The following is a 125,241-nucleotide window of genomic DNA, read 5'->3' as shown; positions in this document are numbered from 1 at the left end:
CTGGCACTGTCCCCTCCCCGGCCCCAGCACCCCTAGGGAGCCCCCCCAGGCACAGCCGTGTCCTCAAGGGCTCCATGGAAAGCCACCTCTGACTGTGGGGTCTGCTCCCATGGGTGTCTGCGCTGCAGGCACGGTGCTCAGCACCCAGGCCAGGACATCGTGCTGCCCAGGCTGTGTGTGTGGGGACAGTGGGGACAGCTGGGCCACCCGCTGCCTGCCCTGGCTGTGTCAGGCCCACCTCTGCGGCCCTGGGGCCACGACCCCAGGACCCAGAGCCAGGGCAGTGGGTCGGTCATCCCAGCTGCCACCCAGCTGCCCTGTCCGCTCATGCTGGCCTGGACGGGCGTGAGGCCGCAGGCCGGGACTCGGGTGGCCTAGCCGTGCACCCTGCTTTGGCTTCCAGGTAAAATGCAGGATGCCGGTGAAGAGAGAATTCCAGATAAAGTTTGGGGAGCACTTGAGCTCACAGGTGAGAGTCAGCCTGAAACTCCCGTCACTGGGTGGCCACGAACACCCATGGTGGCCGGTGCTGTGGCCGCATCCCGTGCAGCATCGGGTCCTCAGAGGCGGCCCAGCACCACGGGCCCCGGGAGTCCGCAGCACAGAGATGCGGCGACTCGGAGAACGTTCTCACCAGGGCCCGGCGGCCCTGCGCCACAGACCCACGGCAGACACAGCAGGTTACTTAATAGGGCCTGCTGGCTTCGCTGGAGGCGTAAATAATTGAAGCTGCGTCTTCAATTTCCAGAAAGATTAAATGTTTTACAATCCCATACGGCCTGGCCTTGGCTGCCTGCTCATGAACACTGGAGGCTGCCGGCAGCCGAGACGTAACACCTCTGGGGGTGGGGCCCAGGGTGCCGAGGCCGGAGATCCAGTGTCTCCCCGGGGACCATCACCCACCACTGCTCACTCGGCGCCCAGCCTTCCAGCCCAGGGCAGGCACTGGGCGGCCTCACAGCACCCCTGGCTTCCACCCACCACTTGCCAGGAGCTACGGCCTCTCCCCAGTGTGAGGACCAGGAATGTCTCCTGAGGGCCACCCCCAAGTCCAGCAGATCGTGACATCGTGGCTCAGAGCCCAGGCCCTGCTGGGACTGGGGTCGGGGCCTGGGGAGCGTGAGGCGGGCGCGTCTGGGAACCGGACTCAGAGCCAGCTGAGCTGGGTAGCACCGTCCCAGCGGGCTGTCCCCAGCCCCACCTTAGAGTAGCCATCTGGGTTCCCAGTCCCTGAACACTGGAAGTGGCTCAGCGGGTGCCTGCCTGGCACGGGTGTTTCTGGGGGACCCGGCAGCCGCCCACGGCCAGAGGAAGCGGTGCTGACGCCAGTGGCTCTGCTGAGCGTGGTCACCAAGTAGCTCCCAGTGCTGGGGTGACCTCGGCCCGTTACTCAGCGCTGACCTGGACGCCGCTGCGGGGTCCTCCCCTCCTGCCCCTCCTCCCTGCTCCCCTGCTGCAGGAGCTGGCGCGTGCTGCAAACGCAAATCTGACCAGACTCCGCGCCTGTGAACCCCTCCGTGGGTCCCCGGGGCCCTCAGCCTCCCGAGCCCACCACCAAGCGCTGCCTGGGACAGCTGTGCCCTCGCCCTTCACAGCTCAGGCCTCCCACCCCCTGGGCAGGCTGGCTGCTCTCCGGCTCTCAGATTCCAGCTCAATCTTCCCTGGAAGCTTCGGACCCTGGAGGTCACCGAGCTGCCCCTGCTGTCCCTGTCGTGGGCTTGAACCCCGAGTCTATTCAGCGCGTCGCGGAAGCTCAGTGCCTGGAGCAGGGCCGACCAGATGCCGCCCTGGTACCGGGTGGACGCGCGAGTGGAGAAGCGTGGGGTGCAGGTGCACACTTCAGCAGGGCGCACTGTGTGGGGCACCCGGGAGGACCGCAAAGCTGGTGTCCCACGGGACAAAATGACCCACGAGGTCCCCGTGGCGCCCGCAGTCCCGCACTTCATGTCATGTAGTAGGCCTTCCGCCCTCTCAGGGCCCCAGAGGCCCCGTCGGCAGAAGACGGGACAGGAAGGCAGGCACGTCCGGCACATGCGACCCCGGTCAGGCAGCGAGCCCCCACACAGCAGTTCCCACATGCGGTGCGGCAAAGCGCCATGGCCCCCGCTCACCGGGAACCAGACTCCCCCGGCGTCCTGCTCTCCCTGTGCCGCACGTGGCGCCTGCCGCGGGGGGACGGGGTGGAGGGCCTGGCTGGGGGCCCTGCCCCTCCCGGAGCGCTGGCTTGGGAAGCACCTTCGACCCACGTGTGGGAGCAAAGACTCATAACCGGGAAAACTGAGGCCCCTGGGGTGTGAGGGGCTGAAAAAAATGATTAAAAAATCAAAGCCACCAAGGGGGGGGTCATGATAGCAAATAACTCCAGGCCGCGGTGAGCTGACGGGCGGCCCCAGCCTGTGGCCAGCACCCGCTGGTGAACGCTCTGCCCACAAGATGAAGCTGAGGGCTTGGAACCAGGAGACGCAGAGGCGGAGGCGGGGGGGGGGGGCACCACTGGCTGGCGGGGCCGGAGGACTTGACTGCCCCCCCATGTGGAACGCTGGTCTCCAGAAGTGGGGGAGGCTACCTTCATCCTCAGGTGCCCTGTCTGCGTCCCTGGTGCAGGGCCATGGAAACGTGATGCGGGCGCTCAGTGAAGACGGTGAGGCTCCAGGAGACAGGGCAGCTGGGGCCTCGGGGGGCTTGGTGACCCCTGCTCCCTGGTCAGTCCCTCAGTGCCAGACACGTGACCCTGCTGGCCCCCCCTGTGGGCCCCACCAGACTCGGCTGCCCCTGGTGGGGCCCTCGGCTTGCAGTTGGGGGCAGGATTCTCCTGGGGTCCTCGAGATCCCTTCCCAAGGCCAGGCCACCCCGTCCCCAGGCTGATTAGGTGTCTGGGCGTGGCCCCCCCAAACTGCCTCCGCCCACTCTGGGCCCCTGGTGGGCTTTCCCTGGGACCCGAGTCTCTCGCAGCCAGTCTGCAGTCATATCCCCCCTCCTCGCCCCCAGGCTCATTGACGACAGAGGACGAAGCCCCTCCCCAGCCTCTACCCATGACGTTGCCAGTCGGGGCCTGCAGGTCTGGGTGCCGGCATAGAACGCACATGCCTTCCCCACTCCCGAACCACTGCCCCTCCCCCGTTCTGACATCAGGTCCTGCCCCGTCCGACACTTCGTGGAGTTAGTGCAGACCCCACGGAAAGGCCCGTCCACCTCGTCCATCCACATGGGGAGCAGGTCTGTGCGCACAAGTGTGAGCATGTGCCTGCACACACATGTACATGTGTGCACACATGCACATGTACGCATGTGCCTACAGGAGTGGCTGCTGTGCAGTCCCTGCGCCCTCTGCTGGCCACATCGGGGCCTGCGGCTGCTCTGAGGTCACGGCTGGTCTGCAGGGACAGGGACAGTTCCGGAGGCCCCGGGACGGCGCGTACAGTCACGGCTCCCCCTCTCCGCAGGGGCGCTCGTGCAGACGACGCCACCCCGTGCTCCAGGACAGTCCTGCCTGGACCCCGTAGGCCCCGCCTCTAAGGGCAGCTCCTCCGCGGCTCACAGATGAGCCCAGTGGGACCGAGGGTGGAGCCCAGGTCCTCGCACCCCCAAGCTTTGTTGCAGGGTCCCCGCTGCCCTGGTGACCCCCTGGGGATGCCCAGCAGGGACACAGGGCGCAGGCCATCCCCCACCCCTGTGAGCCCTGAGCTCCTGGGCACAAAGCCCCCCCAGCAGACTCCACGCCCCTGTGAGGCCGCAGCCCGTCCCTCCTGGCCAGGCCCGAGGGCCCCAAGTGCCCGAGGCCTGACCCAGAGCTGGTTCCAGCAGCCTCCTGGGATGGGCCCCAACCCTGCGGCTGCGCACAGGCGGGCACTTCCCGTCACACAAGCGCTCCCTGGCCTCCTGCAGAGCTGGGCCCCCGCCCCGCCCCTCCCAGCTTAGTTGAACCTGCTGCCCGGCCAGCCAGGGGCCCTCCTTCCTCCTTCCTCCAGGAGCCTGACCTGGTTTTCTCAGCCACGGTCCAAAGCCTGGGGACAGGCACCCGGCAGCTCCAGGATGTCCTGCTGCTGCTGATGCTTTGCCCCGAGGCCTGGGGCCCTGCCGCTAGCCCTGGGCCGGTCCCCCCGTCATGCCAGGGGCTGGGGCTGCCGACTGGGCAGGCCGGGTGGGCTCTGGGGGCGCCATGCACCTCGGTAAGCGATCCCGGCCAAGCCCCGGACACAGTGCTCCTGGGTGGGGCCCCCTGGGATCTGACCGGCACCCTCCCTCTGCAGCAGCCGCACCCACAGGCAGAGCCCTTTCCACAAAGTCCTGAGTCCTTCTGGGGAGTCTCAGCTCCAGGGTGGCCTGAGGAGCCCGGACATCAGGGACAGGAAAGCAAGTCCCAGCAGGGGTGACGCGTCGGGGGCAGCAGGGAGGCGCTCAGCACGAGCACCGCAGTCCCGACGGATGAGGGGCCAGAAGTCACCAACCCAGACAGCCGGCGCCTCTCCTCCTCCGCGACCTTTCAGAAGAACGCGGTACTCGTCATTTGTTTGACGCACAGGAGCGTGAACTATAAACACAGAGTAAAGAGGGAGAGCACGCGTTTCTCACGCGTTTCCTGTGTCTCCCCTGCACCAACCCCGCCCGCCTCTCTCCTTCCAGGTCCGCGCCGGGGCGGCTGTGCCCTGGGCCACACGCGTCCTGACGGCACCCGCCCACTGCCCGTCTCCCGTGGAAGAGCTATGGAGGTCCTGTGCACTGTTTTGCGACCCTCCCTCCCGGACGGAGCAGATCCGGTCTGTGAACGAGCAGCCATGAGCTGGGTGACGCGTCAGGTGCTCGGTGCCCAGCAGTTTGCTGAACCAAGTCCTACAGGAATGACCCTCTTATTCCGGGGGGGGGGGGGGGGGGGGCTGGGGACAACCACGAGACACACAAACTGTCAGACAAACCACAAACCAGCGCCACAGGGAAAGACCTGCCAGGGTGAGGGAGGACAGCACGTGCTGGGGGGGACGGGGGTGCCCAGGGCCCGAGGGCCACAGGCGCCGATGCCCGCAGCAACGAGGAACCGAGGACGGGGATGTCCTTTGGGTGCTGGATTGATGCTGCCACTCTGCCCGCTGGGGATGCTGTGCAGGGTGGCGTCACGTGACTGCAAAGAGGCCACTTCCTGACTCACAGGAGCTGCCGTCCTTCCGAGACGAGCCAGCAACACCAGCACTGTCTCCTGGGAGCAGCTGCCCTGCACCCCGCCAATGCCAGGGGTCGGGCAGCACAGAGGCGCGTGCTGAAGGGGACGGTCCCCTGCCCAGCTCGGCCAAGGGAAGGGCAGCACCTTTCCCACAGGGTGCTGGTCGCCCTGCGGCCGTCAGGACAGGCGTTCATTGCCGCAGAAGTGACACTTGCCACCCGGGATAGCAAACCTCCTAAGGAGCCAAGTGCGCGGTGCCATTGCACTCGTAACGTGGGAAGGACACTCACGGTTCCCGTCCTGCCTTCGCAGTGGCCGGCGGGACAGGGCAACTCAGGGTCCCCACTGCACACACAAGCCCAGGCAGAGTGCTTGGGCGTCACCGCTTGCTCTGGGCGCAGAGACACACGGGGCGTCACCAGCAGCCCACTCGGTCCCCTCGGCTGGCTCCCAACTTCCCTCCCTGGTCCCCAGCCTCTGGAAGCTGTCAGTGTGGCCACCAGTGCAGCGCCACGGAAGAGCCTTCAGGAGCCAAGAGCCCACCTTCACGCCCTGTGTGGGGGGGAGAGGCACCTCTGCACTGACAGATCCCGGGGAGCCTGCCGTCCATGGTCCGCGAGGGGCGGCCGTTTCAAACAGACCTCCACGCTGTCTTTCTGACCTGGAGCAGATGGCTTTGAAGAGCTGACTGTTTCAGATTTGTTTATTGTTTATTGGGGGAGGGGTGGCTGTAAGAAACCAGCTACTGGCTGTGGTTAGCTTACTTGCGGCTCCCATCCTAGGCCCCCAATATCTGCATTACTACGTCTGTCTGAGACGCTGGGATTCTACCCGAAGAACCTGTGCACCCCTCTGTTCACAGCAGCGCTGTTTACAGTCGCCAAGTGCTGGAAAGAGCCTGAGCGCCCATCAGTGAGTGAGTGGATCACTTGATGGATTCACATGATGGAATCCTGTGCAGCAGAAAGAAGGAGCTCCTGCCCTTTGTGACGGCGAGGATGGAACCGCAGTCTGATGCTTAGTGATATAAGCCAGGCGTCTGAAGACAAACACCCTGTGACCTCACCTGTGAGAGGAACCTAATGAACAAAACAAACTGACGAGCAAGGTGGGTGCTGTCGCCCTCAAATGCCTTCATCGGCCTCAGCACCGGCCTGGGCTGCGGGCCGGGTCCCCGGCTGGGGGTGCATGAGAGGCAACCACACATGATGTTTCTCTCCCTCTCTTTCTCCCTCCCTTCCCCTCTCACTAAACATAAATGAATAAAATCTTCCAACAAAAACAGAAAAAACAAGGAGACTCTCCTCGCAGGCACACTCTTCCTCAACGACGAGACAATGCCAACCCCCGCCGAGTCCCCAGGGCCCTGGCTGCCCCCAGGCCCCACACGCGCACACACGGGCAGGGGACCCAGGGCGGCCTGCGTGGGCTCGCTCCGTCTGCCCCGACGACGGGCGTCGCCGCCGCGCACACCTGGCTCTGACCGGCGGCAGGGAACCTGGGGCGGACCTGCTCCCGTCTGGAAGCTGTGCTCCTGCTCAGGCAGAATAAACCCACCACCACGCTCTGGGGTTTGACTCCCACACAACCTTGGGGGAGAGCGTTTAATGCAGACCTCTACCCACTAACACGCACGGATAAATAAACAGGCTCAGAACAGCCAGGGGAAAGCCAAGTGAAGTGTAACTGTCCCCCTCTCCTCAGTCCCGGGCATTTCCGAGACACTGCTGATAAAATACACAGGTTAACCGGTGAGTAAGGAAGATGCAGAACGTTCAGCACAAAACCACCTCAGATGATAATAAAACCAAGGACAAACCCCATTTGTTTTATTTTGGTGTATCAAGACTACAAATAACATTTAACACTTAATTTATTATTCAAATTAAGAAATTATACATTTGTTTGATAACGGTCATTGTCTTAAAAGTCCTTCAGTTCCCCGCGCTGAAACGTATATTGCTCATCTGGTCAATTCCGGGGGCAGCCGGCACCCCCGAGCCCCCGCAGCAGGGACACAGCCCCGTAGAGAGGAGAGGAGCCCCGTCAAGGCCTCGGCCCCATGCCTGCAAGGGGGCCCCCCTCACAGCCCATGCGTCGGAACACACTCCACCTCTGGAGACTCAAGTTCCCCAGCCCCAAGTCAGGTCCTGATAAAGTGCCTGCCATGTGGGAGTTCCCAGCACTCCCCCCGGGACGTGCGTTGGGGGACCGTCCCATCTTCCTTCAAAGCAGCACCGTTGAGGAAGTGGAGGGCGCAGAAGTGTGGCGAGTCACCCGCCATCCAGGGAGCGACGGCCGGGCCCGGGGTCTGGGGGACAGGCTGCAGGGCGAGGCTGCAGCCGCCACTTTGGCTCAAGTGACTGGATCGACCTCACTGTCAATTGTCCCAAGTGGACCTTTATTGTGGGTGACACACAGGCCGGGGAACCGGACAGAGACCCCTCTCCTGAAAGCGCTCCAGGCACAGAGCGGAGACACGTGGACGGGACGAAGGACCCGCCTCACACCCCCTGCTCGGGCAACCGGAACCACCGCGGGGCAGGTCAGTGCAACACCCAGAAGCAGCACGCTCGTCCCGCTCGGGAGGGTGGCTTTAAAGCGCAAATAAAATGCTACCACATCTCTCTCCCCAAACCTCCCCATCTGGGAAAAGGCAGCAGGAAAAAACGCCTTTAGCTTGAACAGTCAGGCTTGTAAACAGTTCAACCGCACGGGAAGCAGTGGCCCCTGAGTCAGCACCCGCCTCCCAGACCAGAGCAGCCCGGCCAGCAGCAGCGCCCGGGGGCGCCCCCACCCAGGAGCCCCCCGCTCAGGGAGGCCCGGAACCCGTCAGCCAAGCCAAAGCTGTGTCTTTGGTTAATTTCTGAGTTGCTGCTGGGTCAAAACTGTGCTCTTCCCGGCAAAATGACTAGAGCAGCTGCATGGCACGGAACGCTTGTTATTTAAGTTATCTGAAAAGCAGTGTCCCCTAAATAAGTAACCGAGACCCAAACCAGTTATAAAATGAAGGGGTGACAGACAGGGGGGCGCGGGGGTGCAGCCTGGGAGGAGCGACTCACGACTCACGACTCACGACGGAGGCGGCGCGCCCGCTCAGCTCAGCTCGAAGCCGGCCGCGCACTCGATGGCGTAGAGCAGCTTGCTGCGCAGGAGCGCCTCGTCGTGGAACTCGGGCAGCTTCAGCAGGTTCATGCAGGTGCTGGCCGTGGGCAGCCGCTCCAGGTCGGGGCCGCCGTTGTGGATGCAGAAGGCGGGGTACAGCTCCTGAAAGACAGCGCGGCCAGCGCGGCCCTCAGCCGACCGGAAGCACGCCAAGGGGATGCGCACCTGCGACCCCCCACCCACCCACAGGGACACACGGCGGTAGGGGAGCAACCCAGGAGCCGCGTCCCCGCTCGGACAGGCGTCGCCCCGCGGGCCGGCTGTGGCCCCTGCCTGCCAGCAGCGGCGGCCCCGGCCCCGTGCGGGACCCAGCGCGGGTGCTGTGCTGCGGGCCAGGCTGGCTGAGCGCACGGCCCTCGCAACGCTGGGTCCGGGCCTCGGGTTTCTTCCTGTTGACCTCCGTACGTTTCCCTGCGATCGACACCATTGAAACAACATGCGTGGCGTGTCCTGCGGGCTAAAAGCACCGCCTTCGCCCAGTTACGGTCTGTAGGCGACTTCAGGCGGCTCATGAAGCCGTCAGGACAGGGGCCAGGAGAGGAAGAGGAAGAACACCTGCTGCCTTCATGATCAGCATCACTTGGCACTCGGGGTACACCCAGTGCAGTCCTTTTCTCGTGCTTAAATCAAGTAAAATCACAGCCCCATTCTTTTGAGACAGAGCTGGCTGTGAGGCGGGGTCAGCGGGGGGTGGGGGGGTGGTCACGTGACTGGGGGAGTGAAAGCTTGAAATACATTTTGCAGTTAAACGCCACGTTTCAGCGTTCCATTCACAATGTTAATTGCATTTCCCACTTGGAGTCTCAAAAGTGCAGAACGTGAAGTTCTTCACTGAAACCCGAGCAAGGGCGCCGTTTCATGCATAACGAGGTTGAGTACAACGAGGATTTGCATTAATTCAGAGAAAAATCTGCAGTTCATTATGTGGCCCGACGGCAACTTCACGATTTTCTACGGCACGTTAATGATTTTTTTGTCTGTAGCAATCACATTCGTTAAACACATGAAGCTTTAATTGGCTTTGGCAGATGCGGTTCTTGCCCATAAGCTGGCACCGAGGAACTGCCCGGCTAAGGCCAGGCTGCCGCCTGCTGCCCCGCACCAGCTCCCGGGCCAGCACACGGAGCGCAGCGGTTTTCCCACATTTGAAGTCTAACTCATGGCAACTGCAAAAACCTTTGAAAACTCGCCCTGGCTGGTGTGGCTCGGTGGACTGAGTGCCGGCCTGCAAACCCCAGGGTCTCCGGTTCGACTCCCAGTCAGGGCACAGGCCTGGGTTGCACGTCAGGTCCCCATTTGGGGGCCGTGTGAGGCAACCCACACATGATGTTTCTCTCCCTCTTTTTCCCCGCCTTTCCCCTCTCTCTGAAAGTAATAGAATCTGTAAAAAGAATTTGAAAACTTACACTGTCACATGTATCAGCTTTTGTTTTCTTTACTTTAATTTTCATTCACTGGCTTTACGGAGAGAAGGGGTTGCTGCCCTACTTACTGAGGCACCGCGGGCTGATTCCTGTACGTGCCCTGCCCAGGATCGAACCCGCAGCCCCGTGATGGGGAGGGAGCTCTAACCCACTGAGCGGCCTGGCTAGGGCCACACGTGGCACATCTGCGGTCACGGGAGAAAACCTGAGATAGGGAGACCGTCTCACGGTTTCCAGAACAGGCACCCACCGAGGGCGGGACTGAAGTGCCCACGGAGGCCACCCCACCCGCGGCCCCTGCCCCTGCACACGGCCAAGGCAGCGAGCGGAGTGTGGTTCCAGAGCTGCACCCGTGCCCACGGCCCGGCTTCCCCTCAGCCCGAGGCAACCCCTGCCCTGTGGCCTCCGTGGGAACAGAACGGCAATCATGCTGCTTGGGCCCCTCCCCTTCCCAGGAGGATGGCCTCGCTGTGCACGTGCTGTGGACCCACTGGGTGCTGGGCTGCACAGGGATCCCTAGTACCCGGGGGCGGATGTGTGGGGTCCCCAGTGTGCGGCCTCGGGAGGAGAGCTCTCTGGCAGCCCCAGAGCAGCCATGCTGCCGTCTGTCTTTGGTGCCTTTCTGGGAATGGACTTGCTCCCTCACACTGCGGACAGTCAAGCTAACCGGCCTGCACCCCAGGGAGCTGTCACACGCAGACTAACACGCCAGCACAGGCGGCGTGCAGCCAGGGGCAGGGTCCCTGGCGGGACAGCAGGCATCTCTCCAGCACGCCGCCCACAGCCCCCGCCCCGCAGAGTGAGCCTCCTCACCAGCTCTGGGGTTACGGGGCCAGGACCACAGTGAGAACCCCCTGGTAACGCCCAGAGGCTGTGGGACGCGTGTGTGTTAGGAGACAAGCAGGGAAGCTGAGGCCTCGACTGACCCTCGAAGGCGCAGAGAAGAAACACACATGACTGAGCAGGTGTGCAGATACTAACTGTGGGCTGTGGCGCTCCGCCCAGTGCCGGCCGCTGCTCTGCAGGTTTGCAAGGGCACAGCAAGGCCAGGGGACAAAACAGACAGCGAAGGCCAGGAAGAAACGCCCTTCTGCGCCCGCACCACCCTCCCCACACACAGCCACCATCTGTAGCTCGTGTTTCCCTCGGCTCGAGGAGCAGCAGCCGGAGACACGCGCCGGCCTGGGCGACAGCACCGATGCACAGCCAGTGCAGCGGACGCGGTGTACTCATGGCGTCACAGTCACGGCACACGCCGCCCGTCCACAGGCGACCGCCGTACATGCGGGAGGACAGCAGGCACTGCCCGGGGCGCCAGCCACAATGCCGAGCCCGGGCACCACGGGCAGCGCAGGGCTGCACCTGCCGTCACGGGCCCTGGCCTTTCTGCAAGGGTGTGTGCTTTTCCTTAAACGTTTTTTTTATTATTACCTATTTTTAGAGTGAGGGGAAGGGAGGGAGAGAGAGGGAGAGAAACATCCATGTGTGGTTGCCTCTCACACGCCCCCAACTGGGGACCTGGCCCGAAACCCGGGCCTGTGCCCTGACGGGGAACCGAACCCGTGGCCCTTGGGTTCGCAGGCTGGCGCTCAGTGCATGCACAAGGGTTTTAAAGCAAATGCGGAGAAGTGGTACCTTAAACCCCAAGAGCGGCGGCCGGGAGCAGCTGGTGACGAACTTGAGCAGCTTGCGCTTCTCCTCATCCGTGAAGCCCTCGACGACACGCCAGAAGACTCGGATGACAGGGTGGTCGGCAGAATAGCCTCCTGGCAAAGCGAACGCACTTCATTAAACACAAGCCACGTGCAGAAGAGGCTTCTCCGACAGCCCCCAGCGCGCTGCGTCTCAGCACAGTGATGGGCGGAGCCCCCGGCGGACAGCCACCTCGGACGCCTCTCACTGTCCCTGGGGGCGGCGCGCAAGTTCAGAGGGGACAGGACCTTCAGAGGGGCCAGAATGGGGAGCGCCCTGCAGTCACAAGACGACCCGCAGCCAACGTCGCTGCCAAGGGGTCAGGGCGGCAGGAGCTGAGCTGGGGGCTGAGGGCGGCTGCCGAGTCCCAGAGGGTCACACGCCTGCAACGGGCCGACCGGGGACGTCTGTCTGTAACCAGGCCACTGGCTCTGCCCACGCACCTCTGCCCCTGACGCGTTTCTCCCCATCCTGACAGCCGGGCCGCGCCGTGGCTGCCGATTAGACGGCTATTCTGGTGTAATGTCTGCTACTTACAGCTTTAATCTGCTTAAGTGCTCCCTAAAACTGAAATAATTGCCGTATATCGTTCCCTCACTGTTAGTACACCCCAGAAACAACATCAATAAAACATCTTAAGTGCATTAATTGGCACCAAAATGAATATGATAATATTTTAGAACTATTTACTGGAATAGCTAAGGTCATTAAAAGTATACGCTCTCTGTGCAGATAGGGAAATGCAAACAATCCAAGACAAGTTCTTGGCAAAGGAAAGGCTGGACTGATTTCATTTCTCCCAACTTATGACTTGACAGTGGGGACAAGGTGACCTCAGATTATTTGCCTTTGCATAAACACTCGAGTTCAAGTTTAGAGCAACATGAGTTAATTACAGAAAGGTCAGACACGCACACATTTATACACACACACAAACACGTGTGTATGTATTTATATAAATAATGACTTTGCAACCATCGCCACAATCCAGTCCCAGGACATTTCCCTTTCCTCCAGCCCCCAGTCCACCCGCGGACACCCGTGACCCGCGGACACCCGTGACCCGCAGGCACCGTGGCCCGCCGCCCGTCCTCGCAGGCGCCTCCTCCGCATGGCGCGCGTTCCCAAGCTGAGACGTGCACCGTGATGTCCTGAAGCCTTGCTGCCGTGGAGGCCGGAAAACAGTCCCCAGAACAGAGGTCTGAGGCTGTCTTCACTTTTTAAAACTTGCGGCAAAGCAACACACACCTCACCACCGAGGCCGTTTCCACGCGCACAGCTCAGTGGTGCCGAGGCGCGCGGCGCTGCAGACACCACTGCTGCTCCCACCGTGACGCCCCGGCCCCACGTCCCCTCTGACCCGCTGCCAGCTCGAGGACTCCGCGTCTGGTTGGTGTTCCGCGAGCTGAATGCCGCGGGGCGCCGGCTCGTCTCACTCAGCAGGCCGCCGCTGAGGTGCACGCGTGCGGGAACGTGCGTCTGAGCTTCATTACCTTTAAGCCTTACTGCCCTTCCCCCGTTAGGTGCGCACCCCGCTGTGCGCCGCCTGGGTCGCTCCTCCCTCTGCCTTCTGTGCACGGGGGAGGCTGAGCCTGCGCGTGCGCCCACCGGTCAGGTCCCGCTTCCGCTCCCCGTGCTGGGGCTCCTGGGGCAGCTCTGGGTCCCGATTTCTGAGGCCCACTGACCCTCCGTCCTCAGCGGCTACCCGACACCCCAGCAGCCCAGACTGGGGGCGTGCTCCCGACGTCCTCGCCAGCCCTCGCTACTTCCCGTGGTGGGTGTGTGTTGCTCTAAAGTATTTCCTCCCACTCTGCAGCTTGCCTGCATTTTCTGAATGGTATCTTTTCAAGCCCAAAGGCTCCAAGTTTGAGGAAGCCCGACTTTCCACCAATATCTTTTTCTGGATCCTGCTTTTGGTGCACAACTCTGCCTAATCCCACAGTCACGACCGTTTCCTCTGCTCTGTTGTTACAGGTTTTACCCGCAGGTCTGTGATCCCGCCGTGTTCACGTCCGCATGACGAGGGCCAGGCCCACACGCACGCCTCTCTGTGCGAATCCATCCCAGCGTCACCGGCCGCTTGCAAGTCCAGCAAGCGTAACAGGAGGACGTGTCTTTGAACTCCCAGCACCGGCCCCCCAGCCACCAACGGCCCTCGCGCCAGCGTCGCCCGGCCCCGACTCCTGCGCCTCAGCGTGAGCTCTCAGCCAGAGCCGAACGCCGTCAGCTCCGTCCTGCAGGCCCTCCGCATCTCCACGGAGATGTGAAACCAGCCTGTTGCTTTCCAGTCAGCCTGCTGAGATTCTGATACGGATGCCATTAAATCTGTACATTAACTTGGGGAGACTCACTTCAACAAGACGGAGTCTTCCAATCCATGAAAACGGACCACCCTTCCATTGAAAGTTTTCTTTAAACTTGGTACAAGTCTTCTTTTTCTGACCAACACAGAGGGTTACTGAACAGAAGGCCCGTGTGAGAGCGTGTGGGCCCCGACTCAGGTGCAGCAGAGCAGGGGGCGTGGGGGCGGGGGGCCTCTGTACACTCGCCCCTGGCCTCCACCGTGGGGACGCCACTGCCTGGCGCCACCGTCACTGCAGACAGTGCTGTGTCCACAGACTGCCACGGCCACACCCTCGCCTACCCCGGGACCCCTGAAGGGACAAGCCCCCGCAGCGTCCCGTGGACATGTCTGCCACCCCTGAAATGCAGCGACAGCCTCTGCCCACACGTCGTTTCAGCCCCGGAGCCCGAGCCCCACCCACGGCGCGTCCTCAGTAGAGACCGTGCACAAGGCGTGCCCGCGCTGTGCCAACCCCGTGTTGTGCCCCTTTCGACGCCCGGACTGCAGCTGCGTGACGAGCCCAGTCTTCAGTCACACGCAGAGAGACCGGGCCTCCGCGGACGGAGCTAGGCTGCAGGCTGCTGGGGCCGCTGGGCCGTCCTGGGGTCTTCCCACCCGGGTGACGTCGTCTCTGAAGTTCCACCTCCTCCACTTGCCCCGCCCAGGCCGGACGCCTCCCCTCCCTCCCACCTCCTGCCTTCCCCCTGTGCCCCCTTATCGTGCAAGCAGGAAACCCCAGTGTGGCGCTGGGCAGCGAGGACAGAGCCCGCCTCTCTGGCTCGGCGCTCGGGTGACACTCGCTGTGGGCCCTTCCCGGCGTCCTGGGTCAGGCTGGGAAGCCCCGCAGACCTCGCCGGCTGAGAAGTGTCCCCTGAACAGGCAGTAGAGGCTCTGGTGCTCAGAGCCGCAGGGACAGCCTCCTGCTCGTTGCACCCGTCGCGATGGCCAGAGGGCTCTGCCCGTCACTCTCCCAGGGCCCCGCGCTGCAGCACCGGTGCCTTCAGAGGCTCCCCCTGCCTGACAGCCTCGGAGAAGCCCCTGACGCACCCGTCCTCTGTGCTGCTGGCTGCACTTCAATACTTTGAGTTCTGCTTGTATGTTCATGAGGGACAGTAATCTATAATCTCCTTTTCTGTGTTCCCTTTGTCTGCCTTTGACATCAAGCTAATACTGATCTTTGAGGCGAGACCCTCTTCTCACTCAGGCACAGATGGAAGTCATGCACTGGATATGCTTTTGTGGCTTAAATAGTATAAGAAACATGCATTTGCCCTGGCTCGTGCGGCTCGGTGGACGGAGCGCTGACGTGAGAACTAAGAAGTCGCTGGTTCGATTCCCAGCCAGGGCACCGGCCTGGGTTGCGTGTTCTGCCCCCAGTCAGGGCACGTACAACCAGTGTTTCTCTCACGCTGATGTTGCTCTTCACCCCGACGCCCCACCTCCAAAACCAACACACACGTCCGCAGGTGGGGAGTCAACCAAAAACAAACAAACAAGTACAATGAAGAAAAAAATCGCCTGCAATTGTGAACAATCACTACCATTTTCTAAAACTGAAAGGGATTTAAAGTAGCCTTGGTTTTGAAAAGTAAATTATGTACAGTACACAACACTCACAATAGGAGAAGAAAAACAAAATTTAAAAAAAGCAAAAATGACTTAAATCTCAGGACCACTTACTGCATTTGCTTCTGACTCCACGTTCCTTTCATACGTGGATGCGAGGTCAGCTGAGGCCCCTGGCTCAGTTAGGAAAGACTGCACTTTAAATTCTCTGACACATAAAATACCTTAAGGTGTCCCTGCACACATGGAGATGGACCCAATGGCTCACAATTGCGAGTCATTCCTAAAACACATTTGAAGTTCTGCAGAGTTTTCTACAGACGCGAAGAGAGACTGCAGGGTAAAGGCGTCCCCAACCACAGTCAGAGATTTACATTGGGTCCCCTGAGCCACATTCACCCTCACTTCACCCCCAAATGTTCGTCTTCTTTAGTAAGTACGCTCACTCCTGGGCTTCTCTCATTAAAAAAATAAAATAAAATAGACTTTAGCCCTGGCTGGTGTGGTTCAGTGGACTGAGTGCTGGTCTGAAAACCAAAGGGTTGCCGGTTCGATTCCCCATCAGGGCACAGGCCCCCAGTTGGAGGTGTGTGAGAGGCAACCACACATGGATGCTTCTTTCCCTCTCTTTCCTGCTCTCTAGAAATAAATAAAATCTTAAAAAAAAATTCCTGCGGGAATACGATCATTGTAATGTTTTCAGGAATAAGGAGTGCGTAGCGGCAACGTACCTGAATAGTTCGTGAAGGATCTTAGGTCCTCTAGACTTATGGGAACTTGTGCCCCAGAAATCAGTACCTGGGGAAAGAAAAACCTGTGAGGCTGGAGGCCGGTGTGTGGAGCTGCACCCCATCCCGCGGGCCCCCGGCGCGGCGGGCGGCGCACCTGGATCTCCTGCTGGTCGAACATGCGCAGCCAGTCAAGGTTGACCACGTTGGCCAGGCCCTGGCGGAAGGCCAGGCAGTGCTGGCGGATCTGCCTGTTCAGTCTGTAGTCGGCCACCAGGTGGATGTACGCGATCCGGTTTGCACTGGTGACGGGGACGTCCTTCCCACCAAACTTCAGCTCAACGACCTGCGAACATTAAAACCAGGGCCTCAAAACCCCCGGAGTAGGACCACAGGGCCAGCGGAAGCCACTGAGGGTGGCCCCTGCAAGCCGAGCGGCGCACGGGTGCCTGCCCTCCTCCCGGTCCCTGACCCCCTGTTCTCACGCAGTGCAGAGGGACGCGGCCACAGGCACCATGGCACTTCCACTGAAAAACCAGAGACCGTCAAAGGCCAAGCTCTGAACCAGATGACCCCCTGCGTCAGAGGGGACCACAGAGCTTCAGGAACCGAGGCTGCAGTGACGCGAGGACTCACGCTGGCACGCAGACGTGGCCCGCACGCCTGTTTTTCCCGTATCACTCCCCTGGGGTGGAAACACGGTGGAGGCGGAAGCGGGAACGTCCCCGCGTGCATGACCAGAGTCAGAAAGAACAGCTCTCGTCGCTACGCAAGCGTGCGCTCAGGACCCGCGGCCCGGCACCCAGTCGGGAAGCAGGCGGGAACATCACCCCGGTGCCGGGAGCTGCTGGGCCCGGGCTCCCACACTGGCCTCACCGTGAGGCCTCAGGCAAGTCACCTTCCCCCAGCTCCTTCTGTCATCAATAAAATGGGGACCTGTGACTACGTGAGCACCGTCAAGGAAGCTGACGGACAAAACCCCAGGACTACACACCGAGGCCTAATGCCCAGGAGGTGCTCTTACGCTCCCGTTTACTGGCACCTGCACGAAAGAGAGGCCCTGCTGAGGCGTCTGCATGGCGCCGTCTGTGCCAAGGATGAAGAACGAGGTCCTCAGTCAAACCTGAGCACACACATGGCAGGCGTGGGCACCGCGTGTGCCTGTGGCATGGCTGAGCCTCTGGGGACAAACACACAGGGACGCTTGGACGGTGGGAGCCTCCCGTTCTCTCAGAAACGAAGACGACACCAACCCCTCAGAGCCACGGCTCCCCCAGTTTCCCCAGGTTCCCCCGCCCCAGAGCCTCCCTCAGGTACCCCAAGTCTGCGGCGCCACCGCTGTCCTGTGATGCTGTGACAGGGCGTGATCATGCTCTCAGGGACTGCCTGCCTCTCCCGGCTCTGCTCCCGGTGCTGACCCGCTGTCCCCGCTCTGGGGAGGGGCTGCCCCCCACACCCCGCTGACAGGCCATCTGTTACCAGCTGGCTTGGGCTCCATTTCAATAGATGAAACAGCGCGGGCCCCCTTAAGTGGATTAAGGGCAGGTAACAAATGCTGATGTTCGAGTGACCACAAGACAAAGGACCTGCGAGAGGAGGCGATCAGTCTCCGCTAAAGGACTTCCCCAACCAGACAGCAGTGACATTTCTGCGCACTTGACCGTAGTCACACCCGGCCCTTTAAACTGCTCTCAGGCCACATACACCTAAACCACCACGGGGGTTTAAAAACCCGTCCTGAGACGTCCGTCTGTGGGGCCCCCCTGCATCTGACCCACGTACAGCAGGGCGTCCCCTCTGCACCATGGGAGGAGCATTTTACAGAGGCCCTCCCTGCGCTCACCCATCCCCAGAGCAGCCTCCACCCCCGAACTTGAGGAGGGGCCTCGGACAGCCAAGGTCACACAGAGCAAAGCTGGCAGGACCTGCAAGTCCCTGACTCGGGTCCGTGCCTTCCCGCAGGACGGGTGGTGATTTACTGTCTGTCTGCCTGAAACCCCGAGCACGTCCTCCAGGGAGGGGTGTGAAGTCGCAGCCTCGGCTCCGCGCTCTCTGAACGGCAGGCTCACAAACAGCCTATTGATTGCACTGAAGGAGACAAATCTGAGAGCACAGCCATTATTTTAAAAGGGAAGATTAACTAACAGAACCTGCCAACATAATGAAGTATTTGCATATTACAGACCTTTAAATCATGGCATTTTATAAACTTGACCCGCATAGAGGCCTACGTTTTTATACCTATTTCTATAGAAACCTATACAATCTCCCTCAAAGTAGATGCTTTACCAGCGACTTCCCTAATTTTTCCAATTAGGCCCTTCAGACTCGTTACTCTCATGCACGCTGCCGTCACCTCGTCACTCAGGAAACCTCCGTGAGTCACGGGAGCATCGTGCTCCGAGGGGCCCCGGCACGGCGGGGAGCCCTCACGGAGCGCCTGCCCAGCGCCACCCTCCGCGGCCGAGGGGAAGTGGGAAGCCCCACACCTCACCGTCCGACGCCTGGACCTGTGCTGCTGAGGGCGCCGCGCTGCAGGACGGAAGGCAGCCGAGTGAAACCCGGTTCTGTCTTCCTCGTCCTGACTTTGTCTTACAGTGTTGGGGTCCCTCCCCCGAAGCGCCTGGAAGGCCGTGTGGGGGGCGGGGGCCCAGAGGCGGCACTGGCCCGTCACTACTGCTCAGGGCTAACTCTATGCCTGCGTCTGCCAGGGGCAGTTTTAAGGGCTAAGAAACAGACAGGAAATCCAGGTTTGACCACACCATGCGGCTGCAGGTCCCGAGAACGAGGGTGGAGGCCCAGCCTCGGCCTGGCGCCAATGGGGACAGAAGAGCCCAATCGCACCGACCCCGCCCGCCCGGCATGCGCACTGCAGCGGCCTGTGCACTTTGCTGGGGGTCAGGAGGGCCCGGGAGGCGATGGCTTTTCCTCGGCGACCTCCGAATCCAGAGCCCGACTTAACGACTGGCAAAGCCACTGCCCCGGGAAACGTGGAGCAGACGCCCAAGGCAACACAGCTCAGGGGACAGAGCCAGGTTCGAAGGCAGCCGTGGTCTGCAGTGGTCAGAGGTGACTGAGCAACACGAGAACAGAAAAGGTGCCCCTCCCCGGTGGCAGCGGGCCTCCGACAGCTGGACCCACGCGCGGACACGAGCCCCCGAGCCTGCCCCCGTCCCCGCACCTGAGCCTCCCCGAGGTCGTTGTTCACCACGGTGAAGTTCAGCCCCAGCTCCTCCACGTCGCCCTCATAGCTCTTGAGGAAGAGCAGGTTGCGGTACACTTCCGGGTCCAGGGACGCCAGGTGGTGGATGTCCACGTCAGCGCTGGTGCCCAGCAGCTTGGACAGGAAAAAGCCCGCGAAGGGCAGCTCCACCAGCATGTTCTCGTAGAGAGCCTGGGACGGGGGCAAGAAGCAGCAGTCAGCATCTCTTGGGCACTCCTCCCAGACCTCTGAAAACAAAGATGCACGTCCCAACGGACACGTGACAGAGCCCCGGGACAGCAGACGCGCGAGTGCGGGCAGCCAGCACCTGGAGAGCTCCTGTCTGGCCCCCTCCCGGGCCACGGCTGAAGCACAGTGCGCGCACCCAGCCTGTGGGACGCGCTACGGCAGACTGCACGGGCTCTAAGGGCTGAAATCACAGGATGTTAGCGCCCAGGGTGAGCTTTACGAGCCAAACCACCGCCCTGGCCGGCGTGGCTCGGAGCATCCTGCAGAGCAGAAGGTAAAGGGTTTGATGCCGTTCAGGGCAGGCGCCTGGGTGTAGGGTTAGGTTTCTGGTCAGGGCATGTTCAAGGCCAGTCGATGTTTCTCTTGCACATGATATTTCTCTCCCTAAAAATAAATAAAATCTTAAGAAAAAACGAGCCAAGTCGTCCACACTGCACCACAGCCTGGCCAGCCTATGCGCACAGGGCTGTGTGGGTGGGCCGGCTCCCCAGTGCTGCCGTAACCAAGCACCACAGCCCACGTGGCAGAAAACAACAGGAGCCCTCTGTCTCCTGGCTCTGTGCTTGGGGACCCACTGTAACCCAGCGTGACTACAGTAAAGACCCTTCTTCCCAAACAAGGGCGCCTTCACAGGTACGGGGCGTGAGGAGGTGTGCTGGCTGTGGGCCGCCATCTGCCCGCCCCATCCTGACCGGCAGGAGCCGGGCAGGGGCTCGGGGGCCTGTCCCTCCTCTGTCCACGGCGGCCGGTGTGGGGAGGGCTGCCGCGCTGTCAACTCTGCACTCACTTACAGGGAAGTGTAACCTGCGCGCCGTGAGGAACACACAGCTTTCCAGTCCAGCGCGAAGAGTCATCACCCTGAGCGCAACTGTCGCACGGCGGGTGCTGGGCAGCGTTCAGGGCGGGGTCACAGGGCCAGTCTCCAGCGCTCCTCCCGCGCACGCGGCCGGGGGCAGTGCCAGTTCTCCAACTCCACGCTGGCACCCAGGTAAACAGCCCCAGGGCCTGCGGCTGCACGGCAAACCTGCCAAGCGCCCAGCCTGCAGAAACTCTCGTATTTCATGCGACAGAGGGGCGGCTGGGAAGCCACGATGAAGCTTTCTGGTAAAAAACGTGCTTCTGCAAACAGCCGCTCCCCTTCTGAGTGCCTGCCCGGGGCTGCACACGGTGCGAAGGACGCACTGGGACCCGCCGCCTAGCTGCCGCCTGGGCTCCCCCTCGGGCCCCTCCTGTGCCAACACCGGCTCCCCACGACCCTCTGAGTCGCTCCCACCTCCCAGATGACAGGAGGAGCAGCGGGCCCTGCCCCACGGGCCAGCAGCAGCTGCAGGCACAGTATCATGCTCGGTGACCATGAACTCTCAGTCTGGGAGACAGCCTGTGATCCTTGCCCATGACGGAGTGACCTCAGAAGGATGGGGTGGGGGCAGGGCCAGACAGGGGCGAGGTCTGCCTGGCAAGGCGTGTGGCGATGCAGTCACGCCTTCTCAGGCCACCACACTGCACAAGGAACCCAAATAAGACTACATTTCATCTGAGGGAGCCCTTCAGGTCCCTCTTCCAGGAGGGCACCTGCCCCCGGGCACGGCGAGACACACACATGAGGCGGTAACCACAGGCAGAGCTCGGCTCCTCTGGCCTCCAGCTGGGCCAGTCCGGCCGAGAGTGCCGTTTCCTCAGGCAGCTGCCACGCGGGGACCACGAGCAACAGCTCCAGGCAGGGCAGTCCGAACGTTCCACACGAGTGTGTTCCCGTCTCCCTAATCTCCTGAGGGTGCTCACACGCACCGGGGTCCCCGTCTCAGGCTCACTGCCAACAGAACCACAGGGCGCTACCGTGGGCCGGCCACGTCTCCCTGGGAGGATGCCCACGGTGCCCTCTGTCAGCTGCGACTCCGCCGCCCCCTCCAGCTGACTTTCGGGGACACAGAAGCCTCCGGTTCTCACTTCTGACCTGCAGACTCACGGTGTCTGATGACTTAGAAACGTCTGCAGAGAACGGCCTCTAACCAAGGGGCTGAGTGACACCATGGCCGCCGAGTTCAAGTTGCTGGCTGCAGTCACGAGTGGCCACGACCACTCCATGCGGTGCCTGTGGATCCCCCACTGCTGGAGGAGTGACGGCAGGGCCGTGCAGGACACACACGAGGCGGCGTGGCCGACACAGGCGCTGAGGACAGTCGTGTGCTGTGGCTGTGCGGTGAGCCGTGTGCACACCACCGGCAGTCGGCACTGCGCTAAGGTCACTGCTGGCCACTTCTGCATTGGTAACAACAGACCAGGTCCCAACTACCTGAATTTTAAACAGAATTCCACTGTGACTCATAAAATGTAAATGCATAGGTGTAATTTTTTACAGAAGGCAGCTTTAAACCTTCAGAGCATTTAATACACAAGCACTAATAAATGATAGCACTAAAAACTATGATTGCATCAGCTAAATGGATTATAAATTAAATTTCCATAATGCATGCAACCAAGATACAAGTGTCAGCATAAATCAAGGTATTTTCTAAACACAGGTTAATTATACAACTTCAGAAACTGCCTATTTTTTATGCAAAATAATCCACTTAGCATTTTTCATCTCGGCCAGCTGACCAGCTGGTTCCCGAGCTGCATCAATAACCGGCTGTCACGAGAGCAGCGAGGTGCATGGAAACAACCTATAGCGGGTTTTCCAACGGTCTGTGTTTTATGAGTGTTTATAGGTAGAAATTGTGCCAAAATGATCTGAAATAAAAAGGATTAATTACCGCAGAAGCCTTTTAACGTGAGCGAGTGCCGCCGAGTGCAGTTAACGCGCCCGCGGCACCGTCGGGAGAGCAGCCGCGGCCCCTTCGTGTGCTTCCCAACAGTGCCAGTAATTTACTACATTAAGAATCGATAAAAAAAATAATGCTTTTCAAATGCATCTTTATCAATCTTCAGGTGGTTCCAAAGTGAACATTTATAACTTAATCTAAAAACTATACCAGACATATCTTTCTAAAGGCTCCCTAGCTGAGCAGGAAGAAAACTTTTATTTCAGGTCACGCCAACCTCGGAGTCTGAAAGAGAAAAAGGGCTGTGAAGTAAGGGTGCACACTGACAGCGCCCCAACCTACCCGCCGTACTCCATGCAGACACCGGGGAGCTGACCCGCTGGGTTCCAACGGGGACCCTGAGGGGCAGGAGACTCGCCCCATCTCCACGCTCACGGCTACAGACTGCACGTGGCACCCAACCCTGGGCCAGGGACCACCTCACATCCTGGAATTCTGCGCCCGTCAAAGTACGTTTATTCCCATTTGGGACCCTGCAGGTTATGAAAACCCCCCGTCTGTCTGACCCACTGCAAACCCATGGCCGTCGCCGCTGGGCTCCTGCAGTCCCCCCGCCATGGCTCACTCTCCAGCCCCGTCTTGACACAGCACACGAACACACCCGACCTCAGGGACTCGCTGGGACGGCTCCCACGCCGCGCACAGTTCCCAGCATGGCTCAGCCAGGCCGCTGCAGGTCTCGGCGCTCGCCGCCATTCACCCGCGTGAGGCCGGACACCCACAAGCGCCTCTTACCTCGTGGCACGGTAAACAATGCGCCTGCAAGCAAGCGTTCCTGTCCAAACTTCTGTGTGGGCGTGTGTCGGCCGAGTCAAAAGCGCCCACCTACTGCTCCGGTGGCCGCCCGTCCACGTCCCCAGAACAGAGCCTGACCTGTCTCCTGACCCCTCCACCACCCATCCATGTGCCATGGTCTCTCGCTGTGGCTCCAGCACCCGTGTCCCTAAAGACCAGCGCCGAGCGTCTCTGCCTGTGCACGGGCCACTTACTGTCTGCCCTGCAGCGGCCCCTGCGCACCTACGCGGCCTGTCTCCAGCCTGCTCGACTGTCGCTGAGTCTGCTGCTCAGGGCGGCCACCCACTCTCTCCCCGGGCGGTGGGGCCCCCACACCTTCCTGACAGAGTCCTTTGAAGCACAACATGGGGGACGGAGTATAGTCACCCCTGTTCCCTCTGCCCTCGGCCCCAAGGTGAGACCGGGGCTGACTGCAGCCTCACCTGAGGGGCTGGGGGTGGGTACACTGTGCTGCTCCGCAGCACCCATGGGAGCAGGAGCGAGGCGGGGCCCCTCCATCCTCACGGTGAACGCCCCCCCCGCTGCGCCAGCCCCACCACCCTCCACGCCACCTCTGCTGCTCGATGTGCCCGCGCCCAGACTGCTGCCCCTGGGACTCAGGGCCCCACACATGACTTCCCTCTGCCGGCTAGCGCGTTCCCAGCTCCAGCCACCCCGAGGTCCCCGCGGCTCCCCGATCCGTTGCCTTCCCCCAAGCCCAAAGCTAAGGCTCACCGTGGGACCTGCCACTCTCCGTTCACTGGAACCTGACCCCTCTCACGCTGGCTCTGAGACGCTGCCGCCTGCCCGAGACAAGGACAGCATGCCGGACTCAGGCTCCTTTCCAGGGCTGATGCCAGGCACGCCTGGCGGACTGGACGTCCCGGTGGGAACCCTAGGCTCTAGTGCACGGACCCCACAGGCGCTGACGCGCCGGCCGAGGCCCCTCCAGCTCTGCACTCAGCACACCTGGCTGCAGTCTCAGCAGGCGTGACGGACGCACAGGAAACGTCACACCTGCCTGTCAGCCCAGCACCCGGCCCGTCTCTGCTCTACTTCTGACAGCCCCGCCCAGCCTTTGTCCCCGGAGGAGGCTCCGCTCGCCGCTTCTCGGGGGAGGGGAAGTGGTCACAACGGCCGTCCGGCCCTCCCTCCGTGCCCGGCACACGCTTGTGCAGCCTGGCTGCGCCATGTCCATGCGTCTCTCAGCGCCCGTCTGGCCTTGCCCGCTGGGGTCGCAGAGCACACGCGCCTTCTCTCTCCTCTTACACCAGCAGAGCTCGACCGGCCCACGTCCCCGCAGCTGCTCAGCTTCTCCCCAAAAACTCTCCTCTGAGAGCTGTCCACCCTGCCTGCCTTGTCCCCTTCACCGGACTTTTCTAACCATATTTTAAAAATATTTTTGCTGGTTTATATACTGACGCTAGAGAGGGAGGGAGGGGGAGAGAGACACGGATCTGTTGTTCACCAGCACCCCGACTGGGGATTGAACCCACAACCTTGGTGCTTCGGGACGACGATCCAACCCACTGAGCTGCCTGGCCAGGGCCTTTTCTGACTGCATTGAAGTCCATGTGCAGAGTTCAGTCCGGTTCCAGAGTGAACCCAGATATGAAAACACTCAGCCCCCGGGTCAGAAAGTTACTAGCGTTGCCCTTACGTAGCTGCACCTGCTGCCTGGCGACACGGCCCTGGGTCAGGCCCTCAGCGTGACGTGAGCGCTGCGGGTGCAGCCCAGCCCTGCCCCTCGCTCGAGGCCCCGCCTCGGTGTCACGCTGACGCGCGCTGACCCAGTGTTCGGAAGGGCGTAAGAACAGGGCGCTGATGCCCTGCCCGGGCGGCTCAGTGGGATGGGCGCTGTCCCGCAGACTGAGAGATCGCAGGTTCAACTCCCGGTCAGGGCATAGGCCCGGGTGCCGATGCGGTCCCCAGTCGGGGTGCATACAGCAGGCAGCCCATCGCTGTTTCTCTCTCCCTCCTTCTCCCCCCACTCCCCCCCAAAAAGACCTTTATCCAGGAGCAGAAGGGGTTTTGGTGATGACCTTTGAGTGGTCAAAACTATAACGCTACTTTCAGGTACTAGCATCGCCTGAACTCTGCAAAATATCCGTCATTTTCCCCATACAATCAAAACTTATTTTGTTTTTAATATAAAGAAAGAAAGAAACCTGTACAGAAAACTATGACCTTCACTGGGAAGAAAACGGAGCCTCCAGATCCGGGACTGCTGTCTGTGGGGGGAGAACGTGCGCCCTGGTTACAGGGGCTACACACGCAGGCACCGCTCTCAGGGGCACCGGCTGCAGGGGCGCCCCGTCTGCTCGTCACGCCCTTGGACTTCCCTGCTGACAAACAGCAGACGGTCAGTGAGAGCCACTCGTACGGAGCTGCCCAGAGCCGGGAGGCCAAGAGAGCGCGCAGAAGAAATCTGCTGAGGTCCAGGTCACCACGCCCTTGCCCGCGCTGGGAGGCTTGTGTCAAGCCCAGGATGAGCGACTGTCTGCTGGGCATTCTGTCCAAAAACACCTGCGGGGAGGACGCCTCAGCCGCAGAGGTCACAGCACCCGGTCTGAAGGCAGCCGGACGGAGACGCCCGTTAACCGCCCGTGAGGGGCTGTATGTCTGGACCAGACCAACCCACCGGGGCTTTGCCGCCCGACGACCAAGGTCACTGAAGTCACTGACGCTCCCCTCACTGCACAGTGGCAGAGTGTCAGCAAGCCCCGGGAGCATTTTATAAAAGGCCTCAGCAGGACACCACAGAATCCATCTTCCCAGCCCTCGAAGATCTCAGGATAAACTGCTAACGATGCTCTGGGACACGTTAAGGGCAGACTGAATTCTACTCAAACACAAAATTATAAACTGCACGGACTTTTCACATCTGCTAATGAAAAATGTGAATTATACGGCAAAGGTTTTATCAAACAATCTGATTTATAGGTATTCTGTTCCAATTAAATCAATATTCTAAAGCCAGAAAAAAAGGAGCCATTTTCAAGTAGAATTCAAATATGATAAAAGATTTCCTTCAATAAATATCCTGCACTTAACAGCTTAAATGGACCAGGGCGCTCCGTCTGGGAGAAGCAGCCGGGGCTGACATGACCGCATCCTTGAGCTGTTTACTTTCCCCGGCGCGGCCTGATTTACAGCGGCGAGTGCGCGGCGCTGCAGGCCCCATCTGCTAATGGAACCCCTAATTGGGGGGCGCCCAGCGCCGCGGCGGGACGGCTCCCGGGCCTGCGGCACTCTGTCACAGTAAACGGTTGCGGCCGTGTGCATTAGGGACATTTAAATACATCACAACCCAATAAGCACTACAATCCATCCACACGCAGAGGCTCGGCATGCAGCCTCACACTGTCCCTGCTGCGTCACTCTCTCCCAGACGCGACACCCTGACGCGCTGGCTCAAAGCGGGACCCTCTGTGGTCAGTGGACACAGAGACCTGTCGGAGCAAGCACTCCCTCAGGAGCGTCCTTACAGGAAAGCGTCTGTGTCTCCAGGGTGCAGAAGCCCCCAGGTTAACCGTCATGCTCAGTGATGACAATTCTGTCACCGGTCCGGGCTCAGCATCATTTCCACAGCTTCACTGACACCGAGGCTTCATGAACCTCACTGCTGGGAGAGAGGCCTAGGCCCCAAATGCTCCTGCCAGGAGCCTGGTGACAGAGACACACACACCAACCAGGAGCGAGAGGTGCCCGCTGTCCCCTGAGTCTGCAGCTGCGGCTGCCCGCCAGTCCCTGGGTCACTGCCCCTCCCCAGCCCACGTGACCGGCAGCTCCCCCAGACTCAGTGAGCCAGGCCATCTCCCTCTCTCGTCTCCATAGCGATCACGATGGACAACGTACCCAACCAGGACGGAGAGTAATACAGTTTTCACAGCACTGACTCCCGGCCAGGGAGACGGCCCTGCCCGTGGCCGGCCACTGCAGAGCCTCCGCACGGGTGGGGGTCGTCCAGCAGAGCCCAAGCTCACCTGCACTGCTACTGGGAACCCCCTCTTGTCATTATCCGCTGAGCTGGTGCCTGGGCTCACCCGACCAGAGAGAACTCCGGCAAGGCCAGTCTCCGAGCTCTCCGCGCAGCCAGTTGGGAAGCGCGCGTCCTCGGAGGCAGGCGAAGCCCTGAGAGCGACGGAGACGGGAGAAGGACCTGCCGGACACTCATGCCGGGGCATCCAGCACCAGGCCAGGGTCTGAAACCCGTCACTGAGATGAGGAGGTGACGAGAGCTGGCCCAAGGGAGCACATGGTGACAGTGCAGAGGCCAGGCTGGGCCGGCCCTGAGGCTGAGGACCATGCGACAGCTCCATCGCAGCCCCACAGCAGGCGCCGCGCCCCCCCAGGGCATCTGGCCCCCCAGCACCCTGCTGTCCTGGCTGCGGCCCACTGCCACCTGCCCTGCTCCCCACAGAGCCGACGGCGGAGCCACAGCGGTCAGAGCAGCGCAGAGGGTTGGAAAGAAAGTCTCGTGTTGGCGATGGCTGGCTCTCAACAGCGTGAGTGCAGGGCGGTCTTCTCGCCGACAGTGCAGGTCAAGCAGGCACCGCAGGCCGGAGAGCCCCCCTCACACCCAAAAAGGAGCTCAGGCCACATCACAGACCTGCACGGAAGGGCTGACGCGCCCAGCCTCCTAGAAGAGCACCCAGCTGTCCTTTGTGACCTCGGATCAGGTGACGGCTTCCTTAGATGAGTCACCGAAAGCCCAGGCAACAACCACAACGAACAGCAAACGCACCCACACTAGAGCTTGTGCTCCATGGACACCACTGAGAAAGTGAAAGACAACCCAGAACTTGGGAGAAACTATTTGCAAATCATGTGTCTGATGAGTAACTCAGAACTAGAATATATAAAGGATGTAAAGGCAAACGACTCGATTTAAAAAGTAGGCAGTGGCCCTGGCTGAGTGGACTGAGCGCCGGCCTGCGAACCAAAGGGTCACCTGTTCGATTCCCAGTCAGGGCACAGGCCTGGGTTGTGGGTCAGGATCCCAGCTGGGGGTGTGCGAGGGGCAACTATTTGATGTTTCTCTCCCTCTCTTTCCCTTCCTATTTCTCTAAGTAAAAATCTTAAAAGATAAAAATAAAATAAAAGAAAAGAAATAGACAGTGGACTTGAACAGACATTTCTCCAAAGACAACAAGATGCTCCACACCATCAGTCATCAGGGAAATGCAAATCCAGACACAGAGACACGGCCGCACAGCCGCGAGGGCAGGGGCAATAGAAAGACCGTGGTAACTTGGCAGGACGTGCGGAGAGCGGAGACTTCCTCTCCTGCTGGAGAGAAGGGAAGGGCTGCGACCCCAACCTGGTCACCAAGCGGCCCAGCACGTCCTCCCCGAGGCCCACGTGCTTCCAGGAAACACACGTCCACACAAACACTTCCCTACGAGTGTTTGAAGTTCACAGCAGCGTTCTCTGCAGCAGCAAACGGGGTGTGTGTGTGTGTTTGTGTGTGTGTGTGCGCGCGCAATGATGAAGCGCTATCTGCGCCCTCCCCCCCCACCCCCGTGAGAAGGGCGGTCTGACCATCACTTGAACAGGACAGAGCTTCACACCAGCACGCAAGCCAGACACCCGTCAGCAAGCACCACGTGTCACAAGTCCCCATTTCTACGGACGCCCAGAGCTGGCAGATGCGCAGACAAGATCAGCGGTGGCTTGGGGCTGGGGAGCCGGCGGCCCAGTGCTGAGCGAGCAGGGCCTACTCAGGGGCTACACGCCCTTTCTGCGGTGACAAAACTGTTCTGCTGAACACGCACCGCAGACCAGATCCGCACAGTGACAGGCGGGGTGCACCGGGCTCGGGCAGGCAGAGAAGGAGCAGCCTAACGGACCTGGGGGTGACAATGTCCCGCGTCTGCATGTGGCTCTTCTGTGCAGGTACACGTGGCACGTGAACCATGTCTCAGTAAAGCTGTCCTAAGAAAAGACACCCAGAAACAAAACTTGGCAGCTCAACCCAGTGGTCACTGGCCAGTCCTCATTCAACTTTGCCACATGACATGGCCGCAGCCCAGGGCCCCTCCACCAAGGACCCGGGCTGCCGTCTGTCCCACGGTAACCAGTCCCCGTGAAGCTCTCGTCTCAGCCACGACCCGGGGCACGAAGACCCCGCTTCTCGTCACGGACACAGGCCCTGAGGACCCGCACGCCCTGTGGGGAGCAGCCCGCCATCGCTGTCCCCCAGGCCTGGCTGGGGTCCCGGAAGGGCTTTTTATGAAGAAACTAGGAGGGTGGAGTGGGCCAGCGGCTGTGGTTTGCGGCCCTCCGGTCCCGAGTGTCACACCTTTAACCTACAAAAGCCACACCGATTACCATCCCGGGATGTCCCCGTCTCTAAAAATGTCTGCGACAGTAACTACTGCACAGCAGGCACGGCTGTCCCACTGCTTCCAATAAGGAAATAACAACACATTCCCAGACCACTCACAAACCCTAGCCAACTTCCCCGGAGCACCGTGGAGAACGTCTACCTGTCTATGACGTACGACGACACCCCGGGGGCTCCCAGGTAACGCAGAACATGGAGTTTATTTAATAAAACCCCAGCGAGCATACGCTGTGCGCGCCGTGCGACGCCACTTTGCGGGCCTGTGCACGAGGCCGTCTTCCCTCAGCGGGGAGAAGCCGAGGGAGGCCTCTGTGCTGGCCGGGCCTGGCGGAAGCCGGTGCTGGGAGCTGCGGGAGGCGGGGGGAGGGGGCACGGGCAGCGGGGGCTGAGGCCCGCAGGGACCACTGAGGCCAGACCTTCACACGCTGCCCTCCTCGCAGAGCATGACCGGGGGGAGTCCAAGCCCCCCTCCCCAGAGGCCACCACGCACTCTCAGACGCTGCAACTGGCAGGATGGTCACTCATCCAAAGGAAAATCAAGCACCCTCGGCGGTTCCCCACGGGAGTGACCCAGGTGACTTTCTGCCTCCTTCGCGACGGCTTGGGCAGCACTTTGAGTGTCTGAGTTTATTGGGGTATCTGCCCACCATGTTGTGCTGGATTAGCAATTATCTACTTTAAATTTATTTAAAATGAAAAGAAGCAAATGAACTAAAACAAAATAACCCAGACATAACAATGCATGTCAATGTTCCCCATTGATAAAATGTCAGCAATCAATTAAAAAGAAAAAGAAAACTAAGGTGCTTCCCACGGGAGGGATCTGGCCTGCGGGGAAGCAGACACCCTCACTCCAGCGGCGTGGCGCCTGCGCCTGATCGCCACCTACGGCACACCCACTGCTGCACTGTGCGCCCCTAAATCCGTATCATGAGCCTCCACCCCAGGGTGAGGGCAGCAGGAGGTGAGGCCTTGGGGTGCTTCGTGCAAGAGGCCCCAGAGCACCCCCAGGCCCCACAGTGAGGGGCACCAGTCCCGAGCCAGGAAGTGGGACCACCAGGGGACACCATGGGACACCCTCACTGCAGACCCCGCCTCTGAAACCATGGGACATGAACGTCTGTCGTTCACAAGCCCCTTCAGGGAGTGTCACTACAGCGGCCTGAACGGGCCAGGACAGCGACGACCCACCTCGTTCAGGGACGACGGGGTAGCGCCCGTGGTGACCTCGCCTGGTTCTGATCACGGGAGGCAGCGTTTTGAAAGTTTCAACGCGCAATGGGAAGTTCCCACTAGCTCCTGTCACCTCGCTTCTGTTTAAAGTCACGAGGGCGCCGTGCAGACGGCAGCAGACACAGGCGCCAGCACCACGGGCCCTTCTGTGGCCACTGCAGAGCACGCACACAACACGGGAACACAAGCCAGCCCCGCCAGGCCCTGCCCTGCAGCGCATGAGCCACGCACACCTACGAGGGCCCCCCTTCAGCCCCCACCAGCCGGAGCGCTGGGGGCCCCGTGTGCAGCGCAGGGCACTGGGGTGTCTATACTCCGGCTGTGCCGAGTGTCCCCATGACCTCCTCACACGCAGCTGCTGGGCATGGGAAGGGCACACACGAGCTGTAGGTGGGAAGCAGAAGGGGCTCTCCAGGGCTCATCAAAATCACGCCAGCAAGGACTGTCCCTGAAACAGGGACCCGCGCGGACACAGACCGCCGCCCCCCTGCGGTCAGAGGCCGCCTCTGCACGGCGCCACTACCTTGCCCAGCATCCGGCCCAGGAAGTAGTAATGTCTGGCGAAGGAGTCTCCCACAAGCATCTGCGCAGCCGGGTTGGGGTACAGGAGCCCCTCGTTCGTGGTCTTGAAGAAGCCCTGGTTGGGGTTGAAGCCTGACTTCAGCAGCTCGTTCAGAAACTCCCGGAAGATGCCGCCGCCGTCGATGCCGGCTTCGTCCAGGCCGTGCGCATTGAGCAGGTGCACGCGGATGCGCTTCTTCAGGTCGGGCTCTGGGGGAGGGGCGTTAAAAGAAGGCAGCAGAGTGAACCAGAGCAGGGAGCACGAGGGGCAGAGGCGCGTCAGCGCGGGCTCGAGGACAGGCCTGCCGGCAGGAGGCCCAGTCCCCTGCACCCACGGGACAGCCGGGGTGGCGGGCGGGAACGGTCACCTGCACGGACCCAAGGGCCATGCAAACCAAATACCAGGACAGGAGGTGAGAGGAACTGAGGACACAGGATGATGGTGAAACACAATTACTACCAAGAAAGGCAAAAAAGGGAAATGAATAAAGACGACAGCGAAACGAGCCCCTCAAAGACCCTTTGGACAAGGCCAACGCGGGCCCACATCACCCCCTGACACCCACCCACATGGACACGCTGCACAGCCACCCCTGCTCTGAGGCGCTCAGGAGTGCGGGCACCTGCAGGAAGTCCAAGCCCGCCAGGTGCAGGCCCAAGCCCCGGCCGTCCGAGCCACACCGCAGCCTCACCTGCACGCCTGCCTCCTGCTTCCCGGTCCTGGGCCAGCCCCTGCCTGGTCACCAAGCCCCACCACACTGTGCTCTGGACACTTATCCTTTCCTTGCACCGACGGTCTCCCCGCAGGCCCGACCACAAACTCAGCACACACCTGTTGAGCACCAGCTGTGCGCTGAACCAAGGACAGGACCCCGTCCCAGCTGCGCGGCCCTTGACCGTCAGCACAACGCAACACGACACCCTACAGCTGACTCAGGATGAAGAGCTTCTTTTTCCAACAGGATGTTTGACGAGGGTCAGAAAACCTGACTTCGCCTCGCCCAAGCACCACCTGGAAACGGGGCTGTCCCAGGCAGGAGGGACCCGGCCCAGTGCAGAGGCCACAGCCAGGGCAGCCCCGGGTGGAGCTCTCAGTTCGTGGCATCTGGCGTCAGAGGGCTCTGTCCTCGGTTGAAGGAAAAAGCTGAATCATGTGCGAACGAAGACCCGGAACAGAGGAAGGGGACCAGCGACGTCAGCCCTGCTCCTCCGTTCCCACGGGACAGGGCCCCTCGGGGAACAACCGAACCCGAGGCTTGCTCTCCTTGGAGAAAACAAAATCGCTCCTCTAGAGAAAAGGCGACCGTGACGTCCCACACCTGCAACCCGGACCCTGCCCAGCTTCCGCTCTTAACCTCCTACGCCGATTCAACATCGATTTAACACACCACCGTGGGCTCCACGTTCTGAAGTCAAAATTATTAACATGTAAATTGGTCCTGGAACTTTTAACCCTGGCTGTCAACACTAACCCAAGACAAAGCGCCCTGCCGACCTCCAAACGCCGCCCCGTTATTGCCACACCTGCCTCCCTTTGTCTGCAGCGCTGCCACCCGCCCCGACGTCCATGGGCCTCCCGCTTGGCCCCCGCCCCTCAGCGACGGCGCAGCAGGTGAGTATGTACGACGCACAGAGCAGAGCTGCCGCCCGTCCACGCCCGCGGACCACAGGCCTCAGAGCAAGTTCAGAACAGACCCCAGGGCACAGGGCGGGGCTCCCCATTCAAGAGGCTTGCGTTGCAATAATCTGTTGACCTCAGGGACCTTATCTGATGACCCCCCCTCCCCAAACTTGACTTACTATATCTCAGTTTTAGGTCATTACAGATGATGGTCACTAATTTTTTAATGATCACCTTTTTCTGAAATAATTCCCCAGCTTCCCCCTGCCACATGCACATACAGAGAGGATGATATCTACCATTTTCTGGGGAGAGTTTGTCATAAGCATCTTCATAAATGTAATTTCTTCTTATTGTGACATTAATTCCATCCAGAAAAGGACCATCTCCTTGAACTTCTTGCTTATCTGCATAAATCAACCTTTGAAAGATCTAAAAAATGGGAAATTATAAGGTTATTTGATAGAACAGACTTTGTTATAAACATAAGCAACCAAAAGGAAAACTGCTCAATAAACCTTAACTTTTATATCTCCGTAAGCTGTAAAATCAATTTTAAAGGCCAAGGCATCATTATACCTTACCTATAAACATGCAATGTTTATAATTTGTAATACTGCTCCCTTACCCCATTGTATAATAAATTAAAACTAAGTCCATCCTACAGTATATTTTCAGCATTTCCTTCTCCCATCCCTTCATGAAAACTCAGGTGGTGGGGCAGGGGACGCGCGGCCAAGCACAGCCGCACAGATGTGTTAACATCAGCAAGAAGCTCTCCACAGCGAGCAAGGTCAGGCCTTGTTGTTTGCGGAGACACCAGCAGGGGGAGCCCAGGAAGCACGCGCCCGCGGCAGGCAGGTGTCTTAATGACGGGGCATCAAGGGCTCCAGAAGGAACTCATTCCCGTGTTCACCCCGGAGGAGAAGTGCGCAGGCCGAGGAAACACCCTCTGGAGGCCATTACCTACGAACAGGGCCTAGTGGTTTACAGAAATCTGCTACAGCGGTGAATACAAACAAAACAGTCTAAGTTACACTGGGAAACATAAATGTAAACAAAGCTCTGTACATTAGTCGAAAATCACTAGCCAATAAATTTAGATACCCATCCATCTTGTTCTTTTAAAAAGTAGCTTTTAAAAATAAAGTACAAATATCTTTGACACGTATACAGAAGCATATTTATTTTAAATGTGTTTTCAAAACTAATGCAAAGCACCTAACAAAAAGCACCTAATGGCTCCCACGCTAAGAATGCAACGGCGTAAGAGGCCTTTGGGGTAACTATGACTGAAGGACGTGTGTTTCAGCCTCACACGCAGACGTCTGGTTGGGTCATGTCTGTAAATCCCTGTCGGCTCTTTCTGTCCCCCTCGGAGAACAGTGATGGGGTGGTTAGCTGGGTGCGGGGCAGCGCCCAGGATGTGCTGGCGGGCAGCAACCGCTCACGCGGGAGTGACGGGCCCGCCCCCGCAGAGAAAGCCGGGGGCCGTACCTTCACCCGCTCCTCGAAGGGGACCACGAAGGGCAGCTCCGTCAGGATGGCGAGCTGCCTCTCCTCAGACACAGACAGCGGCGGCGACTCCACACCCACTGCAACACACGGGCAGGCCCGTCAGGCGTGTGGGCTTCCTTCCCAGGCCCCGAGGACACGCACCGCTGGGTTCACCTCAAAGGCCTTCCGGACTGGGCAAAGCTGGGGGGCTAACACAGACTGCGGGGACCTGGGGCAGGGCCAGCGTGGGGGGCTGGGGCCGGAACCACGGAACATGCACCGAGAAGCCGAGTCCCACGGCCTGCGGGTGACCCCGGGGCACCTGCGGTCAGGGCGAGCTCACCGTCCAGGGTGGACTGCAGGGGGCCGATCCGCCCCATCCGCCGGAACCTCCACACGTGCCTGGTAGCCGGCACGTACAGCTGGGTGACCTGCGGGACCAGTGACCCTGCTCGGTGCTGCCCGGGAGCGGGCCCACGCTCACCCGGGCACCGAGGGCTGAGGGTGGGCACACTTATCCCCTGACCGTGCCCTCGCACACGCACTGTGTGACTGAGCTCTGACATGTCCCGAGGAAGCCTCTGCCGTTCCGTTCGCTGATGTGTAACATTGGGACGCAGTGACCATCGTTAGTATGAGTGGTTCACAGAGCAAACGTATCACGCTCATGTCCTTTGTTAGTGTTATTTAACTTAAAAACATATACTACTGAATCTATACTTTCGCTTTAAATGTTAGTAATAAGTCCAACAATTATGAAGAATTTATTCTTTTCCCCAGGAAGACGGAAGCTGCACACACACATTCCTGGACAAGCAGGAGAGGCCCCTCAGTAGCACCTTATCTGCCCTGATGTCTTCTTGCTCCGACAGCCAGTGGCCTGGGGGACAGAAGCTCCTCCTCGTGTCTCTGGCCTTCAGCATCTTCACCAGGTTGGTGATGACCTGGGGGGAGAGCAGGACCACGTCACACCAGCAGGCCCGGAGCCGCCTCGGCGAGCTGAGTGCGTGTGGCTTTGGCAGCCGCGCCCTGGCTGGGCCCCCAGGTCAGGTGGTTTCCAGGGACGCATCCCCTCCCGTGGCCACAAGAACGAGCACTTGAGACGAAGTAGCCCGTTATCTGCCGCGAGAGAGAAGCAAACACGGACACGCGTGCGCACAGGCGGACTTCCCAGCACCACACAGAGGGCGGCAGCGCAGTCGGGAACAGATCTGGGAAAGCGGTTGCTCTCCGGGCTGCAATGGGAGACCTGCACGTCAGCAGTTTTACGAACCTCCGTCTCAAAGGAACCAGCACTTCCAGTTCCCTGAAAAAGACTAAATTCGGGGCGCGGGGGCGAAACACACACCTCATTCCAAACAGGGGACCCGCACACGGCCTCCCTCTCTGCGCTGCGGTCGGGCTTTGCCACCAGACGGGCAGGGCTGCACGGTCTCGGCTGGGGGCCGCCGCTCCCCGCCACAGCGCCTCGGCGCGGCATCCACACACAACAGAAGCGCAGACGCTCCTCCCCGACACACACGTCCCGGCAGCCAGGAGCGCCAGGAGGTCTGTGTCCAGCGAATGAGCTGAGCGAGCGGCCGACGTCTCTGGCCACCGTAACGGAGACGTCCCCTGGACGACAGGCCGGTGCGGGGAAAGAGCGGCCCAGCCACATGGCATGCAGACCCCAGGGCGTCTGTGACAGCCCCTGGGGACTGGAGTAGAGCATTTAACCAGTGGGTGCTCCTACCCGTCGCGCTGTGGCCTCCGGTGGCGTTTTACAGCCGACCGCAGTGCAGGTGACGTCCCGTCTGAACCAGCAGGACTGCGCTCAGGCGGCGTCAGGTGCCTCCGCACGGCTGGCTGGCTGGGCTGGCTGCTCGGGGCAGACACAGATGCAGGGCAGCCCCCGAGGACAGCAGGTCTGGGTCCTTCCTGGTGACCTACTGGCCAGACGGAGCACCTCATCCGTGAGGTCTCTGTTTTGCTCCCCCCACGAGGATTGACTCCCCGTGAGCCCCACTGTGCACACTGCCTTGGCCTGGGGCCCAGGCCAGGCCACACGCAGCCACCACGCCTCGCCTCCCCGCTCTACCCCCCACTCCAGCGCTCGTGTGCGCATGCAGCGTGACGCTGTCTGACAAAACTCTCTGTGCTGGCTCCGCCAATGGCCCTGGTTCCCACGCACCGTCCCAAAGCCTCAGTGTCCCCATGGCCTACCTCCCCCGTCACAGCCGAGGAGACCGAGCATCCCTGAGGACGGCAGCGCCGGACGCTCGTCCTGCTCCCTGTACAAAGGCCCCGACGCAGCCCGGCCTCAGTGCGACCCAGAACGGTGCAGTCAACGCCCATGGGGCTACGCTGTGGGGCACAGTGGTGGCAGCAGTGACCCCCTAACCTGCAGTCCCGCGGTGTCTACAGCCCTCAGCCCCCACGTGCCAAAGCCGGTGTGTTTTCAAAGACACAGTGCTCCCCAGCACGTCTCCATCCTGCCCAGTGGCCAAAACAAAGCAGACAGTGGCTCCTTGGGCTGGAGCGTCGTCCTGTGCACCCAAAGGGTGCGGGTTCAATTCCCAGGCGGGGCACAAACGGAGGCCACCCCTCAGTGCTTCCCTCTTACATCATGTTCCTCTTCCTCCAAAATTAGTAGCCGTGCTGTCGGGTGAGGATGAAAAACCCCAACACAAACAGAACCCTCACAGGCGGGCGGGACGAGGGCCACTCCTGCAGAACCAAGGCCACCGTGCTGCGCCCCCAGGGAACAGACGGCCGACGGGGGCGCGCTGGGGGCAGTTAGGGTCTGCTGTTGTCGTGAGTCTTAATATTTTAAAGTCTTTTTAAAACGAAAAGACACACACCCACCACCAGGACAGTGACAACCCCTTGTACTGTGCCCTCTCTCCCCAGACAGGTGTGACAGGCAGGGCACAAGCCCCTCTTGCCCGACGCGCTCCTCCCGTGGGGAGCCGCACGCACACACGTGCCCCAGGACCGCCCGTGGGCTGAAGCAATCAGAGCTACAGATCACACGCTGGGAGTTTATAACTTTGATAAACACGTCAACTGTTTCAGCAGCATCAACGGCTGCCTTAGCAGCCGACCCCAGTCCCCACAGTGACTGAGAAGGATGTCTCTCCCCACTTAGACTCTCCTCTGTGACCGGCCAGCAGCCTCTCCCCGAAACTGGCTGGGGGACCAGTGCCGGGCTGGGGATGGGAATGCCGTGGTCCCGGCGTCGGGTCTCAGCACCGCAATCCCGTCAGGGCAGGGACAGGCGGGATGTCACTGGCAGGACGCTGCCACCATCCTGGTGGGTTCCACCTTGAGTTCTTCAACTCAACGGTGGCACCGCTATACGTAAAAAGGGCTAACCGTTTATTCCGGTTCTTTCCACCCACTGCCTACATGACCTCATCTGTAACACGGGAGTCACAGCGTTTTCCTCACAGAGGTCAGGCTCCTCGAATGGTGCGTGGACACAGTGACCGCGGGGGGACAGTCCTGTCATTTCACACCACGGACCGTCTTTTCTACAGAGACACTGACAGCAGCTGAGCCCGTTGCCCCTCTCAGATGGGCTGCGGCTTTTTCTCATGTTTAGGCCTCTGCTCAGCAAACAGAAATCCTGTTCAAAAACTCTTCACCCAAGTCTGTTCTAAACTCAGGTCTTTGAAACAACTCAATTCCAAATCCAGATTAATCCTTCACCAAAAAAGGTGAACCTTCAGTCCCTGGAAAGTGGTAACAGGTCACTCTGAGGAATAAGAAAAAATTCATTACAAAATTTCCATTTACTGCTTCGGGAAAATAACCTAGGGCCAGGGGACTCTGCAGGATTAATAAGCTCAGAGGTTTCTAGGTCCAAGATAAGCCTGTCTTATGAAAATTATTAAATCTTCAATAGGTGCTATAAAATGACGAGATTATCTGAGACTGTACACAGTCCCTGTTATCTACGTAATGGAAAGCTTTATTAACAAGGATCCCAGAATTTAATTAAATACTTAAGAGAGAAACACATGCTACCATAATGTGCATATCCAGGGAAGTTTACATAAGAACTTAGGTTTTAATTGGGTTGATAGCTTATATTTAACTTAGAAAAGTTGCGAAATTGTTGCTGTTTAAGAAAGGAAATATTAAGGGCTCAGCGTGGAACCCTCAGGATTTACTGAGGCACCCAGACAGGTGATTAGGATAAACTGTGCAAACACATATCACAGCCACCTGCACGACCTGCGAAGCCCACGACGCACCTGCACGGCGCTCCGTGCAGTCAGAGCACGGCCAGCTCCTCCCGGCTGCCAGTGCCGGGCGCAGGGTGCTCGGGCGGCGGGCGGGCCGGCCGGGGCTCGCGGATGAGTAAGCAGCCCTTAATTAGCCCATCAGGTTAAGTGCGAGCATTAATGGGCCCTTCCTAAAGTCTAGCTTGACATCTTTCTCCAAACATGGCCAAGAAGAAAGTTCCATTAGCAATATTAATACAAGCTTAGTTGATCATTTTCATTCAATTAACTTCTTTCAATTAAATAGATAGCTTGACAAAAGCCGTGATAAAAGACCTGAAGGGACAGCTGATGATGCGCACTGAACATTAGTGCGCGGAGGTCGCCAGGCCTCAGCGACTGTAAATCTAGCATTCAATTTGGAAAATGCGTCCCTTCTGCTCCCACGCCTTTAATGAGCGATTTTAGCTGACGCCGTGTGTTTGCGCAGAAACCTCAGGGCCCTCAGGCAGCCTCTTTCCTTCCCTTTCTCCACCCCCACCACTAGGCTCTCCCAGGGGGTCGTTTCCTGCCCACACGCCAGCCATGGCAACTCCTGACGGCGCCTGCAGCGTGGTTGAAAACGAACATGTTTTAAAATAATTTGTATGCAATGCCTTATAAGACAGAAGAAATAAAATCTGTAAGAGACCTCTTAATGAAAAATAAAAACAAAAACATTACAAATGGTGTTGGCACCTTGTCACTAAAAGACGTAGGGCAATTTATCACAGATGCATTAACGACGCAGGACTGAGGTTTGGGAGGACGGCGACCGGCAAGGGCACGTGAGGGTGGAGGGGCGAGCGCAGTGCTGGACGGCGGTCTGGCCTGGGTGGTGAACAAGACACAATGCCCAGCGCATGCGTCACAGATCTGTGCACTTGAAACCTGTATCATCTGATTAAACAATGTCACCCCAACAATTTTCATTTTTAAAAGAATCAAAAAAAAAAAAAAAATACCCCAAAAAACCCAAATGAAAAACAGGAGAGAACAGCAAACGTAAAATGGCTTTTCCTGCGTCGCCAGTTTGGGGATGAATGGCCCGCCCGCCCCTGACCTTGAACAGCTGGATCCACCGCTTCTGCTCCATCTGGACGCACTGCTGCACCTCCGCGCTCGTGGTCACCCCAACGCTCTGCAGCGCCGTGACGTAGTCCTCCCGCACCTCCGGCTTCGTCTCCGGGTAGGCCAGCTTGATGATGCCCAGGCAGGCGTCACGCAGGCACCGGGACAGCACCACCAGCTCCTCCAAGGTGAACGGCATCAGGGAGGACGGTCTCTGACCCGCGACTGAAACACAACCGATTCCCCTCACAGCTTCCCAGGGCGTCTCCACGCGCGCCAGGACGCCGCAAGGAGGACAACTTCCCTCCACGGGAAGGGCGAGGCCAAGGCACGGGCGACGACAGGACTCCCCCAAAGCCTTACCTTCTATGGGGTCACCAAAGAACTCGTTGTCGTGGATGGAGACCAAGGAGTGGCTGAACAAGGAGCTGAAGAGGTGGAAGAGGGGGATGATACGCCCCGAGTCTTCGAGGGACATGGGTGCGCCCCTTGAGATCACCTGCAGCAGCGGCACCGTGGACCTGGGCGCGGGCACAGGAGACAGGCTGTCAGGTGCATGCTGGGGGAACAGCATTTACAGGGCGACGGAGCTGTCAGGGGGAAGGGGAGCCCCTCCCACCTGCTCGGGCCCCCAACAGCAAATGAAAACCCGGGAACCCGCCCACCGCTCTCCACGAGAGTCCAGAGCCGTGGAGGGGGAGCCCCAACGCACGCCCCACTTCCACATGAGGCCCCCTGGCCCCTGCTGAACACCTGCCGCAGAGGCAGGCCGCCCCGGCCCCTCGAGGAGCGTATGCTCAGCACTTAGGAACATTCCAGCAGGTGACTGCGGAGCCCGAAAGCAGCTCAAGAAGCAAGGCCCCCTTTCTGCCCCAGGCCCTGTGTCTACGGCCCAAGTCCGTCTCCCAGAGGTTACTACCCCGCCTGTGCGAGGAGTCACGGACCACCCAGAGCAGAGCGGTCTACGGTGAGGGGTCCGAGAGCGGGCACCTGCAGTCCAGCCCCTTCCCTCGCGGCTAACAGGGTCCCCTGTGTTACTGAGCCTTTCACAGACACAGGCCCACCTGGGAGCTCTTTCCAAACTCTAAGGCCCAGGGTCCCCTGCAGGGCACCCGTCAACCCTGTGGGCAACCCAGCACCCGTCTCCACAGCCGTGGGCAGGAGCACCGTAGATGACGTGCGACCAGGGGCCAGGACTGTCGCCCGGCTGCTGGTGCGGCCACATCTTGTGGAGAGCAGGGCAGGAGGCCAGCCTGGTGGCTGGTTATTCCCTGGACCCTCAGCAGGGCTGAGGACAGGGACCCAGACAAACGCGTCCCCGAAACACGCCTCACTCCATGTGCAGCCACGGCACCGAGCCCCGTGCTCCGTGAATTCATGGACTAGGGGACTGAGGGAGCCAAAAGGGACAAAGGACAACTGTCCCGCCTCACGGACAAAGCCAGGGCGGCAGAAAGAGGCTGTGCCGTGTGCGCAGTCAAGTCTCGCTAATGCACAGAGGAAACCCCCCAATGCCAGGTTTTGCTGATGGCAGTGTAAGTTACGGTTTATGTCTTTTAGTTGCTTTGCCACTAAATGCAGAACTACAGAAAGAACGGATAATACCATGAAAAAACACTACTCAGGGAAACACGGCGTAGGCTGAGTTAACCAGCTGCGATGCGAAAAAGCACTCTCTGAGCCCTGGCCGGGCGGCTCGGGGGCTGCAGTGCCGTTCTGTGCGCCGACAGGTCACGGGCTCAGTTTCCGCCAGGACCCAGGCCTGGCTCGCGGGTGCAGTCCCCGCTCGGGGCACATGCAAGAGGCAACCAATCAACGTTTCCCTTTCACTGATGCTTCTTCCTCCTCCCTCTCCCTCTCTCTAAAATCAGTAACATGCCCTTGGGTGAGGATTAAAAAAAATTTTCCTAAATTTAAAAAAGCGACAGGCCTGCTTTCAGCTGTTATCACAGTCAATGACCCTGGTACTCAGAACCACCACCATCGCCCTCGTTACCACTACCACCACCCTCACCAGCACCATCGCCACCATCATCATCCTCGCCACCATGAACATCCCCATCCCCATCCCCATCATCCTCCTCCTCACCACCACCACCATCACGAGCTGTCCATATCTCTGCCAGTTTGCGTAAAATTCTTATACTGGTTCCCTAGAAGATGGCAATGCTGTCATTCTAATTGGCGAGCAGGGTCAGCTCTGGGCCGGCGTCTCCGGCAGCCAGGACGCACGTGCACCCTCTGCCGCCTGTCCTCCCGGCCCTCAGCGCTGACGCAAACAGGCCTCTAGCGACAGGCCGGTCTCACGGGCTCATGCGTGCGTAGCAAGCCCACTGTGCGCTGTGCTGGAAGGCTGCTGCTTGGGGACTGCACTCTGCCAACAGGGAGCGTCAGGAGACCTCGGGCAGCCCTTGGGCCCTGCACACGCCTTGTGAACAAGGGTCTCCAGCTGCACAGGCTGCCGCTCCCCACCCCCAACTGAGAGAGCTTCTCTTCCATCCAAGGGAAGCGTCTACTGGATGCGTTTCTGCCTCAGGAGGTGTAAGAGCACCTCCCACTTGGCCTGCTCCAAGTGCTCCTCGCCACCAGCGCTGATGGGGAAAGAACGCGACCCGTCAGGACAGCCGCTCCTGCCGAGGTAAACCCAGGGAGGAGCCGCGCCGGCCTCGGGGCCGACAGCACTGCTGGCCACACTGGCCGAGTCTCCCCACCGTGGCTTTGCTAAAGGGGGCCGAAGGGGACGCAGGAACCGGCTGGCCCGGTGTCCCTTCTTCCTGCACCTCAGTCACCAGGGAGCCGTGGGGCTGCCGAGCGGCCCAGGCGGGACCAGAGCGCGCGCACGCAGACCCGCACCTCGGACCGTCCTCACGCTCCCTGAAGCTCAGTGGTCCCAGCTGTGCGCGCTGCCAGGTCAAACTCCACGCCATTCCAAGAAACCAGGCACTTCATTCCAGCAGTAAATACAAGATACACATCAGGACTGATAAACCCCCAGGTTTTTTGAGGGACTTTATTTTAATAAATTAAACTAGTAAAAAAAATCTCAAATTCTCACACTGGCTTTTTAAAAAAAACGAGTTTTCACAAAACGTGTGGAATCCCTCGTCTCCCTTTTCCCACACCGCGACGCCCCTCCTCAGCACGAGACAGCCGCCACGGACAAATAGGCAGCCCACCTCAGCGGCTGAGCGGAGACACTCACAGGCTGGTGGCAATTTCCTGTCCCATGATCCCCACTCTCCTCCTGCCTTAAACACACTGTCACCCGGGAAAGCCAAGGCTGGCAGTCACAAGCGGCAGAAACACACCGAAAGCAAAACCAAGCACAGCCCAAACCTCACACTCAGCTTGACAGTGAAGGAAAGCAAACGGCTGTCCCTAGGTTCCTCTCTCACCTCTGCCTGGGCCTCGCTTCTGATACCAGACAATCACTGAGCGGCTGCAAGTTTCATCGGGGCAGCGGCATCATTAAAGCTTCCTTTCCTCACCAAGACGCATTAAAATTAAATGAAAACCAACAGGAAAGTATTGGGCTAGTCAAAAAGTCCGTTTCGTTTTTCCGTAAAATAAGACACATTTTTCACTTTCACCAATAGCTTCACTGATTTGGATACTCTGAGTATGTCCGCTGTCTCCCGCCAGTCGCTTCTCGTGGGCAGAGGACAGGGGCTGCTGAACACCTTCCAACGCACAAGGCAGCCCCACAGCAGAGATTTGGCCAAAATGTCCGTAGCACCAAGAAACCCTGCAAAGCACTCCGACACTTCCCATCAGCCACAGCGCCTTCCCCGCACGCGGCACAAAGCTTTCTTTGCGTTTCAGTTGCGTTTTTACCTTTCCTGAAACGATAAAGCACAATACGCTGAAATGTGGTGTATTTTCTTGCATCTTAAAACGACTGCACAAAAATGCCCCAATTCGGGTAAGAGTTTTAAAAAGTGCACGCTGATATGACAGCTGTCACAATACAACCTAGCAGAGTTGTTTGAATGGAGCTGGAGACAGCTTAGCTGACTAGGGCCACGGTCCGGAGAACACGCCACGGACTCTGTGGCCACCCGATACGGCAGAGTTGTCCTGCGCACCAGCAGACGTCCCCGTCCTCAGGGAGAGCAGGCTGCACAGCGGACGTGGACACAGCGCCCCAGCCACAGGGCCGGCTGCCGCCGACGTGAGGCACAAGCGCGGGACCCTCCTGTCTCTGCGCAAGGTGCCCGGCCCTCCAGCCCACTGAACACGCCACCCCCACTCACACTGCGGTGCCCGCGCGCTGCAAGTCTGGACACCCCACCCTCACCCACCAAAAATGTCCTCTTTCAATGCCTGCCCTACAACTCCAAAAAGAAAAAAGCCAGAAACCAAACAGCTCTTCCTTCCAAGGTCCTGCCGAAAACGGAGCCGCGTGCCTGCCGCCCCCAGCCGGGGTCCTAACTGCGGCGGGCGCCGTGAGTTCCCGCGCGGGAGCATCGCATGCTGAGGGTTCGTCTCCAGTAAACTGAGTCACACGTGTCGCCTCTGTGTGACAGTGTGGAGGGATCAGTGTAGCCTTCTGACCGAGGGGACAGTCAACATCGTAATGGGCTAAGGGCAGTTCACCACAAATACTCAATTTTCTGCTTATGACTCAATCAAAGTCTGTGCAATAAAGATTCTCTCCTTCATGTAACATAATGATTCTGATAAATGCCAAATTATTTCAACATAAAAGTTTTACAAAACCAACTTCTACAGCTTTTGATATCTTTAAGTATTTGTAACGATGTTAAATATGCTTCAAATCTGTACTTTCATTATCAAAAGCACAGGAAAGTCATACGGAGCAAAGAAATTTCAAGTCTGTCATTTCCAAAAACGACGAGAATTTTTAAAACCAATTTACTCTCAGATGGAGCCGCACGCTCGCCAATACATACAGACCGACGCCTGTGACACTGGCCTCGGTGGTTCTCTTCCGCGGCCCAGGGCCACGCAGAACTAACCGCTAACGCGAAGCAGGCCGGGCAGAAGCAGCGCTGCAGGATACCGTCCAGTGTTTGTGACGCGGCCGCCACATCCCACGTCCTTAGCTCAAGGGATCAGTCCACGTGCACCACATACCCTGTGATCATCCGTGTGGTCATTGAAGATATGAGAACCCAAAGGTGCCTCAGAAACCTGGCATTAAAGGCTAAGCTGTAGAGAAGCCTAAAAAGGAAGGGGAAATAAGAGTCAGCACACACTTGTTCAACACGTTTCTCCAACAAAGCGACAAGCCGAAGACACTGCACAGCGTGGACAGCGTCCGTCTCGACGGCAGCAACGCACGCCTCCCGCGACAGGCCACAGCGACCAACTGCCGCTCCCGCGCTGCCGTCAGAGCTCCCAGGAGACACAGCGGGGCCCGCGCCCGCTGAGTATATGTGGCAACACGTTAATACATATACTATGGTGTCACTTATCACTCATGTTATTACTGACATGCAACTTTAAAACTTTAGTGACTGATTTTAAGGCAAGATTCTTGAAACAAGCACATAAAAATGTTTTTAATCTTAACTAAAATCTAAAAAATAATTTAAAAAGTTTTTGAAAGGTAAAAATCGTTTCTGTATAATATCAATTTCATTTAAGAACTAAGGAACTAGCCCTGTCTGGTGTGGCTCAGCGGACTGAGTGGCAGCCTGCAGACCACACGGTCGCCGGTTCGATTCCCAGTCGGGGCACGCGCCTGCGTTGCGGGCCCGGTCCCCAGCTGGGGGTGTGAGAGGCAGCCAATCGATGTTTTTCTTGCAGATCGATGTTTCTCTGGCTCTTATTCTTCCCCCCATCTCTAAAAACAAACAAATAAAACCTTAGAAGGAAAAAAAAAGAACTAAGGAACTCTAAATTAGCTCTTTGTGCCACACTGCATTTCTGAAATTGGATACACCTTGTGGTCACAATGTTGTCATCAGAAAAGGAGCCTGCACGGGATGTTTTTAGACGTGCAGAGTCGGCCACGAACGGCAGCAGCAAAGGGTCAGGACACGAGGGACGCGGGCCTGAGAACAGTCACAAAGCCCGAGGCTGCAGAGAGCCTGCAGGTCAGGCAGCCGCAGGTTCTCCGAGGTCACGGTGCAATGTGCCCCGAGAAAACGAAGAGGCTGAACTACTTTGATCCTAAGGTCTTTCCCAGCTCAAACACAGGGCGGCCGATTCTGCATCGTGTGTGTGTGTCACAAGCACACACGGGACACCACCACACAGCCCACAGGAACGCCCACAGGGCGAGTCTCCAGATTAGGTCACAACTTAAAAGTTCACCGGCATGACTGCAAGTGACAGCAGTGACTGGCACAGGATTTTACAGGTGCATGAAACAAGCCATGTCACCGAGGACTCTGAAGCCGGGGGTCAGCGTCCCAGCAAGTTCCCACCACCGCCTCCAAGACCACACGCCAGACTCCCCGGTGCGCTCCCGCCCGGTTTCCTGCCTCTGCGGCGCTCTGCACGCTGGGGAGGTGACAGGCAGGGACAGGGACAGAACAAGAAAAGTGCCGGGCAAATACGAACTCTCAACACAAGAGAATTCTAGAAGTAACCTTCCCTTGCCTTATTTCCCTTCAAGAAATTGTGTTCTCTTAAAAATGTATGATCTGCTTAACTTCACTGATATCAAGATTTCTTAAAACTGTGTTACATATAAAAACTAAAACTTAGCACCCCGAAAACCGGGAGAGTCACAGCTCCTCAGCAGACGCGCTCCCTGTCCTTCAGCAGCACGGCCAGGCCAAGGGCAGGAGCAGCGCTGCGCCCACCCCCAGGGAGTCAGAGTCCAGGCCCTCTAAACAAACGGCCCCCTCACATCTCCGCTGGGACTCGTTCCCTCAGGAAACCTGATTGTTCACACCGTCCCACGGGCTGCAGGCCCCCCCACCTGCCTGGAGCTTACCAGCATGCCCAGGCCACTGCCTGCAGGCGGGGACCCCCCAGGGGCTGCAGGGGCGCGGAGGAGGCGCCAGCTCCGCCCACCCGCCATCTGGGTGGACCCGCCAAGGCGCACCGGGACGCCCTCTGCTCAGAAAGCTGTCGCAGCCACCAGCCCCCCAAGACCCCGTGGCTGCACCGTGGTACCTGCGCTCCCCACGCAAGGACCGCTTTGCTGTCAAAAGCAGCATCAACGACACAACGCAGGATGAAAAGCAAATTCTAAATTCCCTTCCGGGCGATAAAAGCTTTCAGACAGATTTCAGTTGGAGGCGACTTGCGATTGATACACACGCTTCCTTCACCAGCCGGGAGCCAGACACACAGCTGTAGGAAAGGAACGTTCGGTGCCCGTCCCACCCGGACAGCGGCCGCCTCTCCTGAAGACGCTCCAAGACGGGCATCTGCCCCTCGCTGCCGCACCTGCGGGCGGGCAGCAGCCCTCGTGCTGGGCGCTTTCCCGAGGTCCCCCCCTTATACCCGAGCACGTCCTTCACACACACCAAGGACCTCAGCGTCCAGGCCCCGCACTTCCCCAGGGGACACTCACTCCCCCATGCTGAGGATGTCCTAAGACGTGAGCGCTCACTGCACGTCCGCTGCCCGCATGGCTGCGCGGCCCTGCGTCACCGGGCCACATGCCCCCGTGACAGCTGGGCCAGCTTCCCCGTGACGCAGACAGACTGGATAGCAACAGCCCTGTGTGCGGAAATGCTCAACTAACTCAGGAGTCCATTTGCCCTAACTAGTGAAGGCAACTTTTTTATCCTCACCCGAGGACCTTTCTTCATTGCTTTTCAGAGAGAGGATGGGGGGAGGCAGAGAGGGAGAAACATGGATGTGAGAGAGAAGCACTAACGCCCATACATGCCCCAACTGGGGACCGAACCCGCAACCCAGGCAGGTGCCCCGACCGGGAATTGAACTCACAACCTCCCGGTTTATGGGATGACATACCAACTAACTGAGCCACACCGACCAGGGCGATACAATACAAATTTTAACATAAATCAGTAGTCGATTAAATCTATGGATTACACCAAAAACATTGACAATAAAAGCAAACATAAAATCACAGGCAAAGAAACAAATGTCTCTCTCTATAGGTACTGCCTCAATACTCTCTCTAAAATACTTTGGCGCTTTGTTTACAAAACCACGAACAGTTTAGAATAACTCCGCGCTAAACTGTACTTTTCCCCATTGAAGTCCCCTCCGTCACCGCGCTGCCCCGGACAACGAGATGTGAGCGTGCAGGCGGAGAGCAGAGAGCGCCCGTTATCACACGGACGCCCAGGGCAGAGAGCGCTGCGGGAGGCGCATGCCTGTCTGCGCCCAGCGGCCAGGCCACACGCGAGCAAATGGCCTCGTTCTACTCACTTCTGGTAGAAAAATCAAGTACAGGTTGTAATAAAGCTGAAAACTACAGGCAAAATTCAGTATCAACCCCTCTGATCCCTAAAACACTACCTTCCAATTCTGTTTCAAAGGTTTTAGACCACAAAGCAAAAGAGCCGCGCCCGGAGAACCTGCCCACCTGCCCGGAACCTCAGTGTAAGCCCCCTCCTTGCACCCGGCACTCAGGGGGCGCACCTGCCAAAGAACGGACATTTCACTGGTGTCCAAAGAGGGGAACCTCAGCCCATAAGCTCAGAAAGGCTGCTGAAAGATGGCGGCTTTAGCACGAACCCACAGACCACTCAGCCAAGACAGGGGAGGAAGGAGGAAGACGCACCTAGGATGGGGACTGGCGTCGGCAGAGGGACAGGGGCAGGGACAGCGCCTGGGATCGCGGAGCCGCAGTGGCCATGCGTCCTGGGGCCGCAAGTCAAGGGAGAGAGACGCCCCAATGCCAGCCAGGAAGCTGCTCCCCGAGCTGGGGAGCTGAGGAGCGTGGATTTCCCCTGGGTGCAGAGGCAGGTCGTGACACAGTGTAGTACTCACGGGCCGGGGCACCCAAGTGCACGGGAAGTGTCACAGAGATGGGGGACTCAGCCCGGCGGCCAGGCCAGCGCTGCCACAGGACCTTCTGCGGCGATGACAATGGCCTAAGCCACCGCCACACAGACCACTGGGCATGCGGAGCGTGGCCAGTGTGACCGAGGACCGGGCGTGGGCCCTCGCTTAATTGAAGAGCAGCAGCCCCGCCTCGCTGAGTGGCTCCCCTCACATGGCCCCGGCTCGGGGGAGCCCGCGTCCGCCCTGAGAGGTGCGCAAGGGGTCTGAGGACGGGCTGTGGCAGTGGCTGAGCGTGCTTCCGGAGCTCCAGAAAGGGGCTGCACCCCTTGTGAGGGAGACCACCCGGAGGATCCACTGAGGAGAAAAGAACTAAGTGAAGAGGAAAAGAACTCAGCGGTTCAGGAAACACGGAAACAGAGACCGGGAAGACCTGTGGACGAAGCCGGGCCGGAGCAGCCCGGGAGCCACACGAAGTCACGAGATCAGGCTCTGGGGAGGGAACAGGTGTGAGGTGTCCAGGAGAGGGATGCCCGGGGCCCAGGGAGTGGGGGACCGCGCGGCGTAAGGAACCACAGAGTCTCAGGGACCAGAGACCCTCAGGGAGCAGAGCCTCGGGGACCGCTGGAGCTGCTGAAGGCCTGTGGGGCACCTCCACAGACAGGTGTTGGTGACAAAAAGCAGCTGCAGAGCGGTGTGGATAGCATCTGACGCGTTCTGACGTTCCCCCTTTCTGACACATGAAGTGGTCATTGCATTGTTCTCGTTCTTCCTTTTTTTTTTTTACCTAAACAGGTACCTTGGAAGTGGCTTGTTCCACGGTTCTTCCCACAGCGTTACACAGGGACTGAGGCTGCAGACCCCCACCTGGGACTGAGGGGCTGGAGGGGCCTGGGCGCTCGAGAGCAAGTCACTGGCCTGGAAACCTACCGACCCTGTTTTACACGCCTCTTTAAAGAAGTTGAAAGCAGTTAAAAACCTACAACCATTCAAGGAGGCCTATCTGCTATTTCATGAGCTATGAAAAACATTCTAAATACTTAAAACCTGACACACGTGCCCCGTCAGTAAGCTGCTGGGGCAGTGTCCCGGAGGAAACGGGCACTGCGCCCATGACCCGAGCCACGCGTGCAGCCTGGGGCCGGTGGTTCCCGCCCACAATTGTGGGCTCTGCGCCCCTCAGCCCCCCAGCCCGCTCTAGCGCAGCGGGCCCGAGTGCCTGTCACCTGGGAGGACCTCAGCCTGCGGCAGCTGGCCACCTCCGCGGTTGTCAGCGCCTGATGAGCCACCACCGTCCCAGGGAAAAGGCGGTTTGTGCCGACACCGCCCCCCCCCCCCCCCCACTGCACTTCCAAGGACGCGCCCCTACGCAAGGCAGCAGCCCCGGTCGCATCGTGGGCGGCAGCTTGTGAGAGTGACGTCCATCACTGGGCACAGCAGGCCCCGGGGCCTGCCTCCCAGTTCCCATAAGACCTGCTAAGCATTCTGCAGCACTGCGCTCTGTTAAATGTTCTTCCGTTAAATTCCTAAGAAGCTGCTCAACTATCACCTAAAATAGAGGAAAAAAGTTCAAGATCACGTCACAGTGATCTAAGCACAAATTAGCCATTTTAACTTGCATGTTTTGTTCCTCTTAAAGATTATTTCCAAGTTTTGAAAAGCAGACACTGGGGGGAGCCAGAGTGACCGGTTGAGGTCCCTGAGAACAGAGCAGGACGGAGAAGCTACAGCAACACGCCCGCGTGGGTTCCGGGACTGCAGGCACGTGCCCGACTGCCTCAGCGGGCGGCTGGGACCAGACCCCTCGCGCCCGAGACATGACAGACGCTCAGGGCGCCTCAGAGCCTCCCCAGTCTGGGGAGGACTCAAGCAGGGCTCGCTGGCTTGGGGGAGAAACCTGACTTCTGTGTCCAGGAGCGCTCGGGCAGGAGACCCCGGGCCATGCCCTACTGGCCAACAGCAGTTGCGGCGACGGACTGAGAGCCGCGCCCAGAGGAGGACGGGAAGCCAGCGCGCGGGCACGTGCCTGACTCGGGGCACCATCATGCGCTGCTGCACCAGGAGCGTGTGGCAGACGCAGGCCATCAGCGTGAAGGCCTCCTCGCTGGCCGAGTCCCGCCACACCAGGCTGAGCAGCGCGTTCGTCTGCTGCTTCGTGTCCAGCTTCCGCAGGCACTCCTCCGTGACACATGGCAGCGACAGTCGTCCCTCCGCCTGCAACACACGGTGAAGAGCCGCACGTTAGGGACACGCTGTGGGAACGCACCTCTCGCAACACACACAGGGAAGCCCGTCGCTCTTCAGGTCACCACGCGAGGCAGGCGTGACCGTTACCCGCGTCCCACAGCGAGGAATATGAACTCCAGAGCAGACACCCACTCCTGCCTCCTGATGCGACAGTATTTTCAGCGTCCACGTTTTGAGAGATTCGGTCCCCGTTTTTAGATTGCGGCGCACCAAGCCTACCTCTGTGACTGTATATTATCGTGGACAGAATTTCCATTTTAAATTATCTGAGGGATCAGTTTAAGTGAAACAGATTAAAGTACATTTAAAAACAATTAAATGAAATATATGAATCCATTATCTTACATCTTAATTTCTCTAGAAGACCTGATTCACGGGAAGAAAGCCTGAGCAAATGCTCTACAGTTTACTAATTTGGGGGATTACCCAAAGGTACACACATTCTCCATGTATGTATGTATGTACGTATGTATGTGCACATAAGTAAATATAAACACACACATAAAATATTAAGTCCTGTGGACTGTGCTGTGTGAAAGTTGGGATGGATACAATTTATGCGAGTTATACTAATCTACCAAATAAAACATCGTCTTAGAGTTAAAAGCAGTAACCCTAACTGGCAACCTTGACTCTCTGAACGCGATGGGCCTACAGAAAATGTTAGAGCCAGGCGTCAAAACTGCGTCAGGTGCCCGCTGCCGTAGCGTGCTCTTCCCAAGGAAAACGTCCACAGACGGAAGCAGCACCCGCACCCGCCACCCTGGGAGGCGCTCCTGGTGTGGGCGCAGTGGACAAGCCCGGCCCGTGTCCCGTGTGCCACCGCCCGCGTCCGCCCGTGTCCACGGTGCGGGGCCAGAGGTCCCGGCAGCACAGCCACAGCTTCTACACGTGGATGCCCACTACACTGCACATCCAAAGAAGACCCCTCGTCCCTCGGGTTCTCGAGAAGGTCGCTAAGTATTAAGAACTATCCTGAAAACGAGGTGTCCCTACATCCGCCTGCAGGGCACCCGCTCCTCTGGGGCCACACGACGAGTCCACGTTTGGTGCAGAGTCCTGAGTGCGCGCAGATGCCCTGGCGGCCGCCAGAAGCCCCACAGGGGCCAAGACGCTTCCCCATCCATGCGAGTGAGCTGTCTGTCCCCCGAGGGGGCAGCACCCACACCCTCCCTCTGCACTCCACCCGAGGACCGGCCTCCCAGGAAACCTGACGCTCGGCCCTGCGTCCCTCCTGAGGTCAGGCTGCGTGGTAACTGACAGGAAGACGCTGAGACCCGAGTGGAGCCGCACCTTAAGCTGTCAGTTGTGTAGTCAGAGAAAGAGGCCGGCGGCAGGCGTGTCACTGAGACACAAAACACGTGTGTATATAATGGACAGCTCTTATCCCTTGTGAGAGGGATAAATGGGGATGGGGAAAAACACAATTTAAAAAATATGAAAAAAAAAGTCATTTGAAGATAAAAACAAAAACACACAGTAAACGATGCTGGGTAAGAAACGGGAAATGAATGGACAGTAAGCTTAACTTCATTTTAAAATAAATCAGGATATTTACCATCCGTAAAGGGTCAAAAATTACCAAGGACATTCCCGGGTGCTCGCTGGAGGGCGAGAAGGAACGTGGCCTCTCCCGCCGTGGGGCTGGGGGTCGGGGGGTGGTGGGGAGGCCGACGGGCCGGGTTCTTGCCGGGAATGAGGAAACACTCCGAATTCGGTCGTGGCGCGGGCCGCCCGGTTAGGCTAACCGTGCGAAGCACCACTGGAAGGGTGACTTGTATGGTGACGTGGACGCCCATGAAGCTGTCGTCAATGAAAACCTCTCACAGACACAGACGTGGGCGTGAGCCCTCGGAACAGCCTTCTCGGGCCCCCAGCTCAGCCCTAGGGGGTTCTCCCTGAGCAGAAACCACGCGGCTGTGCAGCAGAACCTACTGTGCGCGAGCCCCGCACACCAAACGGGGCACCTCCGTCAGCGCTTGTGTGTGGACGGTGACCTCTGGGAGAGGCGGGTGCGGCTGCAGAGATGAGGGGCCCCTCTCGCACAGCCTGAGGGCTTCCCGGCAAAAGTGCCCTCCTGCGTCCCTTACGCACAGAGGCAGAGGGCAGAAGGAGAGACGCTGGGAGCCCGACCCGGCGTCTGCGGGAGCTTACCGGCGCACCCCTCTGCTGGTCCGCCTCTGTGCTGTCGTCCTCGGAGTCACTAGCTGAGTCCTGGCAGCTCGCGCTGGCAGGCGACACCGGCAGCTGGGACAGGAAGGTCTGCAGCACGCGCAGGTACACTAGCAGGCCTTCCTCGGAGAGGGTCCCTTTGTGAAGCAACGTAATAGTCACAGGCGGTTCAAAAGAAACTGGAAAACGGGTACCCCTGTCCTTACACTTGGACAGGCGCTGGCGACCAGCCCCCACCGCAACACTGACAGCCGTGTGCGGGCGCGTGGGCTGCGGGGCATTCGAGGCAGATGCACTAACCCGAGAACATTAGAAGTGGAGCATGAACGGGGAGATAGCCTGGCGGGCACCCCTGTTCTCCCACTCAACACTAAAGCCCACTAGCCTGAGTGGCCTTACAGCAAGTGCCCGGCACTCCCCCAGGGACCCTGCCCAGGACCACCCCACGCCCAGGGCACCCCCAGGAAGTCCCTGCTGCAGGGCTGTGATCATCCACCGCCCTGGCCGCCCTCGCTCGGCGGCCCTGTGGCACAGCCCCCAGGGGCTCGGGGAACACCCATCGGTCCTCCTACCCAGGTAATGCTCGCCAACGGTTAAGACGGTGTAGAAGAGCCAGGGCGCACCCCCGCGGGACCCGGAGCCCCCACTCTCCACCGACAGCAGGGCCTCCAGGAAGGGCTCGAAGGGGAAGGCAGCCTGGGTGTCAGCGAGCGCGGGGAGGATGAAGTGGAAAACCTGCTCTGTGAACGGGGCCGCCAGACACTCCTCTGTGAAGGCTGTGAACACCTGCCGCCTGGAAGGAAAGACACACTTTTCATAAAATCAGCGATTAAAGCAACTTTCAAGCCAGCCTTCTGAACTAACTGAAGCGAAGCAGTCAGTCCCAGCCACAGCGCCCAGAAAGAACTGCAGGAGAACCACCAGGTCTGCAGAATCATAAATTTATATCAGGGAGCAGGCCACACACAACAAGTCCATTCTTCTTTGAAAGAAAACCTGACATTCAAGCCTGTTCTACAAGGTAGTGCCCTGCGTCCACGTTACTGTGGGATACAGACACCACGTCACTGCGGGAAGGAACCGTCACCCGCTCCTACCTGGCACCCTCTGGGCAGGAGCTGTAGGGAAAGCGCAAGGGCTTCAGAACGCCCTCTAGCAAAGCCTCCGCGATAGGGACTCGCGCTGCATCCGAGTACTCAACACTTGGCGGGAGCCTGCTGTTGATCAGCAAGTAGAGAGACCTGTAGTACCCTAAAGGGAAGGGAACACGCAGGTAAAATGCGGTCATTTTCTTACGACGAGGGACAAAACGGGTCTGTTTTACAATACTTTTTATAAACCCCTTATCGGTCCGAACTTAAGTGAATTCTTCAACTTTTTATTAAAAAAACTGCATCAACAAACACGAGCGCCTGGAAGCGGGTGACAAGCCCCGCGGGCCCATCGCCCAGCACCGCCCAGCCTGGGGCACGCAGGCCCAAGACATGACCACTTCGGTGCACTGCCGAAGACAAGAACGTCATTCCTCTTAAAAAAAAAATGTATTTCATTGATTACGCTATTAAGAGTTGTCCTAATTTTTCCCCCTTGGCCTCCTCCACCCTCCAGCACTCCCGCCCCCCTAAGTTCATGTCCATGGGTCGTGCATGTTAGTTCTTTGCCGTCACCCTTTTCTATGTTATTCTTAACTTCCCCGTCTGTTTTGTACCAACCAATGATGCTTCTTAGTCCCTGCACCATTTCCCCATTTCTCCCCCCCCCATCCCAGCTGATAACCCTCCCAATGATCCCCACATCTATGACTCTGTTCCTATTCTGGTTTGCTTGGTTGGATTTTATTTTTTAGATTCAGTTGTTGATAGCTGTGAGTTTGTTGTCATTTTAATGTTCATAGTTTTGATCTTCTTTTTATTAAGTAAGTCCCTTTGAGATTTCATGTAATAATGGCTTGGTGCCAGTCCATTCTTGCCTACAAAGTCTCTTTTGAGAAATCAGCTGAGAGTCTTATGGGCACTCCTTTGTAGGTAACTCTCTGCTTTTCTCTTGCTGCTTTTAAGATTCTCTCTTTATTGTTCACCTTTGGCATTTTAATGATGATGTGTCCTGGTGTGGTCCTCTTTGCGTCTACCTTGTTTGGGACTCTCTGTGCCTCCTGGACTTGTATGTCTATTTCTTTCACCAAATTAGGGAAATTTTCCTTCCTTGTTTTTTCACATAAGCTTTCAATTTCTTGCTCTTCCTCTCTGCTCTGGCACCCCTGTGATTCAGATGTTGGTACATTTAAAGTTGTCCCAGAGGTTCCTAAGCCTTCCCTTGTGTTTTTGAATTCTTGTTTCTTCTTTCAGTTGAGGGTGAATGTTTATTTCTTCCTTTTGTTCCAAATCATTGATTTGAATCCTGGCTTCTTCCCTTTCCCGGTTGGTTCTCTGTGAATTTTTCTTTATTTCACTTAATGAAACCTTCATTTCTGACTGGGTCTTTTTTATGGTGTTGAAGTATTGCGTTCCTGGAGCATCCCGATCACCAGTGTTTTGAACTCTGCATCTGGTAGGTTATCTCCATTTCACTTACTTCTTTTTCTGGGGTTCTGTTCTGTTCTTTCCTTTGGGCCATGTTTCTCTCCCTCCTTGTCTGGTGGTCTCCCTGTGTGTGGGTCTGTGTTGGGTGGAGCTGCTCTGACTCCGTCTCAGCCACCTGTTAGGGGGTGTGGGGCAGAGCCTTAGGTAACTGCCAGGGCGGTACAGCCCTTGTCACCACTTTGTGGCTCTGTGTGGGGGGAGGGCTCGCAGAGGGAACAATGCCGCTACCTGGCTTCTGGAGGTTTGCCTGGCTCTTGCCCTTTTTCTAGGCTCTTCAGTTGCTCTCCACATGCAACTTGGTGCCCTTCTAGCTGCTGCCCTGGTGCCGAATCCCAGAGGGCGTGGGTCAGCCCAAGTACCCAGTCCCTGTGGGCCCTATAAGCACAGGCTCTCCCACGGCCTCAACACCCACCCCAGTTTCCACAGCTCGACATTATGGTGACTTATCTTCCTGGCACTGGAACCCTGGGCCGTGAGGCCTGGCCTGGGGCTGGGGCTGCTCGCTCCCGGTTTTTACCCACCACACGTGAACACGGGGCCGTGCGTTCTACTGCCTCTCCACCTGTCCCCGCGTCTCTGCCCCGCCTGCCTGTCTGGATGAATGTGGCTCCTTTAAGTCCTTGATTGCTAGACTTCCATGCAGCTCGATTTTCTGACGGTTCTGGGTGTTACTCGTTCCAAGGCCTGGTTATAATTTTTTCTATGGTTGCGCGAGGACACAAGGTGTGTTTACCTGCGCCTCCATCTTGATCCGAAGTCTCCAGAACTTCATTTTTCTTAAAAACTTCATTATAAAGTTAAAATACACTAATAGCAATTCCTAGTATCACAAACACCTGTTCAGTGTTCAAGTGCCCAATCGCCTCACGTTGTAAATTTTATTTAACTAGTCAGCTTGAATCAGGACGCACCTAAAGCCCGTATGCTTGGACTTTCAAAATTTGCCTCTTAATTCTCTAATCTTTCAGCAAACGAAACAGGGTTTCTTTTATTAAAATCTAAGCCCAACAGTAAGGTGGGGATGCATTTTCACTTGTTCTTCACAGCTTTAATCCCGAGGGTTCCGTCAGCGACACTTGACCGAGAGCGGCCCGGCCCCTCGAGAACGGAAGCGCCCGCGTTTTTGCTTCTCCACAAGCACTGCACGCAGCCCACGCCGACTGAGACGCGTGTTTCTCACGTGACTGATCGTACAAGCCCCAAGGACCTGACCCCATCTGTGAAAACACAGGAGTCAGACTCTAACTGTTGCTTTCTTTCATATTGTTTAATTCATCGTAAGTGTTTTAAAACCACACGTATTTCAGTCCTTCTCCAAAACAGTGGCAGCGACATGTCCTCAGAGGCGCCTCAGACCCGGGCAGTGACATGGCAGCAGCGCGGCCCCCGAGAAGAGGTCAGTGTGCCAAAGCCACAACCCCAGCCGGGGAAGGAAACTCAAGTGAGCCAAGCGCCAGGCTGGCCGAGGGGCCCGTCCGGAGCTTTCCCTGCGAGGGCTCCAGCAGCGCTCAGTGTCTTTAACTCCATTCGAAACAACTGTTAGACTGCATGGTGGCAGCTGTCCTACCAGCATGTGTTAAAAAAACTTATCAAAACTGGGGAATTTTTGTGCAGTCATTTGAATACTGAAGACGGGAGAAAACACATCACATTTTCAGCATATTATGCTTCATTACTTCGAGAAAGGTACAAACACAACTGAAATGCAAAAAAAAAAGACTTGTGCCGTGTGTGCAGGAGGCGCTGTGACTGATCAAACATGTCAACGGTGGTTTGCGGAGTTTCGTGCCAGAGATTTCTCGTGGACGATGCTCCACGGTCAGTGGACCCGCTGACATTGACAGCGATAAAATCGAGACAGTGAGAACAATCCATGTTCTACCCACGGGAGACAGCCGACACGCTCAAGATATCCAAATCAGTGGTTACTGGTGAGAATGAGACCCGTGCCTTTTGTGTCCTCCCCCCTATGAAATACGGTGACGACCACACGGCTTCGGTGAGACAGGTGTGTGTCCTGGTCCCTGCACGGCAGGCACAGCACGACTGGCATGCCCATGACCACGCTGGCAGCGGACACTCTCACTTCACGACAAGTGGCAAGAACAGTGAGGAGACTGAACACATCGCAAAGGTCAAGCTGGGTGGAGGCGAGGACAGGTGTCAGAGGTGGGACCCCAGCAGGCGCTCCCACAGCTTGGCACGGGCATCTGTGCCAAGTCACATCCGATGCTCGGAGGGAGAGTGGAGGCACGCCGCCCCCACCCCCAGCTGGCCCCGGCTCCGACCGCCCCGCTTACCGTTTTGAACCATGGAGTGCAGCACTTGTTCCGTGACTGACGCCGCAGAGCTGGCATCTCGTAGAACAGGTAAGTAAGTGCTCTCGGACGAGAACACCTCAAGCATCCGCATCGGAAGCGCAACATTCAAACTGTCGTCGCTGCAGCTCTGCAGCAGCCTGTGAGACAGGAGACGTGCTCACACTCACGGACGGCAAGCGCCACCCCCGGCACTCGCTGCGGTGAGGGTTTGAGCCACTCTGTGCTCCTACTGGGGTGTCCCTGAAAATGGCCCTGACCCAGACAGGCAAGGAAATACCAAACTTGGTCCTTCACACTTATTTTTGAGTCCATATTACACTGGCACTGGGCTCAGAGGCAGGACGTGCGCAGCCCCCGAGACAGAGAGAGACGGGGGAGCGCGAAGACCCCAAGGCAGCGCGAGCCTGCGGAGGCCCAGGGACCACCCGCCGCAGCTCTTCTCCGTGAAGGGCCCTTCTCTCCTCCGCAGACGCCTTCAAGACTCGCCACCCCTGCACCATCCCCTCTGCGGAACAGCGAACGCATATTTCCGGCCCTCCGCCATCTACCGTTCTGACTACAGAGGATTATGTGAAAGTTACAGGCAGAAGGGGAGGGTCAGCCTCTGAAACAGAGCCCTGCCTCCCGGCCCCCCGTCGTCCGAAATCCCCACCGAGAGGAGGAGGCTGCAGAGCAGGAGCATGCACGCGCCCCTCCCCCGGGACCTGCGCCCGCCCACGGCAGGGAGGCCGCTGGCTGGCCCTCACGTGCCTGGGACAGCCCCTGATGCAGCGCCTCCTCGCCCCACCCTCTTAACACAACCGGGTTCCTCCGGGGTGGGGGTCCCCGGCCGGGGGCTCTCCGGGAAGCACAGGCAGCGTCCAGAACGTCACTGGTCACAGAAAGCAGAGCAGCTCTCGGTCCCTCCCAGGGCCATGCCCGAAGGACACGGGCACTCCCTACAGGGATCCCGCCACTGAAACACGCCCCCGTAACGATGCCGCCCTGAATCCAGCGTCCGGGGACGAGCTGAGCCGAGTGGATGCCAGCACCACAGCAGGGAGGGCAGAGGGCACAGGACCGCGCTCAGGACAGCCACGTCCAGCCCACAGGACCGGCGGGACCTGACTCCAGGGGTGCACGACAGAGGGACGAGGTGAGAGGTGTGGGCCTGGCGACCGTGAGCACAGACAGGAGGGGACTTGTTGAGAGACCAGAGGAAATGCGAGTGTGGAGCCCTTGAGGGGAATCCCCGCGCGTGTCCTCGGACGGGAGGACAGCAGCGTGCTGGTCTCAGGGGACGTACAGGGAACTGGGTGAAGGGCTGTGACGTCCGCACCGTCCCCTCAAACGCTCAGGAAGACAGCACACGTATGCAGAGGCAGGAGCAAACGGAGCGCATGTTCCCCCGTGGACCCAGGTGGGGGATGTGAAGGTATTCCCTAGTTCTTAAACCAGCTCAGCTGACAAGGCCTAGTTCTGACAGCGATCCTAAATCAACTTTGCTACTTGGAGCTTCTAGAAAATTAACTGAAATTATATTAAAGGCTCAGAATCACTTAAAAATGTTGCGACTGCCTAGACAGAGGGAATGGTTTAAAAAATGGCACAGGTGTTACTTATTCTTTCCCTTAGGTCCTCAGAGCTCCATCCCTCAAACATGCTGTCCTGCAGACGGAATCCAAGGCGGCCCGGAAGCGCCTTATCTCAAGCCCACGCCTCAGTCCCCGCGGGGCGTGTGCCCCCGCAGCGGCCTAGCGGTTCCCCGAGCAGGGACCCTCACTCCGCCGGCCCTTCCCCAGCGAGCAGGGTCTGCAGTTCCAGCCCCCTCCCCAGCGCACTTCACATGGGTGGCGTTCCTATCTGCATTTTAATTTCTACAAGCCGGACTCACCAGGAGTAAAACTTGTAACACACGGAACCCTCCACAGGACCAAGAACGAGCAAAGCCCCCCCGTCCCAGAAAGCAGCACCCGCCAGCGCGTGCCCATGCAGACATTTGAAGTGACCACCGGGCCCACACGCGCGGCCACCGACGGTGCGGCTTACCTGCAGCAGAGGCTCAGCAGCCTCTTTATCTGAAACAAGCACGTAAGTCTGTCCGATCCATCCAGCTGCTGGACAAACACGGTGCTGTATTTAATCAGGTTCTGGCACATCCAAATCTGAAACAGCAAAACACATTACAGCTCCGACCCATGGCACCAACTGTTCAGCAAACCTCGTGACCTTTCAGGTGTCCTTGCGGGGCAAACAGACACACGATCCACGCTGATCGGGCACGGTGAGCCGAACCCCCCAGGCCTGCCTCACCGAGAGGCACGCCACACTGCCGGCTGCCCCCGTGAAACGGCACTGCAGTGTCCAGCTAAAGCACTGACTTTATCACTAGAACCATGGACACTCAGAACTCCTGTGGATCTGAAACCAAAACAGGTCGTTCGCAAAACTCAGCAAACCACAATAAAAATACCGTAGAGGAGAAACCCAATGTTAATCGTAAGTCACAGGGGAACCCGTGTCTCCAGCACCCGTTCCTGCTAGGTCCTCCACTCCCCCCACTCCACGAAATCCTGGGAGGAGAGGCATGCACGTGGCCCCGCTATGCCCAGAGGAAGGCCAGGTATGTAACACGCGAGGTGATGGATGTGGTACTCAAGCAGGCGGAAGGAACCCTTTCATAGTGCTCACGCACACAAACTCACCATGGTGCGCACTTTAAATGTCCTAAGGTTTCGTCAGTGGTACCCAGTGCAGCTGGGGGAAAAGGTCAGGCCCGTGTGCGGGCAGCGGGCTCAGCACGTATCAGAGAGGTCCCCACCTGACCTGCACCCGGGGGCCTATCTGTACGAATGCAGCTGTAACAGGCGATTTTAAAAACTCAGTACCCAACACGGACCCCCCTGCACCTCACTGCATTTGTAAGCGCTGTTCGCTCAGCATGTGAAACCCACTGGGAACCAGGCGGGTGAAGGCGGTCCCCTGAACGGGGCTCATGAGAAGGAGCTGCAAGGCCTTCCTCCGCTGTCTCTAAGGGCGTCTCCCCAAGAGCAGCGCCCGTGGGACACCAGGTGGCATCAAGCAGTTACAACAGGACTGCAAAAGCGCCCCGCACCCTCCGCAGCGCGTCCTGGGCTGGGCGGAAAGCACCGTGGCCACTCCGGTGCCACCCTGCGCGCGCGCTCTTCCTGCGTGAGCCTCGCTGCTCGCGCGGCCCAGGGTGATGCAGACGCCCTGCGCTCCGTGGCATGGGCACTATCCAGGGACAGAACACACAGCAGCTGAACATTGTGGGAGGCTCGTGGGAGCACGCAAGGGTCACAAGAACACGGGTATAAACACATCGACGAAGCAGCAACGCCCCACATGGTCTGCAGAGTGACAGGCGCCCGCAGCAGCAGACGCCCTCCCGAACGCTTTCCGGGTTGGAGTTTGGGACCGTGTTTACCACGGTGACAGACACACCGATCCCACCCAGAGGGCTGTGGTGTCACCAGTTAAACACCGTGCTCAACCCTGTCATCTACTAAACGCAAGTGAGCAGCTGTGAAACTGCCCTTCTCACTCATCCTCTCTCGGGACGTGGACGGAGGGCAGGCCCCAAGTGCCCGAGGTGTGAACCACGAAAGCGATGAGGAGACGGGGGCGGAGGACCTGCAGAGGGAAGGCGGGGCTGGAGAGCGGCCGTCCAACCACTCAGGACGTCAGGGGCAGGGGAGCAGCTCCGGGGGACCCATCGGGGCAGGCAGAGCCGGACGACCGACCTCTTCAGTCAACGCAAACTGCACTGGGGAGCATCTGACAGCGCTGGGAGCCTTCAGCAGGACAGGCCAAGAAAACTTAACAGAAGTGAAGCCATTCTTAACTCCAGAATAATTTTTTAAAAAAACTAAAATCTGTGCACACACAAAACAACAAAACACCACGGTACACTATTTTAGCAGAGATCGTATATAAAGTCATTAAAACAGAGGGAGGCACGAGGATGGCGTAGCCACGTGCTCAGTTCCGCATGGAGCACCGCAGAAAAGCTACCAGAGGCGGCAGCACGCCCCGCGGGGGGAAACCAGGGAACCCGCAGACCGGGCAGGAGATGCCCCCACGTGTGCAGCCCGGTGCTGCATTTCTGTGTGCAGACTGCACAGCCAGGGCCACTCCTGGCCCGTGAGCCGGGCCTGATGGCATTTAGTCCCATCAGGGTGTCAGACGCTGCAGACGAGTCCAGCCTCGTGGTCGCTGGAGGCCTGGAGCCCGTGCGCGCCCTCCCCCGGCCCCCGGGGAACCGCGGGCACTGCCCACAGGCCCTGCTGTACCCAGAGGGGCAGGAGCAGCTCCCCACAGATGGGGCGCTGCAAGAGCCAGCTGGCTGACAGCCCCACACCCCCGCCCGTCTGTGATCTGGACGGCGGAGTGCAGGACTCCTGGACGGGCCGCCCCAGCGGGAAGGCAGCCACCTGCTGCGGGGCCTTCCTGAGCCCCCTCCTCCTCGGCTCTAGGCGGACGCTGGAAGAGCCTGCACTCAAGCAGCTGAGCGCAGTGGAGCCGTGGGCACGGCCGCTCCAGACCGGCCCCGCTGGGCGGCCAGTTCTTCCTGCGGCCCAGCTGCGCTCACTCAGGAAGCAAGGTTGGGGTCTGAAGCCAAACCCCGATGGCAACACAGTCTGCGGTTGTCCTCGGCACCTACTACTCATCTATCCATTCATGTATGTTCCGCCCATTATCACACGCTGCTCCTCATCCCTAATAACACCGGGAGCCTAAAGATCTAAGTAATCCAATTCTACCTGGGTATTTTAGGAAAGAGATCCTGCCCGGGCCAGTGTGGCTCAGCTGGTTGGAGCGTTGTCCTGTGAACTGGAAGTCTGTGGGTTTGATTCCACTCAGGGCACACTCCTGGGTTGTGGGTTTGGTCCCCAGTTGGGGCACGTACAATCGATGTCTCTCTCCCTCTCTCTAAAATCAATTAGCATGTCCTCAGGTCAAGATAAAAAAAAAAAAAAAGCAGAGACCCTGGAATTGAGGGGTTTATAGTGAAGTACTCACAGATCACAGGTAAGACAGTTACGGCCTCGCTCCGCAGGGACCGAAAGCCCGGGGTGGCAGGCTCTGCATGAAGCCAGCCTCCCAAGACCGTCACGGGAGCACAGACGGTGGCCCAACGATTATTCTACTTTTTCTCATATATGAAATTTCCCATAATAAAAAAGGAGTCGAAAACCTATCGCTCATTAAGAGGTAAAGCGCGTGAGCACGAAGGTGACCTACGGCCGCTGGCTGAGAACGAGTTCACGAACGGGAGACCCAGAGGGTTACCTCGCCGCAGTGCGAGGGCGGGAGGTCATGTAACCACGGGCAGGCTGCAGCGCAGCTGACACTCACCAAACGTTTTGAGTCTTCGTTCTGTCTGTAGAAGAACAGAAGCTGCCTCACCAGAAGGGTAAGGCCGGGGCCATTAGCAATGGGAAAAGTGCCACCAGGCTGTGACAGGTCGGCGCAGCGGTCAAAGGCTCGCCTCTGGACGGAGTACTGCAAAGAGAACAAGGCGAGATCAGCGCAGAGGCGGGCACCGTGAGGGTCTGCGGGCACAGGCGCCACTTCCATGGCAGCGGGGCAGACGGCCGGGGACGAGGCCGCGTCCTCGGCAGCAGGCTGAGCACAGCCCCGCCCCTGGACGGGACCGGCTGCCACCGCGTCCTCTGATTTAGGTCTTTAGCTGCCGTTTGGCCTGCTTGTATTTCACCATTTAAAAAAAAACCAGAAACTCACCTATGTATACGTCTATGTAACCCTAAACTAACGGCATTAGTTATTGGGGGAAATGCTCTTATCAGTATAAACCCTCACTAAACAGGAAGACAAAAATACACACAAAAGGGGCCCCACTTCCAGAGTCCCAGGTCCTTCTTTAAAATGAGCGCTCAGGCCTTCCTCCCTCTTCCTCAGAGCATGAACACTTACCTGCTGCCTTCTGTCTCGATAGCCCCGAATAAACGACTGGATGATTATTGCGTTTTTCAGTCTTCGCCTTTCTTCCTGAATAAAGGAGGCAACAGCCCGTGAGAATCAGTGACGTCAGTGAAGGGGACATTTGGTTGGTACAGACGTAGGAACGTTATAGCTCCGTAATTCACACACCACAAAACCCGCACTCACGTGTGCCATCACAACTGTTAACACGCAGGCATTCAAATGTGTGCAGCCATTCCCACCATCTGACTGTAGAACCCTTTCCTCACCCACTTCCTCAAACACCCGGGACCCACCCATCAGCGGTCACCCCATTCCCCGCCTCCCCCTAGTCCCGGCCTGGCAACCCCTGGGACGCTCTCTCTGAGTGGAACAGCCCCGTCTGCCCTCTGCGTGTAATGGATCCCAGGTGGGTGGCTTATCCGTGGCCGGCGCTCTCACTAGGCATGACGTTCTTCAGGCTCCCCCTCGTTGTACGCCGTTCTCAGCCTTCAGTCCTTCTCGCAGCCGACGAGCACCCAGCACACGGACGCCCCGTGTCGTGCTCGTCCACCGACAGGCTGCCGGGCGTGGGCGCTGCTCCTGCCTCAGGCGACTGGGGCCGCGCCGCCGGGCCGCCCACGAGCAGGTGCCGCAGGGCCGAAGCTTTAACTCCCCTTGGGCGCACGCAGGGTGACGCGAACACCGCTCAGCCGCCAGACTGCCCTCCCAACGGCTCCACTATTTCACAATCCCACCAGCACACGGAGACGTTTTTAGAAGTTTTTAAATATTAAAAGAATACAGACAACACAAACATCTATTTTCAGGTTCACGTTCCTGTTTCAAAGCAGAAAACTCCGATTTTTATTGACTCAAGACTGTCTTCAGAGACCTAGCAAAAACATGCATTCTTCCTCATCATCAAAACACTGCAGGCCCCACACGTGAGCGCCCACCGTGTGCCACGAGAAACACTCCGCAGGCACCTGCACAATAACCTTCCCCGTGCTCCTCTTGTTTCAAAGATGCGGGAACTGAGATTTCCACAAAGGTTAACAACGCTGGAAAGTGAAGGTCAGGAGCCAGACCCGGCCATGACGGAGCGGTCGGTCCCGTCTGACAGGTGTCACTGCTGCACGGCCCTGGGACTGCCACCTGCTCTGGAGGCTGCCCTGCCTGTCCACCCTTCTACGCCGGCTCCAGAATAAATGCCTTACCACAGGGCACAACAGACCCAGAGTCCCTCCTAAAGCTCCATGTGCTCACACACATATGCACACAGTACGTCATACTTAACATACACATACGTGTATATAAAACAGCAAGACCAAGGCTTAGTTACATGACATGGGAAAATGCTTATCTGTAGACTATCACCAAACTCTTTTTACCTCTCTTTTTCTTCTTTCTTCCTGAGTACGATGTAAAAGAGAAGCCTTTTCTTCCTGAAAACAGAGATACAAAAATTATTGAATGTTTCAACCCAAAAAAGATGCTAAACACCATCCAATCACACTGTCCGACCTAATGAGAAACCTGAGGCCCCAGAGGCCTGAGACCCAAGGAGTTACCCTTCTCGCAGTTCCTAAGACCAAAACCCGACGCCTCACACACAGAGCGGCTTCGGCGCGGGGACGAGACCCTCCTGGGGCGCCCCGAGAGGCCCAGGGGCCGGCAGCAGTGGCAGGCCAGCTCTCGCGCCTGTCCTCGCCGCTGCACAGGGCTCTGCGGTTCTCCCGGCAGGCACTTCAATGAAAACACGTTCTCTACTGCTACCAAATTTAAAAACAGGTTTCAAAAAAACTTATTTTCATCATTAGTTATGTGAGAAACGGTCACAATAAAAACTGGGACACAGGACGTGAGCAGTAAAGCGAGGCCTTTATTCACGAGTCTGCAGAGCCGGGCGCACCCTCACAGCCAGGAGAATGTGCGCGCCAAGTAGACAAAGGAAACTGGTTTTATAGTCTTAGCTTCCCCACCCTGAAATTGCCACCCTAAAGTGAGAGCAATTAGCTTCCCCACCCTAAAGCAACTAGTTTTCCCTCCCCTCCCCTCCTTCCCCGATTCTCCATGACCGGATACTCCGGAGGTACAATCTAACGCGTTCATCTAAATGCCCCTTCTGTGATTCCTGAATATGCTAATGCTGTGAGCTCCCTTCTCAGAGATCCTCTAATTACATTTGCCCTTTGTTACCAATGACTTTGCTACTGGTTTGGGAGTCACTATGACCCTGTTTCCTACAGTTACACTAAATTTTGAAAAGTTACTTGGTATACAAGAGGAACTAAATATTTAATAAATGGGAACTGGATTCCGAAAATGAATTGCTAACGAAAACACTAAGTGTGATTCTGGTTCAAAAAACTTTTGTTTCAAGAAAGCACCCGGGGTCTGACTTTCTGCATGAGTCCCTTTTATTCAGCAACATTCCCACCCTGATCTTTAAAAGGGGGCGGGCTTGTGTCTCCCCATCTACCACGCTCACAGGCACCCTCCTCGTAACTCTAAGTGTGGTACGCACAACACGGCCCACGGTTTTCCCAGCTCTTCTCCCCACGCTCCAGGCGTGCACCCCACGCCTCCGGGGTAAAGGTGCACTCCACAAGGACCTGACAGTCCTCTCAAAGTAACAGTCAGGGGGAGACCCTCCTGCTCCCAGTGTGGGGGCCCTGCCCACAGCCCCCCATAGCTGGGGGGTCGGCGCACTGGCTCCTGACCAGGTGTTGTACTGGCTTAGCTGGCCTTGCGTTGTTGAGACTCTCGGGACTGCCTTCAGGTCCAAAAGGACAGGTTTCCGGTGCCAGGACACACCGGTCAAACCCTGTGCTGACCCGCTGGGGCGCTCGGAACCGTCCTGATCTTCTTACGGCGTCACACGTGTCTACGTGACTGTTTGTCATGAAGTCACCAACAGATTTTAAAAGGATGTGTCTAGTTTACAAGCTGGACAGAACGTGTCCTCACAGACTCTGCTCAGCTCGCGGCTGAGAAGCGAAGGGTGACTGGAGCTCAGGTCGGCGGCCCCTCGGCTCGTGGGGAGCAGCAGCCACCCAGCCCTGCCTGGGAGATGGCCAGCGGCCCAGGCGCGGAATTACCCAGAGAACCGCACCAACCCCGCCCTCCGCGGTCACTGGCCGACAGGCGACAGGCAGCGGCAGACGCAGCGCCCCGGGCCCAGAGTGTGCTTGCTGTCAGGCTGTTTACAAGCCCTTCCTCTTGCTCCCGAAGGGGTAACGGGGCTTCTGTGGTGAGCCCCATCACTTCCATGGCAGGGACGGAGTTTTGTCCCCAGTGGGATACCTTCGCTCTCCCAGACAATCCCTGACAAACCAGATTTCAAAACCTTCATCATCTTGGTTTGTGTCTTCTATGCAGCCAGTTCCGTTTATAAGAAAAGCATGTCCCAGTGGGTCACTAACGTGGTCCTTATCACACATGAAGACACACAACAACATCCGTACCATAGGGGAGCCAGAAGGAGGCGAGGAAGAGCAAGAAACTGAAAACTTATGTGAGAAAGTAATGAAAGAAAACTTCCCTAATTTGGCAAAGGAAACAGACATACAAATACAGGAAGCACAGAGAGTCCCAAACACATTGGACTCAAGGAGGACACACCAAGACACATAATTTAAGTGCCAAAGGTTCAAGATAAAGAGAATCTTAAAGAGAATCTTAAAAGCAGCAAGAGAAAAGCAGAGAGTCACCTACAAAAGGGGTGCCTGTAAGACTCTCAGCTGACTTCTCAGAGGACACTTTGCAGGCAGGAAGGGACTGGCAAGCAGTATTCAATGTGATGAAAAGGAAGGACCTACAACCAGGATTACTCTACCCAGCAAAGCTAGCATTTAGAATAGAAGGGCAGGTAAAGCACTCTTATCAAGTTTTTGGTTTCAATTTATCATACTTATACCTAAAAACACTTTCACCTTTTCAATTCCACTGGCCCAGAAAAGTCAGGGGTTCCTAGCAGCAGCCAGAGACCACGCATGAAGCACACTCAGCAGGAGCTGCTGCACGCAAACCGACGGTCCTCACGGCTCCCACTGCCCCACGTCCTGCCCACGCCAACCTCACCTCCACGCTGAGGCTCCCAGTCTCGCCATCAGCAGGTGAACCAGGCAAGTGACAGACACCTTCTCTACCTGACCTGAGAGCTTTAGGCACATGACCTTATTTCCTCTGAAAATTAAATTCCACCCAACTCCACAAATACAGCAAAGATGGTTTTAAGAGGGGGAAAAACTTTCATTGTGCTAATAAACTTAGTGGTAACAAAATGAGGTTTTTAAAAAAGAAAGTCTTATGTAGTTTAAGTTAATTTCATTACCCATTAGAATAAAAAATATGGTAAATAATTACCATAAAAATCGAATGCTCAGTTGACTGCTAACCATTTTTTAAAAAGAACTTCAGCATGTTTATTGATATCTTGATTTAGAGAAAACCAGCTACGAGGTTTCTGCCGTTTCATCCGGGTACTTTCATTAGCAATTTCCTCCACTTACCAGTGTAAACAGAACGCCCAGTCCCCATCTGTTTCAGGTCAGGGTTCCCCCTCCGCAGCACTGACAGGCTGCTAACAACCCTGCATCATCCAAGTACGCAGGTAAAACCTGTCCCTCGAGTCACTGAAACCGGGACCCAGGACAGGGCAGGTGTGTATGTGCGTCAGTGGCAATGACGTGCCATGTGAGGCCGTGGCAGGGGACACACGTTCATCAAAACCCTCAGGAAGCACAACACGCAACCCTGCAGTGTCACCACGGGCTCATCAGCTGTGGGGAGGGAGCAGCACTCATGCAAGACGCTGATAACTGGGGACCTGAGGGCGGGGGAGGGGCGAATAAGGGACCCGCACCTCTGCCTAACTTTCTGTAAACCTAGAAAAGCTCGAAGAAATAAAGTCCATTCATTTTTTTAAAACAGCAATAGACGAACATTCAAGAAATATTAATTCCACTGCCACTTCCACCTTAACAACCATGGGAAATCTGAAAAGGAATTTGTTTTCCTCCCTATCTATAAACTCTTCTGGACCGCATCCGTTTCTTTCCTCTGAATCTAAAATACTCGCCCCTCTGCTCACCGGGTTCCTCTCGCCGTTGCCTCTGCCAGGACCCCAAGGGCCTGCAGCCCTCCCTCCCTCCGCCACGCTCAAGTCTCTCCCACCTGAAAACCGAAGGCCTTCCTTGGCCCCTGACTCCCTGCGCACCCTCCACGCTGCAGCCTGACTTCCAGCTCCCGCTGCCCCGCACACGCGCCCTCGACCGTCAGCAGGTTGGGTTCCCCTCAGTGTCCCCGCAGCGCCAGGCTCTGGGGTCACCCCAACCCCACTTACCCCTTGTCCCAGGCTCTGTGCCTCCTCCCTCCTCATTCTCAGCCACCGTCTGCGGGTAGGTCCCAGATCTGCGCGCCTGTCCCAGGTTTCTCCTGAGTCTCACACCGCACAGTGCACAGCCCGTGGGACACCCCTGCCCACGTCCACGCAGCAGGCACTCCCCGCTTAGAGCACGGACCAACCCCGCCCTGCCTGGCACATCTAGGCCGCTCTGCCTGCAGCCCCTGCCCGCACTCGGCTCCTCGGGTGACAACCACCAGCCCAATCAGATTCCCTCTTCTAGGAACTAAAATGGAGACCCACTGTCTCCGATGGACACCTGAACTGGGAACTCGTACCCGGCCAAGACCATCTGCGGGTGGGGAGAAAGCCAGTCTGCAGAGCCAAGGACGCAGGCGGCGGCCCAGCCCCGGCGTCGGGAGACGGGCTATAGGGCAGGTGTCCCTTCTGTGAAGCGCTGTCACGTCCTTCCCACACACGCCTGCTCTGCCCGCGCCGTGAGGCGCCGTGGATTCCCGCACTTGCCATCGGACGACTCCCTGAGACACCCTTCCGGGCACTAACCGCACGGGAGAGAAGAGCGCCACCAGCACACCAGTCACATCGCCGCCAGGTGTTGGCGGCAGAGCCGCTACCAGGCGGGAGCCGCTGGGACTCAGGGCCCGCGAAACCAGCACGTGCTAACTCTGCGCACCCCCCGCCCCGCAGAGGCCCCTCCTGCCCCTCACCCACCCGCCCTGGAGCCCTCCCACGGGAAGCCAGGATGTCGCAATGGCTCTCTGTTGTAATCTCACCTTTAGTTTAGGTCTTACGGTCCCAAGAAGGTTATAATGATGTTTCAGGTCCTACACAAAGCCTTCAGAAATAAACACTAAATATATTATTTATTTTTGGGAAAATGGATGTATTTATGCAAAAGGTGGCAACTATTCAGTTTTCCACTAAGGCCAAGAAAGAAGGGAAGAGTTCAAATAATTTAAGAAATGGAGAAAAGGTCATTATAACTTTGTCTTTTAAACAAGGGAGCCGTGGCTGGTGTGGCTCAGTGGGTTCAGCGTCAGCCTGCGAACCAAAGGGTCACGGGTTCGATTCCCGGTCAGGGCACAGGCCTGGGCTGCACGTCAGGTCCCCAGCTGGGGGTGCGCGAGGCAACCACACAGTGAAGTTTCTCTTAAAAAAAAAAGGTAAGCAAAATCAGAACTACAAGGAAAGCGCACCCCACCAGAGCTGAAAGGACACTACTAAGTGCTGGCAAGGAAGCGCAGGGCGCAGCAGCCCGCAGATCCCAGGGTGCCCGCCAGGGAACATGGAGCGCGCCCGGGCTCCGGCCCAGGACAGCCCCGCATCTGAGTGCGCCCCGCCGCGCCCCCCACAAAACGCCCGGGGAGAAGCGGGGTCCATCGGCGCTGTGCTCCTGCGAGGCAACGAAGCCAGGAGTGCGGGCCCTGCCTCCCAGCCAGCCCCCCTGCTCGCTCCAGAGGGCACGGCGGTGCCACCAGCCTCGCTCCCGGGCGCTGGTGCCCACCCGCGGAGACCCCTTCCCGCCCTCTGCCCCCGTCCGCAGGGCCGCGCGCGCCAGGGGCGCCACGCCGGTGAAAAGCGGGAGGGAACGACGACAGTTCGCACAGCTGACGAGGGCGGCCGCCCCCGGAGAGTCCGGGCCCAGAGCGCCTTTCCGCGAGCGGGGACGCGACCCGGCGGCGTCACAGGGTCCGGCACCCCGCCCGAGGCGCACGCCCCGAGGCCGGCCCTCCGCCGAGCAGCTCCGAGCCCCGCAGCGGCAGCAAAGTGTCTGCGGACACAGCCTCGGCCTCCGACGCGCGGCCGATCGGCGCTGCCGCCGCCGTCTCGGAGCTGCGGGCACGGACGCACGCACCCTGTGCACTTCCCGCGGCCGAGGCCCGTCGGGGGGCGCCGGGACCAAGCGGCGCAGCCCGCCCCCGAGGAGAAGCACCGTGTCCTCCGCTCGCTCACCGGCAGGCGGGCCGCCCCGCCTCCCCGCGCCGCGCACCTGCTCGGGCCGCCCCGCTCCGCGCCCGCCCCCCGCCCCCGAGGCCCCGACGCCGCGGGCACCGCCGCGCTCACCTTCCTGCTCGCGCCTCCGAGGGACACCTTGGGCCTCGTTTTGAAGTCGCCTTCGAAGCTGAACATCTTTGCGGCTTATCCCATCTGGGAGGGGCCCCGGGCCCTGAGCGCGGCGGGCGGGCGGGACGGTCCCGGCCGGGAGGAAGCGGCTGCGCGGCGGAGCGACCCCGCGCCCACCCGGGGCGCTGTGCCCGCCTGGGCCTGCCCTCGGGTGGGGGGGTGGCGACAGCGGGGGGCTGCTCCTCCCCGCCCCGGCCTCATCCACGCCTCCCCACGGCTCCGGCGGAGGCGAGGGCGCCGCGGCCAAGCGGACCCGCACTGGCGCCGGGAACAGCTGCCGGGAGGAAAGATGGCCGCCGGCCGCCGCCGCCGTGCGCGCGCCCGCCATGACGCCGCCGCGCTCCGCCCGGCGCCCCGCAGGCGCGCGCGTGCCCGTCATGGACGCTGCGTCGGAGCGTGGGAACGTGCGCCGGTGACCTGCTTGGGGGCGGGGCCTCGGCGGGGGGCGGGGTGATGCAGGGGGCGGGGTCTCGAGCACCGGCGCCCGCGCCGCTGAGCGGGACTGGGTTGCGGGTTACACACCTTTCTCGGGAAGCGGACTTGGAGGCGCGCGAGAGGCAACCGATGGATGTTTCTCTCCTTCTTTTTCCCCCTCCCTTCCCCTCTCTCTAAAAATAAATAAATACAAATTTAAAAACCAGAGAGGAAGGGAGACACAGGGAGGGAAAAATATTGATCTGCCACCTCCTGCAGGCACCCGGACCAGAGATCAGACTTGCAACCCTTTGGTCCATGGCACGATGCTCCAATCAACTGAGCCACACTGGCCAGGGCAGTTATATTTTCATTGTAAGAATTTATTATTTAGAGGAGTGATGCATGGTAATTATTAAGAAAAACCAAAGCGATACCAGCATAAGTAAAGTAAAAGAGAGACTTTCCATCTGCTCCAAATGCCCCTCATCTATTTAATCATCTATTGATCTTCTATCAACAATGTATCTATTTATCACCTATTAGCTATCTAACTATCCATCTACCTGTAATCTATCGCCTGTATGTCTCTCTACCATCTATCTACTATCATCTATCTATTATCTATCAATCCTCTATCAATCATTTATCACCTTAATTTTCTCTCACTGCTGTAACAAATAACCACACACTCAGTGGCTTGAACAACACAAATCTATCATCTGATTGTGGTGGAACTCAGAAGTCTCCTTACCTCCAAAGGAGGGTGTCTGCAGAGCTGCGTTCCTCCTGAAGGTTCTGAGAACCCATTTCCAGCTTCTGGAGGCTTCCAGCACTCCGTGGTGCATGGCCCCTTCCTGCCATGGCCTCACAGCCATCCCTTGCCCCTGTCCTCTGACTCCAACCCTCTTGCCTCCTCTTATAAGGACGCTGGGGTGACATTGGGCCCACCCAGGTGAACCAGGATACTTGCCTCCTCCCAAGAGCCCACATCCAATCACACCTGCAAAGTCCCTGTGCCAGGGAAGGTGACCTGTTCACAGGTTCTGGGCATGAGGATGTGAACATCTTTGGAGAGAGAATTATTCTATGTGATCAGAGAACATACTTTGAATGATTTCTGTCTTTTTGAATGTACTGAGATTTGTTTCTTGGCCTCACATCGGGGCTCCCCTGGACAAGACCCTGTGAGCACCTGCTGGGAGAGGGGCTGGTTCAGAGTCAGGTTTGAATAGTCTCTCCTGTTGATCTCTGCCTAGACGGCCTCTCCGTTATTCAGAACAGGGGACTGACGTCCACAACTATTACTGTGCAATTGTCTGTTTCTCCTTTCATTTCTGTCAGTGGTTGTACACTTTAATTCCTTTAGACTTTAATCTTGGAAAGCAATTTAATTTTTGTACATTAACGTCCCCTGGCAAATGATGATGGAAGAGGAGCATATGTTCAAATGTAGGACATCTTATTGTTGGTGCCTTACTAATGAATGTTATAGACTGTGTCCCCCCACCCCCAAGTTCACGTGTTGAATCCTGACCCCCAAGGTGACCGTGTTAGGAGGTAGTGAGGGTGGAGTCCCACGAATGGGATCAGTGCTCTGGGAAGGGCCCCACGGGGCTTCCTCTCCCTTACCACCTCCCCGTCCACCCCATGAGGACACGGTGAGAAGGTGTCGTCTACGAACCAGAAAGCAGGTCCCCAGCAGACATCAGCATCTTGATCTTTCAGCCTCCAGAATGGCAAGAAATAAATGTCTTGTTCAAAGCCACCCAGTTTGTGGTGTGTTATAGCAGCCTGAACTGAGAGACAATGGATTTCTTTTTGAAAAAGAAGTATTCCAATTACACACACAGACAGCGTACTGAAAAATAGCAAAGCGCACACCCCTGGAGAGACCCCACGGGCTGAGTAACAATGTTGCCAGGACCTGAGAAGCTCCCTGGAAGACCTTCCCTGACCATAATTGGCATCTGCAGCCCTCCCCAATGGCGTGGTGTGGGGTAACTCATCCCACTCCACCGACTGCATCTGCCCGATGGGCAAAACGCCCCCGTGGGCTGAGGCCGGGGCCTGGTCCCCACGGCTCTTGAGCCCTGCGCTCTGGTGACAGACGTGTATTGAGTAAGCCTACTTGTTTTAGACTGTTGGTATGAGCATGGAACACCTGCACGCAAAGGGCATTTTGCTAGGTTCATAGGCCACAAAAAAAAGTTAAACAGTAACCAATACGAAAACACCAAGTACCAGTGATAATAGGCTGTTCACATCCTGCTGGTGCTATAGTTCTGCGTCATCCTCCTCATTTTAATCATTTAAAAAGGTTGGACACTGACGAGCGTGTCTGGCCGCCAGTCCGGGTGCGGAAAGCAGAAGGCCAAACTTCAAGTGTCCCAAATCGCCGGGGACGGCCACCAGCTGCCCTCCGGGCAAGGACGCTCCCCTGCGCCTCCGGGCGCGCTGTGTTTTGGGAAGGCACACCTGTGCTTCTGGTCAAAGTCACTGAATGAGGATTCGGTGCCAGCGTGTACACACGTGGCCGTGGGCAACAAAAGCCGCTGCGTGCTGGGCGCTCCCGGTCTGTCCTGCACACACGGCACACCGTACAGCCTCTTACTTCCCACGGCAAACCTAGGAAGCAAATGCCGGCCCCCACACACTCCAAATGCAGAAACCGGAGCCGAGAAGGCAATTGAGCAAGTCCCACTGCTGGGACCCACACCCACAGCTCCTGTGGAAGCAAGGCCTGAGCTTTCCTCCCGAGAGCCGTTGCTTTGGGATCGGCAGTCGGCTGGGGTTTCACTCCCAGCGACAGAGATGAGGCTTTGACTCACAGATTTCCATAAACCCCTTTCTGTGTACTCCGGGGCAGAAAAGCTGCTGGGAAGCACAGACAAGGTTGCGAAGAGTCACCCCGACCCCGGCTACTACTTCCCAACAGTTAAGCAGCAGCGGCGGCCGCCAGAGGATGGAGACATTTTATTTAAAATTCCACCAGCAAAGACCATCCAAGATCCTTAACATTTTCATTACACAAAGATACAGAGAGACTCAGGGTAGTCAGTCTCCTAGGACGCAAGGAGTTCGCTTGAGAGCCAAGGTTCTGGGCAGCAGTGAGCAGGAAAGAAAACCCACACCTGCCAGCCACCTCCACGTTCTTCATGCTCGGCCAGGCCACATGCAGTCACTGTACCTGGGACAAGATCTACTTAGTGTGGCCTCGGCTGGGCCTCCCAGACATGTCACCCATGTGTCACCGATGTCTGCGGCTCAGTGCCGTGAGTGTGGGGGAGTGGGGGTGGGAGCCAGGGCAGGGGGCCCATGGAAAGCACAGAGCAGTGGCAGGGGGGAGTTGGGCAAGACCCTTTTCTGTGGTTTCCGCAGGAGGAACGGGCCAGGCAGGGTGAGCAGGCCTAAGGAGCCACCCTTGTCGCTGGGACCTGGCCCCTGGGGGGTCAGTGGCCCAGAGTGTGAGAGCCTGCAGAGGAGGGGACACGGTGTGGGCTCCACCCAGGCCGCCTGGGGTTTGTAAGTGCACTCACGTGTTTATTGTCGCGGGTTTTTCCTGATCATCCCGTCCTCCCTCCCTTCACTGTCTTGCTTGCTTTCAAAATGAAGGTGTAGCCACACGGGACATACTTTGAGGACAACTTTTCCCCTTAAGAGAGGGTCCAGGTTTGGGATAAAACTCCCCGCTCTGTACCGACATAGCCGGGGTCCTCCAGATGCCAGTGCGGGCAGGAAGGAGAAACTGGGGTCACCGTGCAGGGACCCGGCAGAGAACAGGCCTTGCTGTGGCTTTGCCTTTCGGGAGTGAAATTGTCCTGGGAACAGCATGTACATCTGTCACCTGCCTGTCCTCGGACCTTGTGCAGAGGTGTGTTAGGGGTGAGACTGGCGTGGCTCTGCCATCCATGCGGTCTGCGGTGTCCTCCCTAATTGAGTGGCTTCTCTCCGGGGGGGACCACCACCAAGAGGTCCCTCCCTGTCTTCTCCCCCTTTGCCCCCTATAGCCCCCTGCGCCTGTCCTGAGGCCCATGAGTGATATTGTTGTCACAGGGCTTGGTTATTGGGGTTCTCTCTCCACCCCCTCAGCGGTCCCCTCCTTTAGGGACCTTCCTCATCTCTGCACACCCCGAACAATGGAAGCGATGCTCTTGACTGTCCAGTTGACAAGCCAGGAGCCTACGCAATGTAGACAATGCGTTCTCAGCTCGCAGAACGCAAGTAGACAGCTGACAGACAACTAGAGGACGGCTAGTAGACCCCCAGCTGACGAGTCTCCTTCAAAAGAAGGGGTGCTCTCCTCACTTCGCCCTGCTATTATAATCTAACTGAAAAGCCAGGAAGTTGGTAGCCACAGATGATTGAACGTGACAGCCCATCTACACAAAAGCTGGAGCTCAGTGACAATCGCACGCAGCGCCGCAGCTGCAGGCCCGGCCGTCGGACGCCGCCCTCGAAAGCGAGCCTCCGGCAGCCAGCCGCGGACACCGCCTTCACATTAACGGCCGTGAGTAGGTTTATGATTATATTGTTCCGGACGGAATGCGACGGCTTCAGACTCTTTTATGTATTTTTGAGATGCAGAGACTGACATACAGATATTAAATAGAGCGACGTTAAGGAGAACAAGGATTGATGGCTGTGGAGGTTGTCCAAGCCCTCATTTTACAGATTGGAAAGTTGGAACCTGGAGCAGTCAGGGAAATTACGCAAGCGGGTACACGCTCCAATTCTCATTTTTTACATTACCACCGTGATGCCTTGTCTATTATCCTAAAATTGTCTCCATCGTGTTCCAAAGACAGCCTTTTTCTTGACATTTCGGGACCGGGAGGACACTGAGCAGAGCACAGCCAGGGCAGACCGCCCGCCACTCCCTCTCTCGCGAGCCCCCTCTCCCAGGACCTCCCAGTCGCCGCTGTGCCCCCCATGGTCCCCTATCCCAGGCCGGGATCTGAGACTCTCTGTCAAAGGCGCCTGTCCTGCAGCCCGGTTCCCAGGCCCTGCACCTTGGCCGCTGACCTGGAAATGCACGACAGCCAACTACTGTTTCATCTGCCCCCATAACATCGTGGAATTTTTTAAGTGTCTTCCCGGAGAAAATTTTCAGCACACGCAGAAGCAAAGAGACGAGACTCACACGTCCTCGCGTCCCAGTGACTCCGTTGCAACAATCACCGGCGCGTCCCTCCCCCCATGTCGCTTCCTCTGTGGTCTCCGGGTCCCGTCTCCCCCACCCAGCCTCTCCCCAGCCCCAGGTCCCTGTGACACTCCCCCCAACACTGCCCCCGCTCATGCGCAGGTATTTCAGGATGTGTTTTTAAAAGATAACGACCGTCCTGGCCGAGTGATCCCCAGTCAAGGCGTGTATAGGAGGCAACCGATGGATGTTTCTCTCTCACACCAAGGTTTCCCTCCCTCTCTTTCTCTCTCTCTGTCTAAAATCAATGAACATATCTGCCAGTGAGGATAAAGAAAGACCAGGACTGCTTTTCCCCTAAACCACAACCACAGCTCCGCTATCCTCCCCAAAGAAGTGAAAACAGGTACTCCACTCATCAAAATATCTAGACTGTGTCTGGGTTCCCTGATGGTGAACAATCTGTTACTCGGAGTCAGGGTTCAGATAAGGTTCACAGTGTTGATACATCGCTCACGTTTCTGCTGCTCCCTAGCGCCTCCCACCCCATTCACTTTTTCAACAATTCACTTTTTTAAAAAAATAATTTATTTATTTGTTTGTTTATTTTTAGAGAGAGGAGAAAGGAGAAAGAGAGGGAAACATCACTGTGTGGTTGCCTCTCACTTGCACCCCCAACTGGGGACCTGACGTGCAACCGAGTCATGTGCCCTGACTGGGAATCGAACCAGCGACACTTGGCTCGCAGACTGACGCTCAAGCCACTGGGCCACAGCAGCCGGGGATTCAACCGTTCACTTTTGAAGAAATCAGGTTATTTATCCTGGAGAAGCCCAGGCACGTTCCACAAAACGCACCTGTGTGGGGACGGAAGTGTTCCTCTGGACACCGACGTCAGAGCCGGAGGCCGGGCAGTTTCAGGCTCTGACTGTGGTGGACTGCCCCCCTGGGCGGCGTCAGGTGCCACCAGGAGCGGGGGCACCCTGGCGGCCCTTCAGTCACTTTAGCGGTCACCCACCACCACTGCCAGGATTCCCCCAGTGAGGGATCCCAGTCTGCGCGGCAATGCCTCCCGCTCGGTTGGCTAGTGAGTCACTTCCATCGGAGCAGTCTGCCTGGTGGGTATTCGGTAACAATGTGTAAAGGAAAAGGATACCCGTGGGTGTTTCCTGAGCACGCTCCACTCTCACTTCCCTGGCTGTGTGGTCCCGATACACCAGGGCTGCAGGTTCGATCCCGGGTCAGGGCACAAACAAGAATCAGTCACTAAATGGAACAACAAATTGCTGTCTCTCACATCAATAAGTAAAAATTCTGGAGAAGAAAGAACTCAGTAGCCTTTGTCCCTGTCCCTCAGAGGCAGCTCTAAGCCATCCTTCCCAAAGTGCGGGTGAGTCCTTGTCACTCACGATGTCCACACCTGAGCGGTTACAGTAAAGGGGGGGTGGGTGCCGGCCCAGGGAGACCCCCCTCCTTGGAGGGCTGGAGACTGAGGGACGACAGGACTCTGTGAGGACAGTCAGTTGGTGGCCGGGAGAGTCGCGCCTCACTGAGGACAGGGACGCCGCACGTGGGAGCCGCCCAATGTCTTGTCCTGGGCCGGTTCTGACTTCCGTCCTTCGGCTACAACAGAACTGTGATCACAGGCGGATGCTTTCCCGGGCTCTGTCAGTCTCTCCGGTAAGTTACCAAACCTGGCCCTGGCCGGTGTGGCTCAGCAGGCTGGGCGCCATCCCGCGAAGCACAGGTCGCCGGTTCGATTCTCGGTCAGGGCACACGCCTGGGTTGCAGGTTTGATCCCCAGTTGGGGTGCGTATAAGTGGCAACCAATCAATGTTTTTTCTCACGTCAATGTTCCTCTCATTCTCCCTCCCTTCCTCCCTCTTTAAAAATAAATACATAAAGTCTTTTAAATATATATATTTCTGCCTTTTAAAAAAAGGAGGGGAATGGAGGTGTGTATTTTAAAAAAATATATTTTTGAAAGGCCTTAGAAGCATACATACATTTTGAAGGAAGAAAACATCTCAAATTCTGTTCCTGGCACAGCCTGAGTCTTCCTGAACTGCATGGCGAAGTCATCAACCCTAAAAAGAATTTCATTTTCAGAAATTCGTTTTAAAAGCCGTGAGCTTTTCCAGGAGTGTCAAAGCATAAATCATGTCTTTCGTGAAAACCCATAAAGTATACTCAGCCTGTGAGATGAAATGGAATCAAGACAAACCTAATCTTCACTGTAGCTCGTACTGTTTGCGGCGGGGACAGAGGCCACTCCCGGGGCTGCCTTTCTGGGCCAGCGACTCATAAACCACGGCAGCACCTCGCCCAGTTGTTTGCTCGAGGGCAGCGATTTTCAACCCTTTTCATCTCACGGCGCACGTACACTAATTACGAAAATTCTGCGGTGCCCCAAAAAACATATGTTTTGCTGATATGGCAAAAAACACGTATAATTTTGATTCATTCACACCACATGGCTATTGCTGTGTTGGCTGCTGTCATTTCTTAAATTTGACAATTTAAGGGAAAAGAAGCCAGGGCCCCCGACTCGAGTCAAATGTTGCATGTTTTACAAGTTCTTGCAGCCCACTGGTTGGCAGTCGCCGCTCTAGAAATTGTCATCCCTGACACCTTTTAACGCACCCCTGCTCTCTGGGACATGTCTGCTCCCTACACGTATGACGTGTCCCACGGCAAAGCAAGTTCCGTCTCATCTCTTCTTTATGCAAGGCCGAGCGTCGTCCAGGCCTGCCTGCGAACAGCGTGAACGGTCCTCTGTCACTGAGGCAGTCCCCATTTGAGATTTTTCCACATCACCTCAATCAGGAGTGGCCAGCCGACACAGCGCTATTCTCTGGTCCAGAAGGAGTGTGATCACTGATAAGTCAGGCGTGCGGTGACAGTCACCTTGCACCATAGCCGGACACCTGTACACCTGGGGAAACCCCCAGAACCGTCCCAAGGAACGCAGCGTCTGAAAACACAAGCTGGAGACATTCTCAACGTTACAAAACATGTTAACTCTCTTTGACTTAGAGTTCGGACCTCGGCGTGTGTGGCGGCGTGACGCTGCTGAGAATCCTGCAGAGAGATATGGAATGGAAAATAAGAGCACAGGGTGTCGAGGTCCCAGAGCAGGGCGCGTCTCATCGACACTGCCCAAACGGCGCAGCTATTTGAATTTGCGGTCGGTCCTGTCCGTCTGGGGGCTCTTGAACTGGTTTGTGATTGCCTTCAGTCTTAGAAAGACAATCACATAACTGCAGAAGCCAGCTGGGGGTTTCCTCCCGGGCTGGAGTCGTGGTGAAGTGCTAAAAAAGAAGCCCAAGAGGCGACATGTTGGGAGTGGGGGATGCCTTCCGGGTCCTCCCACTCCCGCCCCCCGCGCCCACGCCTGCCCTACGGGTGCCCAGCTGGGTGCTCTGCTCCCTCAGCAGTGAGGCCATTGCTTCCCAGGGGTTCTGGGCAAACTTCCCTGATTCTATTAAACTTTGCTCTTATGGAGCAAGGAAGGCTTGAGTTTCCAATTGCAGGAGATGAGAGCAGCTGTCACACTAGTTTCCTAGGGCGGCTGTGACAAATGACCACAAATTCAGCTCCTTGATGTGTTCTGCTGCAGTTCCGATCCTCAGAAATCCAATGCGGGTCTCCCGGGGCGACAGAGTGGCAAGCAGGGCGGGATCCCCTGGGCACAGGGGAGAGTCTCCTGTCCTGCCTCTTCCGGCTGGTGGCCCCCTTTGGGGGTCACATCAGTTCCGCCTTTGCTCCTGTCATCACAGCTCCTTTTCTGACCTTGACCCTCCTGCCTCCTGCCTATAAGGACCTCTAGTTTATAACGGGCCCACCCAGGTCATCCAGGACCGTCCGCGCATCAACATCCTCTGCGTAATCACATCAGCAAAGCCGCCTTTGCCCTGTGGGGTGACATGGCCGCAGGTGCCAGGGACAGGCACGTCTCTGGGGGACATCATGCTGTCCACCCCACGTGTACTTTTTATTTAAAATATTTGGGAGACTGTCATGTTGCAGAAGGAGGAAGCTTTCTGAGAGGCTGCTGGGGCAGAATTCAGCATCCAGGCAGAGTAAATGCCTGCTGATACTGAGTAAGGACTGTCACTCAGGCTGCCCCTGACCCTAACCAGGGGACAGCAAATGACTCTGCCCGCTGCTCGTGTGGGCTGTTTGGTAGCAAATTCACCAGGAGACCCACTGGGGTCTCAGGCCACGATCAGTACCACTCAGGTCAAGTCAATAGGCAAAGCACTGAGTTCCTTCTTTGTGCAGTGACCGAGGGAGAGCCTGTCCTAAAGATGTTTACTGTCTGGTTCAAGGGCACACAGTGTCCTGGGAATCCTGAACCAGCCAGCCTGAGATGCGAGGGCACAAGAGACGGTTCTGGGGACCCGGGACAGCCAGGAAGGAGCCGCAGGAGCAAGACAGTGATGGGGAGACATGGTCCTTGGGGTCCTCCCTTCGATCCTGTCCCTCTGTTCCCCGGGGACGCTGTCGCTCCTTTTCCGCCCCCGCAGTGGGCGGCCCCCACCTGCTTGTCCCGCTCAGGTGTCTCTGAGCTCCCACAGGCCTTGGGACTCCACGCGCCGGCGCCCAGGCGAGTGGGTGCTGAGCCTTCTCTCACGGCCGCACTGCCAGGGCTGCTCCTCCTGACGACCGGGGGCCACGGGGAGCCAGGTCAGCACCGCGAGCCCAACGGCTGCCACCTGCAGTGCTCAGAGAAAATGCCCAGTGCCACTAAGAAACTTTTACCGTAGAGTAAGTTCTCCTGCAGCCAGCGGGAACCATGCCTCCCTCCTCGAAGCGGGGGTGGGGGTGGGCGATGCCGGCGTTGAGCACCCACCGTCTGGGCCTCCTCCAGGCAGTGTCGGTCCGGGCCGTGCACGCATATTTCATGACCGGATTCCGAACTGTCTGCAGCAACATGATCTAAGGACCCTTTATCAGTGCGGTTTGGGGCGCCCCCCGCGCCGCTGTCCCGAGGTGAATAAATCAAGACCCTCAATGAACGAAGACAGCAGCAGCGCCAGGGCGATGAATCAGTTGGTGTGCTACCTGCGGGGCCACAGAAGCAGAGCAGTTACACGTAATGGGCTTCGTTTCCCGTGGAAGGGCCTCCGAACCCAAGTGCGGGAGAAGTCCATTTCGGCTTCCTTATTAGGCTTTAATTATAATTGATGTACCTGGGAAGGGTGTCTGCGGCCTCCGTTTCCTACCCAGGTGTTAGCCGCCCCCCCAACTACCCCCCATCCTTGCTGGTGAGCGTCCGTGATGGACAACATGGTTTGATGAAACCCAAATTTATTAGGGTTATTAAAGTCGTTAATGATTTGGCACCATCGAGATTTCATTTGCTTCATCCTTAATGAACACTGACAGCTTTATATTTTTAGGTGTAAAAAGCGGGATTTCGTTTTAAATGCTTCCTGTCCTGTTGCTACGGCTGCAGCCCCCGGCCCCCATCCTCCCTCACTCCCGCCCCGCCCCTGGCCTTGGCTCCCCTCCCCCCTGCTCCCCCAATACTGACCTGGACCCCTTTCCCTCTCAAACAGACGGGTAAGTCGTCTTCCCAGCACTCCCTTGCACGGCCCCTTGGAAACCCCCACACCCGCGGACAATGCTCTTAGCCCCCAAGTGCATCTGAGGGGAGGAAGCAGTTGAGAACCAGCAGCCCGGAGCTCTGAGGGGGTCTCCCTCCCCACCGGACATGCTCCCCACCCCCTGCCCCGGTGTGAGGGGTCCCATGTGAGGCAGCGCAGCTGATGTCCCAGGAAGAAAACAAAGCCCTCCCTGCAGTCCCTTCTCCACCAGAGGCCCGGGGAGCCATCTGTCCGCTGCTCCCAGAGCACGTCCGGCAAATGAGGGTGCAAACACTGTCGGAGGCTCTGACTGCAGGCCCCTCACCCGCCTGTGGGGCTCGGGCTGGGGTTCTGCGCCGGTGTCTCCCCGTTTTTCTCCAGGACAGTGAGGCGGCCTTGGTGCAGGGCCATGACGCCAATGCGGGGCCTCCCCGGGGAAGCTGTGGCATCAGCGGGGGGGCCTCCATCAGCTCAGGGCCACCGTGCGCACACGCTCATCCCCACGTGTCCGGGCCCGCACCCCGCGCGGCTCGCACTGTGGATCGGAAAGGACGTGGGGTCCAGGTCGTCGGCCTCACGCACCCCGCAGCCTCTCGGGGCTGAGGGGAGGGAGCCGCTAGGAAAAGTTAAAACCGGGCCAAGTTCCGCGAGCACTCGTTTTCCCACCTGCTGAGCCGTTTGTGGGCGCTGTTCTCTCCTCTGCGTGTGCACTGAGGGCAGAGATGCAGCGGAGCGAGCCGACGCCGTCAAAGGAAACACGTCTCCCTCCGGCTGTCTGGCTCCGCAAAGGAAATGAATGAGAGGAGCTGTTGGCTTCATTCAGGCAGAAAGTGCTGTGAGGAGGGGGGACCTGAGTGGGAGTCCTCGGGGCTGGCGGCCAGGGTGTGCGCGCGTGTGCGTTTGTGTGTGCGCATGTGTGCGTGCGTGCGTGTGCGCATATGTGTGCGCGTGTGTGCGCATAAGTGCGTGTGTTTGTGTGTGCGTGTTAGTGTGTGCACGTGTGTGCGCGCGTGTGCATGTGCATGTGTGTGCATGTTAGTGCGTGCATGTGTAAGTGCATGTGTGTGTGCGCACGTGCTCGTGCCTGCGTAAGTGCGTGCGTGTTTGTGTGTGCGCATGTGTGCGTGCGCGCGTGCTCGTGTGTGCGTGTGTGTAAGTGCATGTGTGTTTGTGCACGCGTGTGTGCTCGTGCGTGTTTGTGTGTGTGCATACGTGTGTGCGTGTATGTGTGCGCGTGTTAGTGTGTGCACGCGTGCGCGTGTGCGCATGTGTGTGTTTGTGCACGCGCGTGTGTACACGTGTGCTCGTGCGTGCGTGTTTGTGTGTGTGCATAAGTGTGTGTTTGTGCGCATGCATGACTGTGGGTGTGTTAGCGTGTACACGCGTGCATGTGCGCGCATGTGTGTTTGTGCATGCGCGTGTGCTCGTGCGTGCGTGTTTGTGTGTGCATAAGTGTGTGCGTCTGTTTGTGTGTGCGCGTGCATGAGTGTGCATGTTAGTGTGTGCACGCGTGTGCGTGTGTGCTGTGCAACCTTTTCCCTCGCCCCCCTGTCCATCAACACAAGTGACCGGGAGGCCTATGACACCTGTGGCTAGAGGGACAGTCTCTCCAAGTTCTTAGCTAAAATACAAAACGCCTCTGGAACGGAGCTGTCTAGGGTTATCTAAGACACCAAGATTTCTCAGCCTCGGGAAGAATCAAACTGAAAATGTTCCAGAATGTTCAGGTGTATTCTTCAAGCTTCTATCACACTGGCTACAAATGAGCATCTCTGCGAAGGCAAAGGCACAGGAGAGGAATCCCACAGAGCTGAGCTCCGGGGACCACCAACATTCCCCCACACCGGCCAGCACTCAGCATGGGTGGCTCAGGGGAGGGTCCTGCTTTCCCTTGGGTGGCCAGACTCGGGGACTAACCCTTGTCATCTGTGGGGGAGAACATCACGCCGCGTTTGTGCTAAGCTGAGCCTCAGAGAAACAGTGGCGATCCTGGCAGATTTTCTAACCTGCAGCTTCTGCTCTGCAGCCAGTCCACCGTCAGCTCCAGAAAATTCTCAGCACAGCCTTCCTCCCAGGAGCTGAAGGTCCCCAGGCACCTGAAAAAGGAAGCAAAGGGCTAGAGCAACGTGCAAATGACAGAATATATATATTCTCAAATATGTACTCAAACGTGCGTGTGTGTGTGTGTATAGTAAGTTACAGCAGCTTAGAGGAGTCGAGGAGGGAATTTAAATAGAAATTTGAATGCACGTCTACTTCCTGGTTTCACTGCAGACGAACAGCGGGCCACGTGATTCGTTTTCCATTTCCCCTCTCGTCCATGTCTAGGTGTCCAGACCCAAGAGAAAACTAAACTACTGCTGTAGTAAACGCCCAGATTCACCAATCGTTAATTTTTTTTGCCACATTTGTTTTCTCTCCTGATATATGTGTGTGTGTGCAGGTATAGTGTGCATGTGGATGTCAGCGTGTGCGTCTGTGGGTGTGTGTGTATCTGTGGGTGTGTATATCTATGGGTGTGTGTGCATCTATGGGTGTGTGTATATCTATGGGTGTGTGTATGTCTGGGGGCATGTGTGGATGTGTGTGTACCTGCGTGTGGGCCGGGCCTCTGCCCCCTTGCTGGGCTGCTGGGACCTCACCGGGTCGGGGAAGGCTGCATCAGACACCATGGTCAGCCTGGGAAGGGACACATGGTACCTTGGTGCTTAATCGCATGGTGCTGAGGGCCTGGCCAAGTCCACAGCACCACGCTGACCCCGCTGGAGGATAGTGGTCAGAAGGCCCCCAGCGCTGATGACCCCACAGTTGGGGGTTCCCAGCAGAGCCACGAATTCTGCCAGAACTCCCAGAAGCACCACACAAGTATCAACAGGACCTAATTTATAAATACACGTACAGAATGCTATATTTCCTAAATGTGTGTTCACCTGCTAATTTTCAAATCTGTCCTGTGATGTAAACAATATTATTCTCATTTTACTGGTGAGAAAACCCTCAGGGACATCCAGGTGACTTCCCATAGGTGGAGAGGCAGGACCCGCAAAGGCAGTGAGAACCAAGCCACGCGGAGGCTGTGCAGCATTCACGCAACATCGTCCTGTGACCGCCAGACCCTGGTGAGGGAGAGAGCTTCCTAGCATGGATCTCCACCTGGCTGCATGATGGGCACGGAGAGGGGCACACTCCAGTCCCAGGACAGCTGGAATGAGCAGTAAAGACACGCGGGATGAGGGCCAGGGCTGCCCGTGGGGGCACATGATTTTATGGGACTAGGTTTGCAAAACACCACCAACAAAAAGCAAATACCGGCGGAAATGTGCACCCAGCCCCAGCCACACGTGGCTGGGTCCCACACGCTCCCACCCGCTGTCTGGGCAGAGCCGGTGTCCAGGCCCTCCTGCGGCTCTCAATCACATAGAAATTTTAGGAGCAACAAAAATTATGGGAGGAACGTAGCTTCATCAGTCATTTTCCCGCAAGAACAGTGGCAATTTGAAGAGTTTGAGCACTCTGAAGGTCAAGATTAAAACCCAAGTCATTTATTACCACTGATTTACAGATTAACATGTGCCAATTAATCAATTACTCAATGTGATGAATTGACAATTAATTGACATTCCAGTTCCCATCTGGCAAAGCTTTTGGTTTCCATAGTGAATCATATAAAATCTCTAAATTGAAAGGTGAGGAGGGTTTCTTCCAAGATCAGAACAAAAAGGAATAAAAGAGGACAGGTAAGAATTACTGCTCACAGGACTTCAGCAGATGGCACAGACGTCACCGTTTTTCCAGGGAGCAAGTCCATGGCGCGGAAGGAGTCCGCTTAAGCAGCTTGACAACGAGGACCTTTGCTTCTTGCAACTTGTGTTTATGCCGTTCTGTTCTCTGGGTGCAAGCCCTGGGCCTGAGCTCGTGTGTCCTCCGCAGCCCAGCCCCGCTCTGGGGGCAAGGGCTTTCCAAGGGGCTCAGGGTGCCAGCTTGGACCCCCGTGCTCAGCTCTCGAGGTGCTCACTGGCGTCACAGCCAGGTCAAGGTCAGAACAACCACATTTTAGCAGCATAGCCAAGATCACGTGGGTTCCTCTAACACAGAGGGGCCGCTGTCTGTGGCTGGCCGGGAAGGTGAGGTCTGAGCTCAGCAAGGTCATGGCAAAGGGTCAGAGGCAAAGGTAAACGCAAGGAGCCAGCAGAGAGAAAGACTATTCCAGAAGGTCATGGGAGAACGGAGGGGCAGGGAGGCACCTGGAGTTTGGAAAGGCCTTCGCTCTCTTCTTATCCCCTGGATTCCCTTCCTATTCCTGGCCACCCCTGTTCCCGAGCTCGCCTGGCAATGACTGCCTGACCGCTTCGGCTCCTGACCTTGACTTTGCCAGGAGCCTCTTGGCCACTGCACCTCAGTCCTACGTGTCCCGCCTCAGCCGAGACTTAAGAGGAGACGCAGCGGGGCAGGGGCAGGAGAGCAGCCAGCTGCCGCGAGGAACGGAGAGCAACCCAGCCCGGCCTTGCCCCAGAAAGCTGTCACGTCGGAGTCACAACCGAAATGACATTCTGTTTCCAAGAACCTGAAGTACAATTAGGCAAAGGGATGAGTAACTCCGTTGCAGAGAAAACTGAGCTCTTGATAAAACAGCAGGGAAACAATGTGAAGAGACACCCTTTGAGATGTGTGCAGTTCACACAGCCTTCCTCCTGTCCTCACCACGCTGGCCTGAGACCCCAAGTGATGCCACCGCCACTGGGGCGCAGTAGCCCTTTTCTGCCGCCCGGCCGGCCTTCTGTTTCTTTTAAAGGCTCATTTCTTTCCTGTGATGAGCTCAGCAAAGCAAGCCACGTCCCCAGACTGAGGGCTTAGCGAGGACGGAAGCCACCGGAAGCCGCGGCAGTGTCCCTGCGAGGGGGGTCCGGCGTGGGCCTGAACACCCGCTGCCGCGCTCTGGGCCTTCTGCCCCTTCCCCACTGTCCGCTCAGCCTACAGCTTGGCTTTGGGACGGGCCAGCCGCTGGGGAAGGCCGGGATGGAGGGTGGGCTGTGCCGCCCTTAACAACACAGCCAGGCTGGGCGCAGAAGCCGGGGCTGGGACCCCAGGACGAGAGGCGGGCATGGAGAGGACCCCAGCGGCAGTCCCGGTCAAGGGCTCCCGAGGTCAGTTATCGCCAGGCCAGCCTGGGACGAGGGCGGCGGGGCAGGAGGGACGGAGGCCAGGAGAACCAGGTTTCCAGCAGAGTGGGCCCAGCTGACACCCGGTCCCAGGTCCGATCCAATCTCAGAAGGCCCAGGTCTCTCCCTGGCGAGATCAGAAAACCTGCCGCGCAGTGTCTCCAACGCCTGGGGACCCTCTCTTGTTACCAGACACAGGGGACATAGAGAGGGGACGTGCGCAGGTGCAACCGCTCAAAAATGCTACCAGAGACCCAGCTCCTTCCGTCTCTCTGCTCCTTCCTCCCTGATGGGGGAGATTCCAGACTCAGGCCTCCCACCCGGGGCTTTTGAGGCCCAGGTGGCCGGTCCAGGGCACATCTGCCCTCCTGCCAGACAGGAAGAAGGGAAGGGCGAGAGGGGAGGGAGGGGGAAGAGGAAAACGGGGAGGGAAGTGCTTCCTCTGTCAGGCTGGCTGAGCTTCCCCAGAAAGCACACCCAGAGTTCTCCTGGCACCTCATTGGTCACACCTGTGTCACACGGTCACATAAGCTTGCCCAGGAGTCTCTCCATACTTCTACTCAAGTCCCGTTGGTCAGGACTGTGTCACACGGCCGTGCAGGTGCCAGAGAGGCTCTGGAGAGCCGCTGTCTTGGTCCCTTCCTGCAGAATCAGAGCTCCTTCCTGAGGAAGGGCCTGGCCGAGGCCTTCCAACCCGACGGGCATTCAGGAGTTGGCTGAAGCGAGCGTGGAGGGTGGGGGGACCGTCCCAGGGCAGCGGCGGCGACAGAAGGCACCGGTGTGTCCCCTAAGGCCTGCAGCTCCGCGTACGAAAGGCCTCAGTCGTGCCCATGGAGGACCGTGACCTGGAAATTATAAGTCTCCGCGGGGACACGAAGCTTCTAGATCAAATTGTTCCTTAAGCAAATTAGAGACGGAGGCCAATTGCCTCATTTCTCTTAATTAGCAAACCCATCTCTTTCGGAGGCTCCGAGTCCAAAAGCGAATCCCATCGTGCCAAGCCCTCCCTCGGCTTCCTCCCTGGACAGAGGGGGGCCCGTGCGGAGGCGACACCCCCACCCCCGGCCCCCAGCGTCGGCAGTGAAGCCCCCCGCGAAGGGGGCCACGTCCGTGTGTCGGGAGCCTGCTAATGCGCGGGCGCGCCAGCCGTCGCAGACGGCAGTAACGGGGCCGTTCCGAGGCTTCTGGAGGCTGTGCCTACGGAGGATATAATGAAAGGGCTGCCCAAATGGGCAAGGATAATATAGTTAATGTATTACTTCTTTTATTATTTTATCATCTTTCATTAATTGCTGGCCGCGCGCCCGCAGGAGCGGGTTCTTGGGAAGGGCTTTTAGTCAAACGCCTGCGACGAGAGGAGCACTCAGAACCTGCGGGCAAGGTTGAACCAGGGTTCGCCGGGCTTCAGTAAATCTTGTCTGCCGGGGACACGGGGCAGGACGCGCGGGGCGCTCAGCCTCCCCCCGCCGCTGGGGGCCGCAGGACTCGGGCCACGGGGGCGCCCCCGCCGGCCCCCTGAGCTGCCCCGCGGCGCGGAGGAAGGGACGCGCCACTCGGGAGCCTCTCTCGGCAAAGCAGGCCCTGACACCCAGCCGGTCAGCCCGCTGCGTAAGGGTCGCCGGATCCCGTGAATTGATGGGGCGGCTGGGGAGGTGGGGGGCAGCGGGTGTAGCCCTGGGCCGAAAGGCGGCCCCAGCGCGGCTCTGCGGCTGCTCAGGGCGGCTCCAGGCCCGGACACTCGCCGCTGCCCCCCGCCCCCGTCGAAGCCCCGCGCTGACTCCGTCACCCCGTGTGCCCCGCCACCGCCCGTGGACCACAGGGGCCACCGCCCCGCGTGCCCGCGGTGCCAACATGCTCTGGGCCCGCTGGCGCCCCTCGGCCGCCTCTCCCCACCGTCTGGGGAAAAGTACAAAAAGGCCGCCAGCCCCTCATTTCGGCGACCTCACAGCCCCGCCTCGGCTCCTGGTCACTTAAGCAGACACTCAGCAGCGTCGCCTGGGCGCCCCGCACCGGGAGGGAGAAGCCGGCTGCAGGGGGGAGGGGCGGGTCCGTGGGGGCGGCTGTCGCAGTGCCCCGGACGAGGAGACGAGGAGGAGGAGGGAGAGCAAGGGCCTGAGGGCGCTTCCGGGCGCACGTGTCCGGGCCTGAGCTCCGCGCCTGCTGCCCACCGGACGTGCGCTCTCGGTGCCCTGCAGGGAGTGACCGCCCCCCCCCCGCCCCCCCGCGAGCGACTCTCCTGCGGACATTCCCATCCCCCCGAAGGCACACGAACGTTCTCCTTCGGCGGCCTTTCTGCGCCCCTAACCTCTGACCTCCATTCCGCCTGGCCACCGCCATCCAGATTCAGAAACACAATTTTGAAAAAAAAAAAAAAGTCGGGTAGGCCTTGGGGTGATGAGTGTGAGGTAAGAGGGGGCCAAGGGCGGGGAGAGACGCCCAGCCGTGGCGGGGCCGGGCAGGGGTGGCCTCCGGGAGGGGCCGCAGCGGGGCCTCCATGCGCCCGGGTCTGCTGCCCTGCACCCCCTCCGCCCCCAGCTCCCACGGCCGCACCCGTCCACGCACGCTCACGGCTCACCCCCACGAAGCCTGACAGCAAAGAGATGGACGGGGGTCCCGTGCACCCCTCCCTCAGCCTCCCCCAGTGTGGCCAGCTGCCATTGCTGCAGCAAACATTCAAACCAGCAAACGGATACAGTACAACCCACCGAGCTTGCTCAGGTGCCGCCAGTCACACATGCGTTCATGTGTGTGCAGGCGAGTGTCTGACTATCACGCGTGTAGCTTCATGGAGCCACCACCAAGATCGTTAACTGGGTCATGCCTACAAGACCCCTTCCTGCGGCCCCGCCCCGCCCCCTCCCAAACAGCGTGCAGCCGACACGCAGTTTCCCCAGTTCCCCCGTGGCAAGTGTACCAACACCTAGTTTCTCTTTGTCGCTAAGTCCTGTTGCCTGGTCCCCGCGGACCGGGCAGGGTAACGTAGCTGGGACTCCAGGGAGTTTCCAGTACGGGGCCATTACAGACGAAGCTGCTATAAATATCTGTATGCCCGTTTCTGGGTGAAAACGCGTGTTCGTTTCTCTGGAACACACGCCCAAGAGCAACCTTGCTGGGCTGTGGGAGAAGCCCCTTCTCGGCGTCAGGAGGACCCTCCAAGCTGCGTCCCCAGCGGGACCCCCCACCAGGAGAGCACAGGGACACATGCGCGTAGCACCCTTGTTAGCCTTTGGGTTCGATGGCGATTTCTCGCCTGAGCCGCTCTGACGGGGGTGCCGGGACTTCTCACCGAGGCTTCCCCCTCCAAGCTCCAGCGGCCGGCGATGTTGACCAGCTTCCCACGTGCGCATCGGCCGCCTCTACGTCAGTCGGATGGATTGTTTGAAATGTGCACACGGCACTGTGACACCTGCCGCCCCCACCCTCGCCCCAGCCCCAGCCTGGTGGCTCCTTTTCCATCCGTGGTCATCAGGTGACCTCCCTTCCTCGAACCCTCCCCCTCCAACCCCGCGTCTGCCCCCCGCCTCCCCTCGCCCCTTGGGGGACCCAGGCGAGGACAGAATGCTTGCCATGGCCTGAATATTGCGAGTGGAACCCCGCACCCCAAGGTCAAATCTGTTTAGTGGGTGGACTCCGTGCACCTGGAGGTGGAGTTCCTTGTCTCTTTCCCAGACAAATGTCCCCGGGTCCCTCAGCTACAGTCTGAGAAAGCTCTGGATGCAGTGTTCTTGCTCTGAGAGAAGTGGGGAGCAGCTGAGAGGCACCCCGGGGAGAGGGGCCACCCCGAGACCACCCAGAAACTGTCCTGACAATTCCACGGTCAGTAGGGAAGAGCCGGGTTCCCAGAGAGCCACAGTGGTCTGACCCTTCTCAATGCCCCGGCGCAGACATCATACAGCACCCCCTGCCCCCCGATTTCTTCCCCCCAGTGCCCGCCAGCCAGCCAGCCAGCCGGGTCCTCTGTGAAAGCCAGGCTCCATGGTGATTGCCCACTTGGAAGAACCCAGAGCAGGTCTAATAACTGAAGAGAGCCCAGGGAGAACCCGCCAGACCGCCTGTGCGCGCCCTCCGGCCCGCAGCCCCAGGGGTAACCCTGGCAGTGTCCTAGCCTGAGGTTGAAAACTGGGGCAGGCTCATTTGTTTGTGCCGTGTTGACGGCCAGCGGTTAATCACCAAGGGTAAGTGGAGGGAATCATTCCTGTTCATTTGCAAATGGAAATCAAATGAGGACTGAACTTAAATGCATCAGCGGTTTCCCTTCCAAAGGAGAGGGTTGCAGAGACAGTGACCTTGGGTGCCAGAGAGGCAGGCGCGGGGGCGGCCGTGGCTCCTCCGGGCTCTGGGCCCGGCCCGGCACGCCCGCTGGCCCGGGAGGCCCAACGACTTAGTTTGGGAAGCGGCATGTGGGGGGCTGTGAATTCACGTGTGCGCACAGGGAGCCGCTCCTTTCTTCCTCATCCCTCTGCAGAGACTTGGGGAGGCATCCCCCTGCATCAGGAGCCCCAGCAAATGATGCTGAAATCCTGCCAAGTGTTGAAATATGTTTATAAATTCTCCGTCCTGAACCGCTGGCCCCGAGACATCTTACCACCATAAAGCTCTTACGTGTTGGGGGTTGGTTGGGTTCTTTCCCCTGAGCTGCCCCCCAGGATGCAGCGTTGTCTGTGGACGCCCCCTCCCCGAGGTGGGAGCCCCCGGCCCTGGAGAAACAGCCCCTCGGGTGGGATGCGGGATGAGTTTCTCTCCCCGCTGGCGGGTGCGTCTCCGTGATTTATGGGCGTTTTAATGTACACAGCCTCTTAAACCATCTGCAGGTGCCTCTGGTGAAGGCAGATCTGGCCTCTGATAGCTCCCGAGCTGTGCTATTGTTTGAGGAATTATTGCCGACCCGGGGCAGGTAAACAACCTCGGATCAAAGGCGGCGGGTTCCCTGCACGCACCACCGATGGACTGATGCCGGCCGCCTGCTGATGGGGATGGGCGCAGCCCTGAGGGGCCCTGGGGCGCCCTCCCTGTAAAGCGTGGGAGGAGAAGCCACACACAGGAGGGAGTCCTCGCATGGGCTTTCTTGCGTCTCAGGCGGGGACCTTCCCTGTAGTTCCCACCAGGCCCACAGAGGAAGACGCAAGAGCCAGAACCGAGATCCAATCATCACTGGAGAGGCCGCGGCGCGTTCTGTGCACCAGAAGGAACCTTTTAACTTAATCACCTGAAGAACGGCTTCCACACACTGTCCACAATTTCAACCTAAAGGAAGCACCTGCTTGCAAATGGGACCCGAGGGTGGGTTTCTTTCAGGAGGTGGACCCTGGAAACTGGAAACCGAGGAGGACAAGGAGTAGAGGTGCTGGCTGGGCTCCCTATTTCTTAGGAATTACCGGGGCGGGGTGGGGGTGGGGGTGGCTACGGAGGGAAGCTGCCAGGAGACAGAGGACCCTCAGGCAGAGAAAGAGGCTTCATGCAGGAGTGGAAACAGCATCAGGGTTTCCCAACATCCCGGGGGAGGCAGGGATGGCGATGGGGCCCGGGGAGAGACCGCCTACCTGCCCCCAGGAGGGGACCCTCAAGGAAGTAAATGACCGCTGGACTCTCCAGGGCAGCCCCAGTGGACCCTCAGTGAAGGATCAGTTAATTCATCCACTGCTTTGCTGTCCTCAAAGGGACGGACCCTGCCCTTTCTAATGGACCCGATTCCCAACACTCTATGTGACAAAATTCTACATCTTCTTGTTTCACGGACCCTGAGTCTGGGTCCACAGTTAGACCATCAGGTAATAGACATGCCTTGAGCGTCCTGATTTCATTGCCATGGAGATGGGGGAGCAACTGCTCATGATCACCATTTTATGATGAAAAGTCAGGGAGTCAAGAGGCTGTATCCCAGCCTGAGGGAACACACAGGGTTTTATACGTGTGGAAAGATCCCATGGCTCCAATGAGCTGTGACCTGTTTCTTACCTGCCTGATGGGCAAGATGCTGTCTGGGGCGGGGGTGGGGGGCAGAGAAACAAGCCCTTAGCGCGGGGCTGGTGCAGGGCTGAGCCAGTAAGTCTCTTCGGTGTGCAGTTTGGAATTAGCCCTCAAACTTCTAAATGAATACACCCTCTGCCCTGGCTGGTGTGGCTCAGTGGACCGAGCACTGGCCTGCAAACCAAAGGGTCGCCGGTTCGACTCCCAGTCAGGGCACCTGCCTGGGTTGCGGGCCAGGCCCCCGCCCCCACCGTTGGGGGCGCGGGAGAGGCAACCACACATGGATGTTTCCCTCTCTCTCTTTCTCCTTCCCTTCCCCTCTAAATAAATAAATAAAATCTTTAGATAAATAGATCTTTAAAAAAAACTTATCAAGTTGTATACTTTCTAGGTGAGTGCTTATTTTGTGCAAATTATACCTCCCAGAAACCATTACCAAAAAAAGAGCCAAGGACGTTCTCTAAGGGGAAATACAAATGGCTGGTGATGGACACATTTTTTTAAAGGGCAACCTCTTCGCTAACTAAAGAAGGAGAAACACATGAGGTAGTACCTGTCCTCACGTGGGCACAGAATCTGTGACCGGCCCCGGTCGGGTCGGGGGGATCCCGGAGGCAGCTGCAGGCCTGCAGGAGGCTGACCGTCTCCTTCCAACAAGGCTTCTCAATACCAGACGCGGTGGTGAAGCCGCCCAGCCTGTTCAGTTGTCATCACTGCGCCCAGCGGGTGTGACACTGGGTCACGTGACCCGAGGGTCTGCGGCCCTTCCGCGAGTGGGTGGAGCTGGGCTTTATCCCTCTATGGCTGCCCAGAGCAAGCAGACGCCCTGGGGGGCTCCGAAGCTGGGCCTGGAAACCCAGACTCAGAGCAGGACATTTGATGTGGATGCCAGCAATCATTGGACAAGGAGCCCCAACTCAAGCGAGCCTGACTTCAAGGAACCAAAGGTGACCACCTTCTAGCACCTTCTCTGCCACCATTCATGAGGCAGCGAGGACAACGTGGACAGCAGGACTTCCCCTCAGGCAGAGAGGGTCTCCAGAAGCACATCTCCCAGCGCAGGTACGACCGCTCTTCCAGGCCGCGCGGATCCTGAGACGAGGCCCAGCTCAGCTGAGCGGCATTTCGAGGACTAGAACTAACCGGGCAGGAGACCTGGGTCTGCACCGAGGGTCCAGTGCCCACCTGTGGGAGTGGAGGGGGCGCAGTGGCCAGTGGACGCCCACCCGACCAGTCCCCTCCCCATACCCCTCAGGGCAGGCGCCAGGCCCTGAGTTGGGCCTGGATCCCAGAGGATCGGAGCGGAAGTCAAGGCCAGAGGACCTGCCAGCCCAACCATCGACCCGGATAATGGAGAAATGACGAAAGTAACGTTGGCAGCCTCGCTAATAATGATGAACACACGTGTGGCCCTTCTGATAAATGCCCGCGGCACCGCGCGGGTGCAGCCGGAGCTGGGAACGGTCCCCACGCGCGCCGAGGCCTCTCTGCTGAAATTGCCAATTAGCATAGTGCTCCCGGGAGGCCGATCTTGGCCGCGGCCTCTGAGCCCGGCCCGGAACCAGCATGTGCAGCCAGATGCCAGCGCGCAGCGGCTCCTGACCTGCTCCTGACCCCAGGCACAGCGCGGGAAGGGCTCACTCTCTGTCCCTGAGGGGGACAGCCTCGGGGGCCGCCCTGTGACTGTGGGCTCGCTAGTGCCCACGCTGGCCCAGCCTCGCCAGCGGCAGAGGAGGCACTTCCGAGCCCGGCAGTCACTTACCCGCACCCGCGCCCCCTCCGAAATGAAGAGCAGCCATGCTTGCCACACGAGTGCAGGGAGGTGCCGCTGGGGCGGGGGTGAGGGGGGGGCATGCCCCCGGGGCCACCGGGTCACAGGACGGCCACCCACAGCAAAGCCCACGCGACCACACCTTCCACAGGGCCCCGGATTCTGTGTCTCCAAGTGCAAATCGGCAGAAAAACCCTCATGGTTTGGCCTGGCCGTGGCCGTCCTCTAGGGCTGCGGGAACAGACTGCCCTGGGCCGTGTGGCTTCAGCAACAAACACTGCGTCACGGTGCCGGGGCCCAGGCCTGCGAGGCCCATGGGCCGACCGGGAAGCAGGCTGCCTCCGACCTCACTCCCCACGTCCAGGGCCCCTTCATTTGTGGCAGCAGAGCCCCGGTCCCCACACGGCTTCTCCCTGTGGGCACAGCTGTGTCCCCCTTTGCACAAGGACTCCCGTCACACTGGATGAGGACCCACCCTAGTGACTCATCCTCACTTGGTCACCCGTAAAGTCCCACTTTCTAAGGAAGGTCACGCTCCAAGGGACTGGGGGTTGGGATTTTAACCTATCCGTTTTTATCGGGACAAATTCAAACCACAAAGCAGGGCAGAGCAAGCCTGAGCCAGCACAAGGTGTGAACTGCAGACTTTTACAAAAGAAGCCCAGCGTGATATCACGCAGGTCAATTCCACGCGGGGGTGGAACAGGCCGCAGGATCACGCGAAGGCTACCCTGACTCCCCGCTGTACGGAAACGTGCCGGGCAGGCCTCGGGCCCCGGCTGACCTCCGCGGGCCACGCGGGCCGGACAGACAGACGTCGTCCTCCCCTGGCAGGTTCGCTCCCAGAATTGAGGCCATCGATTAGCTCTGCCGCTTCAGGAAAGCCAGGCATTAAACTGTCATTTTGTCAATAAAACGTCATTTCATCAATAGCACGTCTGGGCGGCCTGAATGTTTCTGCATAATTAATTCTGCTGATGCATTAAGGAATGTTCTACACAATATTAATCAAAAAGTCGTGTCAGTAGAAGGGTAATATATAAACCCAGACGGAGAGATTACAAACCTCTCGGAAAGGCGTTTTCCCTCCGAGACACGTCTCGTCTCGAGATGTCTAGATCTCTGTTTTCTAAAACTGCTATTTAAAAAATTAGCCAGTCAAGGAAAGACAATTAGAGTAATATAGCGAAACCTCTCGGGAAATTAATATTTCACAAAACACTTTTTAATAAATTGCGTTCAGTGTTTTGAAAGTCCTCTAAAGATGACAGGGCCCTGCAACACCCATGTCCCATGTGACAGTCACGGCGCGGGAGGTCCCCCCGCCCCCCTCCCTGAGCCACACTAGCCCTCAAGGGTCCCTCCTCTAGCTTCTTTAAAACGTCCAAGGTGCTGTCACCTTCGGACGACCCTGAGGGCGTCTCCCATCCCAGAGCCCCGAATGCTCCAGCAGGTGCCCGGACACGCCCCCCCCCCCCCCCACACTGCTCTTGGGTGCCCAGGCGGCAGGAGATCTGGGGAACAAGCAGCCGGACCCCCCCACACGCTGGCCCTGTGCTGTCCCCTCCTTGGCTGGGCTCCCAGCTCCTGACGCCATCACCCTCTGCCAACTCCCTGCCTTGCCCGGCTCTCCACGGCCACAGCTCGGCACAGGTCCTCGTCACAGCAGCGTGGGGGTCGCACGCCCCAAGATGGCTGCACGGAGCACTGGCCGTCCTCACCTGGAATCGCCCTGGCAGGCGGGCAGTGAGGGGTGGGAACCCCAGCAGGCAGAGGCCCTGCTCAGTGCTCCAGGGTGCCTTTGTTCGTGGTGAACACAGAATGCACCTGTTCGAAGACCCTGACCCAGCCAGGCCAGTGTGACCTCGTCGAGAGGACACTCGAAGCCCCGCCCTGGCCAGTGGGACCTGGGACCCAGCACCCACCTGGACGCTTGTGGCCCCGACGGCCACGGCCTCCCCGTCACATGGCTGGTACCCAGCCCGGACCAGCTGGGATCAGAGCCGCAGACACTCGCCGCTGGCGGGGCCACCTGCCACCCTGTTGTGTGGGCAAGTTCTCGGTCTGCGCTTCTGAACAGCAGGGACACTAAGGACAGCAGGTCCCTCCGTGGCCGTGAGCATCGAAGATGAACGCAGGCCCTTCAACCTGGGCTCCCGGACAGGGCACGCTCACCGGGCGCCGGCGTCCTGCGCATGGGGCTCAGACACGCTGACCCAGCTCCTCCGCCCCAGCTCCCCACGCCACCTGGGCGCCCACCCCCTGCCCAGGGCCCAGAAGACCCGCTCTGGCCCCGCTCCGCCACTCATCAGCTCTGTGGCCTGGACAAACCACCTCCCCAGGCCACTCACTCTGACGAAGGTGTTCCTGGGACTTTCTGACCTTGGAAAGGGTGCAAGGTCACGACTGGTGGTTCCCTTCCTGAAGATGCACTGCGCAGGGCCCGGCTCTCCTGAAAGGACCCACCTTGAGGTCGCCCAGAGGGGCCAGACGACAGAGGGTGAGGCTCAGCCTTGCCCCAGAGCGGGACTCCCCGGACTTCCTCAGGGACCCTGTGTCTCCTCTGATGGGCGCTCTGCTGTGAGGCTTAAAACCGCCTCCGTCACCATCGCTGGGGGCGGGGCTCCAGCAGGAGTATCGGGGGCACCCGGACATCCAGTCCTTAATGGGCGCACAGCCCCCAACAAGTCCCCACCAGCATCACCAGGCACATCAGTCAGTGTCAAAGCTCACACGCCCCAGGGGACCAGCACGTGCTACATGGGCCCTGCTGGGTGCCGGAAGCTTTCTGCGGGTCCTGTCATTACCACTCCCAACGTCCTCGTCAGGACTGACAGATGTCATTGGCCCCACGTTGCAGATAAGGCAAGGACACTGTGGCTGAGGACTGAGTGACCCACCCACCATGCACAGTGCGGGAGATGCCCCAAAGCCAGGCCGCTCCATGTGGACCACCCGCCTCCCGGGCACCAGTGGCCACATGCCCTCGTCACGGGTGAAGGACACAGACATGCTTTCCGGACTGACCTGCCTCTGGCTCTGGAGACGCCGTTCTAAACGCTTTAACACAGATCTGGGAGTTGTATCTCCCCAAATGTAAAAAGCCCTGTTTTATGGACCATTCTATAACATGTTTTCTCTACAACAGTAAAGTAAGGACATTGTCACAAACTATGTCATGCTTGTTTCGTGTCCAGTATTTTCAGAGAGGACGTGTCTAAACGCATCTTAATCTAAAGGTCACTCCTGCACCCATAAAGAGCGGGCAGGTGGCCGGATATGGTCTTTTAAAACCTCTTCAGTTGGCAAGACAGACATTATTACCTCTGGATATCCTTAAAAGGCCTGTGTTGGAATCAAATTGTTCTTATTAATTTAATTATTCAACCAAATTTGCCATCATTACAACCCCTTTCAAAAGAAAAATTGTATTATCAATATATTTCCCATCAAGTCTTCCTAGGCGCTTACAATTATCTGTAGATATATTCCTGCTCTGAATGAGGTCCTGCATGCTAACTACTTCATCTTCATCCGATAGCCTCCAGCTCCGAAAGGTGTTCTATAACAGTTGGGGAAGACCTGCTCCCTTGCCTCCCACGCTAAGGGAGGAAGGTGCTCTGACTATACCGAAGGCAGGCCATAATTCCTGCACATATTTTTGTCCGTGCAGAAGCCCAAGCAAGCGTTTTCCCCTGTGCGCCGGCGAGTGTGAAGGATTCACTAACTCAAACTCAGTGGGGCCTGCTGATCATCTCCAAGGATGCGGGGAAAACTGCTGATGAGAACGTTAATATAATGAGCCTTACACTGCTCTTCGACTTAATCAATAAACCCCAGCCTAGAATCTCCAGGCCTCCTGGCCTCTAAGGAGGGAGTCGTAGGGAAGAGAACTCAGGACAGGAAGAGGTGAGCGGAAACCTCGCATTTCCTCCCCATGGGGCTGCTCTGAGGAAAGGCTTGCAAACTTCTGGTTGGAACTGATATCATTTCGGCTCAGTACCGTGCTCCTGTGGACTAGAAGCTCACTAAGTACTTGACGGCTTAGAAGAAAAAGCAGTGTGTTATTTTAAATACAGTTTGGTATGCAAGTAGAAGTTTTACCGGGACAAATGAGAAGGAGCTCTTGCATAGCTAAGTCTGAGAAGGAACAGACAGCCCTGGCCGGGTGGCTGCGTTGGTTGGAGTGTCTTCCCAGTACACCAAAAGGTTACAGGTTCAATCCCCGGTCGGAGCACATGCCTAGGCGGTGGGTTTGGTTCCCAGAAATCAATAAACATATCCTGCCCTGACTGGTGTGGCTCAGTGGACTGAGCACCAGCCTGTAAACCAGAGGGTCGCCGGTTCGATTCCCAGTCAGGGCACAGGCCTGGGTTTCGGGTCAGGTCCCCCTTTGGGGGCGTGCAAGAGGCAACCACACACTGATGTTTCTCTCCCTTTCTTTATTCACCCTTCCTCTCTCTCTAAATAAATAAAATCTTTTTTTTAAAAAAAGTAAACATATCCTCGAATGAGAATTAAAAAAACAAGCAAAAAAGAAGCAACAGACTGAATAAATCACAGGTAGATTATGTACACATAAAGCCATGGAATTCGATTGCTAATGAACACCACCAAAATGGGCGGATTACAAATTCCCATCAGTAGGTGTCTGGTTAAGGAACCAGAGGGAAGGAATACACACACCAGGAGGACCAATAAAACTGACGACCGGTACTCGGCACACTGACGCAGTCCGTACCCTAACAAATCCCCACGCACCGTTCAGGCACAGGTAAGAACATGGCTCTGTTCTCGAAGATCAGCTCCTGCCACAGGACAACGAACACAATTTTCGCCCCCGCCCCCCACGACGCGCCTCCATCTTCTCCCCTCCTGGCCGCCTTGAAAAGCAGAGGCGGCACAGACAGACCAACGTTCGCCGCAAAACCCCCTCCCGTGTCCACGAGCACATCACAGGTGAGCTGAGCGTTCCGTGATGAAGTGGACATGATGGCTTCCAGAATGTCCTGTGTGCTCTCACCAGGGAAGGGGGCCAGGCCGTGGGAGGGGGTCCCTGGGCACAGACGCCAAGGCTGTCGGCCCCTGGTTCCCTCCCCTGAGGCTAAAGCTTCCAGCTTGTTCTGGGACAACCAGAGACCCACAGAGAACGCAGGTCCACGCGGAGCTGAGGGATGGCGCCACTGGGTTGTTTCACGGCTCAGGAGGTGCTCATGTCATTCTGAACTGTGAGCCCTAGAAGCTAAAGACAGAACTCCTAGCCTCTGGCTCTCTCCGGAACCCTCCACGCCAGGCTGGTGAGGCCGGGGGGCTCTGGGTGAAACGCAAGGTCATGCCAGGCTGACTTCGTGTGTTATCAGCTGTTTATACGGGACCGAAGCGGCACGTGACGGGTGAAAAACGGCTTTCCGATCTCAGAAAATAAATCAGGGCCAGCGAGTGACTCCACTGCATAGTTAACTGTAGCCAGTAAAATATTCCACCTGTTATTATTCAGGGCAAACACAACTCCTTCCATTTGTTTATTGAGGAAACAATTTATCTGAGGACATTTAATTGCAACAGCGAAGACTGGCGTGGGGGTTAATCCCGGTTTATCGGTGCAATTAAAAGCGGTGTGCGCGGCGGGCTGTGTTTATTATCTACCGGGAGAGTGTTGACACAGCCCCGGAGCCGGGCAGGTCCCGCGCAGTCTGTGCTCTGCGGAAACGTTTGCCTAACCTAATTGGGGAAAGGCTTCTAATTTGATTTTACTTGGAGCAATATGGGTTCAAATTGCCGTATAGATCCAGCGCTGTTTGGTTTCTCGTCAATGATTCATGGCATGTTAACGTCCACCAGGCCAGCAGGGCCGGGTCTCCTCACACCTCTGGCAGAATTCCACAGCGACCTGGCCCCAGGTCCGCCCCTTCTCCTGCCCGACCGCGGGACGCCTGGCCCCCCGCCCCCCAGGTCTCACTAGCTCTTGCCTAAGCCGGTTCCTGGGTGCCTGCCCCTCTCACCAGGGGGCAACCTCCTCCAGCTGGAGGGGCCCATCTCCGGGGGAAGCACCCCAAGTGGGGAACAGAGGGGCTGGAACCCGCAGCCTCCTGTGCCGCACTGGGGACATATCTGAGATGCGGTCAGAGGAGGACCTCAAAGATCTCATTATGTCTCTCTTTTTCCGCCATTGGCTATGCTTTTCCTCTGGTCCTATGTCCGTGGTTTTTATTTTGGCTGTTTTAATGTCATCTTTAATTGTCTTTATGGTTAGTAGACGAGGTCAGTCCAGAAGGTACCCAGCCATGTACTACGGAAAATAAGAGACATCTACTGAAGAAGGTACAAGACACAAGAAACACTGTACATGGGACAAGGGCACCTCAGTCCCCTTCAAAGCAGGCACCTCGGGACCTCACACAGGTCTCCCCGTCGCCATCAGCGGCCCTGTGTGTTTTCCTGAATCTCATTGAGGGTCTGAAATGTCTTCCCTTTTGAAGATGATCTCAGTTTTAGGAGAAGTCAGAAGTCGCAGGGCACCAAATCTGGGCTGTAGGGGCGCTGAGTCACCTGGGTGAGTTGATATTTCACAAAAAACTCGACACGACATCATGCATGAGTGGGTGTGTCGTGATGAAGCTGCCAATCACCAGGTGCCCACGCTGCGACCTCTGGATCATCCCAATAGTTTCCGCGGAGGAACGTTCAAGCTTTAATGCAACATCTGATGCAGATTCACTGCTCTACCTGCTCAGTCATTCTGAATGCGACGGCCACACAGTACACAGGCTCACTCATCGGCATCTACCGCTCCCACTGACCAGTACAGTGAAGGCGTCATTGTTCACACATGTGCATTCCAGCCCACTCTCCTTGGCTGCCGGGTTATACCCACATGGCACAAACCGTTCTCATCATAATGGCTGGACTTTTTCTGGGAAGACCTCGCCATATACTCAGATCGTACTGGGAACCGTTTTCAGACCTGCTTGGAGATTTTTCTACCTTTGTTCGCTTTTCTTTCCATTTGGCGCCTCCCCGACCACCAAAGTGCACCTTCATAATCTCTTCCTTTGCCTCCGAGGGCCCTGACACTCCTCTGTGGTTCTCTGCACATTGTCCCTGTTTTGCACCGGTGGCCCTTTCTTTGTGTCCCGACTCCCCCAGGACTTGGTGCCTGGCAGGGTGCTCTGGATGTGTGGGTGCTTGAACCCCAGCTCTGCAGTGACAAAGACACGGGCTGACGGAGCAGCAGTGTTTGGTGGTTCGTCAGAAATAGGGACCTTGACCTTGCAGACAGGCCAAATCCTTCGAAATGGCAAATGTTCCTGTGAGCTCGCAGGACAGAAGTTGGTCTCCTGTGGCAGAGGCATTTTGTGCTGAGACCCACCGGCTGCTGCAGGAAAGATGGGGACAAGGAGACTCTTGGGCCACACCAAGAGCTCTGGGTTCAAATCCTGGCTCTGCCACTTGCTACACATGTGACTTATGGACAAATCAACCAAACACCCCAAGCCTCTATTTCCTCATTTGTAAAACGGGCACAAGATCGCATCTCCAATGGCTGAAATGGTCCTTTCTCCACTGAGCTTCCACCATATAAAAAAGTTCACAAATTAAAAAAATTCCCTATGTTTGATTATCTTCTGATCCTCATAATAACTCTGTAAGAAGAGTCATGCAGACCCAGGGAAATTAACCCAACCGTCAAGGTGACAGTGAAGGGAGTGACGGAGCAGGACCCGAACAGGGCTGCCACGCTGGGTCGTGTGACAGAGCCACCAGACTCTGACCGTCTGCCGTGAGCCTGGCGCGCTTTCCCCGGGTTCTGGGACTCTGCCCAAGCGCAGGCTGCAAGGCTGACGTCCCGAAGAGCTGCTTTGCTCCTTACTCTGTACCTCACTACACATGATTCTGCTTCACGTGTACAGGTTTGTTTTTTTCCTCCAAGAACGACTTAAGATCCAGAAGCACAGAAAGGTGTTTTAAGTGATCCTGTTTCCCTTTCCTGTCTCGCAAAGTGGCTTTAGTAAGGCTTGCTCACTTGGGTCCTCTGAAACAGCCGATCTGGGACCAAGAGTCCAGAAAATGTGCATGTGAGCATCACCCCAAGCAGCAGGAGGGGACGCTGAATTCTGCTCCCCAGCCACAGGTGACAGGCTCCCACACAGTGCTTCAGGGACCTGTCACTCGTCTGGCTGATGACCCACGGTGAGAGTCTGTGAGCTCTTGGGCCCGTGGCTGGTCTGTCTTAGGCTGGTCTGTCTGACCATGTTCAGACTGCGCATCGGAAGTGAAAACAAAGTCCATCCGTTCCGCCCCAGGCACAGCCCTGACCGCAGGGTGCGTACCGCCCAGGACCACTTCCCTCTGCAAGCTGCCACTGGACAACCTCAGCTAATAACCAGAGAGGTGGGGGGGGGGGGGCCCACGCTGGATGAGACCCAGCAGATGCGCTCCGGGGAGCAAGGAGCCTGCCTGTCCTTTAGACCCGCCCCCCGAGGGTTATTGTCAGTCTCAGAGACTTTTATTTTTTATTATTATTTTAAAATCTTCACCCAAGGTTATGGTTATTGCTTTCGGAGAGAAAGGAAGGAATTGAAAGAGAGAGGGGGAGAGGGAGAGAGAGGGAGAGAGGCCGGTTGCCTCCTGCGGGAGCCCTGACCTGGGATGGAGCCCACAACCTACGCATGTGCCCTGACTGGGGATCGAACCTGCAGCCTTTTGGCGTGGCGACGAAGCTCTAACCCACCGGGCCACCCTGCCAGGGCTGGTGGCAGGGATTTTTAGCAGGGGGACAGCATCGCTCACATTGCAGGCTCGGCTAGGGAAGGAATGGGCTGCCCACTTCATCGACCTGAAATCGCCTCCCCTCAGAACTGCCATTGCACGAAACACGCCAGCTTCCCTGCTCCCTCGCGCAGGTGCCACGCCGGTGCTCTCCGCACAGCAGCCATTTACGCACACGCCCTGCGTGGGAGCCGCGTGCGGCCCTCCACGCGCCCTGGGCAAGACCCTACCTTCCTCCGCTTCCTGCGGCCTCTGAGGCCCTGACTGAAAACGTGAACACCTCCGGGTCCTCCCCGAGCCAGCCCCAGGCCAGCATCAGTGAGGGGACCCGCAGCGAGGAGAGGGCCCCGGGCTTCTGTGGGAGGGTGGACGGGCCGCGACGGCACGGGGTCCTCCGTGGTTCGTGTCCCACCGCGAGGAACAGGCCTGGAGCAGGAAGCATCCCGGAGCAGGGGCCTGCTCGGGGAAGGCCGTCCCACCACGGAGCCACCGGGAGGGAAGGGTCAGCGACTCAGAGACGCGCAGAAGAGGGTCATCCCTTCGGTGCACCGGGAGGGAGGGGCTCCGGGGAGCCGGCGGGGAGGAAGGGCCCCTGGCTTCGAGAAACAGCCGCTGGTGAGCCAGGTGGGCGTCCCGAGGGGCAGGCAGGGAGCGCAGGGAGGGCGCCTCCCACCCCTGCACACGCGGGGAAGGGTCAGGAACGAATGACCACTCGGACCTCGCAGGGGCGCCGGGGGGCAAATGAGCGCCACTCGGGGCGGCGCAGCGGGGCAGGGACCAGGGACTCGGGACCCGGAAAGGGCGGGGACCTGCCCCCATGCCCACCCCTGCCCCACACCCCTTCCTGCCTCCGAAGGGTGGGTGCCCCGTCCCGACCTGTTGCTCTGGAGGTGAAGGGGGTGGGGTGGGGGTGGGACAGGGGCGGAACCAGAACAGCCTGGGGCCGGGGCGGGCAGGGGCGTTCCCGCAAAGGGGTGCGGGGTGGGGGGCGGGGCGGGCACAGAGCCGCAGCCCCGCCCCCTTCGTGGGCGGAATTAGCTCGTCTGTCCCTGAATTACAGACGTGAGGGCCCATCCCCGGTGACGATGGACTCTGGGCCCGCGGATTGGAGAACTCAGTGTCCGCGAGGAAAGCCCAGGGAAGCGACAGCGGCTGGGCTCCTGGGGACGCTGGGCGAGGCCCCCTTTCTTCCCAGAAAGTGACTTAAAGGCTTGGAAGGCGGCGGAAGGGAGGCAGGCGGATGGAACAGACGTGAGGACGCCCGCCCCCTGCGCCCCGTCGCGGCCTCGCGGGGACCCCCCCCCCCCCAGCCAGGCGCCCCGCTGAAGGGGACAGCGATGCCCAGCTGGGGACCTGGGCGCCCACGTCCTGGCCTCCCGGGGAAGCGCCTCGCTGGGCTCCGTCCCCAGAGCCCCCTGCTTTTCAACAGAAAGCGACTCTATAAATACAGCCGGACCTGCGGACGGCGACCCCCGGCGCCCGCCCACCCCGAGGGCCGAGGGGGGCCCGCAGCGGCGCATCCCGGCCAGATGTTGAAGACGGATGAGAACGAGTAGTTAAAACCCACATTATCTAGTTCTGTCGGGTATAAAATTGCATGTGCTGACCCATATATTCTACCCAGAAACGGACTCGAGTCACTTAAAATATGGCAACGTCGATAGGACTAATTAATTGGAAATAAGAAACGAAAGAATACAATTAAACGAGAACAGAATCATTTTCTAATTTAATAGAGGGACATTTATAAAGATCACAAGCTAAAAGGCATCGAATGATTCTATCGACATGCTATTAAATCAGCCCCCGCGCCCCGGGCGGAGGAGGAGGCCGCCCGGGCGGGTCTGCGCCGGCCCGGCCCCACCAGCGCTTCGCGGGCGGCCCTTCCGCGTGGCCCCCCAGTGACCCTCCCGCTGCCCCCCGCGCAGCCGGCCGCTGCCTGCGCCCCACGCCCGCGAGCGCTGCCGCGAGTCCCGGGCTCGCAGATATATTACAACAAAGTCGCTAATTGGAAAGTGAAATTGTCAATAAAGTATCCCCCCACCCCGCGTATACAATATCCTTAAATATTAAGATATTTTATTAGACCCATTTCCTAACAATAATTTATTGCAATAAAACAGACACCGCAGGTCCCCTTAAATTGTCTTTTCATAATGAATAAATTTAAGCGGGCTAATTAATATATAAACTAGCCCGATTTGTCAATTTGATTTGTATTTTAGTTAATTGTGAAAGTAATTACCACATGGTCAAATTAACAGCTTTCTGGAAATGACCAAGCCTGAGGTTTTATTTCCTTCCTGGGTGAAGAAAATTCATTTTTCCAAGCTCTTGATGTGATGAATAAAAGTCATAAATCTGGGTGATTGGTGCAGGCAGAGTCTAAATGGCTTCATATTTCATTTTAGGTTTAATAGAAATATTCATGCTCTGTTTTAATGAAATTAAACTGAGGGGGGATGGGGCCGGGAGGTGGCGGTGGCCCGGGCTTAAAGGCACAGAGCACGTTCTCCTGCCCCTGCCCGAGGGCCCAGAGCCCGGGTCACCTCCACGCTCCTGCCTGCGGCACAAGTGGAGGCAGCAAACTCAAGAGCCCCCATCCAGGGGCCGCCCTGTGCCCGCTCCCAGGCGCCTGCTGAGGTCACTCAAGGTCAGGTCGCCTGGGTGCAGGTGCAGTCCTGCCTGTGGTCACCACTCAGGCCCCAGCTGCCCGGGAGGGGTCAGGTCCTGCCTTCCTCTCCCTTCCGTGGCCTGGTGGGGACGCAAGGAGAACACGCAGACTCGGACAGACACTCTGTGGACCCCTAGCCCCTCCTCAGGCCCTCTGCTCCCTGCCCCCTGCCACACCCGGCGCGACCCTCCTTCCTGAGTTCACCTCGCCTTGAAGGTGACCCAGGGCAAACTGGGGCCCGGGACAGTCACCCCAAAGCCTGGGCCACAGAGGCCCCTCCTCAGTCCTCAGGGAAAGGGGAAGGATGTTACAGACCCAGAACCTTTGTCACATTCTCTCCTGTCGCAGTTTGGGAGGGGCACGTGAGGCGCCTGGCGGGGGAGCGCGGGAGGTCCCCGGGGTGTCCCTGGGCCCCAGGACAGTCCCGGCCCTTCAGTCCCTTAATGGAGCTGACCTGTGACTTGTTGATTTCCCCTGAGCAAATACGGCTTTGATGCAGTCCCCGCCAGAGTGGTGAGCTGATGGATTGACAAAAACTAATCAGCTTTATTGGGAAACAGGTTAAGGGCACGGGCGTGTCCATAACTCTCAGCCTGACCCCCTCATCCATTAGCCGCGGCGGGCTGATGAGAGGCAGGAGACCCTCGCAGTTTGCTCTGAAATTGCTTTCATAAACCCACCATTATTAGCAGTCCGTGCGAGCAGCTCATCTAGAGAAGACATCCCAGGCGTGTCACATCGATCACCCGGGTTTATGTATCATTATCTCATTTACAGAATGTCGCAATGTAATATGTGTTTTTGGCAATAGGCTTGGCCGGGCGCCTGGGCTGCAGCTCTTTTCAGCAGCCCGGTGGGGACCTCCGGCCTTCTCTGCCACCGCCGGGCCTGGGAACATGGGCGCTGGAGGATGCTTCCCAGGTTGGGGGTGGGCAGGGACCATTGGGAGCCACCACACACACACACACACACACACACACACACATACACACACGTGCGCGCGCGCGCGAGAGCGCACACACACACACACACAAGACTCACGGTCACACCCGTGCGTGCCCCAGCTCCCTCTCCTGCGTGGCCCTGGCATGAAGCCCGTCCTGGTGCCAGGACTGGCTCCAATCTTGGAGCCGCAGGGTGAGAGTTCGAGGTTTGGCCGTGGCACCCCCTCCCAGGAGCTTGGGCAGCTGCAGTCAGCTCCGTGCAGGGCAAGTGGTCTGGCGGGGGGGTGCCATCCAGACCTTCAGGGACAACAGGCCACCCAGAAGGCCCCTCCACACCCTCCCAGTCCCCGGGGTGGCAGGCCTGTCCGCCCCCAGCAGCCGAGGCTCGGAGGCCCAGATGCGGGCGGCCACCTGTTCCGCCGGGGCAATCAGTGTAATGTACGGGCCCCGCGTCACCGGGCCTGCGCCGCCTGCAGCAACAGAAGGCGGCCGGGCAAGAGCCCCTCTAGCCTCTCGGTGGGATTTCCCAGATGGGCTGCGGGGAGGCCGGCGGTCACCAGGGCGCTCTAACGAGTTCATTAGCCAAATGATGCTGCCTGCGGCCCTGGGCCTGGAGAAGGAGAGGGCCAGGAGGGGTCCGGGGGCTTCCCCGCCCCCCAGCTCGGAGAGAGGCCTGTGTGCAGGAAGGAGGAAAGACCTGCGGGCGGCAGCGTCAGGAGGAGGGGACCCCAGAGCCACTGGTCTCAGCCGCACGCAGTCTGCCCCCTGCCATGAGGCGGGGACTGTAACGGAATACGGGAGGGGCCTGGGGTTAGAGCCCCGCCTTTGGCTGGGGTTCTGGGTACTCGGGGCCTCTGGTTCCTCTTGGATGAAGTATCCCCTGTTCAAATGGTGGGGCGCGTGGGGACTCCGAACAGACCTGCCCCTTCTGTCCCCCAGACCCCACCCCCGACCAACCCCAGGGGGAATAGGCGCAGGCAAACCAGCCGAGACCCCACCCGCTCCCGCCACGTCTGCCCCAGGCCTGCGCTCTGTCCCTGGGCCTTGAGCGGCACCGGTGGGAAGAGCTGGGGGCAGGGCTGGCGGGGGTGAGCTCGGCTGGAGGCACCAGCGCCGACTTGGGAGGAGACCCTGGGGCTCCTGCGCGCGGCCCCCCCTCCCTCCCACAGCTTCTGCCGCCTCAGCAACTGCTAAATAGACCAATTAGCGCCGACTTCCTGCCATTACCGCCGTGGAGTTGTACATTAGTGCGACTATTCTGCCATAATTTCGAGTCAGAAGGCACTAAAAAGTTCACACAGCAAAACGCTAAGACGTCGGAGCCACCTCTGTTGTTATTTGTGTCTCTTCCCTTGTGTCCCCCCACACCCCCCGGGAGTCACCGGCCAGGTGACCCTCCCCTCCTCCTGCCAAGGGTGGGGGACAGAGAAGCGTGGCGCACAGCCTCCGGCCAACGCTACCTGCACAACTACGGGGAGCCCTCGGAGAGCTGTTCTGGGTCCGGGGACACGGTCAGGTGTCCAGTGTCCCTGACTCAAGTGAAGACCCGCTTGGCCACTGAGACTCACCCGAACTGCAGGTCAGAGCCCGCCTGCTCGGAGCGGGCGGCACGGGTGGCAGCCGCCGAGAAGGCCGGCCTGGGGTGGGCGTTAGACTCCTTGCTCCCGACGACAGTCGGAACCTGCAGGAACAAAATTAAATTAAACTGAAACCCTCCAGCACCAAGACAATCTCCTCCCCGCAGTTTTCTCTCTCTGTTGAGGGTAGTTGCCCCCCAGTGTGCTTAAAGGGGCTCGCACAGCTGCCCTCGATCCCTGAATGCTTGGGGGGGGGGGCTGTTTGTCCTTGTCACCTGGCTGGAAATGCTTTGGGTGTTCTGGGTCAGAAGGAAACCTGCAGACAGGTGGGTGCTCCCTGCACCCCAGTGCCCAAGTGGCGAGGTCCCCATACCAGGCCTGTCCTTTCCTGTGGTGTCTGAGGACGCAGGGAGACTGCCCAGGGTCTGGGCATAAAGCAAAGAATTGTGTATCTGGAGGGATTTTCCAAAAATAGGAGGCCTAGAGGTTGCTGGGTTTTCACACGTTTAAATCCTGCAGCCTCTGCTGGCCTTGAACGAGCCCCCGCAGGGAGTCCCCTGTCTGGGCTGGTTGTCTGCAGTGACGGCTGTGTGGGGGCAGAGGGGACGGGCCCCAGACACCGGGATCATCGCGGTGACATGAATCCAGGCATAAAGGGCGAGGCCGACAGGAAGGGGCCGAGAGAAAAGGCACCCTCGGCGCCCTGTGGTGGGGGGTGGGGGGGCCCCTGGTTGGGTTTGCTGGGTCGCATCCTTTCCAGACCCTTTAACGGCATGCGCGCGGGTCAGGGAGGAGGTTAGCAGATCAAAGCACATTGCTAACAACGTGACACCTTCGGCCCTTGGAGCTCTGCTGGGGGCGGAGACACCTGCTGGGATTGGCCCCTCCCCCCGCGCTCGCCTTCCGGTGACCCCAGGCGGTGGCCGTGCCCCGCTGGTCGCTGCTCTGGGTGCGGAGCCTCCGCCACACACTTCCCGGCGCTCACCCTCCGCAGGGACAGGGCTGCTCCCGACCTACAGGCCCGCGCCGCCCTCTGCCAGCACCTTCGCTGGCGACGCGGCCACCTGGGCTCAAGTGCCCCCCGCCGCCGGAGCTTAGGCCCTGACCCCAGACGGTCGCGGAGCACCCCTGTGCCTGCTTCCCGAGGAAACCCCAGAGGTTACACTGCAGTTTAACTACATGACACTCCCCACCCAGAGGACGACTTCAGCGGGTCAGGCGGCATGCGCTGCGTGGGGCCCCGGGATCAGTCGTGGGAAACTCTGCTCCCGCCGAGGCAGGTGGGAGGCACAGGGCTGCTCCTCCCCGACCCCGGCCACCTGCCCTTCGGGGTGCCCGCCCGTTAGCCACTCCATGCACCTGCTCTGCTTGAGGCGGGAGGAAGCAACCGCACAGGGTCAAGACCATGCCTGTGTCCTGCCTCTGAACATGTGAACATGCACCTTCATATATGCATTTATCTGGAAGAAGTTCCCCCAAACTGGAGGCTCACAGGTGGCTGGATTTTTGCACCTTTAAATTCTGCAGCATCCCCTGGCCTTGTAAGGAACACAGAAATGTATCCAGAGGGGAAGGGCAGGATTGTTTGCGTGAATCACCAATTCGCATTTCTGAGCTGCGAGGGACGGGGTGGCAGGAAGCATTCAGAGGCTTAAAGGAAGACCCTCTGGAAGAGAAAGGGCCGGGAGGGGGGCCGGACTGATGGGGGTCACTCCAGGCCTGCGCTGCCTCGCTCTCCCAGGGCTGCAGGCCCCGGCCACGGGAGAGAGGAGTCGCTGGGAGACCCATGCGGGAATGGTGACATGCTGCTGCACCAGCCCTGTGATCTCCCACTGCGGCCCTCCCCAGGACCCAAGCCCAGCTCTGGTCGGCCCCATGGGGTCTTCAAAGGCAACTGGGCCGGGACAACAGAGGTTAGAAACTGGGAGGCCCCCCACAGTAAACCACACCAAGACCCCAGGTCCCCAGACCGCTCCCGGTGTCTGCAGACAGTGGCACGGAGACCCTCCAGCACACATTGGCGTCTTCTTCACATGTATGTGATCACTTTAAAGCCCTTTAGCACCAGAGAGTCCATTGGGTCTAACGCAGACTTTTCTAGACAAAGAAATAGAAATGCACCAAAATAAAGGCATCTGGACACCCCAGGTGGCCCTCTGTGGGAGGGGTGGCTAGGACCCGGCTGCAATGGGTAGGCTCAGTCCTCTGCGGTCACCTCCCTGGGCCCCACCGGTGTGGATGGGGTTAAACCAGGTTCACCTGAGCCTGGGCTTCCTGTCTGGGAACCAGGAAGTGCTCCCAGAGTGACTTGGGGGGGGGGGGGGCCGCCAGGGAGCTGTTGGAGTTTGAGAACCCGTCACTGTGGAACAAAGGCAGTGGAGCAGTCCCTCCCGGAGTTACAAAGCGCAGTGTGACTTTGTGGGAGGGGTGTCTGGGAAGTCTAGGCTGCACACAGTCCCCAGCTGAAATGGTCCCTGGGCCCTGGGGCCCTGGCCCTGCTGTTCGGGCTGGGAGAGAGGGCAGGGCGCCCTCCAGGACCAACCTCCGGGGATTCAGTTGGCAGTCACTGCGCCCCCAGCCTCCCCCACCGGTGGCAGCCCTCGGGTGGGCAGGCCAAGGAAGGCAGAGGTGATAGGACTTGCAAAGGCCCGTCAGCCCAGGCGCTGAGCCGGCTTGGGGGTGCGGTTACGGCTGCCTTCTCTCTTGGGGAGGCAGAAGGACACCCGAGCACTCTTCCGGGACCGGGACGGGCTTCCTGCCCAGAACAGGTAGCTCAGCACCTCAGGTGTCTTGATGAACCCCCCTCCCCAAGGCACCAGGCTGGAGGAAAAGAGGAGGCAGCCCAGGGAACGCCAGAGGGACCAGGTGGGAGCGTGGGGCCCCCGCGCGCAGACCTGCGCCCCGGCCCAATGCTCAGGCTTCACAGTTGGCGGGCAAGGGAGTCACCACCTCGCGGAGCCCGGCCTCTAGAAAATGGAGGTTAAGGAAGATCATTCTAGAAAGCTCAGGGCCCAGAGAAGTGGGCGTGTTCCCCTCTCTCCGCTTGGAGGCAGGGTGCATTGTTATTTCCTCAGAAAAATGTCACCCAAAGGCAGACGCAGCATGGAAATGCTGTCCTTCCCACTGGCCAGTTAATGTCATTTTTGCAAAGCCAAGCAACAGGGGCCGCAGGTGGCTGCGACCGGGTGTAGCCTGCTGCTCGCCCAGCCGGTCCGGTGGGTCTCCGGAACCCCGGCTGCAGTGAAAAAGGGGCCCGGCTCCCCACCGCAGGACGCCTGCACTCGGCTCCCCGCAGGAAAACAGCCCGGTCCCTGCACAGGATTTACCTTCGGGAAACATCCCTCTTGTAGGCACCTGACCTGCTCCTTTTACCGTTTCCCGGGCCTGCGTTTGTCCCCGGCTCTGCCCCGCCCCAGGCCCCTCTGCCCTCCCGCCACCTCTCACCCGCGGGGAAGCCAGGCTCCTTCCCGCCTTCCCACACCTGGCGGCGGAGAGAGCCCGGTCTAATGGAGCTATTGACACAGCCTGGTGTTGGGGGTTACCTGCGTGTTGACACTTTCCTCTTTCAAAAGCCCTTGGAAGTGCTTTTACTGTAAATATTTGAGGCGCGTGTGTTGGGGAGGGCCCGGATTCTCACGCCGCGACCTCGCTCCGGCCTCCGGCTGATTTCCCAGGACGCCGCAGGCGGGAGGTGGGCACCGACAGCGTGCTCCTGCCCGGGGCCTGGCGGCTAGCCAGGGGCAGCGGGACCGGCCTCAGGACAGCGGACAGCCCCCGGGGTGGCTACTGTCTCCTGCAAGCCTCTGGGGATCCCGGGGCAGACAAAGAAAGCGCTGTCACCGAGGACCTGCTCCACGGGAGGTGGCCCGGTCTCCAGGCCGACCCGGGCTCCGCAGGCCGCAGGCACGCAGAGGCTGCCCTCTGCGCCTTGACCGGCCGCAGCTCGCGGTGGGTGACATTTGTGGAACGCAAACTCCCGCACACACGCACAAGTACGCGCCCCACACACAACACCTGAAACGCACAGCACTTCCCAGAGGAGGTGAGAAGGTTCCACCTGCAGAGGGTTGGCGACAGGGACACAAACCGCTCCTGTGCGCCGCCGCGGAGACCCCGGAGCGGGGCTTGGGGACCGGAACGGTCTTCTCTGCGCTGCAGTCCCTGAGCAGAGCGGCTAGTTCTGGAAGTGTCGTGGGCTCCCCGACGCAGAAGCGCACAAACTCTCCTGGCTCTACGTGACGCGAGCTCAGAGTGGGAGAGCGCGTCTCGCAGTCTGGACTCCGGCAGCCGTGGGGGGCCCCACGGGGACCGGGGGTCGCCAGTTCCCGCCGCCCAGCTCAACTCCCCAAGGAGAGCGAGCAGGGACCCTAGGTAGCGCCTCAGGGCTTTCCAACCCCTGTCGCTGTCCCCTCCCCGCCATCCCGGCCCGATACCCCGGGCTGTTTAGGACCCCGCGGCGCAGGGGCGGGGCGGCGGGCGGCCGCGACGGTGACAGGTGCGCCCTTCGACCAATGGCCTGGCCGGCGCCCCTCCCCGGGCCCCCACGTGCGCGCCAATCCGCGGCCGCGCTGCGCTTCAAGTGCGCGCAGGGGCGCGGGTCCCCAGCACGGCGCCAGCGGCCTCCGCCCGGCGCCCCAGCACTAGCGTGGAGTTTGTGCGAGCGCGTGGGAGCGCGGCCGGGGCGGGGCCCGCGCGGAGGAAGCTCGGGACATGGTCACTCACGGCTGAGTTTCCCGCGGCGACTTTGATTATTGGCAAATAATCATCATAACAATACCGATCCCTCGGGCTTGCCACGCCGCGCGCCGGCTCCGCGAGGGCGCACACAGCCGCGTCACCCACCACCTGGCCCTGATCGCCGTCCCCTCACGAGCCGATGGAAAAATCCAAAAATTTCCGCATCGACGCGCTGCTGGCGGTGGACCCCCCGCGAGCGGCCTCGGCGCAGACCGCGCCGCTGGCCCTGGTCACGTCGCTCGCGGCCGCCGCATCTGGCCCGGGCGGCGGCGGGGCGGGCAGCGGGGCGAGCGGCGGCTGCAGCCCCACGTCCTCGGAGCCGCCCGCGGCGCCGGCCGACCGCCTGCGAGCCGAGAGCCCGTCGCCGCCGCGCCTGCTGGCCGCGCACGGCGCGCTGCTGCCCAAGCCGGGCTTCCTGGGCGCGGGCGGCGCGGGCGGCGGGCCCGGGGCTCCCCACCACCACGCGCACCCGGGCGCCGCCGCCGCCGCCGCCGCTGCCGCCGCCGCGGGGAGCCTGGCGCTGGGGCTGCACCCAGGGGGCGCGCAGGGCGGCGCGGGGCTCCCGGCGCAAGCGGCGCTCTATGGCCATCCGGTCTACGGCTACTCGGCGGCGGCGGCGGCGGCGGTACTAGCCGGCCAGCACCCGGCGCTGTCCTACTCGTACCCGCAGGTGCAGGGCGCGCACCCCGCGCACCCCGTCGACCCCATCAAGCTGGGCGCCGGCACCTTCCAGCTGGACCAGTGGCTGCGCGCGTCCACCGCCGGCATGATCCTGCCCAAGATGCCTGACTTCAACTGTGAGTACCGCCCAGCCCTCGGGCCGCGGAGGGAGGTGAAAAGGGGGTAGGGGCTCCTGGCGGACGGTGCTTTCCCGCATCCGTCCGCCCCCACCCGGCACCTCGGTCCCCCTCGCTCTGTGCTCGGAGCGAGCCGTGGAAGCGCAGCGAAGCCGCCCCGCTCTGCCCCGGGCCTGAGAGGACGCTGCGGGCTGCGCGGTGTGGGATCTGCAGCGAATTGTTAAAATGGCCACGCGCGGGCCTTGCCTTCTTTCTGTTTCTACAGTTAGAGGCAGCTGGAGATGTGGGACTCAAATCTAATGATTAACCGGCGGGCTAAGGGAGAAGGAAGTGGCTGGGCAAGGAGCGCCACAGAGTGACCTGAGTCAGGCGGGCCTGGGCATCGTGAACCAGGCGCTCCTATCCAGGGAAACAGGCTTGACTCTGTCCCACATTCTGGGCCCTGGAGAGACCCCCGGTGCCCCCCAGGAGAGAGAGAGAGAGCCGGGAGCAGCCAGAGATAAAAAGGCCTCCAAGAGGCCAGAGCCTGGCCCTCCTCCCGGCCCTTCCCGGGGCTCTGTCTGCCTCTGGAAGGGCGCAGAGTCCAGGGTGTGAAGCCCAGAAGGTGGGTGGCCTGACTTGAACCCAGCGGTGGCACTAGGGCGCGTGTGGGCGGGTGGATGCTCCCTCCTTTAGGAATCGCATCGCAGGGAATCTAAGCAGCAGGTACCCATTTTGAATTGGAGACACCAACACGGAGTCAGACCCCCTCCCCTAGGTGGGAGGGAAGGAGGGCCGGCTACCTCCAACACAGGGGACCGAGACCCGGTGGGCTGTGAGCGGTGTGTGTGCCGTCACCCAGGCGGGACCCCTCGCGAAGGCCTAGGCCGAGGCCCGGGGCTGCGCGCTGTGGAGAGTCTGGGTCTCCGTACACGGCCCCACCCGGCTGGCTGGGCTCAGAGGAAGATGCATAAGGCTTTATGCTTCCCGCGCCCAACACCCAAACAAAGAGACCCCATTGTTTTTGTCTGAGTGGGTTTGTTTAGACTGAGGGGATGCAGGCACGGGAGAGGGGAAAAGCCAAAAAGAAAACAGAAATAAACACTTGCCAGAATTCTGAATCCTCTGTTAGAAGCCACGGTTGTGACTAAACAGAGAAAAGCGAGGACCCCGAGGGCTGCAGAAGTCTCAGCCCCGTGAGAAAATCCCAGCAAGGGTGCTGTTTGCCTGCTGCCACCCTGGCCTCTTCCCAGCTCAGCTCCCAGAGGCCCTGGGGGCCACCGCTCCCTTCCCATTGGGGAGCCTCTCCTTTGGGAGCCCCTGCACAGAAGGGGGAACGCTTGTCTCACCTCTCAGCTGGGGGGCTGCCACTGCAGACGCAGCTGGTCCCCGGCCAGCCAAACCCAGCTCACCCCTTCGTGCAGTTCTCTCCCAGAGCCTGGGCCGCTCAGTCCCCCACTGTGGGGGTGTGGGGGCTTCCGCACTGGCCCCCCTGGGTGCTGGGCTCTGCAGATACCCAGGTGCTTTCCCAGGTCCTCATGGATCCTGAGGTCGCTGGGGAAACTGATTAAAGCCACGTCGCTTTGCCGACACCCTTGGCCCAGCTCTGGTTCTAACTTTGGACCCAGAAGTAGCTGACTTAGGACCCAGCCAGCTTGCAGCCCGGAAGGGAATGTGGACCGGAACCCTCAAGGGCAGTAATGAACCGGCGAGGGTGTGGAATGTTTCCCGTGTCCCCCCTCTGGTCGCCGGAAAACCGGCTCCGCGTCCTTTTAATCGGTCCTCTCTGCGGTTGGATGGCATTTCCCAAATGGTCCCTTCGGAGCCGGTGTTTTAATTAAAGTTCTAATGTATTGTCAAGTTGGGAATTCGGGGCCTTGTTTAACTAAAGCGGGGGGCGTGGGCCTCCCATAAAGCAAATTGCCGGTCCCGAGGGAGCCGCTCCGCCGGCGGCCTGGCCTCTTTTTTCTTCCTTTTCTTTTATTGTCCAGCACTTGCCGGGCTCCTGGGAAATCAAGGGAAGTCTCGTTGTGAAGCCATAAAATTCTCTGTGCTGTAGTGCCGTGAAATTTTGTAAATAAAGTGAGAGACCCCCTAGAATGCCGGGAAAGCAGAATCCCCTCTGCCCGGTCTTTCATTTGCATGATGCGAATGGCGCCCCGGAGGCTTCCAGTCTCCCGGGGCTCCGGCCCCTCCGCACCCGCACCCGGGGGCAGGCTGTCGAGAAAACATCTTCAACACGGGAAGGTCTCTGCTTAATTCTCCCGCGCAGGCCCAGGGTTAGGTCCCTCCCTCCCTCCTTCCTCCCCGGCCTTTGTACTTCGGGAGCCTGCACAGCCCCTCGCTGGGGAAGACGCAGTGGTTCCGGGGAACCTGTTTGGATCTGGGCCTGAGTTGAGGGAGGCCGGCGAGGAGTGGGAGGCGGTTTATCCCTCAGGCCTCTGCTTCTGCCGGCGCCCACGCGGGTGGGGAGGGCACACCTGGGTAACAGGCACCCTGGCCCTGTCTGAGATGAAAAGATTTGGCCCCGTTAAACCCAAACCGCCTGGTGCCACCGGGGCTCCAGCTGACCGGTCCCTCGGGGAGGGGCCGCTGACGGTGCCGGGAGAGGTGAGGCCTGCAGGTCCCACGTTGGTGGGACGCGGGGAGTGGCGGAGCGCAGCCCCCGCGCCCTCACGGCCGCCCTCACGTCCTCCCCCGCCCCCGCGCCGCGCAGCCCAGGCGCAGTCGAACCTCCTGGGGAAGTGCCGCCGGCCGCGCACCGCCTTCACCAGCCAGCAGCTGCTGGAGCTGGAGCACCAGTTCAAGCTCAACAAGTACCTGTCGCGGCCCAAGCGCTTCGAGGTGGCCACGTCGCTGATGCTCACCGAGACGCAGGTGAGCTGCCCCCGCCCCACCGCCCCAGCGCGCCCTGGCCTCTGGGGACGCTGGCACCCCCGTCCTCCTGACCCTGCGCGGCCCGAGCACCTGGAGCTGCGCCCTCTCCGCCGTTAGGTGCGGGTGACGGTCCGGGGAGAGTGCGCGCGCCGCCCGCCAGGCCAGGGCTCAGCCACACGCCTGGAGGTCTGATTCAGGAGGTTGGGGCGAGGCCAGGGGATCTGCATTGTAATGCCCCTCCCCTTCCCCGTTCTGAAGCGAGTGGTCCCCAGGCCCCAGTCGAGACCCTTTGTTCCAGCAGCCCCTGGAGTCTGAGTCCTGCGACCTGCACCCCAGTCGGGGCGGGGACTCGGGATGGAGCGGGCAGCGCCTGACCTCCTTGTGCCCCCAGGTGAAGATCTGGTTCCAGAACCGGCGCATGAAGTGGAAACGCAGCAAAAAGGCCAAAGAGCAGGCGGCGCAGGAGGCGGAGAAGCAGAGGGGCGGCGGGGGCGCGGGTAGGGGCGGCGCCCCCGAGGACAAGGGCGACGAGGAGCTGCTGGGGCCGCCGGCGCCTGGGGACAAGGGCAGCGTGCGGCGCCTGCGGGACTTGAGGGACAGTGACCCCGAGGATGACGAGGACGACGAAGACGAAGACCATTTCCCCTACAGCAACAGCGCCAGCACGCACGCCGCCTCCTCCGACTGCTCCTCCGGGGCCGACTCCCCGCCCCCAAGGCCCGGGCACCAGCCCCCGCCCCAGTAGGATCCCCGGCCGGAGACGGGGATCGAGGGGCCCCCTGGACGCCTGAGCTTGCGCCCTTCTCAGCCACCACCGGGTCCCCAGGTCCCACCCCGTCCTGGGGTCTGCCCGTTTGGGCCACAACACCTGCCTGCTCTTCAAGCGACAGAGAGGGAGGCCCAGCGGGCTCCAACTTGAACTCTTGTTCTTATACCTTTAATTTCGGGTCGTGTTGGGGGGCGGTATTTGTGAGAAGCACGGACAGCCACCGGGGAGGCCCCCCAGCTCCCGCTTCCAGAACGGAGAAGGCGGAAACCTACAGTGTTAAAGGGCCTCGAAACTTGAAACCTTCTCTGGAAATGCCATTCTGCTGAGTCTTGAAAAAAGAAAAAAAAAAGTTTTGTGCTTACATATCTTAGGGAGGGGGGGAAACTATGTCATGAGCGTGCAAACTGCTGGAAATCTCAAAACTGTACTGTCTTTATTTTTGTACATTGTATTTATATATAAAAAGAAACGTCTACTTATGCATGCTAAATTATTTAGCTTCTCCCATCGCCCGCGATGGAATGTAAAATAAATTGGTTTTTTACTGGATAAGCTTGCAGATCTCTTGGGGGGAGTTACGAGACCGGCTTTAGTTTTTGTTGTTGAAATGATGGTGGTCTTCCCCTCCCTCCAAGCCCCATCCCCGCCCCCCCTCCAATTCGCAGCTGGAGGTGAGAATCTAAGTCACAGAATCGCAGCTGGGTGTGAGGACCGCCTCCTCCTTCTGGGCCCTGAGCGGGCAGGGAACTGGGTTCCGCTGCTGAGGAGTCGCAGGTGCGAAGTGTCGGGAGAAGCACCTGAGGCCAGGTGTGCGCGTGTCCGGACGCCTGGCTCACATCTGTGCCGGATGCCGAACCCCACGAGAGCGACTCTGGACTCGTGTGTTTATTCCTGTTTCCTTGAGGGTCTCCTTGCTTCGCTGGTGCTCCCGACATGGAAACTCACTCTGAGTGTGTCAGAAAATAAGCTAACCTGGCCCTTGGGGTCGGAGCGGCCGGGGCGCCGCTTGCGCACGTTTCCCCGCTGGCTTCGCAGAGGGCTGCCCTTCCCCAGCGGGGAGCCTCCCGAGCGCCGGCCCGGACCGGTTTTCTGGGATCTGCGCGCAAATATCCGCGAGGACAGCAAAGGCGACAGCAAGGCTGCGCGCCGGGGCCGCCGGGCGGCCAGGGCTCCGGGTTAATGAACCTCGGCGGCGCGCGCCGTCCATCACTTGCCGGCCAGCCAGGCCCGCGCAGGTGCTGCGCACATGGGGGCCTCGTGCGCGCCCGCCGCTCCCCTTCCCCCGCCGCGGAGCCGAGCCGGGGCCTCCCCGCGCCTGGAGGAGTTCCGGGATGGGGACCCTGCTCTTTCTCCTCCTCCTGCCTTTTCCCTTCTTTCTCCCCGGGCGGGGGTGAGCTTCCCCCCCCCCCCCCCACAGCTGATAAATGAGTTCAGAAGGGCCTGGCGTTTCTTTCGGGTGATGACGCGCAGGCCAGCGGGGCCACTCCTCCTCCTCCAGGCCCGGGTGAGATTAATATCCTCTCTGGCAGCTCATTATCACCCCGGGCTCCTTCCATAAAATCCAACCCCAGCCAAGGCCCCGGGCGCGACCGCAGGAGGCGGGCGGGAGCAGCAGTTGGGCGCGGGCCTGGCTGCCTCGGGGGTCCAAAGGTGCTGTGGGGAATGGGACCGGGTTTGCAACTGGTGGGAAAGCCAGGGGGCCCGACGGCCGGAGGGAGGGGTGAGTGGGGGAGAGGAGGAAGACGTGCCTTCGGGTTAAAAGCAGCCTGCGATCTGTGTATATCTTGTTTTAATTTCTAACACATTGGTGAGTTCAGCCTGAAGCGATCACTTTCCGGGCTGGTTCCACATCTGGGGTTTATTCCCGCGCCCCCAGCTCTGCGGCCGGCCTCAGGGCTCCCACATCAAGGCCGGGCAACCAGGGACGCGCAGCATTTGCGTGGGGGTGCATCCGCCCTGGAGACCAGCTTCGGGCCTCAGCATGGCTCTGACCCTTCACCCAGGGGACAGGCCCGCTCCCTCTCCGATAGAGGAAGGGAGCAATGAGGGACATGATTCTTAGGTCCCCCCTCCCCCGGAGCCGAGCCAGCCCAGGCTTGGCGTGGCCACTTGGCGGCTGGGAAGGCAGCACCGTCCGTGGCCCCAGCCGCCCCAGCCAGCTGCTTAATCGAGGTGGAATTTATCTCGCTAATAAATTTAATGATCAATTCGCTCTTGTCACAGGAGCTCTTCCCCAAATCAATTATAGCAAATTTAAATATAATCACTGGCTCATCCTCACCCACTCCGGGCACAGCGAACACTTCATTCCGCGGAATGAGCGCCGCCAGCCCGGCTCGGCCCCGCTCCACCTGAGGACCCTCGGTGCCCGCCCGGAGGCTCTGCAGCCCTGAGGACCGCTTCCCAGGACCCAGGCCAGGTCTCCGCGGCCGGAGCCCCGCAGGAGATGAGGCCCTGTTTGCAGACAAGCCCAGGCTTCTGGCAACCAAGTGGGCCTCTGGCCTGGAGCCCTCCCGGTGCCGCTCGGATCCTCCGAGCCACCCTCGGGAGGGTCCCACCCGGGTCCCACCCACCCGAGGTGCCTGCCCTCTGGGAACCTCTGGGCCTGGGTGGTAAAGGCAGGCCCCGCCCCTCAGCTTCCCCGACAGGGTGTTGCGCCTGTGCAAGCCTCCCCAGCATAACTGAAAGAATGGGAAGAAGGCGTGTTTGTGACAAAGAAACCAGCTGACGCCCGCCCCAACCCGAGTGACAGCCCTCCGTGCCCTGTCCGGTCCTGCAGCAGCCCAGGGTCCCACCCCTCGGAGAGTGAGACGTGAATAAAGGGCCGGGACGAGCTCCGGGGGCTTGTGTGTCCTGCACTGGGCTTCCCCTACCTCGCCGCCAGGCGAAGTCACTTGGCAAAATCAGCTTAAGGGGCTTTCTGTGGCCCCAAAAGCACAGACAACAAAGGCAGGAGAGGAGTCAGGTCACCTTAAACTTCAGCTCTGTGCACAGCAAGGGAGGCCCTCCGCAGAGTGAAAAGAAACCCCAGCACCACTCACAAACCATACCTCCGATAAGGGGCTCATGTCCCTGGTAGAAAGAATGCACAGAACGCAGCCACAGGGACAAAAATCCAAGCTAAAAATAGACAAAGGGCTGGAATAGACTTGTCTCGGCAGAAGGTGTAAGTGACCCACAGCACGTTGAAGGGGCGCCACGCACGTCACCTCTCACCTCCACGATGGCTGTTATAAGAACAGAACAGAACACGAGCGTGGCGGGGGTCGGGGACAGGAGAAGGTGGGAGCCTGTGCACTGTTAGTGGGAATGGAGAAGAGGACACAAAGCCACTATGGGAACAGTACGGAAGTTTCAGAAAGAAAGAAAAGAAAGGAAGGAAGGAAGGAAGGAAGGAAGGAAGGAAGGAAGGAAGGAAGGAAGGAAGGAAAGAAGGAAGGAAGAAAGAAAGAAAGAACGAGAGAGAGAGAAAGACAAATTAGAAGTACCAGATGGGCCGCAATCCTACTTCAGGGTGTATATCAAAAAATGATGAAAATCAGGATCTAGAAGAGATATTTGCACACCTATGCTCAACGGATGAGTGGATCCAGAAAATGGGTTACATACAGAAAATGGAATAAGAAGGAATCCTTTTCTATGTTACAATCCAGTGGATGAACCTGGAGGGCGTTATGCAGAGTGAAAGAAGCCAGTCGCAAAACTGCAGCCTAATCCTACTTAGGTGTGGAGTCTAAACTAGCCCAACTCCTGGCAACTCGAGGTGGAAGGGCAGTGTCAGGGCTGGGAGGAGGGAGAGGGGAGCTGCTGAATGGGTACGAAGTTTGGGTTTTGCATGATGAACCCACTCCAGAGATCCGTTGCCAACGAAATATATCTAGTGTGCACTTCCGGGCCAGACACCTTCTGTAAAGTGGTTAAAATGGTTAAAACAAAGGCAGGCCTCCCTCCCTCCCTCTCTCACATCCTCCTCCTACTCTCCCTCTCCCACCACCTCCTCCCTCTCTCCCTGCCCCCTGGCTCCTAAAGGTGGGGCAGACTTCCGTGGGAAAATCCCGACACAGAGAAGGCCCAGGAAGGGAGAACCTGACCCCACCCCCACCGGACCAGAGCAGCCGCGCATCCCATGTGGAGCTGGGCTCCAGCCTGGCGCTGCAGGCCGGTTCCCGGGAACACCTCCCAGGTTTGTGGGTTAGCTGTTCCCCACCCCTAGGCTTCCCCTGTGACCCCCGCCCCTGGGGTGGGGGCAGTTCGGGGCTCCAGCAGGGTGGCCGGCCGTCTGGGGTGAGAGCGGCCCCTGGCCCGGGGCAGGTGGCTGGCACCACTGCGAGGGGCCCTGGGAGGGGGCGCAGGCCCCACCGGGAAGGAAGGTGGCCGAGGGGTGGCCCGCAGGCCCTGGCTCCCGCCCCGTGTCAAAGTCCTGTGCGCACGGTGTCGCCCTCAATAAAACTAATCCCCTCGGAGGCGGGACCTGCAGCAGGAATGCAGCTTGTTTCAGACCACAAGGGCAAATATGTTTTTCAGATTTGGTTTTTATGGTCGGATTAAAGTTTATTTTCCATAATAGGGCACCTAATAAAAGCCATAAAGCCGGGTCGGGCCTCCAGCTGGTGGCCTCGTTTAACACTTTCACTTCGTAAATCACTTTACAGCCTGCCAGGTGCGTCCCAAACGGGACGCCAACGAGAAACAGCCCCCAGCTCCCCCACGCCCCACCCACGCTCCCAGGACAGTCCGGGGCTCCGGCCCTGGAGCGGGCGGACCAGGGGGGTCTTCACCGCGCAGGACGAGTGCCCCCAGCCCCTGCTCTCCCCGCACCCCGTCCGGGGTGGGGACCCCCTCCCGCCGGCCCCGCGCCGACCCTGCATTCCGCGGCCTGCGCACCTGGCCGCCCCCCGCCCCCCAAGTGTACACAGCAAGGTGTCGGACTCCGCGCGGCTCCTCTGGCCATTGTCCGCGGCGCTGGGCAGCACAAAGGCTGCCGCGGCCGGGCTGCGGGCGGCGCGGTTTACCCAGCTGGGCAGGAACAAAGGCCGCCGCCTTATCTGGGCGCGGGCGGGGCGCGGGGTCAGGCCAGGGGCGCTGCGCCGGCCCCTCGGCTGGCCCCCGGATGCGGCGACCTGTCAGCTCCCCGCCGCTCAGGGGCGTCCCCACCCGGCCCTGCGGGACGTCGCCCTCCAGCGCTTGGTCAGGGCGCTCGAGTGGCTCGCCGGGACCTCTGGGCAGTTGGGGTGCGGGGTCATTCTCCCGCTCGGGGCGATGCCTGTGGCTGTGGTCAAAGCCACCCCGTTGCTGTTGCACCCCCGTTTTTCAGTATTCCAGTTCACCTGACGGACGATGTCCTTTCTTCCAGCATAAACGCGTCCTCTGCGCTGACGTAAGGCCCTGAAGGAGGAAAACAAAGGAGAGCGCGGGGCGGTTCTGGGACAGGCGTGGGGGGGCGGGGGGCGCAGTCCGGCCGGCAGGTGAGGGCTTAGCTGTCCCCCAGGTCTGCCCCTCAGAGGCCCCGGCTCTGACAGGAAACCCGCAGGTGATTTAACAGCGACACCTGTAAAGGAAACGCTAATGGTGTCCTTTCCTGGGTCCTGCAACACCTGCGTCTGACCTTTCACCCCCACCGGGGGGGGGATTTCTCCTGGTGGGGGGTCTATCCCACAGGGGTGCCACCAGGTCCCATGTGACCCTGCAGCCTGTCACCCACAGACAGACAGCAGCGGCCGGCTGGGAAGTCCGTCCCTGCGCCCATTCATTCCGCCCAGCTTCTGAGAACACCTGCCACCGTTCGGAGCACAAGGATGCGCTGTGCACCGAAGGGACAACCACCTCCGCCCTCGGGGGCTGCATTGTGGCAGGAAGAGAAAGGCGTGAACAACAGACACACACCCGGGCTCCAGTGTGAACCGCGCACAAGCATGTAGGTCCTGCGCGTGACTGCAGTCGCTGTGAAGCAGGACCGAGGGCGGACAGAGGTCTGAGGCACTTAGCCCCGGGGTCACCCATGGAGCTGTCACTCTGCCCCCACCAGGCGGGAATATGGGAAACTGGGTCATAGTGCAGGCTGCCTGCCTTTAAGGGGGTGGGTGAGAGGAACTGGGGACCTTTAAGAGTTGGAGGTGTGGCTCCGATGGGTGTGGCTCAGTGGGTTGGGCGTCATCTTGCAAACTGAAAGGCGGCCGGTTCGATTCCCGGTCAGGGCACAGGCCTGGGTTTCGGGCATTAATGTTTCTCTCGCACGTGGCTGTCTCTCTCCCTCTCTCCCCCTCTCTCTAAAAAATAAATAAAACCTTAAAGAATTGCAGGGGACATTGATTCTGAGTACAAATGAGCGAGCATTCACTGATGTTCCTGTTATGACGGAATGAATGTTCCAGAAGACAGAAGAGACAGGCATGTTTGGATGGTGGAAGTGGGAATCCTGAGGCAGAAACAGATTCCATGTCTGAACAACTGAGATACAATTCATATATAACATTGAACTAGTATTTAGGTGTATGGTTTGTTAATTTTAATAATGCACACATCTAAGACCATTCTGGAAAATAAGGGAAAAATGAAACTCACACACAAAGCTGTGCCGCCCATGTGTGAGACACGGGGAGCCCCGTGGAAGCAGTGGCTCAGCACCACCGAGCACAGGGCACAGACTGTGCTCCCTCCCTGACCTTGCAGTGACACCAGGTGCCCTGGCACCTGCACAGCCCCGCACGCAGTGTGTCTGCATCTGTGCGTT

General features: G+C 58.8%; 3 protein-coding genes and 1 long non-coding RNA gene across 5 annotated transcripts; 2 read left to right on the top strand and 2 right to left on the bottom strand.

Moving 5' to 3' along the window:
• Positions 1-4,680: 4,680 nt before the first annotated feature.
• LOC150002400 (uncharacterized) lies at positions 4,681-6,263 on the top strand. Its single transcript, XR_016512984.1, has 2 exons — positions 4,681-4,827; positions 6,018-6,263. It is a non-coding gene; the product is annotated as an uncharacterized LOC150002400 (long non-coding RNA).
• A 1,966-nt stretch (positions 6,264-8,229) lies between these two features.
• On the bottom strand, positions 8,230-71,402 carry UBE3C (ubiquitin protein ligase E3C). Of its 2 annotated transcripts, XM_090287736.1 has the most exons (23): positions 71,284-71,402; positions 65,243-65,296; positions 63,861-63,935; positions 63,282-63,428; positions 59,952-60,067; positions 57,903-58,060; positions 54,121-54,274; positions 53,596-53,816; positions 53,006-53,160; positions 50,631-50,818; positions 44,801-44,887; positions 40,067-40,224; positions 39,696-39,928; positions 35,225-35,329; positions 34,729-34,816; positions 34,386-34,483; positions 33,188-33,320; positions 31,230-31,477; positions 19,256-19,468; positions 16,232-16,420; positions 16,078-16,144; positions 11,380-11,510; positions 8,230-8,422 (listed from the first exon to the last, which is right to left on the bottom strand). In XM_090287736.1, the coding sequence occupies exons 1-23, from the start codon at positions 71,347-71,349 to the stop codon at positions 8,252-8,254; spliced, it is 3,255 nt and encodes a 1,084-aa protein (XP_090143862.1). In that variant the 5' UTR covers positions 71,350-71,402; the 3' UTR covers positions 8,230-8,251. The 2 variants fall into 2 exon arrangements, with proteins under 2 accessions (XP_090143862.1, XP_090143863.1); XM_090287737.1 differs by lacking the exon at positions 44,801-44,887.
• Positions 71,403-82,637: 11,235 nt separating this feature from the next.
• LOC150002398 (uncharacterized) lies at positions 82,638-114,064 on the bottom strand. The gene is made up of 6 exons (XM_090286925.1): positions 113,998-114,064; positions 113,378-113,688; positions 109,344-109,456; positions 84,498-84,587; positions 83,158-83,266; positions 82,638-83,026 (listed from the first exon to the last, which is right to left on the bottom strand). Exons 1-6 carry the CDS (start codon positions 114,062-114,064, stop codon positions 82,958-82,960), a joined length of 759 nt encoding a protein of 252 aa, XP_090143051.1. The 3' UTR covers positions 82,638-82,957.
• MNX1 (motor neuron and pancreas homeobox 1) lies at positions 113,953-119,053 on the top strand. The gene is made up of 3 exons (XM_090287735.1): positions 113,953-114,886; positions 117,582-117,742; positions 118,134-119,053. Exons 1-3 carry the CDS (start codon positions 114,229-114,231, stop codon positions 118,485-118,487), a joined length of 1,173 nt encoding a protein of 390 aa, XP_090143861.1. The 5' UTR covers positions 113,953-114,228; the 3' UTR covers positions 118,488-119,053.
• Positions 119,054-125,241: the final 6,188 nt, after the last annotated feature.

Source organism: Furipterus horrens, unplaced genomic scaffold (genome assembly GCF_987537825.1).
Source record: "Furipterus horrens unplaced genomic scaffold, mFurHor1.1.pri manual_scaffold_9, whole genome shotgun sequence".
In the NCBI taxonomy this organism is placed as follows: Eukaryota; Metazoa; Chordata; class Mammalia; order Chiroptera; family Furipteridae; genus Furipterus; species Furipterus horrens.
The sequence above is the reverse complement of the archived record's forward strand: the minus strand, read 5'-3'. Positions and strand labels throughout refer to the sequence as shown.

Coding starts and splice junctions, on each gene's coding strand:
- UBE3C (XM_090287736.1), bottom strand. CDS start 71,349: ATGTTCAGCTTCGAAGGCGACTTCAAAACGAGGCCCAAGGTGTCCCTC. Junction 34,817..35,224: donor AAGACATCAGGGCAGATAAG/GTGCTACTGAGG, acceptor CTGGTCCCGCAG/GTCACCCAGCTGTACGTGCC. Junction 16,145..16,231: donor TCGACCAGCAGGAGATCCAG/GTGCGCCGCCCG, acceptor TTCTTTCCCCAG/GTACTGATTTCTGGGGCACA.
- LOC150002398 (XM_090286925.1), bottom strand. CDS start 114,064: ATGTCCCGAGCTTCCTCCGCGCGGGCCCCGCCCCGGCCGCGCTCCCAC. Junction 84,588..109,343: donor GGCTCTGACCTGCAGTTCGG/GTGAGTCTCAGT, acceptor TTCCTTTTTCAG/GTGCCTGGGGACCTTCAGCT. Junction 83,267..84,497: donor CTGCAGAGCAGAAGCTGCAG/GTTAGAAAATCT, acceptor TTGCGGAGCCAG/ACAGCCGGAGGGAGACGTGT.
- MNX1 (XM_090287735.1), top strand. CDS start 114,229: ATGGAAAAATCCAAAAATTTCCGCATCGACGCGCTGCTGGCGGTGGAC. Junction 114,887..117,581: donor CAAGATGCCTGACTTCAACT/GTGAGTACCGCC, acceptor CGCGCCGCGCAG/CCCAGGCGCAGTCGAACCTC. Junction 117,743..118,133: donor TGATGCTCACCGAGACGCAG/GTGAGCTGCCCC, acceptor TTGTGCCCCCAG/GTGAAGATCTGGTTCCAGAA.